Source organism: Vipera berus, assembly GCF_964194415.1.
Source record: "Vipera berus genome assembly, chromosome: 1".
In the NCBI taxonomy this organism is placed as follows: Eukaryota; Metazoa; Chordata; class Lepidosauria; order Squamata; family Viperidae; genus Vipera; species Vipera berus.
Window position 1 is genome coordinate 314,029,333 of NC_138202.1, and position 119,562 is coordinate 314,148,894.

Sequence of the window (119,562 nt, forward strand, 5' to 3'; positions counted from 1 at the left end):
TTGTTGGTGTTACTCTTCCCCAGGAAAGTAGGCCCTTTAGACTTGATCACACCAAAGACTAAGTTTGGAATTTTCCCTGAAGATCTACTGGGTTATTTGGGTGTGGTTTTAAGTCTGGAATAGGCAAATTATGGGGGCCTTGAATCAAATTGTAATTGTAGGGCTTTTCACTGAACACTGTACCTTTGGTTCTCTGAGAAGCTATGGGAAATGAAGCGTGAGAGTTCTGTTGGCAAAATGCAAAATGTAAATAGATTCCTGAATCCTTTTTGCTTGCTTTACCAACAATGGCCATAAGTATGTGTTCGTTGGAATTTGGATCACATGACTGGGAGGGAAGAGGGCTTAGATTGGAATACAGTAGTTAATAATTTTCTGAGTTTCAGCCCTATTGTCTCTTCCCTAAGGATGTAATAGGGAATTTTTCCTCTGCAGCCTCTAGCTAATTTCCAACTCTCTTCCATAAAGATGCAATACAGACTTTTTCTAGCTAACTTCAAACTCTCTTTCTGGCAGGGGACAGTCTGCCCACATTTGTATCAAAATTTGGTCCTGTTTGGGTTCAGAAAAGTACCATGTTGACCCCTTTCATTCTGCTACTGAAAATATGAAACCAAAAAATAAAATGCTGATTCATTTATTTAAAAGATTTTTTCCATCACATGAACAATTTTTTAAACAAAGTATATCTTATCAAAAGTATAAAATACTGTTTCTCCCTGCAAACTCTTACAGAATCCCTTTGATTTTACAATTGCTTGTCAAGAAAAAGCTGTATAATCTATACACAGTACTTGCTTTTAATTATGTACCAGGTACAATGCATGCCTCATTTTACCTCATCAAAAAAAAAGAAAAAATTGCCCCCTCCCATGTAATATATTATGAAACTAAGCATTTAGTGCAAACTTGACCAATTACATCCTGAAATTAAATCACATGCAATTCAGGTGTAATTAAGCCGTAACAGGCAAACATTTATTATAAAATAAAATAAAAATGATGCTAAATGTTTTTAAACCAAATATTTTTACACTACACTATACCTCAGAAATGTACAACTTTTTTGTAACAATCAATCAGCAGTTAAATACTTCTGAAAATAAGATTTCTCCATTAAAATATATTTTCCTTTTTTCTTAGGTTATGTACAATTTTTAATTAATTCGTTACTGAAATAACTGTGACAAACACAAAACTTCGGTAAATAGAACCTCCCCCACACGTTTTCTGGCAAAATATTGAAGCATATTTCAACAACATCATTTTTATGGAAGTACCAATATTCTTTCTTTTGCAATTCTGTTTAATGACATCTCTGTATATCCAGAGTATACTGGATAGGATATAGAATAATTGTTTTACATAATTTAAAATGAAACCATGCATTATCAGGTTCATTATGAATTAGTCCAACGATCAATTGCAATACTGTCAATTTTACCAATACCTTACAGTACATTGTAAGAATGCAATTCATTGGCACTAGTGCTGTGGTTATAAATCTAAAGACATAACCAGGAACAATGTTATATTAGAGACTTATTCTAAGGAAACTTAGAAATATATGATATCCTGGAGCCTCCAAGTATGTTGAGCTATAATTTTCAGCTATGGACCACACTGGGTAAAAATGTTGAGTCCCAGTCTCAACTCATCTGATGGATGTAGTTTGAGGAACACTAAAACCTAATGTTATTTAGATGAATAATGGCCTGATGCTTAATGAAGGTAAAAAAAATCTGCCTTACTAGTTTTACATGAAAATAATATAGATCAGCTTGGGATGATTTATTGTGAGCTTTACCCTTTTATCAAAGACAGCAGAACCATTTTTGCCCAGTGGGATTGGTCTACCCCACTCGTGCTGGGATCTAGGGCAGATCCCATCAGTCAATGAATTTCAGCTGGTGGGATCCAGATCTGTCATGGCCTCTGCGTTTTGGAACATCTTGCCACAGGAAATAAGATCTGCCCATTCTCTTTAAGCCGTTAGGAAAAGCCTTAAAACCTGGCTATGCTGGCTGGCAAGAGGTCCTGAAGGACCAGCTGGAGGCGGTTGATGTACCAACAGGAAAGCCAGCCCACCTCTCTCCTCCAAACTCATGTTTTTTTAGTTTGTTTTAATGTATGTAATTTTAATCTGCTAAGTGTCACATATTTGTATATTTTATCTTACTGTAAGCCACTCAGAGTTGCCCTGAACTGCAAGATGGGTTGCAAGTAAATTTGATAATAATAATATTAAAAAATAGCAGACAAGGTAGATAATAATACAATCTGGCAATGGTTAGGAGCAGGAAAGTTGAAAGAGACCAAGAAGCTAATTGTCGCTGCACAAGACCAAGCCTCAAGAACAAATGCATACAAAGCCAGAGCTGAGAAGACAGTCACAGCAAGTAAATCTTGCCTCTGCAAAGAAACTGAAGAAACAGTGGGTCACCTAGTTAGCTGCTGCAAGAAGTTCACACAGGCTGACTACAAACAACTTCATGACAAAGTAGCAACAAGGGTGCATTTGACAATCTGCAAAAAAATGCTATTTGCTTGCTTGCCTGCGAGCAAGAACTGATGGGACCGTAAAAGAGAGGAAGTAATAGAAGTAAACTGAATTTCAATATTATCAAGGTGAAAGCTGTTAAAACACTAATTATGGCTTGGATTTTGGTTGTATAATTAAAATGAGAAATTTAGCACATATACACAATGTAGGTCTCCCAAACGTGGCTAATATTTGGGGGGTTATTTTTAGTTTCAAAACTGCCACATCCCAGACATAACAACTGTCAGTAAGACAGACAAAAAAGTCTGGATAATGGATGTGCCAGTACCTGGACACAACAGAAAGCAAGAGGAAGAACTGGGGAAGACAATAAAATAGAAAGACCTGCAGATAGAAATAGAACGACTGTGACAGAAGAAAGCAGAACCAGTTCCAGTAGCAATAGGCTCTTTGGGTGCGATCAAGGGGGGAAAAAAACCTGGCGCACCACTTGAACAGCATTGACAAATTGCAAAAGGTAGCTTTACTCAGGACAGCTTACATCCTGCAACAATATCTTCATCACCCTCCAACATCCACATCTGCCTGCCCCAGGGATCCATGGGAAAGGAACAGGGGGGGGGGGAGGAAAAGCCAAATTCAGTTTAAGCATCTAGCTGACTGAGCAATGAACCATAATAATCAACTCTCTTCCATTTCTTTGTTAAAGAACTCATACACATCAGAAGAAAAAATGCATCAGACAGCTTGCACTTTACCACCTACTGACTAGTGAAAGAAAGCCTTTGGTATAATTTGAACTTGGCTACTTTTCATGTGGTGCTTGTGATCTGTAATTGGGCACAGAACTGATTTGAACACAGTAATTACCACATTTACAACAATTATCATTGGTGGCCATGGCTAGCAAAGCTTTGAAAGAGTAGAAATTTTAGGATTTGGCTGTGTAAGTGATTTTTTACAAAAATATCTCTTAAGACTATTAGATTATCAAATACTAAGATCTGGCTCTCATGAAAATGTCCATGACTGCAAACAGAATTATTTTATTCCGTCACATAACAGTGAACTCTTTGTTCACTGATAAGTTATGCTAGAGAATTATATTAAAAACCGAACCCACTCCCTGATGTTGAAAGAGTTGCTTAGCTAAGATATTCCAGACTTGACCATGTTGATCCATGTAATCATTCTCAATCATAATTAAAGAGGAAGAGATGGGGAAAATTTTGATCGTTATTGGTTTAGCACAAGATTATCATAAAACACTACTCTGTGTATATTAAAACTAATATAACAAAATCAGGAAAAGGAAGAAACAATCATAATTACTGTACTGGATGAGATTAAATTTGGACTTAAATTTTGCAGCATGTTGTTGCTAAAATAACAACATAAAAACAAAATGCAAGGAAATCTGAATTTCAAAATAGTTATCAAAGTCAACATTAATTGTGGCTCTGCATTTTGGTTTTATAATTAAAACGAGAAGCTTAGCATGTAAACACAATGTAGGTACCCCAAACCTGTGTAATGTTATTCGGCTTATTTCAAACCTGTGAGTCTATGAAAATCAATTTGGCAAGCATAAAAAGTACAATGTTCAATACATTTACACTAACCTCATCAACAAATTATACACTTGGCAGTTTTTAAACTCTTTGGCAATGACCAAAACCTGCATGGTTCCATCTAGGTTCAGCACACACTTTCATGATGATATATAATTCAGTTTACAAAAGTGAATGTAACTGCACCAAGGTCTGGGCGCATTCTGTACCAAATACATGTGCATTTTGGAGGCACTGAGATACATTAGCCACATAGAATTTATGATCAGAGACAAAGTGCAAAACTATTCTTTTCTATCTGGATGAATTTTAACAAATATATATAAGCAAATTTATCTGAAAAAGGGCCTTTCCCCCTCCTCTTCTTTATGTGAGAAAAAAATGGGACTTGCACCTTTTCAGGAAAACACTGCTGTGAAGCTAAAGGTAGCATACTGTACCTATACTTTCAAAGACAACTTTTTAGTAATTGACTTATTGTACAGATTGGCAATACTTCACTACATAAATCATTATGTTTTTTTAATTTTTGTATTCGATTTTTATTGTGTATTGCCCTGTTCACCGCCCTGAGTCCTTCGGGAGAAGGGCGGTATAGAAATCAAATTATTAAATTAAATTAAATTAAATTAATTTACATGCAATCCAGGAATCTTCTATGAAAAGGTGGTGAGTTTGCTTCAGCTATTCTGTCACTGTAAAATCAAAAGTCTAGCTACAATCTCCCAGATATTCCTTCATACACTGGCCCGGTTCCTTCTGAATCTCCTAAACTGAAAGCTCTGAAGTATGTATTATGACTATGCAAACTCTTGAAAAGAAAGAGTTTTATACATAGTAGATTTGGTGATAATAAAAACTTTTACTTGGAGGAATGATCTAGTCCAGACATGTCAAACTCGCGACGTCACGTGACGTCGCACGACATATCGGAACTTTTTCCCATTGCCGGCAATGGGATGGGCGTGGTTTCTCCGTGATGCTCCGGCCCGCGGGCCAGCAGTTTGACACCCCTGATCTAGTCATTCCTTCTGCTTTCATGGTTGTTTCTTCCTTCCAGATACAAGTAAAGCAGAACAGGACACATTGCCATCAATCTATCTGTGCTCAACCAAACAGAACATCCATTTAAATCTTGTTAGGAAAGACAATCAAGATCTCTTCAGAATTTTCATTTGGTGTCAAGGAAATCATTGAATTAGCTGGGTTACAGGCCCAAGCAGAAGGACCATATTAGTTTGCCCTGGTCCAAAATTGCCAGATACTAACAACAGGGTATCACTGACTTATTTTTGCTATCTCACAGTCCTATTGCAGGCTTTTTTGAAGCCAGAATTAACAGAGGTGAACAAAAGAAAGTATCCTGAGGAATAACATGATGTTTCTTTTAACGTTTTAAGATATATGAACTTTTCAGAATATTTGATTCCAATATATTACACAAGATTCCTTTAGAAAACAACAATTCCCTTCCACTTTTTAAAAAAAGAAAAGAAAGGAAGAACATCACAAGACAGATGTGTTTAAATCCAATTCTGGATTTAAACGAATCTAGCTATAGAAACAGTTTAAAATAAAAGGGAAGTAAGAAATATAGTCTGTTCACTGGAGGAAACTGATTTCCAACTGGCATCTGTAATGTTACAGATGTGGCTCATTTTGTCTACAGCTCAACCTCATCCTGAAGCAACTCTGATTCTTCTTCATCCAGTAAGAGGCTGGGGTTTATCACTTCAGCATTGTCAATTACTTCTCCCAGTTCCTTTACAACATCGCTGCCAAGGTCATCTCCCTGTTCAACTTGCTTTATTAAATCTAAATGATCCAGGGGAATCAAGCTGTGCCTTGGTGATCCAGTAGTCCTTGCTATTGTAGCTGCCATTTCGGCTGCAACAGCAGCCTTCTGGGCTTTCTGCCTCTGTTGTTCTTCCTGCTGGCGGTGGGTCTTCATATGAGCATTGCGACTTTTGATTTTGAAAAACATCCTAATACAATATGAAAAGGAAGGAAGAAAAAGGAATCTGTATAAATTACAGAGGTATATTACATTTTCTCCATGAATTATGCTTCCTGTGCGGAAGAAGGGGCTGACTGTTCACTGCTGATCAGAGGTTACAGAGAATGACTTAATCGGGTGGCAGAGACACACGTTCTTGAGATGTTACAGTTGCCATCAGCAAGAACACATGGGCCATCTAGTTCAACTTAAAAACACTTGTTCCATGTACATCCCTAATCAGAAGCTTGTAGTATTTCCCTGGGGATTTTGCAAGAATTTCAACTCACTTTTAAAAACCACATTCCTTCCCCCAATTAAACTATGGGAATTATTATTTGGGGGAACATACATACATACATTTAAAGTGAAAGGATGTGGTACTGGCATAAACAGGAAATTCCTGGCTAAGCATATACTCAGATACATTTTCTTAATTCTAATCCCTTTGCCCAAATAGGGAGATCCTACACAACTGAAGTCTGTGAGGCTAAAAACTTTCAAGAGCAAACTTCATTTCTATTTTATACCTTTCAAAACAATGCTAACGAGTTTTCTACTATATCACCCAATAATTCAATAGGTCTGTAAACAAGCGTCTCTTGCTCAGCTTCCTTAAGTGATGCAATCAGCTAAAGATGCAGATCTCAGGTAAGGTAGCATAATCCTGAGCAATCCTGTGGTAGGCAGTAAATAAAAATTGTGGTTTGTAAATAGCATTGGCTGGATTGACATGTCACATTAAGCTAAAACAGAAAGAAACCACAGGATATACAGTACGAATTCCACCTCTCCCTCAAGCCAAAAGAGGGTTAAGGTTTGGTTTATGACATCTTAATACTGTCTAAATTGTACACGTTATATTTTACCACTCTATAATACAGTGATTTGGAAGAGTCTTCTGCATCCTGCTGCCCTCTGGATACTTCAGGAGTACAATTCCCAGAGTTCCCAGCAAGCATGACACTCATTAAGGCTACATTAGAATTACTCTTATTCATTAAGGCAACTTCCTTACTTTGTTGGGGAGTGATTTTCATCGAGTTTTCTACACAGAGCATCACAGATTCTAGTTTGTGTGTAGATAGCTTTACTTACTTGCCACATTCTTTACAGGGGAAAACTGTAGGCGGATCTGTCTCACCACTTGTTGTGCTATGAGCTGGGGAACTCTTGACAGAGCAGTAGTCATTCTGAGAATTCGACTTCTGTTTAGTGCCAAGGCCCCCACAGCGGGTTTTGACCACAGGATTTGTACCACCGTGAATACGTGCATGGCCATTCAGGGCTTGTCTGGAAGTGAAGACCTAGAGGGCAAATAAGTCAAAAATACATTTTCTGAATCAAAGTTTTTTTTAAAAAGGTGTAACAATGATATTGAGTTCCTCAAATGGTATCTTGCATGTTTTCTTAATCTGACTATGCAAGATAATTTAAACATTTGTTCTGAACTTTTTATTTCTGACTGGCCAGTTATATGCAGGAAGATGGCTTCACCATGCATCCTCTGTACAGCTTTTGAACAGATGGTCATTTAGCTATCTTGGCTAACAGCTATGATGATGATGATAATAATAATAATAATAATAATAATAATAATAATAATAATAATAATAATAATAATAATAATAAGAAGAAGAAGAAGAAGAAGAAGAAGAAGAAGAAGAGGAAGAAGAAGAAGAAGAAGAAGAAAAAGAAGAAGAAGAAGAAGAAGAAGAAGAAGAAGAAGAAGAAGAAGAAGAAGAAGAAGAAGAAGAAGAAGAAGAAGAAGAAGAAGTTGGAAGGGACCTTGGAGGTCATCTAGTCCAACCCCCTGCTAAGGCAGGAAACCCTATACTATTTCAGACAAATGGCTGTCCAGTCTCTTCTTAAAAACTTCCAGTGTTGGAGCATTCACCACTTCTGGAGGCAGGTTGTTCCACTGGTTAATTGTTCTAACTGTCAGGAAGTTTCTCCTTAGTTCTAGGTTGCTTCTCTCCTTGACTAGTTTCCATCCATTGCTTCTTGTCCTGCTTTCAGGTGCTTTGGAGAATAGCTTGGCTCCCTCTTCTTTGTGGCGGCCCCTGAGATATTGGAACACTGCTATCATGTCACCCCTCACCCTTCTCTTCATTAAACTACACATACCCAATTCCAGCAACCGTTCCCTATATGTTTTAGCCTCCAGTCCCCCAATCATCTTTGTTGCTCTTCTCTGTACTCTTTCTAGAGTCTTGACATCTTTTTTACATCGTGGTGACCAAAACTGGATGCAGTATTGCAAGTGTGGCCTTACCAAGGCATTGTAAAGTGGTATTAGTACTTCACGTGATCTTGATTCTATTCCTCTGTTAATGCAGCCTAGCACTGTGTTGGCTTTTTTGGCAGCTGCAGCACACTGCTGGCTCATATTTAAGTGATTGTCCACTAGGACTCCGAGATCCCTCTCACAGTTACTACTATCGAGCAAGGTACCACCTATACTATACCTGTGCATTTGATTTTTCCTGCCTAAATGCAGAACCTTACTTTTTTCACAATTGAATTTCATTTTGTTAGATAGTGCCCAGTGTTCAAGTCTGTCCAGATCCTCCTGTATCTTAAGCCTATCTTCTGGAGTATTGGCTATTCCTGCCAGCTTGGTGTCATTTGCAAATTTGATGAGTTCCCCATCTATCCCCTCATCCAAATCGTTGATGAAGATGTTGAAGAGCACTGGGCCCAGAACAGAGCCCTGGGGCACCCCACTACACACTTCCTTCCATGTAGATGCAGTTCCATTGAGGACCACACGCTGAGTACGGCCTGTCAGCCATCTACGAATCCATCTGGTGGTGATGCTATCTAACCCACATTTTTCTATCTTATCAAGTAGTAGGTTGTGATCTACTTTATCAAATGCCTTACTGAAATCCAAGTAAATTAAATCTACAGCATTCCTCTGGTCCACTAGTTTTGTCACTTGGTCAAAGAATGCAATAAGATTTGTCTGGCACGATCTGTTTTTGACAAACCCATGTTGGCTTTTAGTGATAACTTTGTTCGCATCAAGGTGTTCGCTGATTTGTTGTTTGATCAAAACCACATGCCTACAGAGATCATCCATTCACATCTTTGTCAAACCAAATGACCAACAATGTATTTACAATCACCCTTGGGCTTCAATAACATATTTGTGAAAATTTCTAAACTAATATCCATGACGGAAGATATCCAAGTTATACTTGACTTTTATTATTTTTTAGGTTAATCTCAGGCATAGGCTAGGCTAAACCAATCATAAGCGGCTTTTTTAGTCGCTTGGAGCCACATTCAATTTTGGAGGAAAGAAGGAAGAACAGAGCAGTAGATGGTGATCATAAGCTAAGTAGGGAAGACTAGGGAATGAGCAGGTCCAGCTTTGGAGGATTTGGTGAGGATTGGTTTATTTTAATTTTGTTTTGTATCTCATTTCTCTTATTTGCAGCTCTATGTGAATAATAGTATAGGATGAATGTAACGATTTAAAATGTTTCTATTACCAAACAGCAGAAGTGTCTCCTGCTGTTGAAATTTTGTTGTGTAGTTAGATGAATTTTGGAGGACAGAAAAATGGAATTTAGAAGCCCTAAATACAGCCTAATTAAAGAGCAACAGAAACCTAGGAACCATATAGTTTAAAGTACCGTATTGGTTGAACATGAATTAATTTAAAAAAATATTAAAAATAATTTTATTTCTCTTCTAGAACCAGTACATGTTCTTTTCTTTGTTGAAAGTTATACATCACATTTTCCTAAGAGTTCAGAGTGGCTTATATAGGGATCTTCCTTTACTTTATTTCATACACCCCACTGATAAAGGTTGGACCCTGTGTGTGACTGGCTCAAAGACTCCCAGTATGTTTCCTTGGGTGAGGGTGGACTTGCACCTAGCTCTCTTGTGTCCTACATCTGATATCTTAAGGCCTTTGCCACTCTAGGCATCAGGGTTAAGAGATTTTGCATCCAGTATCAATTACTGAAGGCGTATTGTGAAGTCACAGAACTGCACAGTCTAGCTGCCTCTGTATCCACACACTTCTGCATGTGTGCATTAACATATTAGTATGATTAGTTGCAGTCAACCAAATGTTTAGTCCGGATTTGGCAATTTTATCCATTTATCAAGCCTTTCCCAAGGACCCGGGATAGGCAGATGTTGTTGTTTCATGGCATTAAATTTTATCACTGCAGAATGTAAGCTGCCTTATGTTAATTGACTGATGGTGATTTTTGTCAATGCCTATGGTGTTCGACTGGTACTCCAGATGTTTTGGGATTGCATCCAAGGCACCTATTACTATTTGTGCTATCCCTGTTTTCTTTAGCCACAGTTGATTCATTTCTATTTACAGGTCTGCAATGATGTATTAAAATTGCACTTACCGCACCACAGTCTGACATTTCACAGATAAAAGAGGTCGCAGGTAGCCCAAGGCTTTGCAGAGAGGGTGAGTTAAGGGGTGATGCAACAGCAATAGACGGTGGGTCAGGGGAATTCTGAATTTCTGGATCCTCTTCTTTTACAGATGCTTTTTCTTCCTCAGTTTGCTCTTCACCTTCCATTTCCTCGTCTTCACCACTTGTCTAAAATTCAAAGACATGCTAGGTGATAGTGGAATAACTGTATAAGAAACTCTGCCTATATAGGGAAATTTTAAAGGATTGAAGTAGCTCACATGTACCTACAGGTAATCTCGACTTACAGCAGTTTGTTTTAGCGACTGTTCAAAATTAAGTGACATGTGGCCACTTTTCACACTTATGACCTTTGTAGCATCCCCATGGTCAGGTGATCAAAATTCATATGCTTGGCAACTGACTCATATTTATGATGGTTGCCGTGTCCCAGGTTCATGTGATCCCCTTTTGCAACCTTCTGACAAGCTAAATCAATAGGGAAGCCAGATTCATTTAACAATTGTGTTACTAACTTAGTAATTGCAGTGATTCACTTAACAACTGTGGCAAGAAAAGTTATAAAATGGGGCAAAACTCACTTAACAACTGTCTTGTTTAGCAACATAAAATTTTGGGCTCAGTTGTGGACCTGGAGTCAAGAACCACCTGTACTTTGTTCCAAGTCCAATAGGTAGATTAAGTATTATTCATTACTAAATAAAGACAAATCTTCTCCAGCTCTGATTTTTTAAAATCTGTTTTGGAGGTGTGAGACAGGTTCCAAAACTATATTTAATTAGAGAGAAAATTAACTGACATCATTATTCCTTACAGAACGTATTATTCAGAATAATTACTTACTTAAGAGGTACTTTCAAGTTCCTCTTATTGCTCTAAAACTGTTCAATGTTATATAGAAAGGCAACTTCTCTGTACTGGAAGAATCAAGGTAAGCTGTTTTATAGGAAGTTCAATTTCTTATTCATATATTTTAATACTATTCCAATTGGCAATGGCTCTTAAATAGAATTATTTCATATCGGTTGCTCCCTGATTCTATAAAACTAGAGATTTCCTCTGGATATATAAGGCAGTCTATCATGCAAGTATGGCTCTCCCAAGAAAATGTTGGGAATTTAGAAACTAGAAGCAGTAACACTAATTTCTATACACAGGAAAGCTCTATCCAGGGGTGTCAAACTGCCAGCCCGCGGGCCGGATGCGTCATCTGGAAGCTGCGCCCATCCTGTTGCCGGCAGTGGCAAAACCATCCCGATACATTGCGCAATGTCACGAGTTTGACATGTCTGCTCTATACTACTGTGGTGCTTGCTAAGAACTGCAACCAATATTTTAGAATAAAATAACCTACATTCCTGTAGCATGGACCAGGTTACAGCATATATATAACTATCTTATTGAAATGCTTCTTCTCACAAGTGAGAGAAGTAATAATCAAATATATTAGTATCAATATCTGGAGAACGCAATTTTATGTACTTCAAAACTAAAGGAAGTGAGGCTTACTGGGAACTCAGTTTTTACTTCTGCCTGCCGATTTCTGTGCCGTCGTCCTAAATGCATGATTTTCTTCCACGTATAATAGTATTCAACACACTGTGCGACTGTCTTAGACTTCACCTATAATCATACAATAATTCAGACTCTGCATCAACACATTATCAGCTAACATACAACATTAATATGCAGCACACTCACTACAAAAAAATTCTCAAGATATATTCATTAATACTGTATACTTTATCACAATATCAAAACTTTGAAGCAGTGCCAAAAATGTGAACTTGGTTTTGGATCTTACTAAGATGCGTGAGGGTTAAATCATTTTAAACTCGGGTGAATTCCTCTTTTGAAACAGATTAAGCTTTAAACTCTGACAGAGAGTAAATTGTTGAAAATCAAACAATGAACTTCAAAGATGAGCAGGTGACTAGAACCCAGTCTTCACAATCTGATAATATATTTCACTCCAATTCATAGAAGTAATTTATGGTCAAATTGTCAGGTGTTTTAAAAATAAGAACAAATTCTTGCAGATGGGACCTCACCTAAGTTTAAGCATACAGACTTTCATTTATAAACCATGTCTGCTGGAATTAGTCTAATGCAGAGGTCCCCAACCTCTGGTCCATGGACTGGCACTGGTCCGTGGCATGCCAGCAACTGGGCCGCGCAAACAAGCAAAGCCCCATCCACGGGATGCAGGCAGCATGCAAAACCATGCCCCCTCCGGTCCAAGGAAAAACCTTTCTCCATGGAAGTGGTCCCTGGTGCCCAAAAGGTTGGGGCCTGCTGTTCTAGCGGATAAATAAGTGGTATCCTGAAGATCAGAAATGCCATGAAAACGAGAGAGGAACAGCTCACCATTTTCTGTACAAAAATGAAATCTTTGCCATATGTTGCCAGTGCTTTACTGAACAATTTTCTTTCAAATGGTGTCCACTGGTCTGAACCTGAAGTAAATGGAACAGGTGAGAAGCATTACATTTTTACTGTCAAATGAGTGACTTTCTTTCTCAGTGCTCAGCCAATAACACCTGCCCTGATAAAAGCTCCCATGTGGAACTGACAGGCTCTCTTTACAAACCTGTTTTAGAACTTACCAGCATAATGATAATTGGCTAGAGGATGTGATTTTGCTCTTTTTGGCTTCAAAAGAAGCAGCATCTCCAGAGCAGCCTGCAATATTAACAGAGACAAAGCAAACTAGGATTGTATCTGGTTTGCAATTATTAGAATTATACCTATTCTTTTAATAAGAGTTAATACATTTTCAATTTTCCAATGTACTTTGCCTGCGATACACTGCATTTTAAGACTGCAGAGCCCTTGCTGGACTCATTTATGCAATGACTTATTGTGATTCAGCGTCAGCCTGTGATACCGGCAGCTGAGTCTGATGATTCTGAAGAGGAGGAGGAGGAGGGGTTTGGAGAGCCTTTGGTGTCAGAGGGAGGCTCTGATGCACTGCAGGACTCTCAGCCTGGCCCCTCCCGTCATGCTCCTCATCAGACTCAGCCGTGAGCACGAGGTATTGGACGTAGATGATTCACAGATGGATCTATTCAGGGATGCTAGGAGCAGGAAGCAATCCAGCAGAGTAGAACAGAGAAAGGCAATGAGGCAACTCGGTGAGAGGAGAAGGCAATGAGAAGCCATGCCTTGGGACTGCTGATAAAAGGGGAAGGTGTGGGAGGTGCTAGTTGCTGAAGGCAACCGTTTGAAGATCTTCTGCTAGAGTCCTGGTCTGTTATTCCTGTTTAACTCTTGTTTGAACCTTTGGCTTAACTCTTGTTTGAACTTTTTTATTTCTTTGTAAATAAATTTGGTTGGATTTTTTCCAGCCTGTTGACTATAAAAAGGGGTTGTCCCTGACATTCAAACAGGGCCGGTTGTAGGCTGGAACAGAACACTTGTTGACCTAGGTCAGGCATGTCAAACTCACGTCACGTGACGTCGTGTGACGTATCACGACTTTTGCCCCATTGCCGGCAATGGGGTGGGCGTGGTTTTAGTATGATGCATTCAGCCTGCAGGCCAGCAGTTTGACATGCCTGACCTAGGTTGTTTCTTGCTTAAGTTGCAGTCCTATGAACAGCTGGAATGGAATGGAACTGGAATTTATTTCTGAGTGACCATAAAACACTAGATATTGTATTAGTTACTAGACATTTGCAGCCATAGACTTCTCTTAAAGAAAAACTGGATGTGGGTTTTTTAAATAAAGCACCCTATTAGAAATTGTTCAGAAGTTGCACTAAAGAAAGAAAAATGTCATTAATGGCAAGGGAGACTATTTCACAATTAGTTATTCAAACATTTTCTTTCTGTCCAATTACTTCACGAAATCTGTTACTATTTTTAACATGTTTTGTAACCTACCATAATATTCCCTTTAGCTTCAAAGAGAGAATGCAAACCATATTCTATGTTGGTTCCTCCACCAGTTAATATGCTCGAGCAGCACATATTTAAGAGATTGGTCACTGTAATAAGAAAACAAAATTAATTTTGTCAAACAATTCAGCTGCTGAATGCAGCAACATTAAGAAAAATGCATAAAGCCCATGTAAAGACTAATTCTAACAAGTATGAGTTCCTATTTTAATACAGCTGGGGCACAATAGGAGGTAGTTTATTTTAATTACTTGCTGAGATTTCTCCTCCTCCAGATGTGATTGTTTTTCTATTCTTTTGAAATTTTCCCTGTGGTAGTTTTTAGCTTGCTTTGTTGTTGGAGTGGGGGAGATGCGTGAAGGACACTTTTCCATTGAACATCACTCTGAAGTTTACAGGTTGTCCATGCATTGCACTCTGAAAATGGGCACGGTTCCCTTTGAACGTTGCCCCCTGGATTTAACGTAAGCATGGAAAGCCAAAATATTCACACACTCCACTTAATCACCTCAAATGGAAGAAATACACATCCTTGGAACAGCATTAATTGGCTTAAAAGGGGTAGATGAACATATGTGGAAAATATTACATTTTAAAAATAAAAACAAAATCAGATAATGGTGAAATAGATCAAGTATCAAAGTAGCAGAAGACTGAACAGGATGTAAAAGATGTTATAAGTTCCTTGTTTACACCGGTGTTTCCCAACTTGCAGCAAAAGGCAATTAAGTAAAGGTAAGATAAGGTTGGAAAGACACCCAGTTGGAAAAAAAATGGGGAGGTAGGGCAGCTAGTTTCAACTGTTGGCTGTCATGTAGGAGGCAGACAGAATGGTTCAGAATGGTTCCAGAAGATAGGACAGAAAATCCCAAAGGATTACAAGGAAGCAGTTTTTGGCAAGAATCAGAAAATATTCCCTAATGGTTAGTGCAGTTACGACTGCAGTTATGACTGGGCAGCACAGGCATTTTGAGTTTTAGATGGATGGAAAGATCAAGAACCAATCTGGGTTGGTCACCGGGACCAGAGGTTTAGTCTTCTGAGTTTTCAGACTTATGCTGGATATGAAACACATTCCTCATTGAAATTATGAAGTCTCCTTTGTTGGAGATGTTTCAACAGAAGATGAATGGTCATCTGTCAGGGATGTTCTGGTGTTGGATTTCTGCACTGAGGACTGATGATTCTCAGCTGCCTTCTTATATAGTATGATTTTAACATTAAGTACCAGTTTAAGAAAGCAATTAATTGTCACACTACAAATCAGCCAAGTTGAATGATAAACCAAAAGCCTGTTGTTTTCTCACACAGTTCTTAAAACAGGCTAAAGGGGGAAGTAACATTTTTGTGATTATACCACTTCAAGAGATCTGTAAGAGATCTGTTTTCTTTTTGTACTCTCTTTTTATTTATTCCTATTTATTTCTCTGTATGTATGAATATGTACACAACAGCATGTGTGAAAATGAGTGTTAATCCCCATCACAAAATATTGCAAGGGATGTAGATGTAAAGACTTCAAGAAAACTGTATAGAAATTATTCCACAAAACTTATTTCTTAATGAATAGAGTCTTTTGAAGAAAACAAATTTAGGGAGTACAAGGACAGCCCAATGAAGAATTTACACAAACAATGTAGGGTTCAATGTACAATGGAGATTTTTATGTTATATTATGTGTCAGGTCCAAGTATCCAAGGGTCTTTTCTGTTTGAGATGTATCTAACGGAAACTTGCTTCTAAAGCAAATGGATAAACCATTGTTTCTTGGTTCTCTTTCCTCCTCTGGTGTCTGACATTAACCTCCAGAAATTATGGGTGTAGAAGGAAATCAGAGTAAACTATTACCGTATATACTTGAGTATAAGCCGACTCGAGTATAAGCCGAGACCCCCAATTTCACCCCCAAAAACTGGGAAAAGTTGTTGACTCGAGTATAAGCCGATCCGCCGTTCTGCAAGCCTCCGCCGCCGGCGGAGGCTGGATCCGCGCTCTGCAAGCCTCTGCCGCCAGCAGAGGCTCGATCCGCCATTTTGCAAGCCTGAATACACAGGAATACCCTGTGTGGCCGCGGCTCTCGGGGAAGCCCTGGCTGTCCGCTTCCTCGCTCCACGCTGCCATTCGGGGCCCGCGCGTTCCCCGGGCAAATCGCGGCGCCCAGCAGGCGAGGAAACACGCCCGCTCCAGTCGCCCCCCCTTCCCTCAGGAGACGCGAAGCAAGTGACCGCCCGGAGCTTACCGAGGACTTGCGCGCGGCCGAGGCTTCGGTGCTTCCAGGATCGCGCGCACCTCTCCCAAGCCGCCGCCGTCCGGAGACCTGCCGAAGTTTGGGGAGGTTTGGGGAGGTGCGCCCGCACCTCCCCAAACCTCCCCAAACGTCGGCAGGTCTCCGTTCCTCCGCGCAGACCTGCCGACGTTTGGGGAGGTTTGGGCGCCTCCCCAAACCTCCCCAAACGTCGGCAGGTCTCCGTTCCTCCTGCCGACGTTTGGGGAGGTTTGGGCGCCTCCCCAAACCTCCCCAGGTCTCCGTTCCTCCGCGCAGACCTGCCGACGTTTGGGGAGGTTTGGGCGCCTCCCCAAACCTCCCCAAACGTCGGCAGGTCTCTGTTCCTCCTGCCGACGTTTGGGGAGGTTTGGGCACCTCCCCAAACCTCCCCAGGTCTCCGTTCCTCCGCGCAGACCTGCCGACGTTTGGGGAGGTTTGGGCGCCTCCGCAAACCTCCCCAAACGTCGGCAGGTCTCCGTTCCTCCTGCCGACGTTTGGGGAGGTTTGGGCGCCTCCCCAAACCTCCCCAGGTCTCCGTTCCTCCGCGCAGACCTGCCGACGTTTGGGGAGGTTTGGGCGCCTCCCCAAACCTCCCCAGGTCTCCGTTCCTCCTGCCGACGTTTGGGGAGGTTTGGGCGCCTCCCCAAACCTCCCCAGGTCTCCGTTCCTCCGCGCAGACCTGCCGACGTTTGGGGAGGTTTGGGCGCCTCCCCAAACCTCCCCAGGTCTCCGTTCCTCCTGCCGACGTTTGGGGAGGTTTGGGCGCCTCCCCAAACCTCCCCAAACGTCGGCAGGTCTCCGTTCCTCCTGCCGACATTTGGGGAGGTTTGGGCACCTCCCCAAACCTCCCCAGGTCTCCGTTCCTCCGCGCAGACCTGCCGACGTTTGGGGAGGTTTGGGCGCCTCCCCAAACCTCCCCAGGTCTCCGTTCCTCCTGCCGACGTTTGGGGAGGTTTGGGCGCCTCCCCAAACCTCCCCAGGTCTCCGTTCCTCCGCACAGACCTGCCGACGTTTGGGGAGGTTTGGGCGCCTCCCCAACGTCGGCAGGTCTCCGTTCCTCCTGCCGACGTTTGGGGAGGTTTGGGCACCTCCCCAAACCTCCGCAGGTCTCCGTTCCTCCGCGCAGACCTGCCGACGTTTGGGGAGGTTTGGGCGCCTCCCCAAACCTCCCCAGGTCTCCGTTCCTCCTGCCGACGTTTGGGGAGGTTTGGGCGCCTCCCCAAACCTCCCCAGGTCTCCGTTCCTCCGCGCAGACCTGCCGACGTTTGGGGAGGTTTGGGCGCCTCCCCAAACCTCCCCAAACGTCGGCAGGTCTCTGTTCCTCCTGCCGACGTTTGGGGAGGTTTGGGCGCCTCCCCAAACCTCCCCAGGTCTCCGTTCCTCCGCGCAGACCTGCCGACGTTTGGGGAGGTTTGGGCGCCTCCCCAAACCTCCCCAGGTCTCCGTTCCTCCTGCCGACGTTTGGGGAGGTTTGGGCGCCTCCCCAAACCTCCCCAGGTCTCCGTTCCTCCGCGCAGACCTGCCGACGTTTGGGGAGGTTTGGGCGCCTCCCCAAACCTCCCCAGGTCTCCGTTCCTCCTGCCGACGTTTGGGGAGGTTTGGGCGCCTCCCCAAACCTCCCCAGGTCTCCGTTCCTCCTGCCGACGTTTGGGGAGGTTTGGGCGCCTCCCCAAACCTCCCCAGGTCTCCGTTCCTCCGCGCAGACCTGCCGACATTTGGGGAGGTTTGGGCGCCTCCCCAAGCGTCGGCAGGTCTCCGTTCCTCCTGCCGACGTTTGGGGAGGTTTGGGCGCCTCCCCAAACCTCCCCAGGTCTCCGTTCCTCCGCGCAGACCTGCCGACGTTTGGGGAGGTTTGGGCGCCTCCCCAAACCTCCCCAAACGTCGGCAGGTCTCCGTTCCTCCTGCCGACGTTTGGGGAGGTTTGGGCGCCTCCCCAAACCTCCCCAGGTCTCCGTTCCTCCGCGCAGACCTGCCGACGTTTGGGGAGGTTTGGGCGCCTCCCCAAACGTCGGCAGGTCTGCGCGACGTTTGGGGAGGTTTGGGGAGGCGCCCAAACCTCCCCAAACGTCGGCAGGTCTGCGCGGAGGAACGGAGACCTGGGGAGGTTTGGGGAGGCGCCCAAACCTCCCCAAACGTCGGCAGGTCTGTGCGGAGGAACAGAGACGTGGGGAGGTTTGGGGAGGTGCCCAAACCTCCCCAAACGTCGGCAGGAGGAACGGAGACCTGCCGACGTTTGGGGAGGTTTGGGGAGGCGCCCAAACCTCCCCAAACATCGGCAGGTCTGCGCGGAGGAACGGAGACCTGGGGAGGTTTGGGGAGGCGCCCAAACCTCCCCAAACGTCGGCAGGAGGAACGGAGACCTGGGGAGGTTTGGGGAGGCGCCCAAACCTCCCCAAACGTCGGCAGGTCTCCGTTCCTCCGCGCCCTGCCTGCCTGCTTCTTTCCGCTGCGGAAAGAAGCAGGCAGGCAGGGCGCGGAGGAACGGAGACCTGCCGACGTTTGGGGAGGTTTGGGGAGGTGCACGCGCACCTCCCCAAACCTCCCCAAACTTCGGCAGGTCTCGGACGGCGGTGGCTTGGGAGAGGTGCGCGCGATCCTGGAAGCACCAAAGCCTCGGCCGCGCACAAGTCCTCGGTAAGTTTTTTTGTTGACTGGAGTATAAGCCGAAGTGGAATTTTTCAGCCCAAAAAGTGGGCTGAAAAATTCGGCTTATACTCAAGTATATACGGTATCTTCTCCCATTCTTTAACAGTAGAATCTACTGAATATAGACTTGATTCAAGTCTGTTTTTTGCAGTGAAGTACCAAGAAAAGTACCAAGGAAATCTAAAAATCTAAATTTTTAAAACTAAGAGACAGCAATTCTGAAAACACTCATTTTTTAATTTCAAACTATGAGTTTGGATTAATCCCTATTAACTACCCAAAGTAATCTTGATGAGTCGGTGGAGATATACATAAAACATAGCAAAGCAAAAATTCACTCTTTTAGGTAGTATAAAAATATAGTACCTCTTTGTTCAAAAGTTTTGTCCTCCAGTTCTGGCCATGGTTTCCAAACTAAAGTTGCCTTGTGATCCTCCTTCTCCACCAATGCTATATCTTTAAGTTCAGGGATATTTGCCTGGAATCTTGAGCCAATGTTGATACACCTCAAAGAAATAAAAATGTTTAAAGCATTAAAAATGGAAGTCTACTGCAGAGTCTTCCTAAGTCTTTCTCCTCAGAGGAGCCTAAAGAGAATGACTTAGGAAGAAAATAATGGCATGGAAAAAATATCACTTGTATAGCAAAAAACACATTATGGCATAAAGCAGAAGTGACAAAGATAAAACTAATGAAGCAGAAACTTCATATAAAGTGGTTTGTTTCCTTACAGAATCAAGCTGAATAGACGACACACTGTGTTCTTCATCAAAAACATCCAAAAAGAATCCAGGAAAACAGTCTGTCAAGGGCATCACCTTCTGATCGTGAATGAACAGTGTGACTTATTTGAAGGACCACCTCTTCCTGATTACATTTACCTGCCCATTAAGTCTGGCAGGAGACACGTTGCAGGTCCCATGTGCAAAAAGAGTTCCATCTGCCAGGTCCTAAGAGATGAGGCTGTTTGCCATGGTATCTGCCCTCTAGAAAAACTAATTGCTATAGTGGCACAGTGGTTAAAATGCAGTATTGCAGGCTGACTCTGCCCACTGCCAAGAGTTCGATCCTGACAGGCTCAAGGTTGAGTCAGCCTTCCATCCTTCCGAGGTCAGTAAAATGAAGACCCAGGTTGAGCTCTCATTTCCCAATATGACACTGATGGCCAACATCTGAGGTCATACTTCATGGTTTAACTCAGGACTGCAGTTTTATAATACTTAAATATGCTGCTCTGAAAACCACTTAAAAGTGCTACCAATGTAACAAGTTGAGCATAAACAAAATAAGATAAGAAAGAGGTCTTGATGCACATGCAGGAATACCTGAAAGACTCACAGGAATGATTTATATCTCAAATGTTTTTTAAAAAGAAACACACAGTCTCCCCCTCCCCAACCAAAAAAATTGTGTTGCATGGATATTACATCTCTCTACAAAAGACTTACGGTTCAATATCAATAGTCTGTTCTCCGGGTCTTGGGGTCACAGGAACACTGTTTCCAGCAATACTATCTGCAAGAAGAATGATATTGTAATTTTCAGCAGGTTTCCTTTTTTGTCTTTGCTAACTAACCAGGTTTCTAAAGTCAGCCTTCTTTCTTTACAGAAAACAACATTATATCTAAATAAGGAATATTTCTCAACCTAATAATAGGTAAAGGTAAAGGTTCCCCCGCACATGCGTGCTAGTCGTTTCCAACTCTAGGGGGCCGGTGCTCATCTCCGTTTCAAAGCCGAAGAGCCAGCGCTTGTCCGAGGACATCTCTGTGGTCATGTGGCCAGCATGACTAGACGCCAAAGGCGCACGGAACACTGTTACCTTCCCACCGTAGTGGTCCCTATTTTTCTACTTGCATTTTTACGTCCTTTCGGACTGCTAGGTTGGCAGAAGCTGGGACGAGTAACAGGCGCTCACTCTGTTACGCGGTACTCGGGATCCAACCCGCCAAACTGCTGACCATCTGATCGACAAGCTCAGCATCCTAACCCACTGAGCCACCACGTCCCAACCTAATAATAGAGCACCCATTTATATACCGTTGACCTTTCTGCACCGTTTTGAAAGAAGAGTCATCAGGTCAATAAGAAAACAGCTCTAATGAAGGTATTTGTCAATCAAATGCCCTCCAAATATGTGGAGTCAAGGCCTGGCTAGGGATGCTGTGACTTTTCCTCCCTAGCTGGAAAGGGTTGGGAGTTTGGAAGGTCACTCTGGAGAGCCAGTACCAATCCAAAAAGACTATGTTATTAAACAGACCAACAGATCACATAAAATCTACTTTTTACATTTAATTGTACCTTTATAAATGCATTCCACACTGTTCTGAAAACAATTACTAATGGGATCCTTGCATGGTATGCTACTTTGTAAGACTTTCTGCTTTTATACTCCCAAGACAATTATTCAAGACTGCAAGCAAATTTTTTGTATCTGTAGTGATGAATTTTTTTAAAAAAATGTTTCCATGTGGTGTAGCAATGCTGTCAAAGTTGCTAGTTTCAAGGACATGGTTCTTTGCATCAACAGATTCCAGTAAAAATGGAAAGTCCACGGTGTTGAAAAAGTAACTTAATTACCTACCATTCCATTTATGACCTTCACAGGTCTGTAAAGCAAAGCAAAGCTAAAGTAAGATTATAAGTACAGTCACAGTTTCACTAAGCAACCCCTTTCTTAATGACTAAATTGTGGTCACTAAACAAGGACTGCTATAACTGGAATTTCTGGGCCACATTTTAGAGATACAGGAAGTAGCTGAAATCAGCATATGTTGATTCTCTGCATTTCTTCTTGAACCCATCTGAAACAAAGTAAATACATCTAGATGTGCAGGAACACCGTAAGAAGTACAAATGGAATAAATTTAAGCCAACATTATCATCATTCACAAGTGAATAAAACTGTTAGTTCTTATGTGAGCAACATCTATACTACAACATACTTACTAGATTGACAGAGGAGAATCCGGGGAGTGGGTGTCAGAGGAGTAAGGGGCAGCTGGGGATGAGATATACCATGAGAATATATGATGACGCTGCTGAAGAGTCCAGATCCTTGCCGTATGGGGCTAAGCATGGGAGGTGGTGTATAAGGTGGGGGATTATGAGTCCTGTCAATTAGATGGTCTCCTAAGACACGAGGAGAGCGCAGTTGGCTTTGGTACAGAGTAGCCCCTAAGAGAGATGCACTGAGATTGAAGGAGGGAGGTGGTATGAAGAGTGGTTCGGGTCTGTGACGGTATTTTTTCTTGTCTTGAAAAGATTTGATATTTTCTTCAGAGTTGGTGATGCTTTGGTGGTGCTTTCTATTGGGATCCTGAAAATGCAAAAGTTGTTATTGTAATAGTGAGTGTACTCAATCATACAATTTTTCAGCAAAACGTGAAAACGTGGAACAAACAACGGATCCTTCATGGTTCAACTTACAGGTGCTGTATTCTGACTTCAACAGAGCAATACATCTACTCTTGTTTTACTATTGGGAATCAGGCTTAAAGAGGAATTTGGGAATTAAACTAATTCCTCTCATGACAGTCTGCCAGCATTTTAAGATCCTTTGGAGAGGACTTTTTTTATGCCAGAACTGTAGTGAAGACCAGTGACGGGAACAAAGACCTTCAAGAATGGCTTTATCTTCATGATGGAACTTCCCTGACTCAGGAGACTAGATTGCCTAACTTTTAAATAGCCGTCCTTAAGTTGCTATTTAACTAAGGGGAGGCATTGATAGGAATGTAGCATTTATTTATTTTCACTGCTGCATTTTAATCCTGGCCCCTCCTTTTAATGAATCCACCGTGAAAACTTTTAATAATTTTGGATTAGGAATTTTGGATTAGGAATCTACATCCCGACCTAACTATGGATGCTTTAAGGCAATCTCTTTCTCTCAGACCCAACTAGCACATAAGATTACAAAGATAAAATAAGGAGTGATCCGACGTCTTAGCAGAAGGCAGGGTACAACAGTAGTAAATGAATAAAATATAATAATATTCCTCCCATCTTGTCCTAGTTTTTTCATGATATATTAAGAGAGTGATTTTTCAGTTGGTGAGACACATTCACCAAATTAAACTTAGCATGGACAGTGGTAAACCAGAGACCTTTCTGCTGACCTGGGATCCACTCTTTGGGTACATCAGCACAGCCTGAAAAATATAAAACTATTATTAAACTTGTACAGCTTCATCCCCTCGTTTTTTGTAATAAACTTTCATTATTAAAAGTAGTCAGGCCTTTCTTACTGATGCATGACTTCCTGTATTTACATTTATGTCACTTTTTAAAAATAAGTGCTGCAGATTTTGCTTCCTGTTTATTTTGTTAATAGACTGTAATTATTTTTACGGCTGCCCATAATTTTAGTTCTTGTGATATTGTTATTTCATAAAACTCTTTAGATATAAAAAAATAAAACAACAAATTTACAGGGAGATTGGACAAAGGCACCATTTAATTTTCAAGAAATAATGATCAATCATTATTTAAGTGAAGTATGATCCAGAAAATCTGTTTAAAAGTTGTCCTACAGTTTTAAAAGCAGTTGCATTAGGAAGTCAGACATTGGCCTAATGGAATCTAATACTGTGGAGTTGCTCCTTCTCAGATCATTCCCCATAACTGTCCTTTCCTGGAGTGGATGCTCAATTTTCTTAGGAAAGTAATGCAAAAGGACCTTCCCCTTGCAGGTTTCTTTCCAAACTACTGTCTGAAGCTGCTATTCAATTAAATAACAAAAAAGGAAACGGCCAATGCACTGGAGATCTGTTAAACACTCCCCAGGTTAAACACTTCTAGGAAGGGCAGAGATTTTAAAGACCATCTGCTGTCTGTTCCTAGTGTTTCAGACTGCACTTCTCCGTCGGTTTCCCAAAGAAATATGAGAAACAAAAGTGGTAGACAAGATCATGCATTATTATTTCTGCTTCTGTGAGATTATTTAATTGTTCCTCTAGATACAATAAAACTGTATTGCTTTCTAATCTAGAACAAGACTATGCTTAAAGCAGGATGAAATGAATGATGTAATTCTGGATAAACTTGTGTGATATCAGAACCAAGTCCATGCAAAAGAGGGCCTTTACTAATAAAGATAAGCCCTTCATGGGCAATTACTAATATGAATTTTCCATAATCCCTCAGAGTACCCAACTAGAAATTTTAAACTGGCAGCTGACTGGCATGGGAGATCCAAGGCAAAGGTCAGGGCTGCTTAAGTTTCACCATCTTCAGTAGCAAATGGTGGACTTGCATACTACATGACACAAATTTTAAGCTTAAGACAGCAGACAGTTATAACTGTAATTTACTGAAGAAAAAGTGATGCTTATCTGAGGAAAAGAAAGCATTAGTCTCAAGCCTTTTACAATACTTATTCTCTGGAAACAATCTCTGGCAAAATGCACGGGCACAGGGGCATGCACACAAACACACAAGTAGACGAATTTCAAGAAGAAAACAAACTGGCTCTCAGCCAGCTGCAACAGTAAAATAAGCAAGCACAAAGAACATTAAAGATAACAAATCCCTTTGTTGTTTTCTATTGTGTTTGAAAAATTTGGGCCATTATAGACGAATAATTAACACTGGCATTGAAATAACTGGAGAAGTCCTCAAGCATTGGTGTAACGCAAAGGGATTTATTAGGCTCCTATGGCACAGTTAGTGGCAAGAAGAGAACACTCACAGAAGAGGTACACGGGCTGATGGCGTTAGGGGAATGTGCAGGAGAACAGGTCATCCTCACAAGGACAGGCATCTCATCATCTGAGACAGGCTTGTCTTTGACCAGGGCACAGCCATCTCTGGCCTGCTTGCTGGGCTCAGGCGACAGAACCTTTACAGGGACAGACACAGGCATGACGATAGGCGCAAAGCTATCCACTTCAGAGGGCAGCTGTTCCTCCTGGTGCTGCTGTGGCAGGTTCTCCCCATCCTCCTGTACAGACAATTAAAGGCTTTCACCCACAACTTCAAACGCCTGGATGGATCACTAGAATACTTATAGGTAGCATGAACACTGGGGAATTTTAGGGCATTTTAAAAGACCCATTTTTAAAAGATCTATTATAAGGGATTAGAGCAATTTCCTGCTACCTTGGAATAAATGAGTCAGTCTCAAGTATTGTTGCTGCAAAAAATTGAACATGATTCCTCCTTTAGAAAACATATCCTCACTGGAAACCTGTGTCCAAAAGGAACACAAGAAAACTGGACAGAAAGAAACAGAAGTTGTATTGAAGAGTTTCTTGTACTTAAAACTGTTCAACCAATAAAGAGAATACTGAAGTATACTCAGTGAGGAACCCTGTTCAACTGGAGGTCAGCCAAAGCCTATGCCCAGATGTAGTTCTTTTCTTATATATAACATCAGTTAACAGATCAACAACAATGGAGAATTAATATACTTGGAACAAAGCTGGAAAAAAGACTTTTTTTTACAAGAGCAAGCTCCAGAATATTTATTAAAGAAAGACATAGTTAAGCAAGCAGCAAATTTTACAAAAGGGGATGACCAAATATTCAAAAAGAAATACACAAGCAGAGATACCTGTCTGAAGATAGGAGATGCCCGTATCCCTCCATGAGACCTCATGTGACCATTTAGAGCTGGTAAACTTTTAAACTCTTTGAAACATACAGTGCACGTCAGTTTGCTCTTTGATTCAGGTCTTTCAATGTATGTTTCTTTATCACAGGCATTGCTGTTAGAAGAGACAGAGAACAAGATGCTGATTTAGAAAGAATGCTCCTAGATACATTATAATTAATATACACACAACAATTTTTGGGGGGAAAACTCTGAAACCACAGCAGCATTTGATGCATGATCAAACGGTTGAATCCAATAAAACACCAAAACAAAATAATCAGAATTCATTCAGCCATCCCCTAATTCTTACAGTTCTTGCTGTCACATATTATACTAAAACCATTATTGGAGGTATTTTCTGGAAGGGCTCAATAACGATTAAGAAGATCAAGTTTCACTTCTGCAGAAATGTACTACTGCCTTTGCTGAAAAGTTGACAAAACCAAAGTTAAGGTGAATGGATATACAAACCCAGTGCGCTCCCACAGGGAGGGTCTGCTCAGGGTCCCGCCGGTAAGAGATTGCCGGCGGGTGACACCCAGGGATAGGGCCTTCTCAGTGGGGGCGCCTGCCCTCTGGAACCAGCTGCCGGTGGAGCTGAGGACTGCTCCCGACCTCCGATCATTCCGCCGGGGCCTGAAGACCTGGCTCTTTGAGCTCTCGGGCCCAGGCTGAGGAGATATTTATTTTAATTGGGGTTTTTAATAGTACAGGGTTGATTTAATATTTTTAAATTGGGTTTTAACTTTTGTATGGTTGATTTTAACTCCCTGTAAACCGCCCTGAGTCCTCAGGGAAAGGGCGGTATATAAATGCAATAAAATAAATAAATAAATAAATAAACAGGACTTAAATTTATGACAGGCATAAATATTGAAAGAATATCAGGTTAAATATTCACAGCAATGTTCTCAAAATGCAGAGAAGACACAACAAGATTAAAGTTTTATCCTTGGAAAGTAATTCCCACTAAGAGAGATACTGGACTAATTATAAACAGGATCATACTTAAAATATAGGAACACTCTTCATGTATTACTCAGTCCATTAGATGACCTACCACTGCCCCATCTTTCAATCAACACTGCTGCAGATGTAAAAGCCTATGAAGACCACGAGTGGCAGACTTGATTACAGATGGAAGCCTCAGTATATATTTTGATAGTGCAGTCTTTTATTCCAACAGGTTGGCATCCATGACAAGTGGCATACTTGATGTCAGGGCCTATACTAGCAATGTACTGTATTTGTGTACTCATCTAAACGCTTTAAGAGAAACTGTTTTAACCAAATACATCTAAATGCAACTGAAATGTAACAAATAATGATTGGAACCATGTAATACAACAGGTATTGAAAAAGCCTAGAAGTTATATTTAAACAGAGCTATAAGTTTATGCCCTTATGTTAATCTTAGTAAGAATCAGTACTTGGATATTGAAGACTGTAAGAACTACCAGTGGGATGTTAACATTGTGACCAAGCTCAAAGCAGACAATATTCACACATGGCAACAATATTGTAGAGTTCAAATGTTGTAAATAAGAATATTTAAAAAGAAACAGAAATTAGTGTTGCAATAATTACAATAATGCAGCAATCTCAGTTCTGTATATAATAAAAGAAAATAGATGAAAGCCATCATTCGAATTACTTGTTTATATAAACAACATATTTAAATTAATTTGTAATGGTTTCAGGACTGTTTTAAATTACTTGCTGTTCCCTAGCTTTACTTTTCTTTTGAACAATAGGCAAAATTTATTAAAACTGGTAACATTGATAAGTTAGTCAATGTCAAGAATGAAACAATTTTACTGATTATACTGATTATGTAACGAGCAAGTAAGATCTGATAAGTAACTTGAAAGTCATGACCATAATAAAGAAAGGGAAATTTGTTTAATCAGATACTTGAAGCAACTGTAAGTCCTATTTAACAAAAACAAACAATAAAAATGTAAGGTCTAAATGCAAAAACATGCAGATAATTACATTTTATTTATAAAGGGCTTCATCAGTTCACCAAATCTGAAACATTAAATTAGCAATAAACTTTTCCTGTAATTCTTTGCTCTATGCAATGACTCAATTAAATTCCACACCAACTGATGGTGCATAATATTTTATGGTAAGCTTTTTCCTATATAATTTTTTATTACAAGAGCAACATGGATAGGTTGTGCATCTGCATAGGTACAACTTGGGTTTTTGCTTTAATTATCTTTCCTGGATATGACAGACAGAAGTGCATCACAAAACATAATCCACTGAACTAGACTGTCCACAAAAGTTTCTTTGGTGGTGTCAATACCCATAGCATAGTGTAAATATTTGAAACCAGTTTTATTTTGAGCAAAGATGTTAAAGATGATGTTCTTTAGTAGAATAAACACACATCAATAGAAGATGTTTTGGATCATGGTACTCTAGCCATGGGTTATGAAGAGACAGAGGTTATATGTTCTTGCCAGCTAAAGAAATGGCAATGGCCACCCTAAGGAATGCACCATTGATAGTGATGAATATCTGTAGGTTGGGCATAGGATGAGGGTGGAGGCTTGTTCTCCAAGCTTGTGGGATGGTTACTGAACATTTTGTTACCAGGCTAGGTAACATCTTCAGTGGAATTTAAGGTATATCAGTGTCTCTGTTCTTCTGCTTATAAGGGCTTCGGGTGATCAGTGGGCCTTGTGATGCAAGATCACATCAGAAGGGAAATCCCTGACGTGATCCTCACCTGATGTGACCTCCCCATCACAAAACCCACTGAATTGTTCTATTCAGTTTGAAGCGATTTTGATATAATGGGAGGGGTTTTTAACTTGGAGACATGAACAAGATGCCTTCAGTTCTACTTTTTAAAACATTCAAGGAAAACAAAACTATAGCATGGCTTAAATTGGATCACCATTTCCAGTGATGTCGCAGCATCATCAGAAAGCCTCTTGCAATTCTACAGATGGTCATGCTTGAGGCCACTGGCTCCTCAAACTTTGTCCACACCTATCCATGGTACAGTTCCTACAGTTGAAGGAAAAGGCTGCAGGCATAGCTTCTGAACAGAAAGGGGACGAAGAACGGTCACAACTAAGATGACTGGAGGTAGATGGAATTTCCTCCTGAATCTAAAATCACTCGTGATCTTTAGGTGGCTTCTGTGAAAGGTGCCAAATAGGCTTTGACCTAGAATACTTAAATGACTAGATATAGAACAAACCTAACTCATATGCCTGAGGGTTAAGTTTTATATTTTTAACAAGTACGGAATGTTCCATCGTGTCATATGGTCTTCTAACACAGATTGATATAACTGCCACCAAAATTATTGCTCTATTGCAAAACAGCAAAAGGATTGTTTACAAGATGGTTGATTATTTGTACAGTATTTTAGATTTTTAGGCCACTATTTGGATTTTTAGAAGACATCCAGTAATTAATCACAACTATACCTTTGTTCAGGAGAAACTGATGAAAGTCTTCCATCAAGTAACTGAATCTGCAATTAAAAAGATAGGAGAAATTTAAGTAAACCAATAAGTTGTTTAATTATAGTTTGCACTACTTTTCCTAGTCTAGGTACCCTTCAAATATGTATACACATATACCTTGATGAAGAGGCAAAGCTCTAGTGATAAGAAATTAATTACAATCAAGTGAATGAGGTTTTTTTTAATGGTCCTTAGTTGTTTCTCATGGAATCCCACCAAAACACAGTCTGAAAAATCATGGTCTAAAATATTGGAAATCTTGGGGAAGGCATTAAACACATCTGCTACCTTATATAGTTCAGATCTGAACAGGAAACAATATAGAACTCTTGGAGAAGAAACAAAAAAGCCTGATTGTGTTTCTTAGTCAAATGGATGGTGAGGCCTTATCCAACAGACTCCATGGGAGACAAGGCTTCTAAGAATGCCCAATGCACAAGAGTCATTTTAAAATTTCCAATAGAATCTCTACATTTATACAGATTCCCACTAGCACACACTCTTTAACCATCATATCTAGAAGCATCTAACCTAGTTTCACTGGCTCATCATAGATGGACAATTGGAATAAATGCTAAATATTACTGATTCATAAAATGGCTCTGCCAACAGAAGTATCTATTTGTCTCCATGGTTTCAAAGAACATAAATGGCTTCTTCTCTTTCACTGGACAACTACCATTGATAAAATGCAAAGACTGAAACCCTAGGCCTGAAGGGCACCTATCCCAAAGCCTTTCAAAATCTGCTATTGAATTATCAGTTTTAATACAAGAAAAGGGAAAGTATTAATTTTTGCAAACATATTTTTACATTTAATTTCAATGGGAATGATACTGAATGAAGCTTTTGTTCTGGCTCCACTTAATTTTCTGGGGTGTTGTCCCACCCTATTATTGAAATCCAAGTATACATTTCACCAACAATCATGCATGCCTGCTCTATGTTATGAATAAGACAATACAGCTTTTTTTGTAAGCTTACTTATCAGAAAGCTAGATATAAAATTTTACATACCTGTGGCCATACTGCACTGGGAGACAACTGCTGAGGTCTTTTGTTATTCATCTGAACACTTGTTGTAGGTCTAAGGGATTGTTGAGGGATTGCGCTCTCCCCAGAATTCAGGCCCTGTGGTGCTGGAACTTCAGTCCCCTCTGCCACAGGGAGTCCCAGGTGCTCATCCATCAATGCCTGAGTGTCACCATCAGTCTGATAATGATCGGGCTGACTGGCATCACCAGGTGGCTGTTGCTGCTGCAGAACACTTTGTGGATACAAATGTTTGAATGACTGCTGCTGATCTTGATAGAAATATGGAGGGACTGCTCCTAGCTGTATAAGCTGCATGGAATTACCTCTGTCTTGGGAATATTGCTGAGGTTCGTGCAGAGGCTTCTGGTTAGTGTCCCTGTGATAGGGAGGAAGTTGTGTTTGTATCTGCTGCTGCTGCTGCTGCTGCTGTTGTAATTGTTGCATCATAGGCTGTATTGGATAATACTGAGCTGTTTGCATGGGGCACTGCCTCTGTTGCTGCTGCTGAGGCTGCATTTCATGTACCAAGAGCCTGTGCTGTCCTTGATGGGGCTGCTGCTGCAGATAGTATTGGTCTTGCTGTAGCTGCGGTGGCAACAAATGTTGAGAATGCATTTGCTGCAAGTGGGCCTGTCCCTGATGCATGGCAGAGTGCATTGGAATATGGGCAACATGTTGCTGATTGTCATAATAAAGAGAAGAGTGGTGTTGCATTAACTGCATCTGTTGCTTCTGCTGTGCACTTCCAAAGCCAGGATGGACTTGCTGTGACATCTGCTGGTATCTCGGCACAAGTTGTTGCTCCACAGCAGGTTTCTGAGACAGCAATTGTCGAAGTGCACTATCTCCAGCATTCTCCATCACTGGAGGTTGCGACTGAATATGCTGAGACACATTGTTCACTTGGATTCTTAAGTTTTGGCTAGCAAACACCTGGGCAAAAGAGTCTAATTTATGCAAAACTCCACTGGTAATTTTTTGTGATCTGAGGTCATTGCTTTGGGAACAGAGATGGTCAAAACCATCAACCGGTTCGCTTTGAGCCATTGGGTTCCACATGACATGCTGACTGTTTCTTACTGGGAGGTGGTTTCCAGATGCCAAATGGGCCCAGTCTGCTTGCCTAGGAGAATCCATTAATCCAAGGCCTTTGGACCCAACATTCAAGGTTATGTTTTCCCTGGCATCATGAGGGAATGACGGAGAGAGGGGAGACTCTGGAGATGTATGAATGGCTGATGCTCCATAGCTGTGGTTTGCAGATGTCAGAGGACTCAAGTGCTGGTAATACACATTTTCGCTGTTGTTAACTATATGGTTTGTTTTATACGTCTGCTGATCCCCCATTTTCAGCACTTTTTCTCTCAGCAAGAACCATTTAAAACACAATCAAAACACTGTAATCCTGAGAGAACTTAAAAATAAAACATTGCAAGCCTATTTTATTCTTTTGACCACTTGTTCTGCAGAACTAAATTTTTTATGGATGGTGAATTCCACTTCAGCCTGGAAAAAAAGCCTTTACTGAAAACAAAGTATTTGTTGTGCTTTAGTCACCTGTAAAAGAAAAGGAAAGGAAAGTAACTACAGCCGTTCTATATTCCCTCAAACACAACTATTCAAAACTTTATTCCTATTTGGAAGTGCTGGGTTGTAGTATCCAGTGAAAGGTTTGTCACGTGACCAATGAGGACAAAGACTCTGGCAGGTGAGGTGTTTCTTTTTATTGTTTAAAGGATGGAAATATCTTGTTTTTACATTTTTCTTAAGCCCTAAATATCAACTTCACGATGTTCCCTACTGAAAAAAAATTAGTGTTTTAGTAGTTTGTCACTGCAATTTCTAGGTGCTCTGGTGAATATAAGAGAGAGACTGGAGTTATATAAAATCTATAGATGATGTTACACACACCCCCATTCAAAAGTGTAAATTCATACTTTACAGTGTTCCTAGGTATACCTTTGTTTCTGGAGGTTTAAATGGCTTTAAAAGCATGCAGCCTATGCTCATGGAGGACTTGGCAATTCACAGATCATAGCCCCAATGCAGACTTCTTTATAATCCTTAGAAGCCAAGGCCCAAAATCTTGAGGGCAAACTTCAAGAAACAGCGGATCAATTTCTTATTGATTTGGGGGGGGGGGGAGAGAGAACAAAGAAGGAAACAGTGCATCAGCCTTCTTTGGAAAAAATGATGCGCCTCCTGCCACCAAATGGAAAAAATGCTGATCAGTCACTGCAGTCCTTACTTGTTTAATATATATGCACACCATGTTTACCCACACTGAGCTGAATCTTCAGTATTAGCCAGAAAGCTGCCTGTGATTAAACCTGGATATATTGGCTATCTATTTGGTAGCACATTTCAAAGTGTTAGTGTTACACTGCTTAGGACCCAATTCCTCAACAGAAGTCTCTATATATGTATTGTATCTTGAGAAGCATTCCTATCTCTGTTCCGAGAATAGCCCACATGGAAAGAACACTCTCATTTACAGAAGCATAATTTTATGGGATGCTCTACCAGAGGGAGGATTAGCTGGCACTTTGTTGTCTGTACCATGCTAGGCAAAGACACACAGAGATACACCATATTTACACACTATTCTAAAGAGTTAAGGATGTATAAGCTAAGGGAGAAATCACAAGAGGAGAACATATCTTCTCCAGCAGCCAACAGCCAGATAAAAAGGGATTAATTTCAGATAATCAAACAGAAAACAATATCCTCATCAAAGAAAAACCAAGGAGAAAATCACACACCCATCAACACTGGCAGGCCAAGATATTGTATATGGACAGGGCGAAAACCCCGCATCCATTAGCACCGATGATGTTACCTAGTGGGATAATGAAATGTCTGCAAGCAAACCACCAAGCTCAGAGAGCACCAAGAACTTCAGAGACCTTTTAATTTTACAGGCTTTCAACAGGTTGACTTAATTTATTGCTTTGAACTACTGATATTTTATACTGCTCTTTATAATGTACATTAATGTTTTATTATTAAATAGTGTTCTTTTGCTGATTGGTCTAAATGTATACATTAAAGCAACTATAAGCCACCATAAAATTAATATATCAAACCTAAGAGGGCTTAATGGTTCAATTGCACTGTTCAGCTTGCTGAAGACAATAGTTAATAAAAGTAAATAAAAGAACATTCAAGAGAATGTTCTCTTGCACTACCTTTGATGAAGAACTTTCTTACTCCTCTATAGGTTTCCATGATTACCTCAATATTTGGCTTTCAAGACCAGGAATGGCGAAGAGGTCATCCTCCTAATCCCCTACAGTCACAACCTCTTTCCATGAAATTCCCTTCGCCCTCTCAGCCTGTACCTCCTTCCCAGCCAGGAAAATCCTTAACCATCCAATATAGGAAATCTTCAACTAGCTAACTTCAGGCAAGATTCAATTACTCCATCAACACAAAGTCATCTTTCATGCTGCACACCATATGCACCTGACCTTCTATCTCAATTATCCATGCCTCCCCCAACCCATTTTCACTAGAAACACGGGAGAGATGAAAGTCCAAACCTAGCTCTCACCTAGGTAATAGTTCAGGCTCCCCTCCCTACCCCATATCCCAACTTGATGATATCTTCAGACTCTGGTGTGAGAGTGGGGATGGACAGCTTCTTAGGAAATCAGTGCAAATATATTCTAGCAGTCACATTGTCCCAATCCAGGAACTGGATAACAGGTTCCTCTAATTTGCCTCTAAAGCAGGCAAGTTGGAACAAAAACTTCCCCTAACAATGTCAGACAGGAACAAATCCAAACTAAAGCCAGGCTTAATCCTAGCAGCCACCCTCCTGGACCTCCTATAATATGTACCATACTTTCCTTGCTTCTGCTGTTGGTGAATTCAGACTCTGGTGTAACAGACAAAAAGGCTACCAACAGCAATAGTACTTAGACTTATATACCGCTTCACAGTGCTTTACAGCCCTCTCTAAGTGATTTAGAAAGTCAGCATATTGCCCCCAACAATCATTTTATTGACCTTGGAAGGATAGAAGGCCAAGTCAACCTTGTGGAAGACTGAGTCAACCTTGCTTTGTACTAATAGTATGAAACAACTCCAGGTCCAGGTATCATTAAATGTGGTGGAACTATAAACATGTTCCCAGGTATTGGTTAAATCCAATATTCAGATTACATATTAGGCAAAAGTGCTCTCTGATGATTCTCAGTGAGGGTATTACCTTTTCTCAACAGGGATGTGGACCAATATCAGCTTTCTGATGCCCTATTCCAACTGCTAGTTATTAGGCTGCACCTGTTCTCAACCCATCATCCACAGTTGATTGGATCCGCAATTGATTGAAAGAAAAAATGCCATCATAAGAATTTTTTCATTTCTCTGTTAACCTCAAGGTTAACTATATCTGTGGCAGAATTTGCTCATAACAACTTTGTTGATACCCTAGTTTAGCTTTGTGAGCAGTACTAGGTAGACCAGACCAAGAAATCAACTCTGAAAGATGTCTACAAATACTTTTATTGAAACTGATTATTATTACAGAATCTTTTGAGTCTGATTTTGCTGTGCAGTGTCTTCTCCTCCTTCTTGTAATTCTGTGAATTAGGGATATGACTGAGCTGCTTACAAACATTATCTGGACATTCTGGACTTAAAAAATGTTTTAGCTTTTGTTGCCTTGGAATCAGGTGCGTGTTTATTTGTCAAAGTCGTCTTCTTCACTCTTTGCAACTGCCACCCTTTAAAACTCACTCCATCCATCCATCCAGTTTGTATGTCACCTGACTCCCAACATCTCTTACCATTTTTGCTTCAGAAGCCTCCTTCAGAAGAGTCAGATTGTGTCAAAGCCCCCTATATGCTCTGCTGCTTATTACTTCAAGAAAGATTCCCCCATCATTGTCAGATAGCACACCGGCTTGGTGGCTCTTGGCCCTTTAATCGAAAAAGGAAGAAATTCAAGATGGGGGGAGCTAAAGAATGCCAATTACCAACTTCCATCTCAGTACCAAGTCCAAAACCTGCAAAGCAAGGTCTAAAATGTTGTAAGAAAAAACAGGAAGACAGTGAGTAAAAAAAAATAGATCATGCTCTCAGTTTGAAGCTATCTAAGCAACTTCAATCTACTCAGTAATACAGATCCTTATTTTACCATGTCCGAGTAGATTCTGCAGAGTCTGACAATTCAAAAATCAAGACAGATCAAAGGACCTAGAAACATTTAGCCTTGAGGAGATCTGGGTGGCCATGACAGTACTCTTCAAATATTTGAAAGAATATCACACAGAACAAGGTCAAGGTTTGTTTCCCATCATTTCAGGGTAAAGGATGTTGATTAATAACATTTAAGTTAAAGAGAAGTAAATTCCAATTTGAATGTTACAAAAAAAACCCAAACCCAAAACCTAGCAATACAAGAGCAGCTGTTCCTCGACAGAGGGGATCCGTTGTCTCATCGCCACTGTCTGTCTGCAGCCAATCCTCCCGAGTTCGTGAAGGCAGGCCTCTCCCTCTCTGGCTGACCACTTCCCCCAATGCCGGAGGGACCTTTAACAGCATCATCCTCAGCCCTGGACTTTTTGGACATTCCAGGGGAGATGTGCCTTACCCGTCAGATCATCCCAGTTCCAACTCCAACTCTTCCTCCTCCTCCTCCTCCAAACTGGAATCTGACAGGGCCATGACAGCTGCTTGTGAGGCAGCAGCCTCACCCCTCTTGATGGACTGCACCAGGGAGTGGCTATTTAGCTCAGCAAGTGGAGTGAAACGATACTGGGAACAACATGTCTGTTTCCTTGCCTTGATTCATCAACCTCTGTGCTTCTAGCTGTGCATCTTGACTCGGGCTATGTACCTTGGACCTTGGCTCATGCCTTGACCTCTGGATTTCACAGAGTTTGCCTGTGCCTTACAGACTTGTGTTTAGCTTCACAGACTTGCCTTGCCTCTGCCTTGTGGACTTGTCTTGCCCTGTGGATTCGTGTTGGGTTTGTTCCTAGACTGAACTGTGAACTCTTGGGAGGTTACGTGGTTGTTGGCATGGGGGTTTCTGGGCTATGGAAAGCCTCAAATAAGATCTTTACCCCACCTGTGACGTGTGCATGTGTAAGCAGGATCAGGACAAAGAGGTGGTGGATTCTCTCTCACTATCTCTCAGCCCAACCCACCACACAGGGTTCTTGTCGTTGGGATAACAGGAAGGATTGCTATGTATACTGCCTTTTAGTCATCCAGAGAAAATGCAGGATATAAGTAAATTGAAACATAATAAATATATAAATAAATAGATTCAGACTTAAATCTGGTGAAAAAGATGTATGTTAAAAGGTTTCCTACATACTGGGAGACTGGGGGCCCCACGTACAATTTCCAAGAAAATGTTTTCTAGTCTAGAAATTATACAGGAGAAGATCTTCGCCAGCTTGCCAAAAGATGGTCTTTGATATATTCAGAAAGGTTTCTGCTGCTAATCTTAAGAAGAACCTTATGGATTTGCAACCAGAACAGATTATCCCTAAGACACCCAGGCCTTAAGCATTCAAAGCCTTAAATACAATATCTTGAATTGTTCTTGGTAAACAATTGGCAACCTATACAGAACTTTCAGTATCTCTTTCAGGCATCATATGATCCATGTACCCAGCCAAAGTTAACACTCTGAATTGCAACATTTTATAGCAAGTTCATATTCAAGAGATTCTTTTTTCAAGGACAGCTCTATACAGTGTTGTAATCATCAGAATAGGACGTTGGTAAGGGGTGGATAATTATCATCAAATCTGAGTAGATCAAGAAGAAACAGAGCAAGCACACCAGAAGCAACTGTATGAAAACACTCCTTGCCATAGCTGCACTATGTGAATCCAGTGTCAGCTAAGCAATCAATGGTTTTCCCATTCAGGGTCTCTAGGCTATTCTTAAACTGATTTTAAAAACAGGCATCAAGGAAATAATAAAAGGTGGAGCTTAAAACATGTATTTTACCCAGGCCTTTGGTAAGGAACATTGAGATGTCTTGCTTCAACATTCTTGACATCATTTATCTGTACTTTTTATTGATTTTATTGTAATTTCACCATCAGTCAATTGCAAAAGGCAGCTTTAGTCAGAACAGCTTACATCCTGTGATGATATCTCTACCACCATCAAATATCCACTTTTGCCTACCCCAGGTCCTTGAGAAGGACTTGATAAGTGGACAAAAATGCCAAATTCAGTCTGAACATCTGGCTGACTATGCAATGAACCATAACAATAATTGTTGCCTAAAGAAAAATCAATGTAAGAAACTTGAAAACCTTTTATTAAAAAGAGTAACAACATTCAATATGTGATTGGTTTAGAGAAGTACAAAAAGATCTAAAGACAAGAAAGGATTTTAAACACCATTTCTACTTATTAACATTTTTGAGGATTATGCTGTTCATCACCACAGCAGAATCAAGAGTGAAAAGAAGAGCAACAAAGATGATTAGGGGTCTGGAGGCTAAAATATATAAAGAACAGTTGCAGAAATTGGATACGTCAATGTTTATGAAGGCAGTAAAAGTTTTTCCCCCTCCAAACCACTCAGAGACCGAATTGCCATAAAGAATGTCTCATTTTGTGAGAACCTTAATAAATAGTTAATGTGACTGTTTTTTCAATCGGTAAGACACAGATTTTGTCTTCCTTTCAGCATTGTCCTGAGACCTAACACCCTTTTCACTTCTGTAGTTATTCATTAAGGGACGCAGTGGCTCAGTGGGTTAGGATGCTGAGCTTGTCGATCAGAAGGTTGGCAGTTTGGCGGGTCGAATCCCGAGTGCCACGTAACAGAGTGAGTGCCTGTTACTCGTCCCAGCTTCTGCCAACCTAGCAGTTCGAAAACACGTTAAAAAGTGCAAGTAGAAAAATAGGGACCACTATGGTGGGAAGGTACCGTATATACTTGAGTATAAGCCGAATTTTTCAGCCCACTTTTTGGGCTGAAAAATTCCACTTCGGCTTATACTCCAGTCAACAAAAAAACTTACCGAGGACTTGTGCGCGGCCGAGGCTTTGGTGCTTCCGGGATCGCGCGCACCTCTCCCAAGCCACCGCCGTCCGAGACCTGCCGAAGTTTGGGGAGGTTTGGGGAGGTGCGCGCGCACCTCCCCAAACCTCCCCAAACGTCGGCAGGTCTCCGTTCCTCCGCGCCCTGCCTGCCTGCTTCTTTCCGCAGCGGAAAGAAGCAGGCAGGCAGGGCGCGGAGGAACGGAGACCTGCCGACGTTTGGGCGCCTCCCCAAACCTCCCCAAACGTCGGCAGGTCTCCGTTCCTCCTGCCGACGTTTGGGGAGGTTTGGGCGCCTCCCCAAACCTCCCCAGGTCTCCGTTCCTCCGCGCAGACCTGCCGACGTTTGGGGAGGTTTGGGCGCCTCCCCAAACCTCCCCAAACGTCGGCAGGTCTCCGTTCCTCCTGCCGACGTTTGGGGAGGTTTGGGCGCCTCCCCAAACCTCCCCAGGTCTCCGTTCCTCCGCGCAGACCTGCCGACGTTTGGGGAGGTTTGGGCGCCTCCCCAAACCTCCCCAAACCTCGGCAGGTCTCCGTTCCTCCTGCCGACGTTTGGGGAGGTTTGGGCGCCTCCCCAAACCTCCCCAGGTCTCCGTTCCTCCGCGCAGACCTGCCGACGTTTGGGGAGGTTTGGGCGCCTCCCCAAACCTCCCCAGGTCTCCGTTCCTCCGCGCAGACCTGCCGACGTTTGGGGAGGTTTGGGCGCCTCCCCAAACCTCCCCAAACGTCGGCAGGTCTCCGTTCCTCCTGCCAACGTTTGGGGAGGTTTGGGCGCCTCCCCAAACCTCCCCAGGTCTCCGTTCCGCCGCACAGACCTGCCGACGTTTGGGGAGGTTTGGGCGCCTCCCCAAACCTCCCCAAACGTCGGCAGGTCTCCGTTCCTCCTGCCGACGTTTGGGGAGGTTTGGGCGCCTCCCCAAACCTCCCCAGGTCTCCGTTCCTCCGCGCAGACCTGCCGACGTTTGGGGAGGTTTGGGCGCCTCCCCAAACCTCCCTAAACGTCGGCAGGTCTCCGTTCCTCCTGCCGACGTTTGGGGAGGTTTGGGCACCTCCCCAAACCTCCCCAGGTCTCCGTTCCTCCGCGCAGACCTGCCGACGTTTGGGGAGGTTTGGGCGCCTCCCCAAACCTCCCCAAACATCGCCGGGTCTCCGTTCCTCTGCGCCCTGCCTGCCTGCTTCTTTCCGCTGTGGAAAGAAGCAGGCAGGCAGGGCGCAGAGGAACGGAGACCCGGCGATGTTTGGGGAGGCGCCCAAACCTCCCCAAACGTCGGCAGGTGTCCGTTCCTCCGCGCCCTGCCTGCCTGCTTCTTTCCGCTGTGGAAAGAAGCAGGCAGGCAGGGCGCGGAGGAACGGAGACCCGGCGACGTTTGGGGAGGTTTGGGGAGGCGCCCAAACCTCCCCAAACGTCGGCAGGTGTCCGTTCCTCCGTGCCCTGCCTGCCTGCTTCTTTCAGCTGTGGAAAGAAGCAGGCAGGCAGGGCGCGGAGGAACGGAGACCCGGCGACGTTTGGGGAGGCGCCCAAACCTCCCCAAACGGCAGGTGTCCGTTCCTCCGCGCCCTGCCTGCCTGCTTCTTTCCGCTGTGGAAAGAAGCAGGCAGGCAGGGCGCAGAGGAACGGAGACCCGGCGACGTTTGGGGAGGTTTGGGGAGGCGCCCAAACCTCCCCAAACGTCGGCAGGTGTCCGTTCCTCCGCGCCCTGCCTGCCTGCTTCTTTCCGCTGCGGAAAGAAGCAGGCAGGCAGGGCGCGGAGGAACGGAGACCCGGCGACGTTTGGGGAGGTTTGGGGAGGCGCCCAAACCTCCCCAAACGTCGCCGGGTCTCCGTTCCTCCGCGCCCTGCCTGCCTGCTTCTTTCCACTGCGGAAAGAAGCAGGCAGGCAGGGCGCAGAGGTCCGGAGACCTGCCGACGTTTGGGGAGGTTTGGGGAGGTGCGCGCGCACCTCCCCAAACCTCCCCAGGTCTCCGGACGGCGGCGGCTTGGGAGAGGTGCGCGCGATCCTGGAAGCACCGAAGCAAGTCCTCGGTAAGCTCCGGGCGGTCACTTGCTTCGCGTCTCCTGAGGGAAGGGGGGGCGACTGGAGCGGGCGTGTTTCCTCGCCTGCTGGGCGCTGCGATTTGCCCGGGGAACGCGCGGGCCCCGAATGGCAGCGTGGAGCGAGGAAGCTGACAGCCAGGGCTTCCCCGAGAGCCGCGGCCACACAGGGTATTCCTGTGTATTCAGGCTTGCAAAATGGCGGATCGAGCCTCTGCTGGCGGCAGAGGCTTGCAGAACGGCGGAACAACTTTTTCCAGTTTTTGGGGGTGAAATTGGGGGTCTCGGCTTATCCTCGAGTCGGCTTATACTCAAGTATATACGGTAACAGCGTTCTGTGCGCCTTTGGCATCTAGTCATGCCGGCCACATGACCACGGAGATGTCCTCGGACAAGAGCTGGCTCTTCGGCTTTGAAACGGAGATGAGCACCGGCCCCTAGAGTTGGAAACGACTAGCACGCATGTGCAGGGGGACCTTTACCTTTACCTTACCTAGTTATTCATTTAAGTATGTAAAATGTTATTTATTTTTGTTGCTTTTTCAAAGCCTCAGCAGGCTATTTTATCCCACGTTTTATGATTAATTTAATGACACTTTGGGTCTAGTTTTTGTGATGAGTTGCATTTTGAATGGTACAACTGCTGTATGTAATATGTTAAGGGCCATAATTCCTGTATCATCTAATCCAATAGTTTTCAATATTCAGATATGAATGCTGTTGAATGTAAATAAATATCTTAACATAGCGATAGACCATTAGAGCATGACACTTTTTAATTTTACAAATCAAAGCATATACAATTAAGAAGCATTGTTTTAGTGCCAAAATTTAAGAATAATATTTCCTGACAGAACAATTAATCAGAGGAACAACTTGCCTCCAGAAGTTGTAAATGCTCCAACACTGGAGGTTTTTAAGAAGAGATTGGACAACCATTTGTTTGAAATAGTATAGGGTTTCCTGCCTGAACAGGGGGTTCGACTAGAAGACCTCCAGGGTCCCTATTACTCTAGTCTGTTCAGTATGAGGGAGGGGGAGGGGGAGGGATATAAAGAGGAAATTAACATGTTATCAGATTCTTTACAGTTCAGTATTAAGTGTAAGGATCTTTTTCCCAAAAAAAACTTCACCATTATTATAAAACAGGGAGACTATATTAATTTATAACTAATTATATTGATTTATTTATTCAATTTAGTGGAAATACAGACTGTCCTGCAGTCATAATTATTCCCACCTAAATGAAGAATCACTTTTGTAAATGCCAGCTATTATCTTTTAGCTAAGTTACTTTATTTTATTTAGACGGCTTATATGGCCACTTACTTTGTATATGGCAATGCTAAATAGTTTGCCATGACTTTCAATAAAAACAGAACATTCCACTAATTCTACTTTACATTTCTGTAATCACTTGTGCAATAGCCCAACACCTCAGCGAAGAGCTAGGGGTCAACTTCTGAAATGAAACTGGCCGAAGCCATATTTTTCGTCCTAAGTTGCCACACAGAGGAGGGGGGAAAGAGGGGGAGTAGTGTTGCTGTTTGTATTGCTAGACAAAACACAGAGCAGTCCCATGGGAACCAAGCGAATTGAGAAGCCCAATTGCTTTTATTGGGCAGAGGGGAGGAAAGTATTACTTTTAGTTACATTGAATCTCTAGGGAAATTTCAGAGTTGGTTTCACTTTTGACTGTGCCAATATTATTTATCCAATAAACATGTGTCTTGAGGAAACGTCAAGCCTCGGAGTTTTGCTTTATGTGGCTTCATTAGTTGGCACCTTTACTCTTTAGAGCTTGGGACCCTCTAAATCTTGGCAGGTGGGGTTTCAAGGAGCTGGAGCAATCACAGAAAAACATCTATCTCTGAGGTCCCACCAAGTTGCAACATTTAAGGGAAGGGACTTGGAGCGTACCCAGTCTATCTAACTTAATAGAATAGGCAGATATCCTCAGGAAGAAGTGATCTTATAATTTGATCTCATGCCATTTAGGGCTTTAAAAGTGATGACTGGCACCTTGAATAAAGCAACTGGGAGCCAATGCAAGAGCAGTTAAACACTGGAAAAACTTGAAGCATGTACCAGTGCATGCTTCTGAGTGGTCTTCAAGGACAGTCCCACGTAGAGCACATTGTGGTAATCCAATCATGAGGTGACTAAGGCATCATCGAAAGTTAGCAAGGCCTCCTAGTTAAGTAACGTACACAACTGGTATACAAGGTGAACATGTGCAATGGCTCCTCCAGGCACAGCTACCACCTGGACTTTGAGAAGGAGTCATGATTCCAGGAGTCATGGTGCCTAAATTACGCACCAATTCTGACAGGGAGAGTGGCAAAGATGACAATTCACTCAACCTGGGTTGGAGGGCAAAACCCAAAGTCACTCAAAGACACTTCAAATAACTCTCATTGCTAGGAATGGTACATTAAAAGAGATAAACTTAAAGTGATACTCTGGCATCCTTAATTTTTTAAAAAATGATTTCTGCCATGAAGCTATAATCTCTCTAGTATTTCATGTTGCAGGAGTTTAGAGCTATCAAACCCAGCTTTTCTGCAATAATAGCTTTGATTTTACTTCTCGTGTCAGGTGACAATGAACAGGGGGATCCAATTCTCTCTTGAAACTGTGAACTTTGGATGTCCAGTTTTCTGATTCAGAATGCTATTTCCAAACCTCTCGGAAAAGACTCTAATACACTCATCATCTGACTCAAGGGACACTCTTGCAAGCTATTAGACCTTCAACTATCATCTGCAGAAATAAAAACAGAGGTATAAATAGTCCTCTATTACAACCAGTTGTTTAGTGACTGTTGAAAGTTACAACGGCACTGAAAAAAGGTAACTTATGACCAGTTTTCACTTACCAGCCTCTCCACATCCCCCATGATCAAAATTCAAGTACATGCCAACTGGCATGTATTTATGATGGTTGCATTGTCTCAGGATCACATGATCACCATTTGTAACCTTCCAGCTGGCTTCTGACAAGCAGAGTCAATGGGGGGAATCCAGATGCACTTAATGACTGGATGATTCACTTAACAACTCTGGCAAAGAAGGTCGCAAAATGAGGCAAAACTCTAATTGCCTTGCCTAACAATGAAAATTCTGGGCTCAGCTGTGGTCGTAAGTCAAGGACTATCTGTAATACTTAAAACCCTAACCCTGCAAGAAAAGACACTCTGCAGAATCTAGTTAAATATGAAGCAAAACTCAAAAAAAATGTTGCATGTTTGACACTGATGTCTATGCATGTTTCTTAAACATCTGAATCAATTCACTATATCAAAAATACAAGATATAATTGTGTATTGGGCTTCTTGAACTGAAAGTCCCATTTAAAAAAAAGCAGGCTAATCTTGTTTCACAGTTAGGTTTGATCGAATTATACACAAGATATGTGTACTTCTTTGAAGACTTTTACATACTGTGTTTCTATTCTTGAACAGACTACAAAAATAAAAATAGTTAACAGTATGTACTAAAACACAAGAAAAATGAGCTTAAAGCCTTGTATCATTTACAAGCAGAGGAAATTATTAAAACCAATGCAAGCAACCAAGTATACAATGCTCAGGCATTTAAAAGATTGAAATTACTATGGGACTTCCGGTGGCGGCGCGGCGCCGAAGACAGCCTTCCCGGGCTGCCCGCGGCTCAGCTGTTTGTTTTTTCGCCCGAAACAGCGCCGATCAGCTGTTCGGGCAAAATTGAAGCCCCCTCCTCGGGAGAAGAGGAGGGGGTGAGGCCCCAGGTAGGGGTAGAGTTCTCCGGGGCCGCCTGAGCTTGGAGCTTAGGCGGCTGAAGGATTGAACTCCCCCGAAGCCTGGGTTGCTCCCAGCTGGCCGGCGTCTCTGCTCCGAGCTTCTTGGAGCAGAGCCAGGCGTCTGCGAACCATCCCTGCCTGAAGAAAGGACTATGATTTAAAGGAGCAGGCAGAGCGGTACAAGAGGTAATGGTGAAGAGGATTATTTTACTATACTCTCTAGCTTTTTGGACTTTTTAAACTTTAAGTGAAAGTGCGTCATAACTGAGGACTAAAAGATGGCGGCGAAACCTCCCCCTAAAACTCTTCGGAGCGGTGGATCTTCGCCGGTGCAACAATCATCACTACAGGCATTACACCCTCCTGAAGTGCTGACATCGAAGGATTTACGAGATGCTCTGGATAAACTTTTGGAATCAATCAATCAATCAATGGGTGATAAATTTGCACAGATGGAGGAGAAATTGGAGGAGAGAATGGAAGAGAGGATGGAACAGAAGTTCAGCGTGATGAAGGTAGACATTTTGTCTTCAGTGCATAAAGTGGCGGGATGTGTGGAAGAATTAGATGAAAAAATGGATGATCTGGCTCAAAGGAATGCTATATTAGAAGTAAAAGCACGGGAGAATGAAAATGCAAGAGAAAAAGTGGAAAGGGAGTTAAGTCTAGCCCAATATTACCAGATGCAGTTTGCTGTCAGAATCAGAGGTTTAAAAGAGAATATTAAAGAAGATTTAAAGCAGCTGATTTCTGAGGCTCTTGAAGTGGTATTAAAGCAGCCAGCATCTGAAATAAGAGCAGCTATGGATAAAGTGTTTCGGGTGAACTCATGGATTGCCAGACAGAGAAAATTGCCTAGAGATGTGGTGGTTTATTTTGCAAAAAGAGAGATTAGAGATCAAGTTATACAAGCTGCCTATGATGCTAAAGTGGTGATTGCTGAACAAGAAGTCTTGGTTTTAAAAGAAATTCCTCCAAGGATTTTAAGGGGAAGGAAGGACTATACATTTCTCGTGCATGAGCTCAAGCAAAGAGATATAAGGTTCAGATGGGAGATTCCAGATGGGCTGATGGTGATGCATGAAGGTAAAAGGTATCGGCTGATTACTGTGAAGCAAGCGCATGATTTCTACAATAATGTCTTAAAAGCAACCCCATTAACACTTCTGGAAGCTGGAAAGGGATCGGGAGAAGGAGAACATCAAGAGGATGAAACAGAGGAAAGTGGTGTTGGAGGAGATCAAGTTACAACTTCTCTGGATGATCCTAGAGAGCAAAGAGTAACGCGTGCTGCTTTAAAACGAGCAAAGAAAATAAAAGAACAAGATCAGCAAAAGTCCTCAGATTCTTCACAACATACATATAGTCAAGCTGTGGGAGGAGCACGGCCTAAAGAACTTAGTCCTATCAAAGCTGTGCTCCAAGAGCTTTGGGAGGATATGCATGGCAACTAAATTTTTAACCTGGAATGTTAATGGACTAAATTCACCGCAGAAGAGGAAGAAAGTTTTTCAATATTTAAAACAATTTAAGATAGATGTTATATGTTTGCAAGAAACGCATATTAGACTTCTGGATCAAAAGCATTTATTGAACTCGAGACTGGGTACGCAATTTGTTGCCTCTGCAGAGAATAAGAAAAATGGAGTGGTTGTTTATGTTAAAAGTGCCTTAACAGCAGACTTAATTGAAGCAGATAAACATGGAAGATATGTTATGATTGAGCTGTTGTTAGAAGGTAAAAAGACGCTTCTAGTTGGATTATATGCACCTAACCAACAACAAGCTGATTTTTTTAGCTTACTCCATACAAAGCTTACCCAGTTGGATTATAAATCTTTTATTTTTATGGGAGACTGGAATGGTGTTTTGGATGTACAGTTGGACAAGGCTGGAGCTTTTAAGCGCATTCCAAGTCATGCTAGACTGCCTAAATCTTTTTTTGAAATGAAGGATGACCTGGAATTGCGAGATATTTGGCGTGAGAGACACTTACAGGAGAAGGATTATACTTTTTATTCTGACAGACACCAATCTTTTTCGAGGATTGATTTTATTTTGTTGACTAATGATTTTTTTTTGAGAACTAAAAAGGTGAAGATTTGTGCAAGAACTATTTCTGACCACAGTCCAGTTTGGTTGGAGATTGATAAGGAGAAAAGAGATAGGCGCTCGTGGCGTGTAAATGAGAATTTGTTTAGAAATCAGAGAAATGTGGAAGAATGTAAACAGAGGATGAAGGATTTTTTTGAGATTAATATGAATAAAGGTACCTCTATGGACATGGTTTGGGATGCTAGCAAGGCCTATATGAGAGGGGTGTTGATATATATGAATAATAGACATAGACGTGCAGTGGAATCTAGAAGGAAAGAATTGGAGAATGAAATAAAGGAAAAAGAAAAGGCTTTGATTTTGAATCCAGAGGATGTGAAGCTTAAGGAGGCTATTAGACTGCTAAGAGGACAATTTGATAAATTAATGGCAGATCAAGTGGCAACCAATCTGCGGTTTGCTAGGCACAATACTTTTTGCAACGCCAATAAACCAGGCAGATGGTTAGCTTATAGACTGAGGAAAAAACAAAGGGCCTCTAATATAGACAAGATTGAGTATAAAGGTAGGGTTGTGTTTCAACAGAATCTTATTAAGGATGCTTTTGTGGATTTTTACTCGAAATTATATACTAAAGAGGAAATTAATGTAAAAGATATCGATATATATCTGGAGAATGCTAGCATCCCAGTTCTTACGCAAGTACAAAAAGAGGGGATTAATCAATTGATCACAGAAGAAGAAATTCTTACAGCAATTAAAGAACTGAAGGTGGATAAAGCGCCAGGCACGGATGGCTTGACTGCGGCCTACTATAAAAATTTACAATTTGAGATGATAAAGCCGTTAAAGGAACTGTTTCAGACAACTCAGAGGGGGGGAAAGGTGCCACCGTCTTGGAAAACAGCTTTTATCTCTTTGATTCCGAAGGAAGACCAGGATGCTACTCAAGTTAAAAATTATAGACCGATATCGCTTTTAAATACAGATTATAAGATATTTGCTAAGGTTTTGGCTAATAGACTGATGAGGGTTCTGCAACAGGTGATTCATGGTGATCAAACGGGGTTTATTAGTGGTAGGCAAATGAAAAATAATGTGAGACATATAGTTGATGTGTTAGAGTTTTTGGAAAGGCACAACCAGATCTCTGCAGCGCTAATCTTTTTAGATGCTGAAAAGGCCTTTGATCAATTGAATTGGCAATTTTTGTTGAAAGTTTTAGATAAAATGGATTTTGGGGAAAATTTTTTACAGCCGATTAGGGCATTATATCAAAAACAATCTGCCCGCATTATAGTTAACAATAGCCTGACGGCAGTATGTAATATTGAGAAGGGCACAAGGCAAGGGTGTCCGTTATCGCCCTTGTTATTTGTGTTAACATTAGAGATACTATTGGCTAAGATTCGGAGCTCGGAAAAAATTAAGGGGATACAAGTTGGAGATCAGGATTATAGATTGAGAGCATTTGCAGATGATCTGGTTGTTACAGTGACCCAGCCAGAGAACTCTGTTGTGGACCTGATGGAGATAATAACGCAATATGGGAAGGTTTCTGGATTTAAAGTAAATACACAGAAAACTAAAATTTTGGCTAGAAATATGACAATTTCACAGAAGGCTCTCTTAGAAGGATTAACTGGATTTGAGATTGTTAAGAGGGTTAAATATCTGGGGGTGATTTTGTCGCCCTCTAATACAAAGCTATATAAAAATAATTATGAAAAACTATGGGGGAAAACTCAAAAAGAATTGGAGAGTTGGCAAAAATTGCAATTGTCTTTGTTGGGACGGATTGCAGCAGTGAAAATGAATGTCCTGCCCAAATTTTTATTTTTATTTCAAATGATACCGATTCTTAAGAAAGATTCTAATTTGGAGGAATGGCAGCGTGGTATCAATAAATTTGTGTGGGCAGGGAAAAAGCCACGAGTTAAACTTAAGATTATGCAGGATACTCGTGAGAGAGGTGGCCTTAAATTGCCTAATTTTAAATTATATTATGAAGCTGCTGCATTAGTAGGAATAAGTGATTGGATTAATTTGACGCAATCGAGGTTATTAAATCTTGAGGGCCATGACTTGTTGTTTGGCTGGCATGCATATTTGTTGTATGATAAGAAGGTAGATACTGTGTTTAGGATGCATATTTTAAGACAGGCATTGCTGAGAGTTTGGAAGAAGTATAGACATAAGCTAAGCAGCAAGATACCATTGTGGGCAATTCCAAAACACGCAATAGAAAATATACATGCTGGTTTCAAACATGACGTGACTACGTACAAGGAAATTTTAAGTTTCGAAAGGAATGTTTGGTGTTTGAAATCATATAGCCTCTTGCGAGAAGAGAAGGTTGTTCAAACTTGGTTTCAATATATTCAACTACAGGCCAGGTGGAAAGAAGACCAGAAAAATGGATTTACAATGACTGATGAAAACTTGATAAAGCAGATTAGAAATCAGGGATCAGCACATATTAAACGGATATATCTTGCATTGATAGAGATTGACTCAGAAACAGAGCTTGTTAAGGATTGTATGATAAAATGGGTCCAAAACATCCAGGAAGTTATCTCAATGGACACGTGGGAAAAGATTTGGGTGCGGAACGTAAAATTTACTCAAGCTCAAAATCTAAGAGAGAATTTTTACAAAATGTTTTATAGATGGCATCTAGATCCTAAAAAGCTTGCAAGTATGTATCCGAATTATCAGCCTAAATGTTGGAGGTGTGGTGAGGAAGATGCAACATACTTTCACATATGGTGGACATGTAAGAAGGTTAAGGCTTTTTGGATAAAAGTCTGGTGGAATATGCAGAAGATTCTTAAACAGAGGATAAAGTTTTGTCCGCAACTTTTTCTGTTGGGAATAATTGCAGACGCTACAGTTGTGGACACCAAGCTGATGTTGAACTTAATTACGGCGGCAAGACTTTTGATAGGCCAATACTGGAAGAAAGAGGAACTGCCGACCATAGAAGAGTGGACTTTAAAGGTTTCCGACCTGGCAGAGATGGCGAAGATTTCGGCCTATTTGAAAGATCATTCGCAAGAATGTTATATTATGGAATGGAGAAAATGGATTGAGTTTATCCAGAACAAGTATAGGGTTAAGAAGTTTTATGTAGCATTCGAATAAGTCTTCCTTCGTTTTCTTTTTTCTTTTTCTATTTTAGTTTTCAATATATATTTAATAATGCTAAGGTTTGTTTTATCCTATATAAGCTAGAGAGTGATGGATTTTAGAATTTATAGTTGTTAGTATATGGTTGTTTATGATTGCTTTTTTTTTATATATACCTTGTATTTAGCTCTGGGAAGTCGGGGGGGGGAGGGGGGGAGGGGGGGAGGTAGGGGGGAAGGAGGGAGGGGGGGAGGGGGGGTGGCGGGGGGAGGAGGAAGGGGGAAGGGGGGTTTTTTAAAGGAAAACTGTATTTTAAAACTTTTCAATAAAAAAAAAAGATTGAAATTACTATTGACTCTACTGTTATAGAAACTAAATTGATGCTGAATTTAATAATGGCAGCAAGACTTTTGGTTGCGCAATATTGGAAGAAGGAGGATTTGCCTACTATAGAAGAATGGACTTTAAAAGTTTCAAACCTGGCAGAAATGGCGAAAATCTCAGCATATTTGAAAGACCATTCACAACAAAGATATATTTTGGAATGGAGAAGATGGATTGATTATATCCAGAATAAATATGGGACCAAAAAGTTTCATTTAGCATTTGAATGAGTATTAGATTTAGAAGATTTGTTATTATTTAGTTATTTTTAAGGAGAGTTAAAGTGCGATAGGACTCAAAGTGTTATTATAATTAGTTTGCATATTATAGTTTAAGATTGTTAGGGTCAATACCCTGTATTTGCTCTGGGAAGTCAGGGGGGGAAGGAGAGGGAGGGGGAATTGGGTGGGGTGGGGGGATGGGTTTTTATGTTTAAAATGTATTTGTAAAACTTTAATAAAAAAAGATTGAAATCAAGCACACAGTAGGCTTTCTAGTGGTTCATAGGTCATCCACCTTTACCTAGACTGAGCAGCAAAAATCTAGATTTTCCTACAATCTCTCCCCAACATGACATTGCCACCCTAAGTCTCTAGAATATATTGTTTTGAATAATGTACTCCAGATTCTAATCTGTGTATTATTTTCCACTGAGAAGAAAATGCTATTCCAGCCTAAATTGTATTAAAACTGAAGAATGGGATAATTTTGGGCAACTATGCACAGTCAGTCAGTATAAAGCATTTTATCAGCATACACAAATGCAATAAATAGGGACTTTAAGCCTGAGTAATGGGAATAAAACAGGCAAAGAATAATTGTAATTATAGTTTGGTTAAATTAACAAAAGGTTAATCAAGACATTAATTCATATATTATTCCTGGACCCAACAAAATGTGAAGGGCAGATAAGAGCTAGATATGTTTCAAAGCCCAAATAAAAAGTATTGTTTATTGTAGCTGCTCACAACTCCCCAGATCATCCTTCTCCAATCTAACATTTTCTAGATATCATTACAGAAGAACCCTCACCACTTTAGCCTTGGCCATGCTGCTTGGGATAAGAGTCCAACATGGAGAATGGAGAATGCTACATTCAAAAAGCCTACTCTATACATTTCTAAATGCTTTATACCTGGAGAAAATGCTCCATTTTCCCTATTACAGGGGTCCCCAACCTCTGGTCCATGGACCAGTACTGGTCTGCGGCATGCCAGCAACTGGTCTGCACAAACAAGGAAAAACCCATCCACAAGATGCAGGCAGCACACAAAACCATGCCCCCTCCGGTTCGTGGAAAAACCTCTCCCCACATAATCGGTCCCTGGTTGGGGTCCTCTGCCCTATTAGCTTTTATTGGAAATAAAAGGGTGTTGTTGTTTTAAAAAACAGGCTGATCATACAACTTCAAGATGTAGTTTTTCCAAAGAAGTGTCTTTAAAATAAAGGCATGCTTGTCTTCTCCTTATTCTCCAGAAATGTTCTTCCTCTTTCAGAAAGGAACAGTGTGGTTTTATTGAGGATGTTTGTCCAATACTGTTTTTTACTAGAATTCCAGATTATTTGAAAGCATGTTTTCTATCCTTCTACACCAGTGCTTTTCAACCATGGTACGGGTACCACCTGTGGTACATTGGCACCTGGCAGGTGGTACGCGACCATCCTAGAAAAGTGGTAGTGGGGGAGGGGAATGAGTTGAACCAGTGGCAGCACCGCACAAGCTTGAGCAAGAGATGGCTGGAGCTGCAGGGCTGAGCAGAAGCGCCAGGCTCCAGCTGGAGCTCAGTGTTGATCCTGGTGCTTCTGCTGAGCCCAGAAGAAGCGCTGATCAGCTGGAATGTCGCAGCATCTCCAGGGTCTTGTGATTTACATTCAGATGCTTGGCAACTGATTCATATTTATGATGGTCACAGTGTCCCAGGGTTATGTGAAGTGACCAAAACCTGCTACAAGCACCCAGATGGGGGGGATAAAAACCAAACACCCCCCACCCTACCCCCGCTGCCAATCCTCAACAGAAATGCTCACAACAATGAAAACCTCGGACAGGAGGAAGAGCGCCACCGGGCAGGCAGGTATCTTGCTTGGCTGTGGCTTGGGGGAAACTTTTTTTCAGTGCCATTGTAACTTCAAACAGTCACTAAGCAAACTGTTGTAAGTTGAGGACTACCTGTACTTCATCACTTTTTTCTTTCTTTCTTTTTTTGGTCACGTTTTTGACAGCTTGCTTGGTGATTGGTGGTACTCGGATGTCGCCATATCCTAAAAGTGGTACAATGGGTGAAAAGATTGAAAAGCCCTGTTCTACACATCAGGACTACGTGCACGGACATGTTTCAAAGGAAGCCACAGGCTAAAATGTAACCCAATTTTCAATTTCTGTCACTTCTCTTTGGGAAGCAAGGACTAGAGCTGTACAGGATTGGCATTCAGCCCCTCTTCTTAACCTTTAGTATCCTGTTTTCTCTTGCAACAATACAGACAAATAAATATGGAGTCCATGGTGTCTCTGGGATTGGTTGTTTGCAGTAATATCACCATCATATTTCCTAGTTGGATGCAAGCAAACAACCAAGCTCAAAGAGCACCAAGGACTTCACAGTTTAACCCTGAGTTATATATGTTCTCTTCTACTGGAGATACACAAATCCCCAACAAATATTAACATATATGTAATGTGAAAATGCATACATAAATGAGCTAGTGATGTTCAGCACTAGGAAAGTGTATTTTATTTCAATTATAAATGGAAAAAAGTAATCCAAAACTATTATCATTTTGATTTTCTCTCAAAAGCTACTACCAATAGAAAAATCAATAGAACTAAATCAATTCCCAAGGAGCATCTGTTAAAAGACAGACCACAAAAACAAAACAGAACAAAATTGGCTGTCACCTGCAGTTCACAACTCATTTCACTCAAACATTACTAATAAATTACAACATATACTGAATAATGATGCTGAACCTTCTTAGGCAGAGGGTGAAAAGTCCATACTTGCATAAACCATCCAATCTGAACCAGACTCTCACAAGAACAAATGGAACAACTATGATAAAATAAGGAACCAGGTCAGGTAACAAACAAACCCAGATATCTGAATCTGTAAAGGTCCTATTAGTCTCTTTTAAACTATGTCATAGGATCCCTGAAAGAGTTTCACATGACGTTGTAGTAGTCCCTCATCCCACCAGGTTCCTAGTGATAGCATTTCCCAATTTATTGGAGAGGATGCTTTGATTTCTCTACTCAAGTGTTATTTGACAGAGCAGTGGCACTGGCAGGTGAATGAAGCATATGACTCGGTTGCTCTCTATCATTTCCCTGGGAAATGAAGTGCCAGATGTGTGCCTGGACTGCCGGTAGACAAAGATGAAAAGCAAATTTGACTGAGTTCAGATACATGACTATGTTTTTAAATAAAATTTCTATTGATTTTTTCATACATTCAGTAGTACTTGTTCAACGAATGTGTTGTCTGAGTTTTACATTCACTAATACAAATTTAATTCCTAATACTTTATTCTTTTCTCTAGCCATTAATAAAATAAGTCCCAAGTTTGATAATATTCTGTTTCTTCTTTCTTTCAACCTCAAAGTAAGTCTGTCCGTCTCCACACATTCTAGTATTTTTAAAATTATTTCTTCATCTGATGGTATTTCTTCATTTTTCCAGTATTGTGCAAATATAATTCTTGCAGGTTATTACATGTAAAATCAAATATATGCTTTGTTTCTCAGTCTTTTCTGGGATTATACCTAATTTAAAAAAGTTCAGGTTTAAAATCTACAAGGTACATGACTATTTATGAGCCTGCTTCATGGCAGAAAGAAAGATGAATGAAATTATTTCTCATATTACATTAGTGGACTATTATTTGAGGTTACTAACTCAGGGGTGACATTGTCAACTGAGAATTCAATGTATGGAACCATAAATATACTGATGATATTCAACTATATACTGCTATCCTGGGTTGTGGGGTGGTTCCACTTGTTCTTTTGTAGATAATTTTAGTCTTATAGTGGGAAAGAAAAGATAAACCCACTAGTCCCTCATTTATGGAATTCCCAAGGATCAGTTCATGGCGTTTTTTAACACCTGTATGAACCCTCTGGGGGAGGTCAATTGAGAATTAAGATATGGTATCATCAATATACTGATGGTACCCAACTATATAGCACTATCCCAGGTCGTGGAGAAGATGCTGTTGATGTTGTATCCTGGTCCTCAGAGGCGGTGAGGAATGATGGAAATGAACAGGCTCTAGTCTAATCCAAGGAAAACACATTTGCTGGTTATACATAGGAGTTCTTCCTGGATGGCAGGGACTACCTGTCCAGGCACAGGTTTGTAATTTAGGGGTCCTTCTTGAACAGCAGGTAGAGGCTGCGATTAGGAAGACATCTGCCCAGCTTTGGTTAGGACACTAAACCGTACCTTTATCTGGTGCAGGAGGATCTAACCACACTAACTGATATTTGCATCGTTGCCCAGATAGACTACTGCAATGTGTTTTGTATGATGCTGCCTTTAAAGGCTATCTGTAAATTACAGCAACTCATGTCTTAACCAGTTCTTGAAACAAGGAATACATTAAAACTATACTATGGGTCCTGCACAGCTGATTGGTTTCGTTCTGAATTGAAAGTAAAGTGATTTATTTGTATTTATTTATATATTTATAAATTTATATTCCTCAGTCATGAAACTATGGGCTGCTTACAACGTGAATCAATATAGATACAACCTATAAAGATCACCTCCTCTGTTAGTTGGTCCAGCCTGTTGGATGTAGGGAGGACTCCTTACTGTCCCACACTAACAGGATGTCACGGGAACTGAAGCTGTTTCTCTGTAGAATGAGCTCCCCCCTTACATTGCCCTTGGAAGCTTTTAGGAAGTTATTAAAAAATAAAGCTTTTTTAAAGAGACTTTCTGTAATATCGGTCTTGCTTTTCTCACTGTTTTTACCTCCTACTTTAGTTTTGTTTTTGCAACTTGGCTTAAAGTTATTTTAATTCTGATGTGACCTTGTAACAGTTGAGGGTTGCAAGATTGTAGAAGTGGAATGAATAAACAGTAATTTTTAACTCTAAAAAATAAGGAACAGACTGCAACTCTCAAATGCCCTTTATTTCAATCCTAGGAACTCATGTTTGCTGAAAACTGACTACACAGTTCTCAGTTTTGAAATTCAAAACAATTAAGAGTGAGCCCCAAATCAGGCGTGTAATAGTTCAAAAATCACAAAATAAACTTCAAATCATTAGTCTTCCACTGCTGTGATATGGCTTCACTTACTTTGCAGGCCTCTGATCCCAGGTGTGGTCCCTGACCACTCCAGCTCTACAATATTATGTAGCCTTGTATGGAAATTCAATCATAATTGATATATGCATTCTTGATGACTTAATGTGTCGCTGTTTACAAATTTCCTGAAATCAAAGACTTGACATTTTCTGATTTTATCAAAAAATAAGCTGTATGTGAATCTGGATGCTTTGTTCAGCTGTTTTAGTTAAAAAGCATTAATAGTTTGTCTTCAGATAGTTCATCTAATTCTGTTGAAGTTGAGTAAGTTAACAAAAGTCATTCAATTTTTGAGTTTTAGCCAGGCTTCAGTATTACTGAGACACTGTTCTTTGTGGTTGCTTATATTTCCTATTTCAGAAGATGATTACAAGCAGTTCCAACTAGCTATAGTTTCTTCAGAAATTTTTAGTAGCAGCATCGCTGGTGATGTAATATTCTATTTTGTTTCTTCATGTAACATTATCTTAACGATTAAAAAAATAATCACACTTCCTGTTTAGCATTACTACTCAAGCAAGAAAATCATTTTACTAGTAGAACTCTTAGTGGTCAAAATGCTAACAAAAGTCTCATTAGACAGGCAGCTTATATTTCCAGTTTAGATTCAGAAATTAAGGCTGAAAAATAATAACTTGCTGAAGGAGCAGCCTCAGCCACATCCCATGCTACATAGATCCAACTTCCATTTTTTCATGTATGCTTCTGTCTCAATCATTTGTGACAAATAAGAATTACCTTCCAGTAAGTAGGCAAAGGAGTTTGTAAAAACTTGTTTCTCAACACCATAAATTATTAACATGACTAACTTGCTTGCAAGGTTGAGTTAAATCAATTTATAGTTTGGTCTCATAAAGGTAAAGGTAAAGGTTCCCCCGCACATGTGTGCTAGTCGTTTCCGACTCTAGGGGCCAGTGCTCATCTCCGTTTCACAGCCGAAGAGCCAGCGCTTGTCCGAGGACGTCTCCGTGGTCATGTGGCCAGCATGACTAGACGCCAAAGGCGCACGGAACGCTGTTACCTTCCCACCGTAGTGGTCCCTATTTTTCTACTTGCATTTTTACGTGCTTTCAAACTGTTAGGTTGGCAGAAGCTGGGACGAGTAACAGGCGCTCACTCTGCTATGCGGCACTCGGGATTCGACCCGCCGAACTGCTGAACTTCTGATCGACAAGCTCAGCGTTCTAACCCACTGAGCCACCGCATCCCTTTGGTCTCATATTTGGCCTTTATTTAGAAGTCATAGCCATTTTTCATTCAAAGTGCCCCAGGATGATTGATGGAAGGGTCTCAAACTAGTTTATGGTGTTTTGGGAAAAATGGGCTGCAGTCCTATATGTCTCCTAAAAATCAAGTCCCACTGAGCTCAATAGAACTTTCTCCCAGATGAGCCTAATATTACAGCCTACTCCATCCAAATAGTCTTGTAAGACTGATTCCAGAGCATTCTCTTCCAAACGCAATCTCCCAGATCTCACAGTCAGTGGCAATATGGCAAGACTCATTCTGGCCTCTGAAAATGACCATAGAGGCTGGGATAGAGCCTGTGTAAGCATCCCAATGGAGCCCTTAGTAACATTCATGCTATCTACAATCTACTTGTTGGAGATGGGCTACAGTAAATGTCTATTACAAGAGGTGATGTGGTGTGATGTTCTGTGACCCCCAGGACAGAAAGAAACATTACACTACATGAGGGAAATCTTTTCTTTCCATGCACTACAGCAACTGTAGCAACGTTTGGAACTGTCTCTCACAAACTTCCTGTTTATGTATGATGTACTCTCTGGAAGCTTTTCATTTATGATTGGCTATCTCAGCTTCAAAAAAGGAGGACAGCAGAGACATGACTCAAAAACGTCATGATGTGAAGAACCGTTTCTGTATGCAGCTGGGCCCATATGGATTTCAGGAGAAGCAGCCACCCCAAGCCACCCGCCAGCTAATCTGTTGCGGTTAGTATGTAACAAAGTTTCTGTTTTAGAAATTAAGGAGAATATATGCCAAACAGTACACTACTGAGAGTAGATAGCATGCTGTCTCTGTCTCTATCTGGTCTAAAAATGCAGAAGGACAAGAAGAAATCAACTTCAAAAGGATATAACAGACTGTACATTTTAACACCCTCTCCATAAAGAAACTGTTGTATGCAAGCAAGACAAAATAAATAAACAGGATCATCAAAATCAATTTCTTTGTGTCATGGCTCATTTCTTATTTGTAGTTACTTCTAATGAAAACGCCTCAAAAGCAAATTAGTTCACATAATATCTTTATACTATAACGTTTCCTTATGATCAGGTTGGGAGACCGATCCTGCCTTTTCTCACCATTGAACCTCAGCAGATTGCAATTTTCCTATTGTTTTTGGCATCCGGAAGTCTTGGCAACAGCCAGAATGACAGAGCCTGGGCAGGTTGGAAGACTGTCTGAGAGGAATATGAGTATCATTTGAAAGGGAAAAATGTAAGGTTACTACATTTAGGCATAAAAAAGTTAAGATGCATAGACAAAATGGCTTAGAAACACCAGCTGAAGGATATAGATATGACCATTAAGAACAAGGTGAAGATTAGTCAAAAATGAGAGATAGTAATTAAAACCAGAACACAATTCTGGGCTGCAGAGGAAGCAACACAGTATCAAAAACATGTGAAGTCATTGCTGTATTCCTTTCTACTTGACACTAATAAGACCACTCCTAGATTACTGTAATATTCTGAGCACCCCATTTCCAGAAGCATACAGGTAGTCCTTGAGTAACGAATGTAATAGAGCCTGCCCATTCCATTCGTAACCCAAAAATTCGTGGGAATGAATCTCGTACCTCGAACGAGATCACTCCCTGCTTTTGCCCTTTGCTAATGAAATGCGTGGGCGAAATCGCGGTTCGTAAGTGCAGGATGTATCTCAGGTGGGGAACAGGTCCCCAAGGCCTCCCTGTCCCACTAAGATATTTCATGCTTCCCCCTCCCTTCCTGCCATGCCAGATTCACTTAACTTGAAAAGATCCGTCTTCTCTCTGCCGCAGTTCCTGCTTTTGAGCAGAGAATAGTTGATGGAAGTTTCTGCGTGCCGTAATATTATGCGAGTTCAGGCACCCATCCTCTTTTGCAGACAATAGGTGCCTGAACTGTTGTGGTGCTTGCAGTGCCTGTCTCCTGCTCCCCCCAACTCTGGAGCCACGTGGCCGCCGCCCCAGACCTCCATTTATTATTTATTTATTATTTATTAATTTTATTTGTATACCGCCCTTCTCCCGAAGGACTCAGGGCGGTGAACAGGGCAATACATATTAAAAAAACAAGATACAAAAATTAAAAACGATTAAACAAATGCCCATGAATAAGTTAAAACACATTAAAATAGATTAAAACAGATTAATAAAACCCAACCCCATCCCATCAGGCCAGGCCAGCTTGTTCGAAAAGGTAGGCTTTGAGATCGCGCCGGAAGGAGCGGAGGTCAGGCGCCATCCGGAGCTCGACTGGAAGATGGTTCCATAAATCCGGCGCACCCACAGAGAACGCCCTCCCCCTGGGGGCCACCAGTCGACATTCTTTGACCGGTGGCACCCTTTGGGTGGCAGAGGCCTGCAAAAGGCCTCCAACGCTCAAGTTGGGCCTCTGGAGGTCAGCGGAAGTGCGCCCCTTATCAGGCCTCCGGAAGCATGCGGAAGCCTCCCACGGCCTCCATTCTGGGCGGCAGTAGCCTGGAGGCCTTTGCCAATGAAAACAGAGTCCCCAAGCGACACACGCTCCCTCTAGGGACTCCATTCTCTTCAGCAAAGGTTTTAAGAAAAAGCTTTGCAGCCGTAAATGGAGACCTGGAGGCATGCACGTGTTCCTCTCAGCCTCCGTTATCAGAAGGAAAGCCTTTTTGCAAAGACTGCAAAAGGCTTTGCAAAGAGAGGGAAGGCCTCAAAGTTTCAGCCCTTACCTGCATTTGCAAAGCCTTTTGCCGCAGTTCTCCACCAGGCCTCCGTTTGCAGAGAACAGCCTAAAGAACCGTAAGATCATTTGAGATTAGTAGCATGAGATCTTGCACCACTGATCTCATGTGATCTTGGGGTACTTTAGGCCTCCATTCTCTGCAAATGCACCAAAGACCTGGAGCAGCCAAGAAAGCAAAGGATCTTTCAATCTTCGCAAGGTGAGTATCCACAGGCCTAGTGACTAGGGAGATGGGCGAGGGGGAGGGAATAGCCAGGGTGAATGTTGCAGTGCCACTGTGGTCGTTCATAAGGGTGAATGACTGCCATGGTGCAGCAACATTCCTAATTTTGGGAGTTTTTCGTAAAAACTAGGGGCCGCTTATCACATAACTTCGAACGTTTGGTAACTCAGGGATTACCTGCATTGACAGAGACATACTGAAGAGACCAACTGAAGTCAACAAAAATTATATAGGGACATTGGGACATTTCTTAAAAGGATAGTCAACAGAAGTTGGGATGTTCAGTTTGAAGAAAAGGCAACTTGTCTTCAGGTACTTAAAAGGACAGTACAGGAAAGGTGATCATGAACTATTTCCATGGTTACAGAAACTAGGATAAAAAACTACTAGATTTATTTAACAAAAAATTCTGACAGTAAGATCTGTACATCAGTGGAAAAATCTACCTATGCAGTTTGTGGATTCTTTGGAGCATTTTAATAAGAGGTTAGATAACCACATCTCAAGACAGTTTAATGGTTTTTCTGCATACTGCAAATGGCAGGTCTCACTGGTCTTTCCAACTCTACACAGATACAAAAGTGAGCATAAAATGAATATGAACAAATGGACAATACCACAGTATGCCATTAAACATAAATAGATAAATACACTTTATTATTAAACAAATGAGAGGTGTAAAACAGCCATTTCCTTTTCACTTTTTAGCCTGCAGCCTTTCCATTAACTAGAGTAGCAGTATTCATGTTTATTAATGGGATGATCTTATCTTTCATGATCTCATCTGGAATGATGAGATCCATCTCATTAAGATCTGTCAAATTCCCACTTTTCCTTTTCTTCTCACTCCTTGAGCAAATAATTTTTTTTTCCTTTTGGTATTTTTTTTGTTCACTTGCCTATTCTTCTCTTTCCTTGCTTGGTTCAATCCTTCCTATTTAATTAGGAAAATTCCAGACAATTTCATGAAGCATTTAGAACAAGATAACTGTTAGAAGTTAGCATTTTGTTAGAACAGGCATGACAGCTACATACTGCTTTTTGGATAAAATTATTAGATTTAGTAGATCAATGGAAGATTGTGGATGTGGTGAATTTAACCACAAGGCGTTCTATAAAGTTCTATAAAGTTGACCACTGCCTTCTTTTAGATAAAATGCAACAATGTGGGATGCATAGTTCCACCATCAGATGGGTTTACAGGTAGTTGGCCAACTATACCAAATATGGGATCCTTAACAGTTCTATATCAACATGGAGGAGTCAGAAGATATACCTCAAAGCCCATTGCTCAACATCTTCTTGAAAGACAGGTAACGGGATATGAAGGATGATCACCCAGCTTCCAAATGACAGAAAAGGGGTGTGTGGGGGGGGGGCTTTGCTAACACTGCTGAAGACAGGCAAGAAGAAAGTACAAGAGGATCTTGACAGAATTCACAGATTGTTTAATGGTAAGAAATGTAGAGTTTGAGATTCTGCATTTAGGTTGAGAAACAACCTGGATGCATCATTATGAGATAGATGATGCCTGGCTCAATAGTAGCACAGAAGTAAGATTCCTAAATCTTTCTCTGTAATCTATAGGCTACGGATTAATCATGGGCCAGTAGTATGCTACAGCTGGCTAAACAGTTAATGCATCAGTATAGGTCAAAATCACAGGAAGTGACAGTTCCACATTATACTGCACTGATCAGACCGACCTGGAATAATGTGTCAGGTTCTGGTTGCCCCAATATAAGAAGGATGCTGAGGAATTAAAAAACAACAACAAAAAACTCCAGAGAAGAGGAGCTTGAACTAAATCCTATGAAGTACAGCGAATGGAACTAGGTATGTTTGGTTTAAAGAAAAGAAGGCTAAGGAGAAACATGATAGTAGTTAAATACTGAAACTGTGAGAGCTCCATCACTGGAGATGATGGACAGAGGCTGGACAGCAATTTGTCTTGAGACAGTGTGAGGATTCCTGCCCCAGCCAGGAGATTCAACTAGAACGCCTCCAAAATCCCTTCCAGTTCTATGATTCTATGATTCTGTGGCTTGCTTGTCACCTTTCCCATCCTCGCCTGATAGAGAGAGATGGCCAATCCTGGTCCCCCTTGGTTGCTGCTTCCTTTTCTTCCTTGGAGAGCACCAGCTTCCCAGTCAAGGCTCCATTCCCCAAAGACCCTATTCAGAAAGGCTTATTCAGAAGTGGCACCTGTCACAAGCTAGGTGGCAACCCTGTAAAAGCAGTGCTGTTCAGCCTGAGAAGCCTCTGTGCCCTGTCAGTGCAGCCAAATCAACCAGGCCTCACTGCTGCTGCTGTTAAACTATACTCCTCCTGGAGCAGTATTCTCAACTGTAGCAACTCTTTTAAGTTGCTCTAAAATCCCAGAATTCCCCAGCAAGCACGAGCACTTGAACTGAAAACCTAGACTGATACATCTGAATCTAAAAAATAGAATTTTACAGAGATCCATTTTTATAACTTGTCAAAGGCTTTTTCCCTTTTTACGCAGCCAGTCGAGATGTTTCATAATTCTCTAAATACACTTGTCAAATTATCTAACAATAATCTAATATTAACAGGAAGTCAGTTTTCTTTCCATGAAACCAGACTGCAGGGTAAATTATTGATGGTAATATCTCTGGAAATCTTTCTGCCAGATTGTAGTCAGAATATATGCATCTACGTTTAATACAGATAACCAGATGATAAGGTGCACAATTTGTTGGGTTCTTTCCCATTACTGTACAACCATTATATATATGCTTCACAGTCATGGAGAAAATCTATGTGGTTGCTAAGAGTCAGCACCAGCTTAATGACATATATTCAATCAATCAATGCTTCACAGACTGATAAGGCAAGAGTCTTTTTTCAGAACACTTATCCTATATCTCTAAATAGTATTGTAGGAGTCAAGACCTCTTTATGTTTTTTATAGTATTTTATGGCCTACGGACCAGATTTAATTGTATCCAATTTCCCTCAGGATTAGAAGCACAGTTAAATACTTTGAATGAAGATGAGAAACGTTTACTTCTTTTAAAAATTTATTCAGCTGCTAGATAGATATCATACTAGTACTATACAAATTTGATAAAAATCAGAAATTATTTCCCTTATGAATCTTGTATTATGAAATTACATTATACCATTTCAACTGTTTCAATTGAGAACCCAATGATTAACCTGGTTTTCCCCATTGTCTCCAATTTGTCTGCATATTTATTTATATTTTAGGTATATATTTAATCAATTCATTTAATTGCCCATTTCACATGTGACTCTGATTTAAAATAATAAAAATATATTCAAAAATATAAAACCAATAGCAGCCAAAACAAAAAATATATATCAGAAAGTCAACTTGGACATTCCACGTAACCAATCAACAGGCTTGAACAGAGAAGGACGTATCAGGAGCCTTTACAAAGGCGAATCATTTCAAAAGGCAGGTCCTGCAACACAAAAGGCTCTCCTCCTTAATTACTATATTAATATACCGTACTTTAATAAATATCCATACTCAAAGCAAACAAACCATCAACTGCCAATCAATCAGGTCTGAAATTCCAAAATATGATTACCAGCACATATATTCAAAGTTTCTTTTGCATCCTTTTCCAAATTATTATAATAAAGTTATTTCCTATTCTTCTTCCAAGAATATGCCATACTATTGGCCTTTATGAAACCTTTAAAATTTTCCAAGTAATCCTATTTGTTGGTCAGCTATTTTTTAAAAAAATGTTCATTGTTTTGTTGTTGATCAACAGAGAACTGTTTGAATGTAAACATTCCTAACATTTTCCATCAGAATGCAACCTACGGATAGGCTTAGTATACTTAAAGGAAGGGGCAAGAACAAAAAAATAATTTTTAAATATCTCAGAAAATTAACTTTGCCACTTGTGTGATGTCTTGCTCGCTGTTGCTTGGCAGTCATTGAATAGTGTCTGAACACATACTGACTCTGGCTAGACATATCACTAGTGGCACATCAACATTACAAGAAAAACGTTCTTTGGGCTTTCATGCAAGCTATGGGTACTTTCCTAGTCTTCTTTCTTCATTTGCATGTAAATAAAAAAGGATATATTACAATCAACTTTCCTTCACTTTAAGGAAAGTTAATTGCAAAAGATGTCCTAATTTTATAAGCCTCCCATTCGGCCCCTAAAATTTAACTTTAAGAATACTCAGGTCATTTATTCCATGTACATAGATGTACTTGCTTCCTGTAAAAGAATAGGCTTGACATTATATCTGAGCAAATACCTAACAAAAATGCTTGAAGGTACAGCAGACAAACATTGGAAAATAAGCTAACCAGAGAAGATTTAAATACAAACTTTAATTAAAGGAGTACAAAGCACTTTTGGATTTAGAAGCAAGAGATTATTGAGGAACATGATGATATAGTAGTGATTTAAGTACTACTACTACTACTGATAAATCTTTATTGGAGCCTTTCTATACAATTAAATAGTGAGGGTCCTGATGAAACAGCCTAGACCTCTGGAATGATATGCATGGGGTTGGGATTGATTGATTGATTCTCACCTTTAGAAGATGGAGGGACAGAATCAGGTTCTTCCTCCCCCTTTTATTCCAGCTATCATGGCTGCACTTTTCCAAGCTCGCGAAAGTTGTGCAATGATTTGCTTGCTTTGCTAATGTTTTTGGTTTTCTTATAATTCTAACCCTCCGCTCTTCTGTACTTAATTGTATTTATCATTACATCGTTTTAATGTGTGCTCTGTTTATGAATGCCATGTTGTTTTAATAGCATTTCCATTTTCTAGAATATTAGCTATTCCAGACCGACCAAACTTCAAGTCCATCCTCAGCCACAGAAGCTTCATGGGGTGATCATCCTAGTTCCTTCTCACAATCCAACCTACCTCATAGGATTCATATGGAGTAAAACAGAAAGGAGAACAACTATGCATGCCAACATTTGCTCCTGAATGAAAGATGGGATATAAACGTAACAAATAAATAATCTATATGGTAAGTATTCTCTCAACCTATCCATCTAAATCATTCATACTACTGAACAATGGAATACCCAAAGATTTAATATTAAATATGAGCCAGCAGTGTGCGGCAGCAGTCAAAAAAAGCTAATACAATCCTTGGTTATATAAACAGAGGCAATGAATCAGCCAAAACCAGCCAGGAGGGACATGGGTCCAGTAAACAAGTTGTAGTGCTCAGTCTACGCATGATCCTGTCCACATCATCCAGAGTCACATGGTCAAATTCACCCCAAATGGTATGATCAAGACCTGCCCTCTCCACTCCGCCAGATTCCGCCCAGTTGGAGTCCAAGCCAGTCCGGATCTGAGCAATTTTGTCCTGCAGATACTGTACAAATTCCTCAGCCCTACCCTGCAAGGGGTCATCCCTCGGTCCCTGGTTAAACACGGAGCGGGTCACTCTAAACAGGGCGGCTGGGCGGTTATCTGCGGACGCAATGAGAGCGGAAAAGTAAACACGCTTTGCTGCTTCCATCGCCACTACGTAAGATTTAAGATAAGTTCTTAGCTGTGTTCGATCAGATTCGGATCTGCTGGACCTCCAACAGCTCTCTAGGCGTCTTTTCTGGTGCTTCATCTCCCGGAGCTCCTCGGTAAACCAGGGGGCCACCCGGGGTCTGCGCCGGGTGAGAGGCCGCAAAGACACAACTCGATCCAAGGCCCTAGCAGCTGCCCTCTCCCAGGCTCTACTAGGGCCTCGGCAGAGTCATGGGCAAGGGAAACAGGAAATGTCCCAAGCTCCATCTGGAACCTTTCAGGGTCCATCAGGCGCCTGGGGCGGAACCACCTGGTCGGTTCTGCCTCCCAGCGGCAGGGGGTGGTGTACTGAAAGTCTAGCCAGAGAAGAAAATGATCGGACCATGACAGGGGTTGGATGATTAAATCCCCCCTACCCAGATCATTAATCCACTGCCCAGAGATAAAAACCAGGTCAGGTCCTGAATTATTTGAGTCAGGTCCATGACCATCATGGAAGCCATGAACTCCCGGGCCAACTCAGACGCCTCACCCATGGAAGGCAGATTGAAATCCCCCACAACTATAAGCCTGGGGAACTCAATCGCCAACCCAGACAAGATGTCGAGAACCTTGAGCAGGACCAGTGACAGGTACGTAATCAATAGGCCCAACTGAACTCCAGGACCCCACTTCAAAGGGAGAGACTCACACCCACCTATCTGAGGGACAGTGGCCACTCGCGGACAAAGACTCTCCCTAATAATAACCGCCACCCCCACCCCCCGCCCCTGCCCTGGGCCTGCGGCTGGTGAAGCACCCAGAAACCTGGTGGGCATAATTCTGAGAGTGGGACACCCCCCTCTTGGCCCAACCAGTTCTCCGTGATGCAAGCCAGGTCCGCGTTCTCCTCCTCAATAAGATCCTGTATGAGGGGAGCCTTGTTCACCACGGACCTGGCATTGATATAGTCCAGGCGTAGGCAACCTTGGCTCTTTTATAACTTGTGGACTTCAACTCCCAGAATTCCTGAGCCAGCCATGCTGGCTCAGGAATTCTGGGAGTTGAAGTCCATGAGTCATAAAAGAGCCAAGGTTGCCTGAGCCCAGGTTCCTGTAATCCTATGCCCCCCGGGGGAGCGAGAAGAGCAAAGAGGGCGGGAACAGGCCACTGCTTGAAGACAGCGGTGGCCCGTTCCCCAATTACGATAAAGCCCTCTGCTCCCACACTCTCTGCCCCTCCCAATCATTGTCGGGATAGAAAGACCCTCCTCACTCGGAGCTGCATCCATTCCCAAACCCCTACTCCCCACCCGCAACCATCCAATGGTCTGGACTGTTGTCCGGGTCGAACTCCCCCAAGTTCATTCCGGATCCCTTGGACCTCCCCCCTCCTGGATCCCCTTAAAATGTTGTTTAAAAATCTTAGTAAAAATCCCCTCAGGTTCCTCTTTGCAGTATGCCATCTCTCGGGGTCCCACAACCCGTCATCGAGGAAGATCTTCCGTAAAACAGATGGATGCTCCTGCGAGAGGGGGGAATCTGCTCCCCTTGGTGGAGCCTTGGTGGAGCAGTGGGCTAATGCCTCCTTAAGTAACACCAGCTGCCTGCAATTAGTGCAGGTTCGAATCCCACCAGGCTCAAGGTTGACTCAGCCTTCCATCCTTCCGAGGTAGGTAAAATGAGGACCCAGATTGTTGGGGGCAATAAGCTGACTTTGTAATAATGCCGCTGGGGGGGGGCGAAAGCCCTAATAAGCAGGGCCATACATAGAATGAAGGCTATTGCTAAGCACATTGGTTTGTGCTTAAATTGTAAGCCACCCTGAGTCTTCGGAGAAGGGCGGGATATAAATGGGATTAAAATAAATAAATAAAAATAAATAAAAATCTCGCAGCGAGTAAAGTTCTACTGCAGTGTATGCTGGCATACAAAAGGGAAACGGTAACATCAGACAATGAAGGGTGCCAGCAGATGGAATCAATAAAAAGTTCAGCCAGCCTGTGGCAGATCCCAAAGCCAAAATCGTGGTAATGATCGACGACGGCGACAGTGGAAGCCATAATAAAGGTGGCCAGGGGGCAGCCCGATGACAATAACGGCGGCCCATCGCGGTGGACCCAAAACAACGGGTTCAGTCACGACGGCAAGAACAGCTGCAACCTCCATGGCGGCAAAAAAGGGGGGGAGAGGCAAGCACAACAGCAGGCACCATGGCAACAGCAAGCACCATGGCAACAGCAACAGCAGGCACCATAGCCGCAGCAATAGCGCCACCAGGTCCACTGAGTCCGTAGAGCCAAGCTCGCCGAGTGGCAGAGGGGGGGAGCCACGATATCAAAAGCCCCTTTTCCCGACCCCCCCCCCGCCACAGCCCAGGTACCATAACAAAACGTACAAGCAGCGTTTGGCTCCGGTTCCAGTTCATTCGACTCAACTCCGTTTGACTTGGCTCAGCAAAAGAACAGTTGAGTCGGTTGGCCCTGCCCAGCCGCCGGCGTCTTCTCACCGGTGTGTGTGTTTGGATGGCTGGCTTCTCCTCCTCCGTCCTCTGCCATTTCCAGGCATATCCCGATGGGGGAGGGTGCTAACGCTCCACCGATAGTTCAACTGACTGGATGGGGACCAAACGATGGTAAAAAAAAGTCCCATGGCCACCCAACAAAGCCGAAATCCGTCATGTAATATCCTAGGAAACAATTAATTTGGACCTGGAGATTTCAACTCATTCAAATAAGGAGACATTGTCTGATTATATTTCTATCAATCTCAAATTTCAATCTTGTTCCTTAATCTGGTTTTTCACAAATGTCTTTCATAAGACCCTTTCTGTTGTAGATGATTGGACCAAAATAGGAACCAAGCAGCTTTTATTTTTGTTATCTGTTAATGCGTTGCTGTCTTCACGGAGCATATGGTTTACTGATTCTTTTCATTTACTTTTATTTTGAACACATCTAAATAAATTCTTTCTGATACTCTTAGCATCTTTCACTGACTTCAGCTTATTCTGAATTTCCACATATCAGTTCTATAGTTTTTAGTTACTTTTCTGCACTGTATTTTGTGACCTGTCCTCCCTATATATTTCCTATATATACCATTCTTTATTTTCAAAGGATTATATGTTCTTAGATACACACCAAAAGATTATGAAGTACTCAAAACACTTCAGATATATAATCATTTTAATACAAGATTGTTCCAAATGGAATACCAATACAAAGGAATAGAATAGAATAGAACTGGCCACTATCAAAATAAGAAACAGAAGGTAACTGTTATCTTCCATCCCAAAGATTTTTTTTCTTCTAGCTTTTTAGATGGGAGAGGTGCAAGAAATCTGATAAAGAGAGCTTACATTTAATATACGATAACTGCAAGTATTTTTTTTTATAAAGGTTTTATATCATTGTTGCAATAAATCTCATCTGAGCTTATATTCTGGGAAATATATTGCTGTGTTTTGCCTTGTTAGCCAAGTCTGGCCAGACACATGAGAAAGCAGGAAAAAAAAGTGCATGTTGAGTTATGGACACGGTATATATGTGTTTGTGTATGGATGTGTGTGTGTAGAGAGATTGAGAGAAGATATGTGTGAGAAGCTAAATATGAATTTTAGAAACTTCTTCTAAAATTAAGAAGCACAGGAAATTATCCCATATGATTCAACATGTAAAAAACAACAAGAAAAAAGCTCACTTCTTGGTAAGATAGAAAAATGTGGGACAGACAGTAGAAGGATTCATAACTGACTGACAAACCGCACTCAACATGTAGTCCTTAATGCAACTATATCTACATGGAGAGAAGTAAGCAGTGGGGTATCCCAAGGTTCTGTCTTAGGCCCTGTTATGTATGCAGGCATCTGCATAGCAACAGCCATCAGGGGGCGTTGACCTGGACAGTTTCGGTGGGAAACCTAGGGCCAACCCCATTGGCTGTTAGCTTACCTGGCCAGGTATATAAGGAGGCCAGGTAGCCCTCATTCCTCAGTTCACTTCCCCTTCCAATAAAGAGCTGAACTCACACACCGGCTGGCGTCTCTCTTGCGTCGGACCCACTACACAATAGTGGCGACGAAGGTGGGATTGCTGCCGACCAAGAGCTGAAGTCACTGGGGAAACGCTCCGCGAGCTGAAGGGAAAGGCATTTTTCCTTCTTCCCCCCACGACCGCCAGCCGAACCGGCAACGCCAAGCGCCACATCCACGACCAACCGCCGCCATGGCTAGAGCCGGACAACCCCGCGAATTCGAGACCCGCCGCCCTGAAACCTGGACCCGTTACCTGGCTCACGTTGAACTGTACATGTGGTTCAATCAGATATCGGAGGACGGTGCAAAGGCGGCCGCCCTGCTCTGCCTTGGGGGACCAGCGCTGCTGGAAGTCGCCTCGAACCTGTTCCCCCAGGAGGCCATCAACACCGTCGCGTACCGAGACCTCGTGGCCAGGCTCAACGCACATTTCAGGCCCCGGCGCTCCAAGGTGGCCGCACGGTCACAATTCGAGAAAAGGGACCAGCGCCCCGACGAGACCGGCGCCGACTTCCTCGCCGCACTACGGGAAGCTGCCGCCGCTTGCAGGTTCACAAATTTGGAGGAGCGACTACGGGACCGGCTGATTTGCGGCCTACGCGACAGGCGGTTGCAGGAGCGCCTGTTCGAAAGAGAGGAGGTCTCTCTCCAGGAAGCCGAGGACGCCATCCTAGCCCACGAAGCGGCCTGCGGGGCCGTCCAAGCCTGCCAGGGAACCCGGCCCGGCAACCAGGAAACCAGCGTCCACCGGCAAGGGGCCACCGAGGAGGACAACCTGAGCATCGACCTCCTCCAGCGGAAGTCGACCCCCGACCAGCGAGCCAGACGCCCAGACAGGCCCAGGCCTCCCAGCAACACTGCCATTCCCCAGAGGTGCGCAGGGTGTGGTGGGAACCACATGCGCAGCCTCTGCAAGTTCCAGTCCGCCACGTGCCGGGCCTGCAAGAAAACAGGCCACATAGCCGCCGTCTGCCGTAGCCGCCGCCCCCGAGAGATCCACGAGCTGCAGCTGGAGGAACCGCCGTTTGAAGGTACTGGGGCCCCCACCAAAACAAAAATTGGCTATGTCGAGAGCCGGCTGGCCATTAACCACACGGGTAGCCGCCGGCTGCTCAAACCCAAAATTAGATTAACAATCCGTTTGCAAGGTGTCCCTTGCAGCATGGAGCTTGACTCCGGATCAGCGGTCTCGATTATTTCGGATGAGACCCTTAACCACATAATTAGCCGGAGCAAGCAACGGATTAAATTACGGCCTACTAAATTAACCCTGACCGATTTTCAGAATTCGCCAGTCAAGGTGAAGGGGGAGGCCACCATTTCAGTGGGGTTTAAGGGTCGCGAAGGGCACCTGGACGTTGTAGTGGTAGAGGGCCGCAGAGCCAGCCTGGTCGGGCTGGACTGGTTTGAGGCCCTGGGAATCTCAGTATCCGGGATCCATCGGATCCAGGGGGACTCCGTTGAGGCCGTTTGCCGGGAGTTCGCCGACGTCTTCGACGGGCCATTAGGCAAGTACACCGGGGCCCCCATATCGTTCAAGCTTAACTCGAACGTCTCCCCCGTTAGGGTCCGGCCGCGGCGAGTCCCGTTTGCACTCAAACACAAAATCGAGCGCGAACTAGACAAGTTGGTGGCCCAGGGAATCTTAGAGCCTGTAGATGGAGGGGAGTGGGAAACCCCCATCATGACCCCCCTCAAATCCAACGGGGAAATAAGGATCTGCGCCGACTATAAGTGCTCGGTGAACCGCGCCCTAAACCCGCACGCTTACCCGGTTCCCGCGGTCAGCCACGTTCTCGCTTCCCTCCAAGGCGGCGCCATTTTTGCAAGGCTCGATCTTGCACAGGCGTACCAGCAACTCACGGTCACTAGGGAAACAGCTGACATCCAAACCATAGTAACCCATAGGGGGGCGTTCCGGGTGAACAGGCTGCAGTTTGGAGTCAGCGTTGCTCCCGGCATTTTCCAGGAGGTTATGGAAAAGACACTCAAGGGCATTCCAGGAGTCTGCCCCTATTTTGATGACATCCTGATCGCAGGAGCATCAGCAGAGGAACTGGCAGGGAGGCTTAGGGAAGTGCTGGCAAGGCTGCGCACAGCTGGCCTCAAACTCAAAAAGGAAAAATGCAGCATAGGCGTTCCTTCCACAGAATTTTTGGGGTTCAGAGTAGATGCCAGGGGAATCCACCCCACAGAATCCAAGGTGAGGGCCATCAAACTAGCACCCACACCCAAGAACAAAGCAGAGCTTCAGGCATTCCTGGGTCTGCTGAATTTCTACCATACATTCCTCCCACACAAGGCAGCCATCGCTGAACCGCTCCACAGGCTGCTAGACAAACAGGCAACATGGGCCTGGACGGCCACCCATGATCAGAGCTTCAAGGCCCTGAAGGCATTGCTGTCGGACAAGTCCACAGTAACCCATTTCATCGAGTCCAAGCCCATTTGTATCGCCTGCGATGCATCCCCTTATGGTGTGGGCGCTGTCCTAAGCCACCTTGAGCCCAACGGGGCACAAGTCCCCATAGCATACTATTCTAGGACACTGTCTGGAGCAGAAAGAAACTACGCCCAAATAGACAAAGAAGCCCTGGCAATCGTGGCAGGAATCAAGAAATTCCATGATTACTTATATGGCAGGGAGTTCACTGTCTTCACGGACCACAAACCACTCCTGGGCCTGTTCACCACAGACAGGCAAACCCCCCAGATTCTGTCCCCCAGGATGCTCCGGTGGTCCATCTTCCTTGCAGCATACAATTGCAAGCTGGTATACAAGCCAGGGAAGGAGATGGGCCACGCAGACGGTCTAAGTAGGCTCCCCCTAGACACACACGACCCAGACCCAGCACCAGCCACACAGATCCTAGCCCTGCAGGAACTACCCGAGTGCCCAGTTCTTGCCAAGGACATTGCCAGCCACACAGCCACAGACAACATCATGGGCAGGGTGCACTCATGGGTTTGCACAGGGTGGCAGGACAAATCCCCGGGACCAGAGTTTCAGGCCTATTTCATTAGACGCGATGAAATCTCCACACACAAAGGGTGCCTCCTTTGGGGTAGCAGGGTCATCATTCCACCCGCACTACGCGCCAGGGTATTGGACTCCTTACACGAAGGGCACCCGGGGGTGGTCAGGATGAAGGCACTGGCTAGGAGCTACCTCTGGTGGCCCGGGGTGGACAAGGAGGTTGAGGATCGGGTCAAGTCCTGTTATATGTGCCAGAGATCCAGACCAGAAGTGCCACATGCACCAGTACACCGGTGGGAGGCCACACACATGCCATGGTCCCACATTCACATTGACTATGCGGGGCCATTCCAGGGTCAACTATTTTTAGTAGTGGTGGACAGTCACTCCAAGTGGTTAGAGGTAGTCCCTGTCCCCAACATGACCTCGGGGAGGACAATCCAGGTGCTCAGAGCTCTCTTTGCCACACACGGCCTCCCCGACGTAATTGTGTCTGATAATGGGCCTCAGTTTACTGCTGCTGATTTCCAGGCGTTCTTGAAGGCGAACTGGATTAGGCACGCCACCGGGCAGGCCGAACGGATGGTAAGGACGACCAAAGACGCACTCCGGCGCATCATCAGCGGGGACTGGCACCACAGACTGGCCAAATTTTTACTAGCCCAACACACAACACCATGCGTGGCTACCGGCAAGAGCCCAGCAGAACTGCGATGGGGACGGCGCCTCATCACCAAGCTGGACCGCCTACACCCAGACCAGGTAGCAGCCGAAACCGGTAGGGCAACATCACCATCATCACCATCATCACCATCACCACCAGCATCACTACCATCACCATTGCCATCATCACCCATACACAGGGTCCTCAACCTGGGGGACCTGGTCTGGGCAAGGAACTATGGGGCTGGACATCCTTGGGTTCCGGGGACAGTGGTCGGGAAAACAGGACCCCTTTCGTACATTGTAGGGGTGGAGGGGGACAAACGCATAAGGCGACACATCGATCAGCTCAGAGGAAGAGTCCCTGAGCACGTCACACACGCCCCTGAGCGCGTCACACACGTCCCTGAACTCAACACACACGATCAACAGGAGGACCACACTCCAGGAGGGGTCAACCCAGCTGAGGACGTCACAGGGCAGGGACCAGAGGAGGAGGACTTCCTGATGCCGGCTCCTTGCAGCCCTGCACAAAGGCCTCAGGAACCCACGGTCCAAGCCCAGGGGCCAAGCACACCCAGACGATCCACCCGTCCACACAGGACACCAGCCTACCTGTCGGACTATGTGTGCAAGTGACCCTCACACAAGGACACCACTGTTTTTTTATATATATATACTCATAGTTATAGTAGTTGCATGTTGTTGTTGTTATGTGGGTCTTCTCTAAGGGGGGAGGGGTGTTATGTATGCAGGCATCTGCATAGCAACAGCCATCAGGGGGCGTTGACCTGGACAGTTTCGGCGGGAAACCTAGGGCCAACCCCATTGGCTGTTAGCTTACCTGGCCAGGTATATAAGGAGGCCAGGTAGCCCTCATTCCTCAGTTCACTTCCCCTTCCAATAAAGAGCTGAACTCACACACCGGCTGGCGTCTCTCTTGCGTCGGACCCACTACACAATAGGCCCAACACGCTTCAACATCTTCATAAATGATTTAGATGAGGGGACAGAAGAGGCACTCAACAGTGTACTGCAGATGCCAGAAAAGCCAACACAGTCCTAGGCTGCATTAACAGATGCATAGCATCAAGATCAGGTGAAGTGTTAGTACCGCTTTATACTGCTTTGGTAAAACCACACTTGGAAAAACTGAATCCAGTTTTGGTCACCACAAAACAAAAAAAGTGTTGAGACTGTAGAAAGAGTGCAGAGAAGAGTAACAAAGATGATTAGGGGACTGGAGGCTAAATCATATGATGAACAGTTGCACGAACTGGGTATGATTAGTCTTAACAAAGGGAAGGACTGGGATTCCAATATTTGAGAGGCTGTTTCACAGAAAAGGGGGTCAACCTATCCTCCAAATCACCTGAAGGCAGGACAAGAAGTTACAGTTTGAAACTTATCAAGGAGACATCCAACTTAGAACTAATGAGAAATTTCCTGACAGTAAAAACAATTAATTAGTACAACAACTTGCTTCCAGAAGTTGTGGGTACTTCATCACTGGAGATTTTTAAGAAGAGACTGGGCAGCCATTTATCCGGAATGGTATATGTTCTCCTGCTCTCCTCCTGTTCTCCAAAGTCTCTTCCAACTTCTATATTCTATTGTATTCTGATTTAAGGTGAAAATTACTGTATGTATAGATATATAACAACTGTGAATGCCACAAAAACCTATTTAGAAAGGTGGATTTAATCATTTTCCTCTTCTTTCAATATTAGTGACTGAATGACCACATTTCATAATATACCTGTCTTCAGAGAAGCCAAGCTGATTTTCAACCCTGGTCTGATTTATTTTAAACTGCCAAAACCTAAACTGAATTGCTGCATTTCTTCAAACCTTGTGACCAACCATGAGCAGGCAGGAGTTTGTGTTTTACTTCCTAATTCACTGTTCAAACCAGCCATGATTCTCTCTCTTGTCTATGGAGATTCTCAGTCATCCAGATCATAGTTATCCCAAAGATGCTTTTCATGAGGCAACTGGACTTCCTTGTTTTTCTTTGAAGACATTTTGCTTCTCATTCAAGAAGCTGTTTCAGTTCTGACTGGATGATGGGGAATGGAAAGATTTATACTCCTTGTAGACAGCTGGTCATTTGCAATCTTTTAGTGAATTGTTAGTGCTACCTGGAGGTTTATCTGGGTCACCTCAGTAATGCAAATGTGTGTGGAGCCTTCTTGGAACTGTTGAAAGGACTTTGATATAGACTGGAGATAAATGTCGTTGTATCCTTTCCCCTTTGTTGAGAGAGGGCTGTTCAACAACTGAAGCTGTCACAGTAGTGAAAAAAACATCTGCTACAAGTCAGCACCTAGGTGACAGAACCAACCTCAGTCCAGATCACATATATTCCATGCTGGACTTCTGCCTACTTCCTATTTTTAATACAGTGAAGGTTTCTACAGACAAAAACACAGCCGTGCCATGGGTTCACCTGTGTCCCCCATTGTGGCCAATCTCTACATGGAAGAGGTAGAAACCAAAGCCCTAAACTACTTCACAGGAATTCTACCCACTCACTAGTATAGATATGTGGATGATACCTGGGTCAAGATCAAAACACAGGAATTGGAAGCATTCACCAAACATATCAACTTGGTGGACAGATACATCAAATTCACACGTGAAGATGTTAAGGAAGATAGTATAGCCTTCCTGGACTGTGCTGTATACATTAAGACAGACAGAAACCGTAACACTGAATTTTACAGGAAACCGCCACCCACAGATCAATATTTAGATTTTGATTCACACCAGCCACTGGAGCATAAAATGGGAGTTATCAGAACCCTACACCAGAGCTGAAGGCCTGCCTACCAGCAAAGATGGAAAAGAAAAAGAACTAAAACATATCAAGGAAGCCCTCAGAACTTGTGGCTATCCCAAGTGGGCCTTCATCAAATCTCAAAAAAGACCCAGCAAGAGCTCCTCCATAACAGACAAAGAAAATAATAAATGAAGCAATGTAGTTATTTCCTACATTGCAGGAGTATCAGAAAAGCTCAGGAGAATATTCAGCCAACACAACATATGTGTACACTTCAAACCCAAGAATACACCAAGGCAGAAGCTTGTCCACTCCAAGGATAAAACACCCAGACACAAACTGAGCAAAGTGGTATATGCAGTACAATGCAGTGAGCCATGTGCAGATCTGAACATTGGGGAAACAAAACAACAATTTCATAAACATATGGCACAACATAGGAGAGCAAACCCATCAGGACAAGATTCATCAGACCACCTGCATTTAAAACACCAAGGCCACTCTTTCGAAGACAGCAAGGTCCACATTTTGGACAGAGAGGACCGCTGGTTTGAAAGAGGGGTCAAAGAGGCCATCTATGTCAAAATTGAACAGCACTCTCTCAACAGAGGGAGAGGGATACGACATCATCTATCTCCAGTATACAACACAGTCCTTTCAACAGTTCCAAGAAGGCTCCACACACGACTGCACTACTCAAAGAAGACACAGATAAGTCTCCAGGTAGCATTAACAACTCGCTAAAAGAATGCAAATGACCAGCCATCTGCAAGGAGTATAAATCTTTCCATTCCCCACCATCCGGTCAGAGCTGAAGAAGCTTCTTAGATGAGAAGTGAAATGGCTTCAAAGAAAAACAGGAAAGTCTAGTTGCCTTATGAAAAAACATCTTTGGGATTCTCTCTCTTCTTTCAAATGTCCAGCATCTGTTTTCTAGAGTTTAACTCTTTACTACTCAAAGTTATCAAGGCAAGACACAAGCATTTAGCCTTCACATTTCAGAAGGGCTTTTAAATGCAACACAGTAAAAAGAGCCTTGGTGGAGCAGTGAGCTAATGCCTCCTTAAGTAACACCAGCTGCCTGCAATTAGTGCAGGTTCACATCCCACCAGGCTCAAGGTTGACTCAGCCTTCCATCCTTCCGAGGTAGGTAAAATGAGGACCCAGATTGTTGGGGGCAATAAGCTGACTTTGTAATAATGCTGCTTGGGGGGGGGGGCGAAAGCCCTAATAAGCAGGCATATACATAAAATGAAGGCTATTGCTAAGCACATTGATTTGTACTTTACATTGTAAGCCGCCCTGAGTCTTTGGAGAAGGGTGGGATATAAATGGGATTAAAAAAAAAAGTAAAGGTTCTCCCGCACATGCGTGCTAGTTGTTTCCAACTCTAGGGGCCGGTGCTCATCTCCGTTTCAAAGCCGAAGAGCCAGCACTTGTCCAAGGACGTCTCCGTGGTCATGTGGCTGGCATGACTAGATGCCAAAGGCGCACGGAACGCTGTTACCTTCCCACCATAGTGGTCCCTATTTTTCTACTTGAATTTTTACGTGCTTTCGAACTGCTAAGTTGGCAGAAGCTGGGACGAGTAACAGGCGCTCACTCTGCTACGCGGCACTTGGGATTCGACCCGCCAAACTGCTGACCTTCTGATCGACAAGCTCAGCGTCCTAACCCACTGAGCTGCAAAATGGCTGGGGAGTCTTCAAAGTATTTCACTACTCTAATGTGTATTTGCCAACATACGCTGGATCATGGAGAAAGCTAGAGAGTTCCAGAAAAACATCTACTTCTGCTTCATTGACTATGCTAAATCTTTTGATTGTGTGGATCACAACAAACTGTGGCAAGTTCTTAAAGAGATGGGAGTACCAGACCATTTTATTTGACTCTTGAGAAACCTATATGTGGGCCAAGAAGCAACAGTGAGAACTGGACACAGAACCACTGAATGGTTCAAAATTGGGAAAGGAGTCCGGCAAGGCTGTATACTGTCGCCCTGCCTGTTTAACTTATATGCAGAGCACATCATGAGAAAGGCAGGGCTAGATAAATCAAAAGTTGGAATTAAGATTGCCGGAAGAAATATCAACAACTTAAGATATGCAGATGATACCACTCTAATGGCAGAAAGTGAAGAAGAACTAAAGAGCCTCTTGTTGCGGGTGAAGAAGGAGAGTGCAAAAGTTGGGTTGAAACTTAGCATTAAGAAAACCAAGATCATGGCATCTGGCCCTCTCAATTCCTGACAAATAGATGGGGAAGAAATGGAGGTAGTGACAGATTTTATTTTCCTGGGCTCCAAGATCACTGCAGATGGGGACTGTAGCCAAGAAATTAAAAGACACTTGCTCCTGAGGAGGAAAGCCATGGCAAATCTAGACAGCACACTAAAAAGCAGAGACATCACCCTGTCAAAAAAAGTGTGTATAGTCAAGGCTATGGTCTTCCCAGTTGCAATGTATGCAAGTGAAAGTTGGACCATAAGAAAGGCTGAGCGCCAAAGAATTGAGGCCTTTGAACTACGGTGTTGGAGAAGACTCCTGCAAATCCCTTGGACTGCAAGGCAGTCAAACCAGTCAGTCCTAGAGGAAATCAACCCTGATTGCTCTTTAGAAGGCCAGATCCTGAAGCTAAAACTCAAATACTTTGGCTACCTAATGAGAAGGAAGGACTCACTGGAGAAGAGCCTCATGCTGGGAAAGATTGAGGGCAACAGAAGAAGGGGACGACAGAGAATGAGGTGGCTGGATGGAGTCACTGAAGCAGTAGGTGTGAGCTTAAATGGACTCCAGAAGATGGTAGAGGATAGGAAGGCCTGGAGGAACGTTGTCCATAGTGTCGCGATGGGTCGGACACGACTTCACAGCTAACAACAACAATGTGTATTTGTTTACAATTGTTCTTACTTGTGTAGCCTCCCCCTCTGGTAACCCAGTCTATGAAAAGAATGGTAGGGGCCTTACATTTCCTTAGTATTCATAAAATCTAGAGGTGTCTTTTTTGCCAAGGTTTCAATTGTTAAATGATTTTAGTATCCGTTTTATTTTTTATTTTAATCTGTGTTTTAAACTTATTTTTTCTTGCTGAATTTTGTTAGCCACTTAAGAATACTTGTCAATATAGAAAGTTGGCATATAAAACAAATATAGAGATCTTTCAGACTTTTTTTTAGCAAATCCTCAAAGGCATAAAAATACTGACAAATATGGATGCAAGAAATTTTATAGCATAAACATTTCCTTTTTCTGTGGGGAAGAGTTTTAAGAGATTTTTTATGTTGCACCAGGAGTCACCAAAGGTTAAAATGTGGCACTGGTTGCATTATATTCTTACTAATAAGCTGTAGTATAAATAACCACTGGCTTAAGATGTTCCCTTACACATTTGGTGAATTTTGAGACTGGAGGAAAAGAAGATTCAAACTATGTATATGTCAAAATCCAAGACTGACCCATGACAATATGAAAATGTAGCAGAGCTAAGGTACACAGACTCCCTGTGAAGCATACATTTAATGGCAGGTGTAGATTTTGCTCCCTTATCTGTTATATTGATATCCCACTGCAATCCAAGTAAAGACTCTCAGAAGTTCAGACACAGATACAGCTAAAATGTCCACAGTAAAAATGGAAAATTTAGAAATAAAACATAGAAAACAACAAGAAAACAATAAGGTGGTAGTCCCCAAATGCTCTGGCAGATCTGTTTTTAACTGTTCGTAGAAGACAGGAAGACATCCTAATTTCAATCAGGAAATTATTACAAAAGACCTGCATTTTCTACCCAGGAAAGAACCTGCAGGTCAAACCAATTGTAGTTGGAGAAAGGAGCCTTGCAGACAACTTAGTGTCAAAGCCATAGAAGACTTTATACATTAAAAAAAGGTCAGTTATTTCTCTCTGATCAGAACAGGAGAGAAAAAAAACCATCCTGCATAAGTGAATGGAAGTTGCTTCAACCTATAAGCACCTGGAAAATAGGCTTTAACATATATAATATATATAAGCTAATGGTTTCAAAAGAAACCATTTGCATCTTTTTGGAAATAACGAAAATTCCTCCTTTTCATTTGTGCTATGTAACTCAAGATACCAAATTTTAAATTAGGACATTGTAATATATATCCTTGCAAATTAATCTCATTTTACATATTGCTATTGTCTAATAATTTAATAAACTATAAATTTATCTGTTCCCTGTTAAAAAAAGTCAGAAATAGACATCAGACTTAAAACCTGCTTACCATCTGTCTATTTAGAAATATGTGAGTTTTTAATAACAAAAAATATGAAGACTCAAAGCCAATTGAATAATCCTGTTTTTCAAACTATAAAAAGAAAAATACTTCAAACACTTTTCATCATACACTTAACAGAGGATCCTAATCATGGACAGATAAAATAAAAAAGAATCTGATCGTTGTGTGAAATCCATCAAGCATTGTCTGAAGGAAAACAAATTGTTTCTCCTTCAGAGGTATTTCAGATTGTTATCCTAGAAAACTCAGATAAATCAGGTCATCTCCTAGGAAAAAGTCATATCTTGGAGTTATTGTTAGACTGTCATATCAAGGTTAAAGTTAATAGAAATAGTTTCAATGTCTACTTTAATGAAATTCTGATCTGTATTTATGTGGTGCATGTAGTATGAATGGAAATGTCCTAACATCATGCGTTCCATCCAACATAAGTATTGAGCAGGAACTGTATAATTTTGATCATTCGTATAAACTCAATAAAACACTTTATGTATATATTTCTGTACCAATTTTTTATTTTTTCCCCTAATTTTACTTATTTGTAAAACTATTAATTTTATTTTTTTTAAAAAATATTCTTAAATTACAGTGATGACTTTGGCACTAAAACAATGCTTCTTAACTGTATGTACTTTGATTTGTAAGATTAAAAAGTATCAAGTGCTCTAATGGTCTATCGCTATATTAAAATATTTATTTACTTATTATTAAATGTCTTTGAAAACATTCAACTGCATTCGTATTGGAATATTGAAAACTATTAGATTAGATGATATAGGAATTATGGCCCTTAACTGTTACTATATATTACATATTATACAGTACATTAGAGCAGTTGAATCATTCAAAATGCAACACATCACAAAAACTAGACCCAAAGTGTCATCCAATTAATCATGAAACATGGGATACAATAGCCTGCTGAGGCTTTCCAAAAGCAATAAGAATAAATAACATTTTACATATTTAAATGAATGACTACAGAAAAGGGTGTTAGGCCGCAGGACAATGTTGAAAGGAAGACAAAATCTGTGCCTTACCCACTGAAAAAACGGTCACATTAACTATTTAAGGGTCTCACAAACAGGGACACTCTTTATGGCAATTCAGTATTGGTTTGGAGTGGAAAAAGAAACTTTTACTGCCTTCATAAACATTAACAACAGAATACCAGAGTTGGAAGGTTTGGAGGTCTTCTAGTCCAACCCTCTGCTCAGGCAGGAAACCCTATATTTCAGACAAATGGCTGCCGAATGTCCTCTTAAAAACCTCCAGTGTTGGAGCATTCACAACTCCAACATAGCCCATTCCAGCAACCGTTCTTTATATAGTTTAGCCTCCTCTCCCCTAATCATCTTTGTTACTCTTCTCTGCATTCTTCCTAGAGTCTCAACATCGTTTTTACATCGTGGCGACCAAAACTGGATGCAGTGTGGCTTTACCAAGGCATTATAAAGTGGTATCAATACTTCACGTGATCTTGATTCTATCCCTACAACTGTGTTAGCTTTTTTGGCAGCTGTAGCACACTGCTGGCTCATATTTAAGTGACTGTCCACTAGGACTCTGAGATCCCTCTCACAGTTACTAATATTGACAAGGTACCACCTATACTATACATGTGCATTTTCTTGCCTAAATGTAGAACCTTACTTTTCTCACTATTGAATTTCATTTTGTTAGATAGCGCCCAATGTTCAATATCCTTCTGTATCTTATCTTCTGGAGTGTTGGCTATTCCTGCTAGGTTGGTGTCATCTGCAAATTTGATGAGTTCCCCATCTATCCCCTCATCCAAATGAAAATGCTGAAGAGTACTAGGCCTAAAACAGAGTCTTGCGGTACCGCACTGCATACTTCCCTCCATGTAGATGCAGTTCCATTGAAGACTACACATTGAGTGCTGTTGGTCAGCCAATTATGAATCCGTCTGGTGGTGAGGCTATCTAACCTATATTTTTCTATCTTATCAAGTAGTAGGTTGTAGTCTACTTTATCAAATGCTTAGCTGAAGTCCAAGTAAATTATATCCATAGCATTCCTCTGGTCCACTAATTTTGTCACTTTGTCAAAGAATGCAATAAGATTTTGTCTGGCATAATTTATTTTTGACAAACCCATGTTGGCTTTTGGTTATGACTTTTGGTTATGACTCTAAATGTTCGCTGATTCATTGCTTATTTTTTCCAGAATATTCCCAGATATTGAGGTCAGACTGATGGATCTGTAGTTTCCTGGATCTATTTTTTTTTTTCATTTTTTGAAGATGGAAACTACATCAGCTCTTTTCCAGTCCTCTGGTAGTTCCCCGGTGTTCCAGGATCTTTGAAAGTTCAATGGTTCTGAGACTGTATCTGTCAGTTTGTTCAGAACCGTGGGATGTAATCCATCTGGTCCTGGTGATATGAACTCATATGGGGTGAACAGGTTCTCATTTACCATTTTCTTGCCTATTTTGACTTGTATTCCTAATCTGTTTTTTACAGTACTGTTTTTGAGAGGTTGGACTGCTTTTTCCTTTTGTGTAAAGATGGATGCAAAAAAAGAGTTAAGTAGCCCTACTTTTTCCCTGATGCTTGTCAACTTCTTGTCACTTTCTCCCATGAATGGACCAATAGTTTCCTTGACTCTTTTCTTGTTTTTTAAATGTTGAAACTTTTTTTCAAGACTTAGTTCATTTTGAGCCTTAGCTTTCCTCACTTCATCTTTGAAGGCTTTGGGCTATTTGCTGATATTCTGCCTTAGTTATGTGCCCCTCTTTCCACTTTTTATACTTGTCCTTTTTGTCTTTTAATTTATCAGACAGTTCTTTATGCAGCCATGCTGGTTTCTTTTGAGAGCTGTTCTTTTTCTTTATTGGTATTGTGCTAGACTGGACTTTTATAATCTCACTTTTCAAAGATTCCCAAGCTTCTTGGGTTGTTTCCCCCTTGACCAGACATGTCAAACTGCCAGCCCATGGGCTGGATGCATCACGCCAAAACCACACCCACCCCATTGCCTGCAATGGAGAAAAAGTCATGATACATCACATGACATCACACGACATCGTGAGTTTGACATGCCTTCCCTTAAGGATTCTCATCCATGGAATCCTTCCCAAGCTCTAAGTTTATTAGAATTAGCTCTTTTAAAGTCCAAGACTCTAGTTCAGGGGCCGGCAACCTTAAACACTCAAAGAGCCACTTGGACCTGTTTCCCAGAGAAAAAAAACACTGGGAGCCGCAAAACTCTCGCGCGCGTGCACACACACGCACACAAGGGGAGGAACTTGTTTGAAGAGTTTAATTAAAAAGAAGTAGAGGCTCCTGTGCATGAGGTCTCTCTCTCTCCCTCCCTCTCTCTCTCCCCCCCTCTCTCCGATCTTCTGCTCACCTGGCAAGCTGGCTTCACACTGTTCTCGGACAAGCTGACACACATTTTTATTGGGCTAGCTCTCCTGCTGCTTCCTGCTTCCTGTGGAGATGCAGCAAAGGCAGGAGCCCCGCCCAATAAGCTTGTCAGCTTCTCAGAGAACAGCTTGAGGCCACTCTCTTTTTTACACACACACATACACACACACACACACACACACACACACAGCGCGACAGCGAGAGAGAGAAAGAAAGTGCAAGTGCCTCTCTCTGTCTCTCTCTCTCTCTCTGCAACGGAGCCACAAGAGAAGGCTGAAAGAGCCGCATGCGGCTCCAGAGCCGCAGGTTGCCAACCCGTGCTCTAGTCTGACTTTGTTCTATCGTTTGTGCTTGCATAATGTTGAATTCCAATACTCCATGATCACTCCCGCCCAAGATTCCTGTACCTTCAACACCTTCTATCATTTCATCTCTGTTAGTGAGAATTAAGTCCAATATGGCTGATCCCCTTGTTCTTTTCTCTACTTTTTGGGAGACAAAGTTATTGGCTAAGTTTGTCAGGAACCTGTTTGATCTTCCACTTGGTGCAGTTTGTCTCCCAGTTGACGCCAGGGTAGTTAAAGTTCCCCATTACCATTGTGATATGCTTCCTACAAACCTTAGTTAACTGAGTAGCAAAAAGTTCATCTATTTCCTCTGTTTTGTTGGATGGCCTATAGTATACACCTATGGTAATGTCATTTTTTCCCCTTTTAAATTGACCCAAATGCATTCAAGATAAGTTTTCAGATGTAGTTATTTCTTATATACAGTGCAACTCTACCTCCTCTTTTATTTGGTCTGTTTCTTTTAAATAATTTAAATCCCTGTAGCTGAATATTCCATTTGGAGGTTTCACCCCACCAAGGTTCCGTAATGGCAACTATCATAACTGGAAACAATATCATATCTAATGATATTATTATATCATTATTTTCAACAATACAATTTCTGGTAAAGAAATAAATCCACATTTTGATCTTTCTCCATGCTAGCTAAGCCTTCGTTAGAAGGCATGCATGAAATAGTGTGTTTTTCTGCATATTGGCGACAGATTCACTTCCTCTATCCATGCATTTTCAAACCAAATCACATGCTGATTCAGCACACTTACTTCTACTTTCATTTTATAATCTTGAAATATTAATCCCCAATATACAGCTTTCTGTTGGTCAAGCGTAAGAAATAAGTTCTATTTTCAGAAACTGATTTTCATTCTGAAATAGCTTGTAATAAGTCTATTTGCAACCAGCAGTTATCATGAATGATACATGAATAAGAGCTGGTTCTAGAACCAGGCCAAACCCAAGGATTCTACAAGCAGTCCCTGACTTACAAACACAATTGGGATCAGAATTTCAACTTGTAAGCAAGGTGGGTGTTATGTGAGTCATTGTGCCATGGTTAAGTGAATCACTGCCCGGTTGCTAAGTGAATTATGGGGTCGTTAAGTGAATCTGGCTTCCCCCATTGTCAGAGCCCTGCTGACAAGATTGCAAATCGCATGACCCCAGGGCACTGCAACCATCATAAATATATGCTAGTTACCAAGTATCCACATGTTGATTGTATGACCGTGGGGATACTGTGATGGTTGCAAGTTCCACCTGCAAACTAGTAAGGTACACAGTTCTGGGGGCATATTTCCTGTGGGAAAGCAGAGAGAAGGCCCAAATTTCTGCAGATCCTCTGATGGGTTGGAATGGAATAGGAGGAATCTGTCTCTAAGAATCTCCTACAATCCAGGGTATATCTTCATTCATTCAACTGTCTTCAGGAAATAACAATCTATGGTGGAATCTTCCACATTTTCAAGAATCTTGACAGCTGACCTCCAACTATGGACGCCACTTGAAAGTAGACATGTTGTATTACAATTTTTCTCAACATTTATAATGATAAACTGAGCTTGGGCTTGGAGTCTTTTTATAGACTCACTTACAGAAAAGCCTACTCTTCTTAAAATAACTTTATAGCAAATAAAGCTGAGACGAAAGAGGAAATTTAGTCTTCCTTGGAGTTTCTGAGAATAAAAACACATATCCAATTTGTAAACCAATATAGATTTTATGCTTTGTGCCGCCGTTATCAAAACTGGAACAAATTTTAGGGAAAAATTAGCAGATCAAAATTCAGCTATTCTGATATTAGTAATGTAACCTCACTCTCTTATTTTGCCTCCCACCTTTTCCCCCCCTATGTCTTATAAATGATTCAGTTGTGTTTAATGCTTTTCAATATTTGGGTTTGTGTTAGTTATGTTTAATTATGTGTTTTACATTATTTCTTGCACTATTAGTTGTCGTCTTCAGGAAACACTTCAGAAGAATGTACAGATCATTTGAAACCCAAGTTTGTCTACTCTTTCTGTGGCAATTAACATGCCACAGCATAAGCTGTAACTTTCTGAGAAAGATCTTATTTTTAAAGTTAAAAGTACTTTCTAAAGAAAGTACTCAGCTAAGTGGAAAGAACATAATGCACAATCAGTATGTGTAATATATGTTTAAAGTCTTAGAGAATGAGCATATTAGGTCAACTGCTTGCTTAAAGCACCAGGCTAGAAATCAAGAAACTCTAAATTCTAGCCCTGCCTTAGACACAAGCCAGATGGATGACTTTAAGCCAGTCACTCTTTCTCTTAGCCCAACTCAACTCACATAGTTGTTATTGTGAGGAAAATAGGAGGAGGAAGGAGTATTAGATACATTCACTGCCTTGAGCTATTTATAAGAACAATAAAGGCAGGATTTAAAATAATAATAATAACAACAAATATTTACGGTAGAAACGTGAGCAGTATTAAAACTAAGTTAATAAGACTGACACTCACATATAAAGTTGCTATTGCTTTTGAAAGGTTTTTTTTAATATAAATAAAATAACATTTAAAAAAAATGAAAGCAGAATAGTTAGCTTAGTCTTCCTTCCTATCATTATTGGAAGACCAAGTTAGGGATAGATTGTCATGGACAAATTCCATCTACAGGTAATTGCAGCAGTTTTCAATTGTTGACTCACATCAACACATTTGTGTGCTGCAAAAAGTCTGCAGGTGCACTGCAGCAGTGAGCCAAAGTAAATGTCCGGAAATGCTACACAGTCCAAACCAGGGGTCTTCAAACTTGGCCCTTTTATGACTTGTGGATTTCAACTCCCAGAATTCCTCAGCCAGCATCGCTGACTGAGGAATTCTGGGAGTTGAAGTTCACAAGTCATAAAAGGGCCAAGTTTGAAGACCCCTGGTCAAAACCCTACTTCAGTGACGTTACCAAGGGGTGACTGCGTCAATTTCTTCTCCCACATCCTAGCAACGTGTGACATTATGGGACTTCTGGTTTCAAAACCTAGAAGTCCTTCCTGCCTGTGATGTGTGAATTGAGATGAATGGTTGAAAGCCACTGATCTATGGTTGCTAGGGGTCAACACTCATTTATGGCACATAATTAATCACGAATCAATTCTTACCTTCAATAGTATAGGATGTACGTGAAGAAGCAAAAATCAGTAAGCTACATCGTATCATACGTATAATCTGATCTACTGAAATACTGTATCATTTCCAAACCAAATTCAGATAACAGTGGTTGCTTTCACAGTGAGATCTTCCAACTGTAAAAATACAGCCATGTAGCTGCCAGATTCCACCCATTTTCTTCCTTCTTTTTCTTATTATTTAGTGTGACTACGATAGAGATACATTTCAATTTCTGTTCTGTACAAAATTTCAGAAAGGCTCAATTCTAGAAGTTAAAAGGGGCAAATAAAGCATTTTTGTTTATATTTTTTGTACAACATTGGAGAAAAGCTAAAACAGAAATCTTTTTCTCTCCAGTTCTTTCACAAAGTACCACGATTCCTTTATGGGCCACTAAATAAGGAATTTTATAAAGTCTTTCTCACTCATATTTATTGAAAAGATTTAATAATTTATTTTTTTTTAGTGTGGACAGACAAAGGATTGCACTGTTAGTGGAGACTAACTTTTCAGAATGCCAATACAACATTTGATTGCCACCGGTTGATTGTTATCCTTATACTTTAAATCTGTTATCTACAAACGTTCAGTTTCGTTTTTTAAATATAGGTTAAATTGCTAATTTAGATTCATTTCTATTTTATTGTATTTCATTTCATCTCATTTATATATTGCTTTTTTTGCGCATAAGCATATACAATGCTCCTATTTTCCCAAAAACAATAATCCTGGGAAGCAGATTAGGCCAAGAGGGAGTGGTTGGCTCAAAGTGAGCTTCTGTGGCTGAGAGTGGAATAGGACTTGCTTCTTCCCATTTCTTTTCTAACACCTTAACCATTACACCACCAGACAGTTAGTGTGTTTTTGTGTGTGTGTGTGTGTGTGTGTGTGTGTACACACACACACACACACACACACACACACACACACACACACACAACTGCATAGGGAGGTGCGGACTAATTCGCCTAAAGTTAACTAGTAACTAGTGAATTCATGGTGGCATCACAATTGATTTTAACACTTCAATCTGCTTTAAATATGATGCTATGCAACTTGAACATGGCACTTTATGCACCAGCACCCTTCAGGATTCCTTTCTTTAGCATCTATTGAGCTTCTTACCCAAAAACTGACTTACATTTTTTTAATTAAAATAAGCACACATTAAATAAAAAGCTTCTGTGCTGCCAAGTAAAACACTAAGCAATGCGCTGCATCATTCCCTAAGGCTTTTTAAAAAGAAAATAAGCTTAGTAACTAAACGCAGTTCAATGTACTTGCCATGAATTCTGTCCCCTACACATTTTTAAAAAACCTGATAAAAGTACAGTTCCTAGGTATTATGCAAATTGCTTGTGGTATCCACATATGCAGTGCTAGCATTCAAGCTTCCTATGTTCCCTAGGCGTGAGGTCAATATGCACACAAGCACCACACACCTGGTTGACATGTACATAAAATAAGGTTTCTTAAAGATGCCAAACCTGTCACTGAAACCAGACCTGATTAAATAAACTGAAGTCTCTGGTTTTCATCCAGTCATAGAGAAACTAAATTGCCAGGCTGGTGAGTAACTGTGAGCCTTTCTGGTGTCTGCATTGTTACAAAAGAGGCAAAGAATGTAGACCAAAACAACATTTCAGAACTGATAGTAAAAGAGTGTTTTATATTCTTGATACAATTAAGATAATTGTAGGCAAGGTTGAAACCACACTCACTCGTATTAGTTTATTTTCTTGTTGTTAATATCTTTATGCATTACCCATACCTACATGTCTTCCCATTCTCATTATTGCATGTTTGAGGTTTATAATATTTTTTTAAAAAAATGAATAAATGCTAAGTATGCGATTGAATCCATACACTTTTCAATTCATTTTATGCCCTGGTGAGGTGGAAGACAAAATGGCTCACCCAATTCAGAGATGAGGATGTCAGTTCCTCCACACTTAAAGAGAAGTTGGTGTTGTAAAAATAGTTGCAAATATATTTCTGAAAATAGCATTATTACATGAGCTCCACCTTATTCATACTCTTCAGATTGAGTTCGTACTTCAGCTCAAAGTGATACCATAATAACACAAGAAAAAGCAGCATAAACCCATTTCCTTGACTATTAATTCTATCTGACGTTAGCTTCTAATCTTTCTTTAGAAAAGAGGTGGCAAAAGAAGCAATAATATGAAAGCACTCTCTATATAATCAGACACGCATGTGAAATACCTACTTGCAACCCACAAGGTTATGTAATTTGTTTATATTTCTAGCATCACTATTTTTTTCTAACATTATTCCTAAATAGTCTACCTCTTGTCACTAGTGGGAAAGAAAGCCATACATTATCTATTTATGCAACATTGTTATTTATCTTCTAGATCACTTAAATTACAATAAACAACAAAGCTTACTGAAATTAACTCTCCTTCTCAAATAATGATGTTATGCTTTAAAATTCTGTCCAGAATAACAACATCATCAAAACCTTCTTTGACTTCTAGCTCAGACATGTCTTCTTTCCATAGCAGCCATATACATCAGGGGTCCCCAACTCCTGGTCCATGGACCGGTATGCGGCATGCCAGCAACTGGTCCGCACAAACAAGCAAAGCCCCACCTGTGGGATGCAGATAGCACACAAAACCATCCCCCTCCCCGGTCTGCAGAAAAACCTTGTTCCATGTAACTGGTCCCTGGTGCCCAAAAGGCTGGGGACCTCTTGATATATGTATCAAGACTCAAGAATGCAATATATAACCTGTATATTGTATGTTTAATTTTCTAATGTTTGTCTTCTTTCTCAGTAACATGAGAAAAATATTCTATGATCAGCATAGTGGGCAACTAGATGTACATGGAAACCCACAAATAAACAACAAGGATAATAATAATCCCTTAGTGATAAATATGCGTTCTTCTGGTGTACGGTTTACCCATCTGGCAGAAGAAGAAAATGGGAATGAGAAAACTGGGGTACAAAAGATCAGTGAAAGCATAGGTAATGTGTATATAAATGAGGTGATGAGAAAGTGACTACAGTTATCACTGCGTCAACTTCCCTTCGTCCTGTGCGCTCCCACAGAGAGGGCCTCCTCAGGGTGCCGTCGGTCAGGGAGTGCCGGCTGGCGGCCCCCAGGGGGAGAGCATTCTCTGTGGGCGCGCCTGCCCTCTGGAATCAATTGCCTGTGGAGCTCCGGATGGCGCCCGACCTTCGCTCTTTCCGCCGTGACCTGAAAACCTGGTTGTTTGAACAGGCTGGCCTGGACTAAGGGTTTGGGGTTTATTTTTAACTATTTATTGTTAGGGCTAAATTAATTTAATTTTACTTTTAACTTTTGTATGTTGTATTTTAATTGCCCTGTACACCGCCCTGAGTCCTTCGGGAGAAGGGCGGTATAGAAATTCAATAAATAAATAAATTCAACATTGGAGACAATTTATAGCCATCATAGAGTATTGACACTTTTGAAATTTGGTGTTAAGAGAAAACTTCTGAAAATACCAGACTTCTGAAAATACTGCGGACAGATAAACAGATCATTGAACAAACCGATCCAGAGCTCTCACTTAAGGCCAGCTCAAATTATCCTACTTCAGTCACCTTTGTGCAAAGACCTGGCTGCTTGGAGAAGGCTGTAATGCTAGGCAAGGTAGATGAAAACAGCAGAAGAGGACAACCAATAGCAAGGTAGATTGACTCATGTTACAGTGACAATGAATGCTCTATTGGAAGACCTGAAAGGCCAACATGGAGAAAATCTATTTCTCTGGTTGCCAGGAGTTGAAAACAACTTGATGGCCCACAGTGAATCAATCCATCCATCCACAGTGCTATGCAACATTAACTTGTTCAAATCCCTTGGCAATCATCACAATTCACTAATGAAAAACTTCATTTTGTCCATCCTTTAGTTCCTACCTCTCAATTTAATCTGCTAACTCCAGATTTTATTATTGGTTATTTTTAATCTCCTTTTTCTCTACCTTACACAAACCACTATATGCCTCCCTTTCTTAACAGTTCTTAATTTCAAACATGCTTTTCTCCCACTATTGTTTCATCAAGATATGTTTTAAACTAATTTTATTAAAGATAAGATTATGCAGATAAAATACAGACTGCAAAAGATAATATGGAAAAATAAAAAATGCAGAAAAACAAAGAATAACCTCCCCTTCCCAGCAAGTAGAGATAACTTTAACAACTTATCACTATCTCTTAAAGTATAGAAACCATATCTTCATCTCATATCCCACCCTATTCTCTATAAATTATAGCCTGATCATTCTATCCTAATCAAAGTCCATTAAGGGTTATCAGAAAGAACAAGATCTAATAAACACACTTAATAGTCTTCCTTTTACATTTGCATCTCATTTTCTATCTTTAAAGAAAGCTCTCAAACATAGATTGTAATGAGATATTTAATAATTTCTTCTGTTCTTCGTTCAGTCCATCATGTAACTACATATGTCACCAATGGGCATTCTAACTCCATTATGCCATGCCAACTGCTTGCCAATCAATTTTTTGCACTTACATTACAGAGCTACTTATTAAGCCATTTGTCTGTATTCTTCGACAAAAATCATCACAAAAAAGTTTCCACAAGTATAGAGCCTGTGCAATTTTTCCTTCAAAAAGGGCAGAATTATTTTCCACCTCTGCCTCATGTGTGAGTTCTATATTAAAATAAGTTTTAAGAAAGATAGGGTAAATATTTAATTTGCAAGTTGTGTATGCTGTTTTCAAAATAAATACATTTAGGACAGATATTTAATATATAAAAGATAAAACATAAAGGAGGTTGATGTTAAATAATTCTTTCAAAACCAAATAAAAAGGAAAAGAGAACTGACAAGTTAAAATTTAGAGCTATTCCCGTCGACATCTTGGTTCTATTCTCCCATTTATAGGAGATATTGGGAACAGAATAGCCATTATATTATCTTCTCTCTCTCTTCAACTTTTAATAAAGTACAACCAAACACAGTAATAATTTCTCTGAATCATTGTAAGTTAAAATAACTAGCCACAACATAAGACAGATGCATGTTTTCATCTATTCTCTTGTCTTTAGAAGTCTGTATGTCTCAACATTCTTCCAATTTTGAGTCATTGTAGAAAGTTACAATAAATTGCTTCCCAGAATGCATAACCATATAGTTTGATTGAGCCATATGTCTGCCAAGCATCGTAAAGATTTACAGTAAATGATGAGCAATTTACAACATTCAGAGTGATGTGCCAGCAACTCAGATAAAAAGCATACCGTAATTCATTCAGACAAAATAATGTGCTCAACTCCAAACTTATGCATTTTTATTTCAACAATGTAGAAGAAACTATAATTGAATTTTTATCCTAACTAATCAGAAAAATATGATGCATGTTCTCTGTTTGGCTTCCCCCTGTATTGCTGTAAAAGACTGTGCAACATTTCACATATACATTCGTAGATGCACATTATGCGTGTACACAGTATGGATTGAAATGGGCACATAAACATGACAATTCCTTTTGAAATATGAATAGTAAAAACAGAAAAAGGAACAGGTTGTACTTTTTAAATTATTATTTGGGGAATTATGATATACTGCTGTTATTACAAATGGTAATTTTTAGACTATTTTTCCCCAACTTTTAAAATCAGATTAAATCCATCATAAATGTTAACACATTTTTTACTTTCCTTCCAAAATTTACCAAGAACCTACACTGCAGATTTTTTTTAAATTATAAATATCAAGAGATTGCAGAAAAAAAGCAGTCTCAGATGACTGAAACGGCCCCTGAGGAGGCCTCCTTATTTACCCTCTCATAAAATAATACATTCACTTTGGAGTAACCGTCTGGTAGTTATTCGTTAAATATATCCTCCATGGCAAATCAAAGATATACAAGTAGTCCTCAACTTATGACCACAATTTATTTATTTATTTTATTTATTTTAATTCCATTTATATCCCGCCCTTCTCCAAAGACTCAGGGCGGCTTACAAGCTTAGCAGTAGCCTTCATTCTATGTATATGCCTGCTTATTAGGGCTTTCGCCCCCCCCCCCAAGCGGCATTATTACAAAGTCAGCTTAATTGCCCCCAACAATCTGGGTCCTCATTTTACCTACCTCGGAAGGATGGAAGGCTGAGTCAACCTTGAGCCTGGTGGGATGCGAACCTGCACTAATTGCAGGCAGCTGGTGTTACTTAAGGAGGCATTAGCCCACTGCTCCACCAAGGCCCAAAATTTCTGTTGCTAAATGAGACATTTGTTAAATGAATTCTGCCCCATGTTACAACCTTTCTTGCCACAGTTAAGTGAATCATTGCAATTGTTAAGTTAGTAACACGGCTGTTAAATGAATCTGGCTTCCACATTGACTTTGCTTGTCAGAAGGTTGCAGAAGTGATCATTAATACCCCAGTAAACTGCAAACATCATAAATACATGCCAAGCTTCTGAATTTTGATCACGTGACCGTGGGGTTGCTGCAACAGTCAAAAATGTGAAAAGCGGTCATAAGTCACTTTTTTCAGTGCCGTTGTAACTTCGAAAAGTAACTAAATGTACTGTTGTAAGTCAAAAGATATACTGTACAACGTATGATACAGCCTTATATCTCCTTCTTCTGAGCACTGTTAAATAACTTATAATGAAGTTCTCTGAGGTATCCTTTTCTGGCTTCAATCTTATCCAGAATGTAGGTTCAACAGTGCTACAGGTGCTCTCAACCATCTTCTCAGATACCAAAGGTGCAATTCAGAAATGGCCAAGAAAAGTCAGACCTTTCGTGATTTGTACCAAACACGAGCAAACTTTTGATGGCCAAGGACTGGAGGGGGAAGGCTTGAGGGGCTGAAATTGGAAAGGGCAGCGTTTTTAAGGCTTGGATTTTCATATGTTTGGAATCTCTAAGTGGCAGTTTTCAATAATCTTCATCAGAAGAGGTCCAAAGGGCTGCAAAATTGTGTGTGTGTGTGAGAGAGAGAAAGGGGGGGAGAAAGGGAGAGAGCGCCCTTAGCTATTTACACCATTATTGCTCAAGAACGATTAAGCACGAGAGTCTTGGAGTTTTAGTTTTAAACTAATCTTAGTCATAGAATAAATATATTCCATGCAAGTGAATTTTCAACTATTAAACCACGCATATACTGATTTGCATTTCACAATCCCTAAAATTAATTGCATATGTTCTTTGTCTGGTTTTTCATTTCTTGTGACTTAAAGGATTAGAATTGGAAGGATCTCTGAAAGTATATAGAAATTTAATTTGGTATGCAACAAAAGCTACTATGGTTAAATAAGGCACAAAGCTTACTGCTGACAATTGTTCTTGGCAAATTACAATGTACTTGCACACTTAATTACAAAGTGAATGTTATTTCTTCTCTAGATAAAGAAATCACAATTCTAATTATTTTCTTATATAATAATAGATCTGGAATATGCAGATAATTCTGCAAACTTTTAACCTTTGGCCACACAATAACCTTCTTTACAATCTCATCTCTACAAATTTAATACTGCGACATGTATGGAAATACAAGAAAATCATGCTGAAGGAAAACATACAAATTATTTTATTTTGGTTTTGATAATACCACCTGCACTAGCTAATTCATGGCCTACAGTACTATTCATGTGACTTGATTTACATGTTTGATATTAAAAGTGAGAGAGAGAGAAAGCCTCAATCAGAAGATATCTCCTGCAAATCAGAGAAAAAAATCTGTGCAATAACCATGTCAAAAACACAGCTCCAAGAATTCTAAGTTAGGAACAACATGCTGCAGATCTATGCCCTTAAAATGCACTGTCATTTAAGTATAGTTTGTAAGGACACTCACAGACTTTAATGTAAGGTCACAAATATAGAAATGATAAATTTGAAATATAGTTATGTTATACACCAATTCCAAAATTTTATTTATTTATAGCAATAGGAATAGCTTTTAGACTTATATATTGCGCCATAGTGGTTTACAGCATTGTCTGAGTGGTTTACAGCATTGCCCACAACTATCTGGGTCCTCATTTTACCGACCTCAGAAGGATGGAAGGCTGAGTGAACTGGTCAGGATCAAACTCTTGGCTATGGGCAGAGTTAGCCTGCAATACTGCATTCTAAGCACTGTGCCATCCCCTAAATCCAATTTAGGTGCTGTCTATAAAAATATAATACATCAGTAAAATGGAAGTCAAATACAAAACAAAGATAGAATAGGTTAAAAATTAAAAGGTGAGGAGAGCGATTTCAAGGCACTAACTATCCCCAAGGTTGAATTCTATTCTATAGGCCCTTTAGCACATTCTCATTCTGTGAGCCTTTGGCATAGCCAGGTCTTCACACCCTTCCAAAAGGCCAGAAGAGTGGCGGGGGGGGGGTTTCACCTGGGTGGAGGGATATTCCAGAGGACAGGGTTAACAGCACAGGAGGCCATTAGGGAAATAAACATTGTATACCTACTTAACAATCACATATTCAGATAATTCTGTCTTTTTAATATGCAATAATAAATAATAATAATAATAATTTAATTTGTATACCGCCCTTCTCCCGAAGGACTCAGGGCGGTGAACAGGGCAATACATAATAAAAAACAGAATACAAAAATTAAAAAGTGATTAAACCAATATGCCCGTAATAATTAATACATATTAAAAATTAAAACTAATTATAAAAAACCCAACCCCATCCCGTCAGACCAGGCCAGCCTGTTCAAAAAAGAAGGTTGGAGTCACAATACTATTCTAGGTTGCTAAAATGAATTAAATTAAAAAAAATCGGCATCACAACAGACAGGTTTGTTATCATAGCAAAACAAAAAACATTTTTATCATAACAAAAATACTGCAACAAAAGTATTACCTGAAAACCTTGGGAAGTATCTTCAATCTATTGCAACATTTATCAGTGAATTTTGTGCACAGAAAAACTATTGTCTTAGAAAGCTCAGATCAATTTTTTTGTTCATGCTATCTACTTATAGGATGAAGAACACTACTCATGATCCTTGGGGAATCATTACCGATCCTCTTTAGAAGAGCGTTTGCAGTGATCACTTGCAGAATTTTTTTTTGGGGGGGGGGGAGAAAAGCAAAAAATAAACCCTAGTAAATCATAAATCTGAGTTGCATCTATTTTATACAGCAGATCCAAAATATTAGGAATGTTAAAACCTGTATACACAGATACTAACTCAAATTTTCTACAGTAACCAGAATTCTCAGAAAAATGCACTTAAGTTTGCAAACACATAAAAATATGGACATTTTTTTAAAAAAAATGTAAGACTAAACATGTTTCATCAATAATATTCAGAAATGAAAAGCTAAATAAAAAATATGTTGAGAAACATAAGCAAGACAACAAATAGGCAAAAAAAATATGAAATGTGTGAAATATCAGTGTTTTAACCATTCTGTTGATATAAAAATGTCTTAGCAAGAAAATAAAAGAAACATTTATAAAAGAAAAATAATCTGATAGTGCAACGAACACTAGATAACTTCATGGTCTTTTTTTTTAAGTTGAAGCAAAATCTTAATATATTTCCAAGGAGCTTTACTTTATTATTAGAGTGTATGAATTAAATGTCTATGATACAGGGAACATGCACAGAGAACACAAATGAAACTCGTACTGCAACCTTAATCAGAACGCAAACTTTGCAATAAAGCTAACATCACTCTGCCTTCTCTCACAAGCCTGAGAGAGAGAAAAAAAAATCTTTTTTCCCACCATTTACCTACAGTTCAAGAAAACCTGTAACCTTCCTGCAGTAAGGAATATATAGCAACATCCCTCAGAATCTCAAGCTGTCAAGAAGGGCATATGCAGTACTCTGTACTGGATTCAGGAGGGAAATAAAGTAATAAGGCAGAGAGAACAAAATACTGAAATCACAAAGTAATGATTGTCTATTAACCACTTATAGAAAAAATAAGAATCTCTTCCAATCAAAGGCTGCCAGTCAATTTTCAAGCAAGTTGTCCAAGGGGGGATAGGAAAATTCATATATTATCCAATCTCCAATATGGCTAGGTATGGATTTGGAATGTTTATTTATTAAATTTGCCACCCACCTCGTTACAACGCGTTGTCATATGAATTCAGCAAATTGTGATTTTTCAACAATACAGACTGTCGTATTATGTCTAATGTAAAATGTGAATTGTAATTGTTTTATAGCAACTGAAGCAAGCAGGGTCTCTCTGAAGTTCTTCCTGGGGCAATCTGAACATCAACTACCCAACCATTACTTTGAAAAAACTGTATCAGTTCAGCTGTTATGTTTTGTCACCAAAAAAGGCACTTTCACAAAAACATACAAAGTTAGTAACCTCCATGTCTGTACACAGTCTTTCATTTATGAAGTGTAGTTATTTTATTGCCAAGTTTACCAAGTTTCCTATTAATAGTTGTCCTTGCTGAGTGCATGTAAGGAACATTAAAAACTCAGTATTATGAGTATTTTTAACCTCTTTTTGTAGGGCTTTATAATTAAGTGGATAACATGTAGAAACCTTGCTCAAGGAAATCAAGCTAAAACTAGGGCATCCAGTTGGAAATCCCCATTCTGCCATAAACCTCTCAGGTGACCATGCCAGTCACTACCCTATAATCCTCTTCAATATTTTTAAAAGTATACTCAAGTGTTACAGTTTCTTCTTCCACTCCTATCTTCCTATATTAACAGAATGACACTGTATCTCTATTTGACAAAACAACAACAACACCCTATCATAAATGTACTCAGCCAGATGTATTAGAGGACTAGAGAACTTACAACAAAGTTCACAATCCCATCCACTCTTCACATATACAAGACTTTAACACCTGAAGAGAACTCATCACCAAGCTTTACAAAAATCATAGTCATTTTAAAAATTTGACTGAAACTAACTAAAATAAAAAAAATCTAATTTCACCCTTTAATTTTTCCTTATAACCAATTAGTTCTTTGGATGCTAAGACAACTTCATTTCCATTAAAGATGAAACTCCATTGGCAGATCAGAGCTGGTATCATAACTATACTGTATGAAACTTGGGTGAGGAGGTCCACCAAAGATTAGACGTCACAATTATTTAGGGTTGCAATTTATATTGCCCTACTTAAGAGTAAATATGTTTTAATTTCCATATCGATCCTATACTATTCTGCCCTATTCCATCAAGCTTCAGTCCAATTGCTTTGAAAAAGTGTACTTCAACTCTAATTAGAGTTCAGCACTGATACTTACTTTTAAACAATAGTTGGAGGGGGTAGGAAAAGAAGCAAACCGCTTTGTTTGTAAGATATTAAGATAATAAGAGATGATGCAGCTGGCCCTATTAGTAAGCAGTTTAAAGGAGTTAAACTCAACACCGAACTCTGGGTGCTTAGGGTGTCATGAAACTGGTTCAAACTCTTAATGTTTAATTCATTACTGTTGCATTATTCCTCTCATGGAGAAATGCTAATGGGTTTTTCTACCCTGGTAGATAAATTGTTCATCACACAACAATAACCTTTGGAATTTCTTCTATTCCAAGCAATGATACTGAATATTTTTATGAGTTGAATGTCAACTAATAATTAATCAGTTGCAGTTTGAACCTCAGTAAATAACAGCTTAGGTGTCACTGCCGCCAAGTACAACTGACTTTTATTTCAGCTTCAGATCTTTTGGAACTCAATACTGTTGCAAAAAAACAACAACAGCACCATTCTTCATAAGGGTAAACTCTGTGCAGCTCAACAAAAGGAAATGTTTCTTTTAAACTGTCAAAGTATAATACAGAATAAAACTATACAGCGCTCCTGATTCAAAACCAAAACAAGTATTTCAGACCATGCTAGGACACAAGGCTGTGTACGAGAAACAAATTTTCAGATTGTTATACAAAACTCAAAATTCAATAAATTTCTACCAAGTCAGCATACTTGCTGTAAGTCATTGTGATAAAATAAGGTAACGTTGTATTTATATATTTATATTATTTGAGGGGTGTGTGAGTGAATGTGTGAACAAGCACTAAACCACTAGTTACCCTTGTGAACCAACTTGCCAGAGTTTAGAAATGAATTTAAAAAGCCCTTCAAAACAAGAGTTAGGAACAGAGTATTTTTAGTATTACTTTATCTAACCATATAGACTTCCTAAAATTCCCATTTTAGTAACAGGAAGGACAGATATACTTTTAAGCTGAACAGGAAAGACAAAGTTCTTAGGTGCTAAAAACTTAAGTACAGTAAATCTCACTTAATGAAAATTGTCTGTAATGCTATAACAATGAATACACAGGCAGCTTATCCCAACATGCATATATAAGCAACGTGAATATCATCAATTCAGAAATGGATGTTCTGAAGAATTCTGGAATAGTCTGTTCCCATTCCAGATCACATCAACCTTCTCTTGGCCCATGGCAATCTGAGAACAGTTCAATGATTTATTCACATAATAAATATTCCAAACTGAAAGTATTTTCCCAGAAATGGTCTCCAGAAAGGCAGGATCCAGAAGATGATTTGGCATAGGCTTGGGGGGGGGGGAGTATTTTGAAGTTCTCCAGAACGTTCAATTTCTGAACTGTTTGAGTTTTGTGCATTCCTAGCATGTATATACCATTGTATGGTTCAAATACAAAGCTAAACTATGGTTTTAATATTACCAGAATAGTCCTCACACTGAAGCTGAGCAAAAACAATGGTTTGCTCTGAAATGGTCTGTTAAGAGCATCTATGAATCTAACAGGTGCTGCTGTAATGCCAGAACATTACACTACATACAGATCAGGCTACTGATATGCATGCAGGCTAACAGTGAAAGATGAACTGGCTGGTTTTGTTCACATTTTGTATCTTCCAAATCTGGCAAAGAGTTAAGAGCTGACAATACTGCCACAGTTGATAAAATTCAGCCATTCCTTTCTTCTTAAGAGACCCTTCCTGTTGATTTTAATATGATCAATGGAACTATTTTAAATCCTCATGCATTTGAAAAGAACACGCTAATGAACAGTAACAATATCTTCCTACAATGAACATGCATCCATTCTATTAATAAATCCTTTAGGCTAAAATTGAAACTGCATCATGTATAGTTGCATTTTTCATATGTAAAACCTAGTTACTTTGTAATTTCATAAATAGATACTTTTGCCTATGCTTACGTAAACTCAAACACAATATGCCTATGGTAGTCACCTCTGATCCTCATGAGACTGAATCCACTGAACTGAATCATCGAGACTGAAATTTAATGTATCAAGAAGCCAACAAAAATACCATCACAACACACAACACACCTGCACAATTTTAAAAACTGTGTTTTTAATATTACTGGAACAGGTCTCAGTCTTCACACACTGAAGCTGAGCCAAAGCAATGATTTGCTTTGAAATAGTCTGTATAATTCAGCGCTGTAAAATAAATGAAGTATGAGGCACAATGGCAGAATCATAGAATTGGAAATAACTAAGTCATTGAGTCCAAGTTGCTGAGCATTGCAGAACTCCATTTTAAAACATCTGACAGATGGTTGTCCAGCTGCTGCTTGAACCTATTTTAGGGAGCACAACTCTGTCCTAGATCCATCATCCCCAAAGGGAGGAGCACGCACCCTCTAGGGATGCACAAAAACAACCCACTGGGGCACAGGAAGAAAATATTAAGAATACTGTTTATTTTACCTTTATTTTTATATTTCTGTTTTGGAGTAGGTTTCATAATGTGTATAATCATATAAGAGCACACGCATATACTAAATAAATAAACAAGTTAAAACAAACCAATCAATCAATCAATTGCTAGAATATTTTGGGATGCATGCCCCCCCGCTTCCCCCCGTTATCCCCCAGTTATCTAGACCACTGCTCTAGATAACTGGTGGTCCTGTTAAACTGCTCCTACCACTAGGCCATTTTTCTTAATGTTCAACAGAAATGTATCTTCCTGAAACTTAACACGACATGGATTCTCCTCCACTTTGGACAATACAAAACAGCACTTGGCCATCTTCCATTTGATATGCATTTTAGGTTGCTAACAAACAATTTTTTATGGCAGTAACTTTTCTGACAAGAGGGCCTTAAAGCCTATCCAGTCTGTCATTCTGCTTGACACGTTGTATTCAAAGCTACTTTATCTCCAAAATACTGTATAACTATCCAATCTCTGTTTGAAATCTTTCAATGAGGGAGACCCACAGGACTTGTCTCTTAAAACTATTATATTAAATCCTGCTTTTCAAAAGGTAAAGAACAAATCTGTTCTTCTATGAGAAAACTATCTCATAGTTGAAAGGTGTTACCATATTCATTTTAGGCTATTTTTGTCAGCCATCTATTATAGGATATATTTCCACTGCTCTCTTCCAGACCTATTCCAGTTCTTCTACAGCAGGCATGTCAAACTGCTGGCCCGTGGGCCGGGCGCGTCATCCCAATACCGCACCCACCCCATTGCCAGGAATGGGGAAAAAGTCGTTATACATCGCACGACATCACATGACGTCGCGAGTTTGACATCCCTGTTCTACAGTATACCTTTGTTAAAGATCTAGTACAAGCATCATGTCACAATAATGCAGTTGATTTAGCTATGGCATTAACCATGCAGTTAGTTTGTAAACCATGGTTTTATGACTAAGCATGCTGTGCAAACTCAGTTGTGATTTATTAAATAACTCAGGCTTAAGCGTACAATGGCTTCTTACATTATGTGGAGATAACTTGCAACGACCAATAATTTTTTTTTAGTCTTATTAGCTTGGGAATTCACACAACTGAAATCAGCTCCCAAATTTGCTTTAACTTGTCAAAATGCATTAAAAATACATTATATATATATATATATATATATATATATATATATATATATATATATATATATATATATATATATATATATATATATATATATATATATATATAAAGATAAAAGGGAGTCTGTGATTCTGTCAAAAGCACAGGATTTCATAAAATCAAGCACTTCACTCTTGTCTGATTTAAAAGTGAAACTCTGGCTCATGACAAATTCCTTTTAAAGGCCCTAGTAACGATATGATTATTTATAAGCTTTTTCTCATCACAAACCAAAATTCATAAACCAAAATCATCACAGACAACACTGTATTCAAACATACATGTACATATAGATGTATAAGTGTATATTCTATAAATTTTACAAAGCTTTCTTTAAAAATGGAAATAAAAAAGCCGCATCTCCATGTAATACATGAACCTAAAAATAACAAGGAACTGAAAAAGTCATTTTCTGAGGAAGAGAGGGAGAAAGCCATGGGTACATTTGTAAAAACACATTAAAACCTTATTAATGCTAACTGGCTGTATCACTAAAAATGGTTTCTAGTCAATTACGAACAGTCAGACCAAAATTCTGAGTTAATGAATTACAAATGAGTCCCATATAGATATTAGATTTAAACAGGACTGCAATCTTTGAGGGTCATGTGCAGGTCGGTTTCCAAATCAGCAGAGCTTATTCACAGATATAAGAGTGCAACAATCCCACACTGAGGCTTACCTGGAAAGGAAGCACCATTGATCTTGACTCCCATGTGAACAGACATATATATAGGTTTGCATTATCAGGAAATTCAAAAGGCTTTGGTAATCAAGCAAGCAAAATGCAATTTAATACATGTTAATTACTTTTAAATTAGTATTCATTTAAAACCAAATGGTACAGTTACCACAAAAAGGTCATTTAAAATCTATTCATGTAGCCTTTGTCTTCAGATGTGAGATATTGCAGTAGAGAGCATCTGTCAATGTGAAGAAAATCTTCTGTGACAATCCATTCTGGCTGGGTTTTATGAATTCATAAATCAAATAAAATTATGGTTTAGCACAATGTCTACACTACCAATTCATTATGATTATCATGATGCTTATACTATTATAATTATAGAACATATTTTGCATAATTGGGCCTTAGCAGATGTTAAAATAGCCACTGTGATCTGCTGCTGTATATGCATACATATATGCACAAGCACACACAGAAATAGCTGAGGAGCATCCAAACTGGGGCCATACTACATAGATCAAGGGTAGGCAACCTCGGCTCTTTTATGACTCGTGGACGTCAACTCCCAGAATTCCTGAGCCAGCTGGCTCAGGAATTCTGGGAGTTGACGTCCACAAGTCATAAAAGAGCCAAGGTTGCCTACTCCTGATATAGATCATTCTTGAGGCTGTATATGCAAAATGCATTTACGTACACCTTTTGGCTACTTTCCTTGAGTCCTGATTGTTGAAATTAACTTTCCCCAACTCTGGCTAGGGACAGTGTAAACTGCAGGTGAATACATTCAAAGGTTACCAGGCTGAGAAAAACTGGTTCAGATTTTTTTTTTTTAAAAAAAAGGTGTATCTACTCTAGCTTCCTTCTTCACTTACAGGTAATCCTTGATCTATGATCATGATTGAGCACAAAATTTCTGTTGCTAAGTGAGACAATTGTTAAGTGAGTTGTGCTCCATTTTGACTTTTCTTTCCACAGTTGTTAAGTGAATCACTTCAGCTGTTAAGTTAGTAACATGGTTTTTAAGTTAATCTGGCTTCCTCATTGTCTTTGCTTGTCAGAGGTTGAAAATCTGATCACATGATCCCAGGATACTAAAACTGTTATAAATATGAACCAGTTGCCAAGAATCTGAATTTTGATCATGGATGCTGTAACGATCCTAAATGCAAAAAACTGTCATTAGCCACTTTTTTCAGGCAGTTGTACCTTTGAACTGTCACTGAATGTTAAGTCAAGGATGACCTGTAATGACTAACACGGGGCCTCTAGGACAGAGGTCCTCAACCTTTTGGGCACCAGGGACCCATTCCGTGGAGAGGTTTTTTTCCCCAAGGACTGGAGTGGGTGTGGTTTTGTGTGCTGCCTGTATCCCATGGATGGGGCTTTGCTGGCATGCTGCAGCCCGGTACTGATCCATGGAGCGGGGATTGGGGATCCCTACTCTAGGAAGTTTATAAGCAGAAGATAACAGTTGCTGTCATCTCCAGAGCTGGCCTAAAGAAGTATGGCCCAGAGCAATGTTTTTCAACCTCAGAATTTTTTTTAAGTATGAACCTTAAGTTCCAGAATACCCCAGCCAGCAACAGGGGGATGGGCTCCAAAACAGCAATTCTTGGGAATTGCATATACAGCCTCAAGAATGATTTATATCGGGGTAGACAACCTTGGCTCTTTTATGACTTGTGGACATCAACTCCCAGAATGGTTGTTTAAGTAGAAAGGATACCAATTTCTCCAGTCACCATGGATTGTTTCAGCATATTAGTATTACAGCATATTGTTTTTATATCAATTAGACACTATCATAATTTAGCTATAATTATTCAAATCAGTAAGACAAACTAGTCATGACTACTGTAATAGTTTAGGTATGGTAAAATCAAAGTCTAGATTTAGCTCACTAGTATTTAATAAGGGGCAGGGGCTTCCAGAGAAATCTGAGATTATCTATGATGAATTTATTAAACTGATCAATGCATGGAAATAAAATGTTCCTAAAGGAAAAAGTAAATGTTTTCCGTAAGCATTGGGGGGAGGCTTCTGTGCAAAAAAAAAAACAAAAGGAAGGAGGCCAGCTGCCACATGTTTATAACTGTTTTACAAAAAAAAACACCAGTGGAACAATTAAGAATTCTGTGACTTCACACTACAATACTTTTCAGCAATTATCAACCAAAAGTTGCAGAAAACATAACCTCTAGATAGCATGCTGGGAATCATTGCATTACAATAATCAGAACTACACACACACTTTGACTCTATTGATGCCACGCACAGAACGTTCTTGAATCAAACTTCCCAGTCTCTCGAAACAAGGCATATTGTAGCCTGGGGGCTGACATTTCATATTCCTTTAAAAAAAACACCAACTCTCAACCATATTATCTTCTCAATTTTCAGGGACTGAATCTGACTCATGTCTGCGAAAAAAAAAGTGCATCCATCTTACTTTAAGTGTGTCTGCTTGGTCGAATACGAAGCAGCAGACGCCATAGGGAAAACAAGCATGGGTGTACGGAGTTAGGGAGTGGCCAAGATGCAAATCTCCAGCTTTCCAATTTCCCACCGATTGCAAGCAGGTACAGCAGCGCGTTATCAAGTGTCAGATCGCAGATGGTACCTTGCCAGCCCGCACACAAACTTAAGAGCTTGCACATGCAATAGACACGCACTATATTTAAAATATGACACACGGTCTTTTCAGTTTTAATTGCCGTCCTTCGAGACATTCGCCTGCACACGATTTCAGTTTTAAGCAACTAACCGCCCAAAGGAAATTCTAAGCAATAAGGGACATCCAAAAAAATAAAAACCCGGCCAACCTCAGTGCTCTGCTCTTTTCCTACTGGGATATCTTGCAGCAAAGAGGAGGAGGAGGAGGAGGAGGAGGAAGGGTGGGCCTCGCCTACTTAATCGTACATACCGAAAGTGACTAAACTGCAAACTTAAAAAAAAAAGTTGAGCTTGTAGGTTAATGAAAGCATGGAAGTTCTTAAGCGTTTGCCTACCTGGTGCAACTCTGCAACAAGTGCATGCAGGTCCAAGATCACTGTAGGCGCAATTTTTTCTTTTCTTAATTTGTTTTGCACCGATAAGGCAATTGCAATTTTAATTTGCTACAGTGCTATTTACTGGGGGTCCTAGTTTGCTTACATTACAGCTCATCCTGTAAACAAATATCGCTCCGCCAGGAAATATACTCGCCTCTCCCCCTTCGCTTCTTCCCTCCACAAGCTGCGCGTGATGTACCCTCCCCTTGGCGATTGCATTGGGGAAGGTGGAATAACTAATTGCAAGATCACGCGGGGGGGGGGAAACTCAAGGGAGTTGGACTTACCTTTTCAAGAAATTCCATGCGTGCTTCGTATAATGGAGCTCTGCCCCCTCCCCCCCATCCCGGGTACAAAATTCCAGTGTCAGCAAAACGCTGTCAAATTATTTTCGTGCAAAGAAAAAAAAAAGGGGGGGGGGAAGAGCAGAAGCAAAAAAAAAAGGGGGAGGAGGCTAGAAGAGAAAATTGGATCCCTCCGCCGAGATGGGTCTGGTCCTGAGTTTGCAAACCCGGAAGTAAGGTATCAGCAGCAGTTGCTGCTGTAGTAATAGCTTAGTAATAATAATACACCTTGGAACCCCTCGGTGGAGTACTGTATCCCATGTAAGGTGCAATTTCCTGTTGAAACTATTACAGGATACAGTACTAGGTAGCTTCTAGGGTAGAGTCCCTTACCAGTTAATCGCATTGATAATCCTAAAGGATCAGGGGTGCGGTTCGGTTACCCCATATCTCGGTCTCTCCTAAAAAGCTGTAGATCCACCACACGAAATTAAGCCTGTTTACTGGCGCTCTCCAACTGTAAGCGGCGCCAGCTCGGCTTGCTACACCGAGAACGGTCTCAGGCTCATTCCGGGCTCGCAAGAGTCAAAACGAACTGCGTGGATGTCGCACCGCTTCCTCCTTTGGCAGCTCGTAACTAGATTTTAGAGGGGCCCTTGAGCTTTCTTGCAACCGACTGGCTGGGGTTGCTTTCATGTAAAGGGCTAAAGCACATGCGGGGGGGGGGGCGGGGCGGGGGGATTTGAGTAGGTCCCCGGTGTTACCCTGTACGCGTTACTCTTAAGTAAACCCCCGTCCGTGCTGCACAGGGCGCAGTCTCGGATGAATTTATCTGTGACTGCAGCAAAAAAGAAAATAAAAGAAGGAACCTTTTCTCCCCACAATGCACCACAAACTGGGCTGGAGGATCTCCGGGCACCTGAAAGTAAGTCCCGTAGATTACACCGAAGCTTTACTCGCTAGTAAACGTAATTCAAATCAAACATGGAAAGGCCGACGCGGGTGTTCTTCGTTTTTCCCTTTCGCCCCGTAACGTCTGAGCCTATGGAGGCTGCTGTACTGCGCTGTACGGGTTTTTTTTCTTTCTTTATCTCTTTTCTTTCTTTCCACAACGCCATGACTGCAAAACGCGTGGAAAGGAGGAGGGGGAGTGAAATAGCTGGGACCGCTCCTGCGAGCGCCCCCAGCCGGCTTGTAGTGGGCGCTGCGTTTCCCGGTTTGCCAGTCTCTCTCTTTCCCCCCCCCCCCCACAGCCCTTCTCAAACGCAGCGAAATAAAAGTTGTATTAATTATAGCCAATTGCCTTTCTCGGGTGTGTGTGTGTGTGTGTGTGTTCGCCCGCCAAGTTGCTGTAAAACAGAAGCCCACTTCTCGCTAAACGTGGTAAGATAAGAGTGGAACTGAAAGCTTTCGATGCCACTGGTTTTTCAGACGTGCTGTGCTTTTTTCCACCACCACCACCCCTTCCTCGTAAGATTCCCGTGCTTTAATTTCACAGCAGAATAAGTGCCATTTTAGTAGCCCGAAGAATTAATTTCTACGTGTCGGGTGACTTGTCGAAAGCACCGAATTTGCTGTCATATGTTGAAATACGACAACTCTGTGGTGTGTTTAGCTCGTTTCATCACTACTGGGTGGATCCAACTGCTTTAGAATTTGAACAGAATTAGGGGTAACTTGGATCTAATTCCAAGTGTGTGTGCCTGCACTGCTTACTTAAATATTAGCCACCAGTAAAACGTCTTTTCATGGGATGTTTTACAACAGCCTTTGAAAATAAACTCCTAAGTTCCTTGCCTGCATAAGATTGTATTAGTTTGACTTGAGCTAGTACAGGAGGGGGAAGGAGGAAACCCCCAGCCTTGGACTTCCCTTGCTTAATACTATGTTAAAACTTTTGTACTGAATGCTGAAGACCCATCAGTCCCTATGGCAGGTCACTTCCCTGCATGCAGTTCCCTGTGGCTGGCTATATTGGGCAAGTGGTCCATCAAAGCATATAGCCCTGATTATGAGAAATTGGCAGCTGGGATAAATTTTTTGCTCTGGATCTGCTCACAAAACACTTCTCAAATAACCCTTGGGATGGAGGTTGTTGTGCAAACACCATAACCTGTTCCAATAACCCAGAAGATGGTCTCTCTATCCTCAGTTATCTCTTCAAACAGTGACAAGGGCTAAGACAGTCTTGCAAATTTGTAGCTTTCCTAAGTGTTCCATCTCTATTACTTTTTTTTCTACTTTCCTTACCTCTATGGGAAAAGGTTGGTGGTGATTCTTTCTGATTACCGGTATGTACTTAATGTTTCTGACTTCAATCGGCATACTGAAGAGTTTTGTCAATGTTAACAAGGGGTGGAAAAGTTCAAATATACTCCATGGTGACTGGAGGACTTTAAAAATAGTTGTTGCACTTTCTGTTTGGCTTTAAAGTGAGTTAATTGACATAGTTGACTCAGTCATGTTTTCCAAGAAGACCCAGTAGGAAATAGGAGATTTAGACAATGTTATTGATTATCAAAGGCTGACATCCAAGGAAGATGTTCAAGTCTTAAAACAATTGCTGATATCAGTTATGGACTTGATAAAGGAAGGCAAATTGATACTTGATTCAAATTAAAACAAAGGTGTTCTCAGTCAGGAAAAGAGTTTAGAATAATTGCATTCTTGATTATTATTTGAGGGAAAGGCAGGATATACAACAGATACATAGATTTTTCCCTGGCTTCTTTAAACTATCTAATACCACTTTGTTTAGTTCATAGCTCACCCAAGAAATTTGGTACAAACTCATCGCCTGAGATAGGGAGAACCCAAGCAGCAGGAAAGAGAAGAAAACTTGCTGCTTTGTATAATTTTGTGTGTGCATGCATTCCAGCCTGCTGCAATCGCTAATTAAATGCCCTCCTTATACAGCTCTCTTCTACTACTTTTCACTTAAATAAAGCAGGAAATGTCCAATACTTCAGAAGGCAGGGTAACTCTGGGCTTAATTGATTGGAATATTGTGATATACTCATTTATATGCCCTCCCCCTTGCACCTGATACAAGAATAATGGAATAACTAGGGATGTGTAAAGTTTCAGATTTGGAATGAAAGACTGCACCATAGTTTATAATATAACTGTGGGCTATATTATTATAGTGATGGTAGAGAACTGTAACATGGCCTTAGAAAGAAAATAGGAGGTGCAAAATGGTTATTAACTTCTGGGAAATATGAGAAAAAGGACTAGGACAGCCTCAACTTGAACATGTTGACCTCAAAAAGGAATTAGTGAAGGTTTTAAACACACTTTCAAGATTCTGTTAAAAGATGCTACAACAATAAAGTAGCATTTATGAAAATACAGTAGCATCTGCTCTTTGACCTGGACTATCTGGAAAGTCTTACAATCATTTATTTTAAATGTGACCAAAGAAATAAAGGGGGAAAAATCCAGGTCAAACACTATAACAATATAAAGTTAATTCAGTCCTTAAGGTTATCAATACAGTAAATCTAGTCTATATCACAACATATTGGATCATCTTCTCAATTTTATGAAAGACAGAAACTTTTTTAAAATAGATAACAAATGCATAACGTCAATGCATGCAGTAACATTAGGACAGTAAGTTTATTTCCAATTATATAAATCTGTCTTCTTTTCTGTGCCTCCAGCTAGATACAGTCAAAATTCTTGATGAGATGACAATTTCCATGTTTTCAGAATATAGTTCATCATAGGCAGAAGGAATAACCTCAAGAAACATGAGGAGTAGACACAACCAAGACAGTGTTCAGATTAAAAAAAATCCAGGCCAGAACTGTAACCTGAAAATAACCATCTCAGACAAGACCCTCCTTATTCTCACAGACATAAAAGAGGGGAGGGGAGTGTACATTCAGGCTTGGAAGATTTTGTTACTATATCTTTATAATGAAAGTAGTATTAGCATGTATAACTTTGGTTTCCTAGTCTGGCCTATCTTGAAGGAGTGACACATACTGAAATCCTTAAGTATATTTCTGGTCAAAATATTGACATATGGGGTAATTTAAAACCAAAACAAAGCTATAGTTAGATAAGACCATATCAATATTAATATTAGCATTTTTTAAAATGCTAACATGAACAATTCAATCTCCATCCCTTTTTAAATTTTCTTCAAGAGGTGCAATTAACAAAATAATATTTAAGGATGAATTAATGTTTAAATCATAACAAATTTTATATTTCTTAACACCTGTATCCATTGATTCTTCAAAACTGTATATTCCAATTCTTCATAATTCAGGTGTACAATTGCAGTAATACTAACTTTCATTTTACTTTTTAATTCCATATAAAATTTAATTCTTGGTTTCTGTTGCAGCATTGCATTTTTTGTTGTTGTGTGCACAGCCTCATCTACTAGAATTCAAGTTTGTTAATATATACTATATAATCTCTCTATATCTTCATATTCATTGACTGAATACAAACGAGCTAAAATTATATAGAAGATATTCCAAAACCTTTCAGTAGTACGCAAAAGATGTTTTAGTGTTTTGGATAGTTTCTGGTAGAAGACAAGTGAGGTAAGTGAGAAGTTGTGTGCTGCAGACAGGAGAAGGAGGAAGAGAAAACTAATATTCTACCTGAGTTTTTATTAAAGTTGGAATTTGTAGCAAGAAAAAAATACTCTAGGTAACACATTAAACAAAGAAAACTTTTGTTGTAGGTATTGTTTAGAGGAATAGGAAAAAAAGTGCTAACATTTTTCTGTTTTTAAGTTTAACATTTGTAGTTATTGTATCTTTATACTCTCAGATTTTTCATGTTTTATGCATACTGGCATCTCTTTACATCAGAATTGCTTCCACATAGGAGAAGATCAGCATCAAGTTCGTATCTATTTAGAGGCTTATCTTTTCCTGTATATTTCTCTATTGAAGTTTCTTTTAAGATATTTGTCAGTGATTTGAAAAGAAATATATCTTTGTCTCCTCTACCAGTTGATGATTCGGTATGATAATATCTAAAGTTAAAAATAAATGTATATACTCTTCTTTTTCTTCTTTTTAAAGAAAGAATTTGAATTCTACTTATCTCTTGTGAAATTGGTCTACCTCCCCACAAAGGAGGATGGGCTGATTTGCCTAGTCACGCACTTCAAGATTGCAGGAGCAGGAGGTCATGCTTTAGAACTGATTTCATTTTTCATTTTTTTTTTCTCTTGCCAATGTATTTAGACTGGAAATCCTGTCTTTTTCATATGCAAGTTTGGTAGAATTACACCAGGTAGAGGTGTCCACTTGAAAAATGAGATGGCAGCAGTAATTTCCAAGCTATACAGCAAGAGGAAATGGAGCTAGGTGTAGAGTCTCAAAAGGTCTCTGGGGGACAGGGTTTGAGACTTCCAGCCTTTCATTCTATAGACATAATCATGACGATCCCACAACAGTAAAAAAAAAGTGTAGTATATGTTTCTAACTGAGAGAAGTTCACATTTTAACCATCTGGACATTCGTCTGTTATCTGTTTATAGAAGAGCCTCTCCTACACAGGAGGAATGAATAAGAAAGCCTTAAAAGTCTGGGTGATGAACTGAATTCTAAAGAATTTTCTAAACAAAATTATCCAGTTGTTGAGATTTCTGTAACTTTGTATTTCTTTTAAAAAATGTTAGCTTTTTAAAAAATGTGGAAGATTCTTCCTTTCTGTAGAGGTGGGATGGCAAAGGATTCTTATCAAGCCATAGTCTGTCAAGTGTTTGAGTAGTAATATCACCTGCTGCCGGCGTCAACTTCCCTCCGCCCTGTGCATTCCCACAGAGAGGGCCTCCTCAGGGTGCCTCCGGTCAGAGAATGTCGGCTGGTGGCCCCCACGGGGAGGGCCTTCTCTGTGGGCGCTCCGGCTTTATGGAACCAACTGCCGGTTGAGCTCCGGACGGCACTGGACCTTTGCTCCTTCTGGCGCAGTCTGAAGACCCATTTATTTGAACAAGCTGAGCCCAAAAGAAGCGCCGATCAGCTGGAATGTTGCAGCATCCCAGGGTCTTGTGATTTACATTCAGATGCCTGGCAATTGATTTGGTCATGTGAAGTGACCAAAACCTGTTGCAACCACCCAGTAGAGGGAGGCAAATAAAAACCAAACACCCCCCCCACCCCCGCTGCCAATCCTCAACAGAAATGCTCACAACAATGAAAACCTCGGACAGGAGGAAGAGCGCCGCCAGGCCGGCAGGCAGGTGTCTTGCTCGGCTGTGGCTTGGAGGGCACTTTTTTCAGTGCTATTGTAACTTTGAACAGTCACCAAGCGAACTGTTGTAAGTTGAGAACTACTTGTACTTCATCACTTTTTTCCTTTTTCTTTTTTTTTGGTCATCAAGTTTTTTACACCTTGCTAGGCAACTGGTGGTACTCGGATGTTGCCATATCCTAAAAGTGGTACAATGGGTGAAAAGGTCGAAAAGCCCTGCACTATATTACTTCTGATGTATTGCTTCTTTTAAGATTGCTGTTGTAAATTATTCCATATATTCGTAGCTAGTAAGACTGAGTATCCTTGGAAAATGAATAAGATGTTCAGATGGATTTCATGTGACACAGCACCTCTACTGTTGACTAAAGAAGGTTATCTTCCACGTGAGATTGAAAAAGATGCTCAATGCTTCAAGGAGCTGGTTTGTTTAGGTTTTGCAACTTTTAAAACAGCTACAGCTGTATTTTACTTATAAAAGGGGAAGTGGATGTACAAACAGTTGCTCACCTATGAATGGGACATTCTTTTGAAATGTCCTTTTGAAATTTTTAATTAAGACTTCTAAAAACATCCAGAACTACAGCTTACCTTCACATCTAATTATTTAATGCTTTAAATATCAGGACCAAGGCAACACTTCTATTAAATTTAAGCATGACACTGTCCTAATCCCATAGAAGTTGATATTAAAAAAATGATAGGCAAAACATTCCATTCTTCCATGGTTTACTTTCCTGCAGATTCTCATTGCCATTTTTCTCCAAGTAAAGTAGCTGCCGTATCTCCTGATTACCAACTGACTGTCAGTTTAGAGATGAGTTATCTACCTTTGGATTAATTGCCTTTAGTAAGTGCAAGGCAGCATACAAATATTTAATTGTATAAAATAGAAAGCATCAGACAAATGAACTAATCATAACTGAAATCCATAAGACGGAAAAGCATTTTGCAATCCTTCTAAAAAGACACTACAAAGAGAAATGAGATTTGTAGGATAACTGAAATGTTACAACCATGCAGTTGTTGTAGCTGATTGCCTGCTATTCAGTAGCATTCATAACAAACTATGGTGACATCATAATGCAGATTTTCCCATTCTACTCAAAGCTCCCTATACAATAAGACTCCTCCAGAACATGGTAATTGGTTTCTACTGTTTGTGAGGAGTAGATACTGTGGAGAAAAAGAATTGGATGTGCATATAATGTTCATATAACGGGCACATGTTCTGATGTAACTTTACAGTTTCATCCCACAAGGGAAGTGGTTGCAAAAGAGGGTAAAGTATTTCAGCATAGATACATATTTTAAACTCTATGTCTATTGTTAGTGAATTGACTCAGTAAACCACCTCCTCTAGATTTATATGACCAAAATAAGGTCAGAAGGCTTTGATAACTACTTTGAGTCATCGGGACTCAGTGTGGAAAGTAATAGTTAGTATGTTGGATTAAACTGGGTGAATTGAATTAAGAACTTGAGGCTTGCGCTGTTTGAGATAACTTTAAACTAATTACTGTCTCTCAGCCTAACCCACCTAATAGGGTTTTGTTTTATCAGGGTAAACTAGAGAAAGCCAAGCAGACTACCCTGAGCTCCTGATGTGATGAAGTAAAAATATATCAAAATAGTACCAGTACTATTAAATAGTACCAGTAATCAGCATCAGCATCTGGCTCATGCTTAAAGAACGGATGTATGAAGTCTATAACAGGAAGAGTATATTAACTAATTTTGGAGTTTGTTGAAGAGCCTATTGATGTATTTTGTAGAGAATTAAGACAGTGCACACCCTTTGAAAAAGGTGTTTTGCAATACAGGGTGATGTGTCCAAAGCAAATTCTGAATAAATAAAGGAGCTGTGACTTTTTCTTTTTTCTTTTTAGATTTGCACCATTGCTTCATAAGCTGCTTCCAGCTGTCTTCCTATGTTCGTGTGTGCACAGCCATTTTGCTTCACTGGGAAGAAAGACGGGAAGGACCAGGGTGCTGCACTTGTCTCCACCTTGAGTTTCTAATATGACATACATAAAATTGCATTGTAATACTATTTGCAGTTGAAAAATAAAAATAAAAACAACTGAGTTAAAAGTTTTTGAGCCATTTCCGAAAATGTTGTAAGAAACAAGCAAGGAAGCCTCAACTCGAGTTATATTATGTTCCACAATATACAGTAGATCACGGGTGTCAAACTCAATTTCATTGAGGGCCGCATCAGCATTGCAGTTGCCCTCAAGGGGCCGGGTGGGTATGGCCAGGGTGGGCGTGGCCTACTGGGTGGGCGTGGCTAGAGTGCATATGGCCTACTGGGTGGGTGTGGCCAGCTCTACATCGTTCGCATCAAGGCTGCCTATGGGGGCCTGGGCAAGAGTGGGACAGATCTGAGGGTCTCTGGCAGAAGGAGGGTCTCTGGGCCAGGGCCAAGACAGTGGGGGCCGTTCCCTCACTGTTTCCAGGATGGCTTCGCAGGCCACATGAAACCACTTCGCGGGCCGGATCTGGCCCCCCGGGCCTTGTGTTTGACATGTCTGCAGTAGATGGTTAAAAATGAATACACTAATAGAAGACAGGTGAAAAAAAACTCTTGAAAGCACACATAACATATATTTTCAACAGTGAATGCAAACCATCGGCTACCTAGGAGCATGGGGGAACAGCAAGGTCTTCAGAGCTCTCTTGAAGGCCTGAAAAAATTGGAGCTATCCATGCTTCAGAAGTTGTTGATGTTCCAAAGGACACAGAATGCACACTTCCTGGATCCACTATGGCATTGTTTACTAGGTGGACTAAAATACACCGGTCCTGTTGGATCTTAAGTGACAATGAGCTAGAGATGGTCCCTATACTGGACCCTATACCATAAAAGACTTTATAGATTAGACAACAGAACCTAATTTGAATATTTGAACACTATTCTGACATTTCTATGTTAGGGGTGTAACTCAGCTTGATTCCCTATGGATATATTGGACTACAACCACCAGTGCCCACTGTGCAATGTTTTATATTTGGTACCAAAAAGTGCTTCACAGTGCATGACAGAATAAACATGCACCAACCTCCAAATCTTTAAAGCAAAATGCATCTTTTCCTGGCCACGCATAATTACTGTCTACAGTTGCTGACTGGTTTTGAGAAAAGTTGCAACTGCTTTAAGTGGAAGGATACTACAGAAGACATCTTTGTGCTCTGAGGCTCTTTTTGTCGAATCAATCCCTCCCCTTAAATCAGCATATGTGATGGGTAGGAGCAGTGGAATTTGCAGTCTATTATCTCTCTTGGGAATCAGATTAAGGAAGGCTACCAGTAAATAAATGGCATGAATACCAGCCAATCTTACTTTCCTTTTTGATTTGCTTACTATTTCCCCTCATCTATGGAGAACTGAAAATTATAGTCCATGTTGTGTCAGAGATCTAGCCTTATTGTAGGAGAAATTTCCTGACAGTTAGAACAATTAATCAATTAAAACCTGCCTCCAGAAGTTGTGAATACTCCAACACTGAAACTTTTTAAGAGGAGACTGGACAACCATTTGTCTGAAATGGTATAGGGTTTCCTACTTGAGCAGGGGGTTGGACTAAAAGACCTCCAAGGTCCCCTCCAATAATAATAATAATGATAATGATAATAATATAACAACAATAACAATAAGTCGTGGGAACATAGGGTGGAAAAAGTTGTCAAGAATGAGAGGGTGAAAATCTTGTGGGTCTTCCGAATACAGACAGATCACCATTTGGAACACAACACGCCAGATATCATAGTCATAGAGAACCGAAGCATACAACTGATTGATTTCGCTGTACCAGGAGATGCCAGATCGAAGAAAAGGAACTGGGAAAAATTATGAAATACCGCGACCTGGCCATCGAAACTGCGCAATTATGGATGAAGCGTGTAACAGTGATACCTATTGTCATCGGGGAACTATGTCCAAAAACTTTGCAAAACACATCAAGAAATTGCAGCTTCCTGCAATAACTCCAGTAAAGCTACAAAAAACTGCGCTACTCGGAACATCTTACATTTTAAGGAGATACCTGGTTGACACCTAGGATGCTGGCAGCAGCCCATGTCAACTATTCGTGCCAGTCAATTTGAGTGTTCAGTTGACTGAGTTTCATGTTTTATGAATAAAAGTTTTATAATAATATAACAATAACAACTCTAACCAATATGTTTATTTGTGTGTGTGTGTGTGTGTGTGTGTGTGTGTGCATGTTTGTCCTTGTTATTCTACTAATACATTATTTGGGAGTGAGTATAACTGGAGTAGTAAAACTGTCATTTTAAACTGGTATTGGACAACAATTTCTGTCAGGATTATGAGAACTGCATTCAGCAACATCTAGAAAAACATTGTATCCTATCTCTCTAATGTATTTATTGGTTGTTCTTTGGGGCAGCAGAAAGCTAGTCTTTGTGCCATTTCTATTAGAGCTGTTCAGATATTTGGAAAATGTTATTGTATCCCCACTCAGATATCTTTTATCCAATTCTGTATATTTTCCTATAACAATTACATACAGTAATAACACAGAGAATGTATAATGTTTACATAGGAATGCTCCTTAAAAATGGGTTATATTTAATAAGATTATTAAAAGCTTTAATTTTTGGCACAGTGAAGTGTCTGGGGACCATTTCAGTTTCTGATTATGCAAAATCATCCTTCGTAAAAAACACTTTTATATGTTGAAATTGTGAAAACATTACTTTCAGTTGGAATACCAACTCTTCTAGCCATGGCAACAAATGGGATAATTTCTCTGGGCGTTTTAGCTTGGTACAACTTACTTTATGACATTTTTACTCTCTCCCTCCCTCTCCCAAAATAAATGAGAGGACCTATAGTATATACTGTACTGTCACTAGCTCTGCAGTCTTTCAGGAAAGGTGGAACTTTGGATCCAGTAGGAGCCTCACGCCCGAAGAGAATCTATATCTGCAATAGTTTCCAATGGTTTCCCCCCTCCATCCAAATTAGCATTGTATATGGTAAATTGAGCTTCCAGAATGCGCTTGCCTAAAGTGTTATGTAATGGAAGCAAAAACATGTTGAAAAGAATCTCGGTGTCCTCTTAATGTTGAGAATTTTTTTTTTCAATTAGCAATCTGTCTGAGGGGTATATGTACCTTTGGGAAAAGGAAGGGGAAATTCAGATAGAAGCTCATTTACTCTTCTCTTAAAAAGTAGAAAAAAAGGAATTTTGTATTTGGACTACCTCTACCAATCCCTTTAACTGTTCTATTAAACTGAGGCCTTTCTATATTTATAATGTGCTTGTTTTAGGCAATACAAATACAATTTATCTTTAATTTTTCAAAGAATCACGTCACCCTTTGCATTTTCTAAAGTATATTTTTGTGATCTTATACATCCTCATACTACTACCCTATTCAAATAAGAAGTCAATGGCAATTGTCACCCAGGACTCTTACAGCTTTCAGGGTCCCTGCTCCATGAGTCCCCAGCTGTGACACCCTGTTCATTAAATTGGTCTCCAAGCATCAGTTGGGACTGTTGTTGTTGTACCAGCTACCCTGCTGCATAACAACCTCCCTACATGAGCTCCTTGACTCCATTTCTGCGTTGGCAGTGGAGATACCTGGATTTATGGTTTTGGGAGATTTCAATCTGCCTTCCCTAAGATGGGATCTGAGGTAGCTCAAAAGCACATGGCTTCCGTGACAGCCCAGGTCACCCAGAGCTTAACTTGGGACAGTGGTCACACTCTGGATTTGGGATTTTTGTTGGAGTAGTGGCAGTGTGATATGAAATTGGGGAACATTTCAGTGTCTCCTTTGTCATAGTCAAATAATGCCCTTGATTTCTATGGGATTTTTTTAGTGAAATTATCCACTGGATCAGCTCAGAGCATTGGGGATGAGTCGCATGGTATTGTGCTAGTTCACTTCCTTCTTTCAGGGATGATTCCAGTCAGTGATGATTAGGGAGGAGAGGTCCTTCCCTCCACTCCTACCTTGTGAGGTACCATGGGGTTCGGTTCTTTCTCCTCTCCTTTTTTAACATCTACTATACATGAGACTGTTGGGTGAACTTATCCACTGCCATGGGGAAAGGTATCATCAGTATGATACCTCTTCACCTCCTCACAATTAGCAAATCAAGTTGAACACCATATCCTGGTATTAGAAGGGTAGAGGTCTGGATGAGGAACAAGGGTTCAGCTGGACTCTGACAACACTGAATGGCTTTGGATTTGGAGCATCACTGGTTCCAGGACTATGCTATCTTTAATGCTGGATGGAGATGCACTGTCCCAGACAGACCACAGTGTGCAATCTGGGGCTCCTTCTAGATTCACAATACCTGCTTGATAGCAAGTGGCAGTTGTGGCTAGGAGAGCCTTTGCACAGCTTCTTGTTGTTTGCTGGCAGCTATAGAAATTTAATTAGTATATAAATAACCACAAGTTACTTAGTTATCTCATTTCTATAGCCACGGATCTCACATAGTAAATCATTTGGCCCTGCAGATTTGAATTCATTTTAAGGTAGCAGGTTCTTATCACACTTTTATCAATCCTGAGCTTTGTCCTCCCATTTGCTCAGTCATGTTTCAAAAGGCTTTCTCCCCTTTCCGGAAGAAAATAGATACAAAGAAAGTGTTAAGCAATTCCACCATCTCATTTGTTGTCATTATTTCCTGGCCTGCATTGAGCAACAGACTAATAGTTTCCCTGAGTTTTATTTTAGACATACACATTTCTTCAATTATGGAGTCCTTGGCGCTGAGCTTCATTACTTGCTTGCAAATGTTTCCTTACCCAACTAGGTAACATCAGTGCCTGTGATAGACACATAAGGATATGCTACATTTGCACACTATTCAAAAGAGACAATAAAAAGCTTAGAAGGAAACAAAAAGACCAGAACACATTCTCTCAAGCAGCCAATACCCATATAAGCAGAAATCAACAGCACGCAAACAATCAAGGACAAAGCAATATCGTAATCAAGAAACTACCATGGAGAAAACCACACCCTCATCAACTCTGACAGGGCAAGCTACTTTAAATAAACAGGAAGCAAACCCTACACAGACTAGCACTGATGATGTTATCTAGTTGGGTAATGAAATGTTTGCAAGCAAACAACCAAATTCGGAGAGCACCAAGAACTCCCAGTTCAAATCTGAGCTATATATATTCTCTTCTATTGAATTTTTTGCATACTTTGCTAGTTTAATCTCATTCTGAATGTTTGGTTTCTTGCCATCCTTACAGTCTTTAGTTACCAGTTAGGATTCCCTTTTAGTAAGTTAGATCACTTCCATTTTTTATCTCTCTCTCTTTTTTTGCTTCTACTTTTTTCAGTTCATTCATAGGCAGGCAGACAAATGGACAGAGATTGTGGTTTCAAGTCAATCTTGACTCCTGACTACTGCCTGGAGAAGTCCACACAGTTCTCAGGGTAAGAGTTTTGGAAGTTTTGTCATTCTTCTAAAGGTTGAGTTTGTGCCTAAGGCAGGATTAAAACTTACAGTCATCTGGTTTCTGTCTTGGCACCTTTAATCATTATATCAAACTGACCCTTTGTTCATCCATTTTCCCCCCCTCTTCCATTCAATCCTGTCTCAGAGACTGCTAGGACATGTCCCTGCAGTATTCTTGGCAAGGTTTTTCAAGTCTGCCATTGTCTCCTTCCTAGGGATGAGAGAAAGTGACTAACCCAAGATCTCTCTGTGCCTAAGGTGAAACTAGAATTCACTCTCTCCCAGTTTGCAGCCTGAGGCCTTAACTCAGTGGCTCCCATCCTTTTGGGAGCCAGGGACCAGTTCCGTGAAGGGTGATTTTTCTACTGACCATGAGGGTATGGTTTTGCATGGACTGGTACTGGTCTGCAGCCCAGGGGTTGGGGACCCCTGCCTTAACTACTACACAAACTGATTGTCTTGTTCACCCATAAAGGCCTTTAAGGGGATTGTCACTGCCAGTATTTTTTCCTACCTCATTTTTTAGGATCTCCCTCCCCTCTTCAACTAGTTTAGTCTTTATCATTTCACGTCATGATACATTGTGTACTA

General features: G+C 41.0%; 1 protein-coding gene across 9 annotated transcripts; it reads right to left on the bottom strand.

Moving 5' to 3' along the window:
* Positions 1–621: 621 nt before the first annotated feature.
* TRERF1 (transcriptional regulating factor 1) lies at positions 622–106,704 on the bottom strand. 9 transcript variants are annotated; one of them, XM_081315235.1, is made up of 16 exons: positions 106,195–106,704; positions 30,407–31,981; positions 29,351–29,397; positions 25,857–26,010; positions 24,993–25,244; positions 23,410–23,454; positions 22,250–22,619; positions 20,749–20,815; positions 19,667–19,806; positions 14,374–14,477; positions 13,095–13,170; positions 12,856–12,944; positions 11,998–12,111; positions 10,456–10,656; positions 7,169–7,377; positions 622–6,059 (listed from the first exon to the last, which is right to left on the bottom strand). In XM_081315235.1, the coding sequence occupies exons 2-16, from the start codon at positions 31,769–31,771 to the stop codon at positions 5,738–5,740; spliced, it is 3,555 nt and encodes a 1,184-aa protein (XP_081171361.1). In that variant the 5' UTR covers positions 31,772–31,981; positions 106,195–106,704; the 3' UTR covers positions 622–5,737. The 9 variants fall into 9 exon arrangements, with proteins under 9 accessions (XP_081171361.1, XP_081171360.1, XP_081171363.1 ...); XM_081315234.1 differs by lacking the exon at positions 106,195–106,704 and adding an exon at positions 105,279–105,337; XM_081315237.1 differs by lacking the exon at positions 106,195–106,704 and adding an exon at positions 104,950–105,318 and having other exon boundaries at positions 23,422–23,454.
* Between the last annotated feature and the right edge of the window lie 12,858 nt (positions 106,705–119,562).

Excerpts from the sequence above, each read along its gene's own strand:
- TRERF1 (XM_081315235.1), bottom strand. The coding sequence starts at position 31,771 with ATGGGGGATCAGCAGACGTATAAAACAAACCATATAGTTAACAACAGC. Across the intron at positions 29,398-30,406 it reads CCAGTGCAGTATGGCCACAG|ATTCAGTTACTTGATGGAAG; the intron begins GTATGTAAAATT and ends TTTTAATTGCAG. Across the intron at positions 10,657-11,997 it reads AAGTAAAAACTGAGTTCCCA|ACAAGTGGTGAAGACGAGGA; the intron begins GTAAGCCTCACT and ends TTTGAATTTTAG.